Source organism: Schistocerca serialis, chromosome 8 (genome assembly GCF_023864345.2).
Source record: "Schistocerca serialis cubense isolate TAMUIC-IGC-003099 chromosome 8, iqSchSeri2.2, whole genome shotgun sequence".
In the NCBI taxonomy this organism is placed as follows: Eukaryota; Metazoa; Arthropoda; class Insecta; order Orthoptera; family Acrididae; genus Schistocerca; species Schistocerca serialis.
The window spans coordinates 435,774,888-435,919,066 of record NC_064645.1 but is presented as its reverse complement, the minus strand read 5'-3'; the positions used below and the strand labels follow the sequence as shown (position 1 = coordinate 435,919,066).

Sequence of the window (144,179 nt, the reverse complement as noted above, 5' to 3'; positions counted from 1 at the left end):
TTGGTTGATTCTTCTAGGAAAGTATACTCTTGAAATTTTAACAATAAAACACACCTCTTCTTTGGTTCTTCCCCTATTTCCTTTATGTCATACAGATCCCAGTATTTATGGAATGAGGGTTTTTTAAGTTACCTCTTTTGTATGTGGGCCAACTTCCTGAGGATACTTGCAGGTAATCTCATCCCGGCATCTGCTTTACCTGCAATTAGTTCTGTGTGGTCATTCCACTTTAAACTACACCATACAAATATTCGTAAATATTTTATGGACGTGACTGCTTCCAGCAATTGTTCTGTAATCATACAATAATAGATCTTTCTGCTTATCTATTTGAAATGTTTCAAATTTCTTTATGTTGATGGTGAACTGCCAATCCTTGCACCAAGGAGGTCTTCTTGCATTTTGCTACCAATATCTAACATTGCCAGTTCTCTGTATACAATGGCATCATCTGCGAAGAACAATGTGGAACTTTTGATGTTATCCAGTAGGTCATTTACAAATATTGTGAATATTAATGGTTCGGTAACACTCCCTTGATGTAAGCTCGAAGTTACTTGTAACTCTGAAGATTCCTCTCTGTTAAAAATGATGTACTATGTTCTATTTTCTAGAAACTCTTCAATTCATCAACACAGCTGATCTGACATTCCTTATGCTTGTATTTTGTTTTTTAAAACTGTAGCTACATCCACATATATACTCTGTAAGCCGCTGTATGGTGCACTGCAGAGGTAACCTGTACCACTACTAGTCTTTTCTATTAATTTTCCACTCACAAATAGAGCGAAGGAATAACAACTGTCTGTATGCCTCCTTATGATACCTAATCTTTCTAACCTTATCTTCATGGTCCTTACACAAAATTTACAGTAGCAGCAGTAGAATTGTTCTGCAGTCAGCCTCAAATGGCAGTTCTCTAAATTTTCTCAACAGTGCTACTCGAAAAGAACATCACCTTCCCTCCAGTAATTCCATTTGAGTTCCCAAAGCATCTCTGTAATACTTGTATGTTGTTGAAACCTACCAGTAACAAATCTAGCAGCCCACCTGTGAATTGCGTCAATGTTTTTCTTCAATCCAAACTCCTGCGGATCCCAAACACTCTAACAGTACACAACAACAGATCACACTGGTTTCCTATATGTGGTCTCCTGTACAAATGAACCACACTTTCCTAAAATTCTTCCACTGAACTCAAGCCGATTATTCACCTTCTCTGCTACAATCCTTACATGCTCATTTTGTTTCATATTGCTTTGCAACATCACACCTAGATATTTAATCTACAAAACAGTGTCAAGCAGCTACTACTAATTCTGTTCTCAAACATTCTGGTATTGTTTCTTCTACACACCTGCATTAACTTACATGTTTCTACATTTAGAGCGAGCTGCCACTCATCACACCAACTAGAATTTAGTGTAAGTCATCTTGTATCATCCTGCAATCACTCAGCGATGACATATTTCCATACACAACAGTATCATCAGCAAACAGCCACAGATTGCTGCATGACCTGTCCACCAGATCATTTATATATGTAGAAAAACAGCGGTCATGTCACACTGCCCTGGGACACTCCTGACGATACTTTTGTCTCTGATGAATACTCAACCATTGAGGGCAATGTACTGGGTTCTGTTACTTAAGAAGTCTTTGAGCCACTCGCGTATCTGAGAACCTATTCCATATGCTTGTACTGGTTTTAACAGTCAGCAGTGTGACACTATCAAAAACCTTATGGAAATCTGGGAATATGGAATCCACCTCTTGCCCTTCATCATGGTTCGCAAGATCTCGTGAGAAAAGGGCAAGCTGAGTTTTGCTCAAGCTATGCTTTTTAAAACTGTGCTGATTTGTGGACAGATGTTTTACCCTCTGAAGGGAATTTATTATATTCAAATAGAGAATACATTTAAGGATTCTGCAGCAAACCAATGGTAAAGATATTGGTCTGTAATTTTGTGGGTCCAATCCTTTACCCTTGTTATAGACAGAAGTCACATGTGCTATTCTCCGTTCACTTTGAACTTTACATTACATAAAATATTTGTGATAAATGTGAATGTCTATCCAAAATCAATGTACTCAGCATCAACCTATGCGCTGGTATCGACTGCTTTCTGGGCATGTGAATGAACAGAGAATCTGTTTCATACAGTCATTGGTCTCTGAACCCATGATGATTCCTAAAGAGATCTTTGCTCCAGAAATATAATATGTGAGCATAAAACATGTTCCAGAATTCTAAAACAGACTGACAACGATGATAGAAGCCTATGTTTTTTGGCTTCTGTTGGAGAGCCCTTCTTGAAGACAGGGATAACCTGCTCTTTTTTCCAATCACTAGGAACATTTTGCTCCTATGGCAACCTACAGTGCATTGCTCATACAAGAGAAGCAAGTTCTTTCACATACTCTATGTAGAATCATATTGGTATCCCATCATATCCATTGGGCTTTCCTCGAGTGTTTTCTGTTGCTTTTCTACTTCTTGGTCACTAATTTTGTTATGTATCATCTTGACATTAAAGGCAGAACTGCAGTGCACTCTTCCTCAGTGAAACAGATTTAGAAGGAGGTGTTTAGTATTTCATTCATCTGTATGTCATCCTGTTTCGATGAAATTGTAGTCACAGAGTGCCTGGACAGATGGCTTTGTTCTGTTAACTTATTGAGCATAAGACCAAAACTTGTTAAGATTTTCTGTCAGGATGATATATAGAATTTTGTTTTCAAATTTTTTGATCGCTTCATGCATGGGTCTCCTAATGCTAATTTGGGCTTAGTTCAGTTATTTTTATTTGTGAGGCTTTGGCTATGTTTAAATTTGCAGTGAGGCTCTCTTTACTTTTGTAGGAGCTCTCCAAAGTGTGTGTCAAACCACAGCAGGCCTTTCCTGTCCTTCACAGCTTTGCTTGGCATGTACCTGTCTAAGGTGTATAATATAATACTCCTGAACTGTGCCCATTGATGCTCAACATTTTTTATACTGAATATAAATTTCTCATTTTGGCCATTGTAATTCTCCCCTGCCAGTAATTCAAAGAAAAGCATTCATCTACATTGGTTTTTTCTCTAACACATGCCACAAATTGCATATATTGTGGCAGAAGAATGAAACATTATTTTGTAAATTACTTCTCTGGGGTGTCCAGTTGTTTATGACAATAATTAACTGTATCTGCTTTCTGCGTAACCCAAGCCCTTGGGTATTGAGTTGGGCCTTTTTTGGTCCTCCAAAATAACAACACATATGCAAATAATATGATTAAATGTTCCATGAAATAATCTGTAGTGTTTCTTCACAAACTTCTCAAAAAATCACGACCGTGTTTTACGCATGCATACAAACATAATCTTATATAACTTTATTGCTCCTAATGTGAACTTGGTGACTGGTGACTGAATTGGAAGATGCAGTGACCTATGTATAAATAAACTTTTAACAATCAGAACCAGATCATGTATTGTTGACAACAGAATTTTAACTAAATTATAGTTATGGAAAATAATTACAAAGTTATTGGAACACACCATGCTGTACTTAAATAAAGGTAAACACATGTTTTCTACTAAGAATTAAGAAATATATGTCATTTTAGTTTCAGTTTTGTTACATGTGTCCTTTTTAAAAGTTAGGAATTATAAAGTGTTAATTAGACATATAATTACTTTTCCAATTCTCTTACTATAATTAGTATCTAAACTTCACAGTGTATAAATTCATGCAGTGTTCTAGCTTCTATTTGTAATTATGAGTTTTACCATCAATATGACATTGTTTGTGTACCAAACAAACAAATCTTTCAGTAATAGTGATATCGCATATGATTGCAAAGAATGTAATGAACAGGAATTAATGTCAGTGACAAATAAAAGCTGTAATATTACTTACTTTTTAACCTAGTAACATCTGGATCAGGTAGTAAACTAAATGTGTGTATGACATGCTTTACTTAGCTCATTTTGATCTGTTATGTTTCCCAGCTTAGGTAATCTGAACTGCGTTCTTTGTCACTCCTGCTAAACAGAAATACTTTTCTTCACATTCCTGTTTACAGGAATATTCAGTGATGATGTAACAGCCTTATGGTTACTGATTCCCTATTCTACACCAACTGAGTCGAAAAGTTTGTGCCTTTTGGTGAGCAGAAGATTTAACTTGATATCTTCACTAGGTAGTTCTCTGATTAGCTGGTCAAGGTAATTTTTGGATAAAGCATTTAGAACAATTTCAGATGATTCCCTTGCCCTACTACCCACCTCAGTCACTTGAGTCTTCCAGTCTACAGGTGGTAGGTTGAAATGTCCACCTAATTCTACAATATGATCAGGAAATTTACACAAATCTTCTCAAAGTTTCCCCTTAAATGTTCCATCATTGCTGCTCCTGAGGTTGGGCGTCTACAAGAACATTCAGTTACTTTCAACATTTATCTTCACCCAAATTATTTTGCATTCAGAATCTGTTCTAACCTCACTAGATATTACCATATTTTTATGGTTATAGATACACCTCCACCATCAGAATTCAGTTTCAGTCAGAATGCAGCATTTCATTGAACTTCAGTAACATCTGATTTCAGCTGGTTTCTGTCCAAAAAGCAGTGTATCCATTTGAATAACAGATAATTTGTTAAATAAAGGTGTTGCAACTGAAATGCTATTTACAACCTACAGTCAGAAGCTGATCTGCAAAAACCACACTTCCCTAAAATTCTTCCACTAAACTGAAGCTGATCATTCATCTTCCCTACTACAATCCTTACATGCTCATTCTGTTTCATATTGCTTTGCAACATTATGCCTAGATATTTGTGTTTGTATTTCTTTATTGTTCCTGTAAATCGTGTTTAGGTACATATTTTGCACAAACGATGTAGGACAAGTCAGGTTGGTATAGTATATACAACATCATACACATTGTTATTTTAAAAGATAAATAATTAAAAATTATTTAATACATGTTGAATATTGATGACAAAATTAATATAATGAAATAAAATGATAGATTTGTTAAGAATATTTGAGCAGTTACTCTACACTTTTTTGGTACTCTAAAAACTCAGAAACAGAATAGAAGCTGTGGTTAAGCAAGTGCTCTTTCAGTTTAACTTTAAACTTTTGTAAATTTTGCTTCTGTTTCAAATAGGATGGCATGTGATTGTACAGCATTATGCCAGTATGATACACTCCTCTCTTACAAATGTTTGTACTTACTGTATTGACATGCAAATAATACTTCTACCAAGTATCATGGGGGTGGAAGTCACAGCTGTACTTGAAGATATTGCCATTTTTAAAATACTTCCTTTTGAGAAATTTAGTATTTCATGCATATATAAGTAAGGAAGAGGCAGTATATTGAGATTTTTAAATATTGGTCTGCAGGAGTCTGTGTTCTCAGCATGGTTTATTATTCTAACAGTCTTTTTCTGTAGCTTAAATGTTTTGTTTGTATATACGAAGTTGCTCCAAAAGATAATGCCATACATCAGCAGTGACTGAATAGTGCCATGGTACATTATGATCACTGATGCACGGCTTGTATTTTGTGAGAGGATTCTTACTGCATACGTAAGTGTGTATAACTTTTTATTTACATGATTAAGACGTGTCCCCCATTTTAGGTTTTGCTAAATATGTACACCAAAAAATTTTGTGTCACTCACAGATGAGACAGTTTTTAGATCAACTTTAAAAATCAGTCTTCACGATGTAGTTTCTGTGAATTGTGTAAATTGACTGTCACTGTTTTTTCATTATTTATTATTAGCTTGTTTGTTCCAAACCATTGTGTTAAATTTTGTATTATACTTGTAGGTGTTTTTGTAGTCTTTCCTCATCACATGATTTGATCAGGATATTTGTGTTATCTGCATAAAGTATTGTTATCCTTTTAGTTATTTTTTCTGACGAATCATTAACATAAAGAATGAAAAGAATTGGCCCAAGGACTGACCCTTGAGGAACTCCATATGTAATGTTTCGTGCATTACTGTAAAAATAACAATTTTTTTGTGTTTTTATGTCTTTGTATTTTATTTGAGTGATCTGTTGACGGTCATGAAGGTAGGAATGTATCCACTTGTTTGTCACGCCTCGTATTCCATAATTATCTAGCTTCTGCAACAGAGTATTACAATCAATTACATCGAAGGCTTTACTATGGTCAAGAAATATGCCAGACACTTGTTGCTTATTATCTACTGCAGTTAGAATTTCATTTAAGAAGGTATAGATAGCTGACTGTGTTGATCTGCCAGTTCTGAATCTGTGTTGCACATGACTTATTATGTTTTCTTTATTTAGAAAGGCTGTCAGCCTTCTAAGAAATAGTTTTTTCAAGAATTTTGCCCTGACAATACTGTTACAGGTCTATAGTTTGCAGTTTCGTGTTTGTCCCCTTTCTTTTACAGTGGCGTCACTTTTGCCATTTTCAGATTTTTTTGGAAATATGCCACTCATGTATGTTGAATTGAATTTTTTTCTTTTCTTTTTTTTATCTTTTTTTTTCTTTTTTAATATCCGTTAATGGTTCTACGATAGATGTTAGACTTGCTTTGATGATAATATGTGGTATTTCATCATTACCTGCTGAATACATATTGGGTAACCTTTTTATAATGACAGATAATTCCTCAGGTGTTGTAGTAGACATAAATAGGGTTTTTGTAACAACTTTTGTATCTGACTGGGATGTATTGCTGTCTGGTGGTGAGTTGTAATGTTTGGTAATCAGGTGGTGTGCTACATTAGAAAAGTATTTGTTAAATTTATTAGCCACTACTGTGGGGTTGATTATTTTATTGTTGTTTTCATGGAGTTCTATATTTTTGTGGGCTAATAGATGTAGTACCTGTTTCTCTTTATGTGATACTCCAAGTTGCTTTAGTCTTATTCCTGGAATTTTTTATTTGTTTCTCATTTCCCATTTTCTTTGCTTTTGTTGTAACTTGTCTAAGTATTTGTTTATATTAATGTAATAGAGGGAAACATCCCACGTGGGAAAAATATATTTAAAAACAAAGATGATATAACTTACCAAACGAAAGTGCTGGCATGTTGATAGACACACAAACAAACACAAACATACACACAAAATTCAAGCTTTCACAACCAATGGTTGCTTCATCAGGAAAGAGGGAAGGAGAGAGAAAGACGAAAGGATGTGGGTTTTAAGGGAGAGGGTAAGGATTCATTCCAATCCCGGGAGCGGAAAGACTTACCTTAGGGGGGAAAAAGGACAGGTATACACTCGCTCACACACACATATCCATCTGCACATACACAGATGCAAGCAGACATTGGTAAAGGCAAAGAGTTTGGGCAGAGATGTCAGTCGAGGCAGAAGTACAGAGGCAAAGATGTTGTTGAAAGACAGGTGAGGTATGAGGGGCGGCAAATTGAAATTAGCAGAGATTGAGGCCTGGCGGATAACGAGAAGAGAGGATATACTGAAGGGCAAGTTCCCATCTCCGGAGTTCTGACAGGTTGGTGCAGAGGCCCAAACTCCTTGCCTTTACCAATGTCTGCTTGCGTCTGTGTATGTGCGGATGGATATGTGTGTGTGAGTGAGTGTATACCTGTCCTTTTTTCCCCCTAAGGTAAGTCTTTCCGCTCCCGGGATTGGAATGACTCCTTACCCTCTCCCTTAAAACCCACATCCTTTCGTCTTTCTCTCTCCTTCCCTCTTTCCTGATGAAGCAACCGTTGGTTGCAAATGCTTGAATTTTGTGTATATGTTTGTGTTTGTTTGTGTGTCTATCAACATGCCAGCGCTTTCGTTTGGTAAGTTACATCACCTTTGTATTTAAATATATTTGTTTATATTGCTTAAAGTAATTGATAAATACAGGATTTGAGGTTTGCTTTGAGTATTTGTATAAGTTCCTTTTATTCTGATTTGATATTTTTATTCCTGTAGTGATCCATTTATTTGGTTTGTGTACAGAATTTATAAGTGACATTTGTTTAGGAAAGGCTATTTAAAAAAAAAATTATTATATGTGGCCATAAATTTATCAGACTTGTCATCTGTGTTGTTTGAACTGTAAACATCAGTCCAGATTTCTCTTCTCAAGAGAGAACAAAAGTAATCTACGTTTTCATTATTAAACTTCCTGACAATAGCTCTAGTTTTCTGGGCTTCTGTGTTTCCTGGAATAGTGATTGTTAGTATTTGGGCATTTTGATCTCTAAAACCAGTGTTTTTTTCTTTTTTAAGGGTGTTGAAATCCTCTAACAGATGTTCCATATGATTATAAAAAAACTTATTTATCACCACCTGGTGAACCATATACACAGATGATTACAGAATTTCTAGTTGGCAGTTCTACTATTGAGAGTTCTATGTCTCTTTCTTTAGATAAGCTGTCAAATTTGGTTATGTTAGTGAAGTCTATATCTTCTCGAACATATATGCATCTACCACCATGCCCAAGTACAGGGTGTTTCAAAAATGACCGGTATATTTGAAACGGCAATAAAAACTAAACGAGCAGCGATAGAAATACACCGTTTGTTGCAATATGCTTAGGACAACAGTACATTTTCAGGCAGACAAACTTCCGAAATTACAGTAGTTACAATTTTCAACAACAGATGGCGCTGCGGTCTGGGAAACTCTATAGTACGATATTTTCTACATATCCACCATGCGTAGCAATAATATGGCGTAGTCTCTGAATGAAATTACCCGAAACCTTTGACAATGTGTCTGGCGGAATGGCTTCACATGCAGATGAGATGTACTGCTTCAGCTGTTCAATTGTTTCTGGATTCTGGCGGTACACCTGGTCTTTCAAGTGTCCCCACAGAAAGAAGTCACAGGGGTTCATGTCTGGCGAATAGGGAGGCCAATCCACGCCGCCTCCTGTATGTTTCGGATAGCCCAAAGCAATCACACGATCATCGAAATATTCATTCAGGAAATTAAAGACGTCGGCCGTGCGATGTGCCTGGGCACCATCTTGCATAAACCACGAGGTGTTCGCAGTGTCGTCTAAGGCAGTTTGTACCGCCACAAATTCATGAAGAATGTCCAGATAGCGTGATGCAGTAATCGTTTCGGATCTGAAAAATGGGCCAATGATTCCTTTGGAAGAAATGGCGGCCCAGACCAGTACTTTTTGAGGATGCAGGGACGATGGGACTGCAACATGGGGCTTTTCGGTTCCCCATATGCGCCAGTTCTGTTTATTGACGAAGCCGTCCAGGTAAAAATAAGCTTCGTCAGTAAACCAAATGCTGCCCACATGCATATCGCCGTCATCAATCCTGTGCACTATATCGTTAGCGAATGTCTCTCGTGCAGCAATGGTAGCGGCGCTGAGGGGTTTCCGCGTTTGAATTTTGTATGGATAGAGGTGTAAACTCTGGCGCATGAGACGATACGTGGACGTTGGCGTCATTTGGACCGCAGCTGCAACATGGCGAACGGAAACCCGAAGCCGCTGTTGGATCACCTGCTGCACTAGCTGCACGTTGCCCTCTGTGGTTGCTGTACACGGTCGCCCTACCTTTCCAGCACGTTCATCCGTCACGTTCCCAGTCCGTTGAAATTTTTCAAACAGATCCTTTATTGTATCGCTTTTCGGTCCTTTGGTTACATTAAACCTCCGTTGAAAACTTCGTCTTGTTGCAACAACACTGTGTTCTAGGCGGTGGAATTCCAACACCAGAAAAATCCTCTGTTCTAAGGAATAAACCACGTTGTCTACAGCACACTTCCATGTTGTGAACAGCACACGCTTACAGCAGAAAGACGACGTACAGAATGGCGCACCCACAGACTGCGTTGTCTTCTATATCTTTCACTACACTTGCAGCGCCATCTGTTGTTGAAAATTGTAACTACTGTAATTTCGAAAGTTTGTCCGCCTGAAAATGTACTGTTGTCTCAAGCATATTGCAACAAACGGTGTATTTCTATCGCTGCTCGTTTAGTTTTTATTGCCGTTTCAAATATACCGGTCAATTTTGAAACACCCTGTACTTCTCTACAAAATGTGCCAGCTAATTTAAACTGAGGTAGGTGTGCTAGTTCTATCATGTCTTTATTTAGCCAGTGCTCAGTAAAGCATAAAACAGAAATATCACTCATATCATTTAACAAGATTTGTATTTCATTCAGCTTATTGGAAAGAGACTGAGCAATCCAATGGAACAATTTAAAGTATGAAGCAGGGACTATATTGTGTCTTGCTGGACCACTTACCTCTTTCTTGCCTCTAGTATTGTTAGCTGTAAAAAAATCCTCCTCCTTTTGAGGTGTGGGTGCTGTCTTCGTGCTAGCTGGTTCCCTGGGTTCTGGGCCCTGCCTTTTGTGTGCTGTGGTTCTTCTAATGGTAATCCACTTGTCAAGTAGCATTTGTTTCATTTTAGACACTTGTATTGCACTGGTTTTCACATTGTATTTATTTTGGTGAAACACTGATGTCTTCAGGTAGACTGGTTGATTCAGAGATAAATGCATCTGGTTTGTACAATTGTTAATTTTAATTAATGAAGACAGTCTATTGCATACTTGCTCCTTCTCCTGTCTGTTCAAGTGGAATCCATGTCATGTGAATTTATCATGAGGGAGTCTTTCCATTTCAAAGTTTATGGATATTCTACTTTTGTTGCAAGATTTTGAACAGTTCACTGTTTGCACTAAATGTTGATTAACCATGTCGATTTTTTTGTTTATATATTCTTTGTCGAATCTTTCAGGAATTGGATGCAAAATGATATTTGTCATGTTACTGTGTTGGAGAACACTTGGTAAGATGTTATCAATGCTTTCCACAATGTTGTTGTAGGAGTCTTCAGTATCGTTTGACCCAGCCATTAATATAAGAGTATCATTCACATTCAAATCTTCTGCTAATTTGTCAATTTGATTAAAAACTTCATGGAGAGGAGCATTTGGTTTAATAAAACTTTGAATGTCATATTTTGTGTCTAGTTTTGTCTCCAGAATGTTTCTGCAGTACCTGCCTTGGTTGTCACTCACTATTAAAACTTTCGGATTCCATATTGCATTCCTTAACTTGTAACTTTGTTTCATATGTTCAGGTGCTTTATCTTCTGGAACACTATTGGTATCATTCATTGCAGTTTTGTTTTCGCTGTGTACAAAATTGGGTCAAGCAGCAACTACTAATTCTGTTCTCAAACATTCTGGTATTGTTTCTTCTACTCACGTGCATTAACTTACATGTTTCTACATTTAGAGCTAGCTGCCACTCGTCACACCAACTAGAAATTTTATGTAAGTCATCTTGTATCATCCTACAGTCACTCAGCAATGACATGTGTTCATCTTACAAAATCATTTAAAGGCTCTATCCATCATTTAAAGGCTCTATCCATTCTGTTCGAACTGCTCTTCCAAGTCCTGTCTCTGACAGAACAGCGATGTCATCAGCAAACTTCAAAGTTTTTGTGTCTTCTCTGTGAGCTTTTAATCCACTTCCAAATTTGTCTTTTGTTTCCTACACAGATTGCTCAGTATATTGAATGAATAACCTCCAGTATGGTCTACAGCCTCACTATCTTCTCAACTACTGCTTTCCTTTTATGTCCCTTGATTCTGACAACAGCAGTATGATTTCTGTGTAAGTTGTGGATGACCTTCCACTCCCTGTGTTTTATCCATGATACCTTCAGAATTTCAAAGAGTATACCCCAGTAAACATCGCCAAAAGATTCCTCTAAATATACAAATGGTATAAACATAGGTTTGCCCTTCTTTGGTATGTCTTGTAACAGTAGCAGAGTCAGCATTGCCTTGCATTTTCAGATATTTCTCTAGAACACAATCTTATCATCCCAGAAGAACATACTACCAGTTTTTCCTTTCTTCTGTTAGCAATACACGTCAATATTTTGCAACCATGAGTCACTAAACTGATGCTTTGGTAATATTCACACCTCTTGGCACTTGCTTGTTTGGGATTATTTGTCTTCTTGAAGTCTGAGGGTATTTTGCCCGTCTGTCACTCTACTTATACAATGGAGAAAATAAATTGCAAAATACTGAAAAACCAGAGAACATGCAGCTGATGACACTTAGGAGAGACATCCAATATATTAGTGGAGCTAAACTTCTAACTGTTGTTATTTATAGACCCCCAGACTCTGATTTCACAACATTTTTGCTAAAGCTAGAGGAGGTTCTTGGTTCACTTTATAGGAAATACAAAAAGTTAGTTATATGTGGTGACTTCAATATTAATTGTGTAAGTGATTGTGCAAGGAAAAGGATGCTGGTAGACCTCCTTAATTCATATAATCTTATGCAAACCATATTCTTTCCAAAGAGAGTGCAAGGGAACATTAGAACAACCATAGACAACATTTTTGTTCATTCCTCATTACTAGAAGGGCATTCTGTTAGCAAAAAAGTGAATGGCCTTTCAGATCATGATGCACAAGTTTTAACTCTAAAAGATTTTTGTGCTGCAACACATGTTAAATATAGTTATCAACTTTTTAGGAAAGCTGATCCAGTTGCTGTAGAGACCTTTGTAAACCTTATCAAGGCACAAGAGTGGCAAGATGTTTATAGTGCTGATACAGTAGACAATAAATATAATGCTTTCCTCAAGACTTTTCTCATGCTCTTTGAAAGTTGCGTTCCGTTAGAACGTTCAAAACAGGGTACTAGCATAAACAGGCAGCCTGGGTGGCTGACTAGAGGGATAAGAATATCCTGTAGAACAAAGTGGCAATTATATCAAAAGGTTATAAACAGTCAAAATCTAAATGCAGTAGCCAATTACAAACAGTATTGTAAGGTGCTTAAAAAAGTTATTAGGAAGGCAAAAAGTATGTGGTATGCAGATAGAATAGCTAAATCTCAGGATAAAATTAAAACCATATGGTCAGTCGTAAAAGAAGTGGCTGGTCTGCAGAGACAGGTCGAGGATATAGAATCAGTGCGTAGTGGGAATGTCCAGGTTACTGATAAGTCGCATATATGTACAGTATTTAATAATCACTTTCTTAATATAGCTGGTGAACTAAATAGAAACCTAGTCCCAACAGGGCATCATATAGCGCTCGTAGAAAAAAGTATTCCAAGACTGTTATCTGAAATGCTACTCCATGATACTGACAAAAGGGAGATTGAATTCATAATTAAATCACTAAAGACCAAGAACTCTCATGGATATGACTGGGTATCTAGCAGAATACTGAAGTATTGTTCTGTGTATGTTAGCCCAGTACTTAGCCATATCTGTAACTTTTCCCTTAGGAGTGGTCGGTTTCCTGACCGATTAAAGTACTCAGTAGTGAAGCCACTTTATAAAAAGGGAGACAGGGATAATGTTGACAATTATAGACCTATTTCTATGCCATAGGTGTTTGCTAAAGTTATCGAGAAGGTTGTATATACAAGGTTACTGGAGCATTTAAATTCACAGAATTTGCTGTCAAATGTACAGTTTGGTTTTAGAAATGGTTTAACAACTGAAAATGCTGTATTCTCTTTTCTCTGTGAGGTTTTGGACGGGTTAAATAAAAGGTTGCGAACGTAGGTGTTTTCTTTGATTTAACGAAGGCTTTTGACTGTGTTGACCACAAAATATTACTGCAGAAGTTGGACCATTATGGAGTAAGGGGAGTAGCTTACAATTGGTTCGCCTCTTACTTTAAGAACAGAAAGCAGAAGGTAATTCTCTGCGATATTGAGAGTGGTAGTGATGTTCAGTCCCAATGGGGCACTGTTAAGTGGGGCATTCCCCAAGGGTCGGTGCTGGGGCCGCTGCTGTTTCTTATTTATATAAATGATATGCCTTCTAGTATTACAGGTGATTCAAAAATATTTCTGTTTGCTGATGACACCAGCTTGGTAGTGAAGGATCTTGTGTGTAATATTGAGACATTATCAAATAATGTAGTTCATGAAATAAGTTCGTGGCTTGTGGAAAATAATTTGATGCTAAATCACAGTAAGACTCAATTTTTACAGCTTCTAACTCACAATTCAACAAGAACTGATATTTTGATCAGACAGAATGGGCATATTATAAGCGAGACAGAACAGTTCAAGTTCCTAGGCGTTTGGATAGATAGTAAGCTGTTGTGGAAAGCCCATGTTCAGGATCTTGTTCAGAAACTAAATGCTGCTTTATTTACCATTAGAACAGTATCTGAAATAAGTGACAGTTCAACACGAAAAGTAGTCTACTTCACATATTTTCATATGCTTATGTCATGTGGTATTATTTTTTGGGGTAATTCTTCTGATTCAAAAAGGGTATTTTTGGCTCAAAAACGGGCTGTTCGAGCTATATGTGGTGTAAGTTCAAGAATCTCTTGTCGACCCCTATTCAATAGTCTGGGAAATCTGACATTGCCTTCGTTGTATATATTTTCTTTAATGTCATTTGTTGTTAGCAATATTAGCTTATTCCCAAGAGTTAGCAGCTTTCACTCAGTTAATACTAGGCAGAAATCAAATCTGCATGTGGAACGCACTTCCTTGACTCTTGTGCAGAAAGGAGTGCAGTATTCTGCTGCATCCATTTTCAATAAGCTAACACAAGAACTCAAAAATCTTAGCAGTAGCCCAAACACTTTTAAGTCTAAACTGAAGAGTTTTCACATGGCTCACTCCTTCTATTCTGTCGAGGAGCTCCTGGAAGAGCTGAAAAATTAAGCAAATACCAGTGTTACATTGTTGATTTTCTTTATTTAAACTTATGAATTGTCGCCTGAATACATTTCTTGTATTTCATTTTATCTGTTTCTACTATCGTGTTATAATTTCATGTACTGACTCGTTTCATGACCATGGAGACTTCTTAATTTGGTCCCACAGAACAATAAATAAATAAATAAATAAATAAAAATAAAAAATATTTAGGATAACAGCAACAGTCATTCGTATGGATCAGATATTCAAGAGTTTCCTCCTGAGGTAATATGCAGAGGTTGAATTTTGAAGTAGAAAAGGCTTATCTGAAAACATGGAGCCTTTTCACAAAGAAGTCACTTACACTCATGTGTATGACAAATTGTAGAGAATCAGGTGTCTGCCTCGCAAAAGAAAACACCCCGACCATCCACCCCCTCCCCCTCACCCCGCACGTACACACTGGGTGGTAGGGGAGAATAAAGGGACAATTATCAACTGTCTTGTACCTTGTACTGTTTTATTTTTTGAATGTAGGTTTCACATTATCTAATGTATTGACTAACCCTGTTTTTTTAGCTTTGTGCCAGCAGAGTCATTAACTGAATTTTAATGGACATAGGGAAAGTATAGAACTTAATAGTACATTCAATGAAGTCAGTATCACTCTGGAGGATAATTCCTACTGAAGAGAGTTGCTGCTGTAATTTGCTTTTATTTTGTTTGTGTTTAGACTCACTGTTAAATTAAAAGACAAATCAATAACTAGTTTCAAATACTAGTGAATCATGAGTCATAGTTGTCCAGAGGTTTTAGTTTAATTCATAATATTATTTCTTAAGCAATTTACTCCTGAGTTGTTTTTCAACAGCAGTTTCCATATAGGCCCAGAGTTCTGAGACTCAGTTGGAAAGTGAAGAGAATTCAAATGAAAAGTGAGTAAATTGTTCTATGAGTATCAGTGTTACCTAAAACACTGAAGCTCAGAACAAAGTATACCAATAATAAACTGTTTTAACTTACTTTTGTTTACAGTGACTGGTGCAAGGAGTGAACAATGTAAATGTCTGGAGTTGGCATGTCCAGAGAGAATAATTAGTTCAGCTTAACATATTGCCAAAGCTTTTGGTGAAGAGTTAACAGTTGAATTTGCAATGTAATTTTAATGGAGGTGAGCCATTTTTGTCATGTACTTTTTGTCAGCTCACATCATACGTAATAGAGTGGCAGTTATGTAAGTTGGCAACAGAGTAAAACTAGAAACAGTAATGCCTGAGGTTACTTCTGCAATGTCAGAGACTCCTAGATGATCAAATCTTAAAACAGCAAGAAAAACGTTTATGCTGTTTTCTACAGTCTAAAAGCACCTCTGACCTCACAAAATAACTTCATTTTAAACTCTTTGCAGACATTTTCAAAACATTTTTCATGTTTAATAGCAGGTGACAGTAGAGAAATAAAGTATGTAATTTCAGGGGAAGCAGAATAAGGACAATATAGCAGCAGTATGTGATCATTATAAATTTCAGTAATTCTGCTGTATGGACAGGATTCACATGAGTATAAGAAACACATCTCTGTATGAGAATTTTTTTTCCATACCACAGTTGGTAATGCACATGTGTAAAGAGGGAGAATTGTTTATTCTTGTGGTCATTTAAGACCACAGTGAAAGGATTAACTGTTTGGAAAACTTTGGCTTCTGAAACCTGGAGTACTTTCAAAGGCAACTACTCAAGTGCTGGATGAGCACTGTAGACAGTTATATATCCTAGCTAACCAACTCTTACTTAAGAAAGAGAGGTGAGGTTTGTGCCATAGTCCCCTTTCAAAGAGAGACTGCAAAATTTCTCCACCTTTAGCATCTGATAAGATACAAATATCACTGTTGCTGATTGGGTAGCTGCCAGACTACAATTCCAATGAGCTGAGATTCAATCTCCAATTAGGCTTAAGTTTATTTCTGTCACTTAGCACTTTTTCATCTCTGGCAATAATTTGTTAATGTGAAAAATGTCAAGTTGCACCATGGGTCAGAATCCACATCAAACTGTAAGTCCCCCTACAACAGGTGAGTCAGTTCAAAGGTTGGAGAGAGACAAAGAGATACCATCACCAAAAGGATCAAACCTAGTAAAGTAATCCAACATTCAAAACAACCTTTGAATTGAGAACAGCTTTAACCCTCTCCCTCTCTCCCCCTTCCTCTACCACCTTCCCTCTCCCTCTCCCTCCTCAATAGATAAAAAAAAGAAAATCTACTCACCAAGCAGTGGCAGAACACACGCATAAAAGATTATAACTAGTCAAGCTTTTCAGAGCCAGTGGCTCCTTCTTCAGGCAGAAAGACTGAAGAGGAAGGAAGAGGGGTGAAGGAAAAGGACCAGAGACGTCTAAGAAAAGAGGTAGATTTCCAGAAAGTCACCCAGAACTGTGAGTCAGGGGAGACTTACCAGACAGGATAAAAACTAGAGACTGATTGTTGGGGACTGCATCGGATGTGATTTGAAGACATGAGAGCTTAAAGGTGGAAGACAGGCCTATATGCAAGACAGAATAGTGTACATTTTTAATCGCCCATAACAGTACCATTCTTATTTATGGATTTGCATGTAACAATTTACAGTTCACTTCACTGCAGGGCCTTCTCCTGATCTTCTTTTGCCAATTAATTTGCAAATGCGACAGCTAGTTTTTTCCCACACTCCACTTAACTTGTTTATACATAATACTTTCACGTTTTTGTGTGTTTGTTTTATGCCAAACCACTCTGAATGACTTTTACTGCCACCTCCTACATTACTTTAATTGCCAAGCTAAGTATTTTACATTTTCTCCTATGACTTTCTGTTTTGGTGTACCCAGATTTCAAAATTTTGTCTCTTTTAATGACTATCCCAAGCAATTACTTTTTTCCTCTGTATCATATTCACCACTTTCTGGTGAGGAGTTCTTGCCCACTCATTACCTCCTGTTAAACATTTTTTGTTCTCATGATTTTCATATAAATTTCTCTGATTTTTCCTGAAATTTTCCTTGCTTTTTTCCCTTTTTCTATCTTTTATCCACCTGCTGCTTATCTTTTTTGCCGCTCCCAAAATTTCTAACACTACAAACTGCCATCTCTTCCCATAATGAATCCCATTACATATTACATCTGTTCTCTTTGAAAGCATGCTTTTGCATTATCAAAACTAAGGTTTCTTGAAACCTGCTTGTCCTTTGTAGTTACTCCAAAAGGCCTACCATTGAAAGTCCCTGTTTCTGGTTGTAATCCTACTCTACACCAGGCTCTTTTACAGTTTCAAATAAAGCAGCCTCTTGCTCTTATCTGGCTAATCTGTGACCTATATGCCTCATCAGCCAATTTCCATTCCACCAGACTTCTCTTCTTTTACAAAATCTTGCAGTTATCTGCCCCTCATGTTTCTTTGGATGGTATCATCCACCATGCCAACTTCAAACTGCAACAACATGCAAGATATCACTTTAAAAATCCATCCCACCTTCTCCTAAACTACCTGAACAGTGGTGTTTTCCTTCCTGTCCCTCTGCAGCTCCCTAAACAATCACATGATCAACTACCACTCCTCTCCTATAAACTGAGCTTGACCAACCTCCTTAACACTCCGCAGCCTTCACCACTGCCTCCCAGGCCAATCATAATCACAAGAAACAGTCACAACAGTACAGTGTACTCAACCTCTCATCTAAAGCACTCTCCTGTTCTGAATTATCTGTATTAGCCAAGGGTTTCACTTTCAGCTCTAAACCTGCATTTGACTATGGTTCTTTGGTGAAGGACCTATTTTCCTGCTCACATAATGTCAACTGGAAATATCAGTTTGCAACCCAGTCCCAAAACCTTTCCAACAGCAAACCTGACATTGAACACTGTCTTGAACAGTTCCAACCATGATCCCATCTTGCTACACCACCCCTACCTCAAAATCATCGCTTATAAGCCTTCCATTCTCCTTACATCCAGCATTGCTTCACAACCCTTCCCCAGGTCCCTACAACATGACCCTAACCTGTCCTCTGCGGAACTCCAGGCTCTCCATTCCATTAAAGCTGATGACTCCATGGTTATCTTCCCAGCAGACGAAGGATCTACCACTGTGGCACTTGACTGAAAGGAGTATATTAGTGAAGATGTATGCCAGCTGTCTGACACCTCTACATACAGCACATGCCAGCAAGATCCCATCTCTGTGTTTCAAACTGACCTGCAGTCCCTCCTTAAAACCTCAGGCCCTTCACAAGGACAAACTCCTCAATCCATTGAACTTCTCATCCCACACAGAACCAAGCACCCCCACCTTTTACCTTCTTCCTAACATCCACAAAGCCTATCATTCTGGCCATACTATAGTTGCTGCCTTTAAAGCACCCATCAAACGTATATCTGCCACACACGTTGCTTGTCACCATTGATACCACCTCCCTCTATACCAACATCCCCCAAGTACATGGTTGCTCTGCTGCTAAACATTTCCTCAGTCAGCACCCACCTGATTCCAAACCTATGACATCCTTCCTATAGACCTTAATGAACTTTATACTTGTCAACAATTACTTCACTTTTGAGGAGTAGACATACAAACAGATTATGGATATGCCCATGGGAACCAGGACAGCTCCTTCCTATGCCAGCCTTTTCATTGGTCCCTCAGAGGGGGCTTTCCTGGGATCCATAAGTCTTCAGCCCCTGGTTTGGTTTAGGTACATTGATGACATCTTTACCATACGGACTCATTGTGAAGCTGACCTGTTAAAATTCCTGTAATCCCGTAACACCTTCTCCCAATTAAATTTCACATGGTTGTATTCCAAATACCATACCACTTTCCTTAATGTTGATCTTGTCCTCACCGATGGCCAGCTACACACTTCTGTCCACATAAAACCTACTAACAAACAACAATATTTTGACCATTTCCATCCTTTCCATATCAAATGTTCCCTCCCATACAGCCACGAAATTTGAGGCAAACGTATTTGTTTGGATGCAGTCTCTTTACAGCAATACACCACCATTCCCACTTCAGCCTTCACTGGACATAATTACCCAATCAGCCTAGTTCAAAAGCAGATATCCTGGTCCATCAAAACCAATCATGTTACTGATGATCACTCCAAAAAACAAATTTGGAGCACACCACTTGTCACTCAGTATTATCCTGGTCTTGAATGTATTAATCAGCTACTTCGACAAGGCTATGAGTTCATAAAAGTGCGCCCTGAAATGAGATAAATTCTCTCTGAGGTTCTTTCCCATCATATCTGGAATAGCTTTTCATTACCCTCCCAATCTCTGCAATATCCTTGGGCATGAATCTCCCTAACCTATAGCTACTACCCCTGCGAATGTCCCTGCTGCAAGACTTGCCCAGTGCTCCCTCCTACCACCACCTATACCAGCCCTGTAACTAGCAAAGCATACAGTATACTATCAACGGGAGAGGCACATATGAAACAGCACATCTCATGTACCAGCTGTTTTGTAAACACTGTTCAGCCTTTAACATCAGCACGATGGGAGCTAACACCCCAAAGATGTTCAGTCTCATGTGTGGTTCTTCTTCATCGAAAAGTCTAGGCTCAGACACATCTAGAGGTTGAACCGTACGTATCGCATTACACACCCTAAATTAGACACTTGTGACCCTTTGGTTAAATTGTCTGGCTGATGCCAAGTTAGCAAAATACAAAGTTAATATAACATATAATAACAGTAATAATAATATCGGGAACTAACATAATGACCCATAAATGATGTAGGCTACACAGTTGCGATTTGGTTAGAGTAATGTTTATTCAGAAAGCAAACTATAACAAAATTGGTCGTATTTAGAACTGTTATTACACTCGAGTGCATATCCATTTGACACAGTTTGATCATTCACAATCTCATCATGAATTACAAGTCCAATACTCCATCTAGTTAACCACATGAAAAGTGAGAGTTCACACCAGATGTGCAGGTGCTCAACGCTCAGAGACTAAGTCCCGCGATATCACACAACGCGAAATTTTCTAAGTTGTTTCACTTCCTAGCTACCTAAAGACTGACTGTCCACTTTCACATCTTCACCATCACTGTCCTCTGTCTGCCCCAGCCGCGTTTCTCCTGCGCCGAATATCTTCGCTCAACTGACTAGCGCAGTTCCTTTTCCTGAAGCTGTCCATCTGATTGGCTACAGCTTAATCTGCATTATTTTATATCTTAACATATTTAAATAATCAAAGCTTGACCACTTTCACATTCTAAATAAAGTGACAATACTATTCATAATCATATCAATAATAATATCCAACAATAATATCCATTACATGAATTCTTTTACATAAAACCAAGACAATTTCCTTCTTAGCTTTGAATGCCAAGGCCAGTAGCCTTGCACATTTGTGCTTTCTGGTAAATAAATAAAGAACAAAGTAACTATTATGCGCTAAACTAACAACAAATATTCTATTACTTATATGATTCAATAAGGTGTCATGCTGTCATCGTTCAATGTGTTTTGTGTGGAGGAAATGATGATCTGATGCTTAACTGTAAATACTGATAATTTAAATTTACTGTATCTTTTAAACAAGTAAAGTTACAGAGTTAATATTTACAACATTTGTCATTTTAATGATGCGCTTCTATATGAAATGTCAATCGTTAACATCGACCAAAGTGTTCTGATTTTAGCATTCAGGTCTTTGTTACAATACTTGTTAATTTCACTTTAACTGTATATCCTAAACTATTATAGATATGATCAGTATTCAAGTTTTATTGGGATCACCATGAAAATTTATGAAGGATGGCAGATTAAAATTACTGTGGCTTGATTCCCTGAATTACTACAGAATTAAATATTTTCCATAAATGTTTCCCTTTATGGCCGATCTTAGGTCCGCCATATTTAACCCTTGGCCATAAAGGTGTTCTACTGGGTTTCCCTATCACGTAGGTTCTCATCTGTCTCACTCGCACACTACAGCACTTAGGTATTGACAGACAGACCCTGTGAATTTCCCCATCTCATGGTGAATCTGCGCCCTTTGTGGCACGCGGTCCTGGTCGACAGGGTTCATTTCACAATTCCTGTAGGCTGACTCTTTTGGCGATATACTTAAATGAGAGCAAAATGCTCATTAACACGTACACCTCCACTTCATAACATGTTCGTGCCGTATATGTTATGAAGTAGCACCCACATTTACAAGACACAAATTCATAATGTAATAACATAAATATCCTAATTGCCAGATCATTTGTAGTGGTGTTGGTGCAGCATGCTTTAAGTTTAAAGAAACTTATATCTAACATAAATTACGAATTGTGGCATATGAATTAAATGTCAAATCAAACTATACATTTAGCAAAATCGACTGTCTATTGAAATGCTGCAGAAATATCAGCACCACTGCGCTCACTTTCACGGAACCTTTTTGTCGCAACGAAGGCTCCAGCAGTGCTCCACAAGTTCGGAGCTGAGAACCCTGCTGAAATTCTGTATGGCTCTGCATTCCATCGCCATCGTTTCGCAGGAACAATCTGTTGAAATTTGAATCGGGTGTAGATACCAGAAAACAAACACTTTCCGAAACCACCCAGGATCTGCAATGAACACTTCCCCCAGTGGGCAAATTAATATTTTCTTTTAAATTAAATAACTCACTTAGACCCAAAACTAACAACAAATATGAACAAATCTCACCCCTCATTTAATTCCGTGCAGTGAAGCTGCATACGCAAATCGATACTCCATACAACAATAAATTATTCCCCAAAAATATTCTCAGATAAGAGGATAAACATACATCTGTCTTCCTAGGTAAGCATTATTAATTTTCATTTTCCAAATTTCTCTGACCACCATGCACCCAAATTGGTGTGACCATAACTTATAATTTGGAAATTACAACAAACATAAAACCATCAAAAAACTTAAGCCTAACACATACATACACATAACTAAATCCCTCATATACCCCCAAAAACCTATTTTATGTGGATACTTTTTGAGTTTTGACTTGATACTGTTCAACAAATAATCGAGTTCTCCGAACTCCTTGAACCCAAATGTGCGTCTAAGCTACCTCTTTATAATTGCACAGACCTTGTGCCAAAAAAGTCCTTATGCGACAAAACAACAAATGAGCTACAATAAATCCTGAAATAAAACATTTTAAATTACCCCTCAGTTTCGTATTCCTCCCAAAATAATTCATTAAATGCTCCTTTCACCCCAATTTCATTTTTTCTCCCTTCTAGACCTCTCGCTATCTTAAACTTCTCTTGAGTCCACAAATGAGGCAATAATGATCGTAATGTTCTACCATACCATCGCCAATCAGTTACAGTAAAACCACATACCTCCTTAAGATACCATTCTGTCCAAATATCACTTTCTAAGTTAGAATCAAACTCACTGTATTCTCCCGTAAAATTATCAACATTAGTAGCTACAACATCATTATCATGAAATAAAGCATTACTTTTTACTTCCATGTCATAACAAACACCTTCACAAACAGTACTTTCAGCAGCCACTGATACATCATACAACTTGCTACATAAAACCTCATTTACCTCCACCAACAAATCACCAATATAAGAACCGTTCATAGTTACACCATCATATTTTGCTACATCACATAAATTGTAGCTACAGTGTCATGAAATTTCAGAATAAACAGAACTGGTAAATTCTGCTGCAGTTTGATTTAAACGTGAGCATAATACCTTTCCTCTCCTACATGCTCATGCACCACATTAATTTCAGATTGCACATCAAATTCAGATTCACATTCATTCTCAAACAAACATTCAAGATCTACAGATCCATACAGACTTTTGGGTTGATCTCCATTGGTAGAAAGATATGCAATGATTTCTTCCTCTGAAGTATCAATACCAGCAGCTTCAGGTTTCATAACTTCAGCACATAAAACATCATTACTACTTTCCCTCAAAAATAATTCCCCAATATGCACCAATACACACACACAAATTCATCAACAGCTAATAAGACTAATGTTATGCTGCCCTTATTAACCTCCTTAACAACTTTTGCTATCACAATATCACCTGAAACATCATCACCTTCATCACTATAATCATTACCACGGGTTAGTACCTCTTTAGAATTTTCTATACCATCTAACTCCACTAGATTCAGCTCCGCTGCAGCCTCCTTCTGGCACATAGAATCTTTCATTGTATTAATATTCACACACTCTTTCGTCTCACATTCATAAAACAAATCTTTTAGCCCTAAATTGTCATCATCGCCTTTATCGTTATCTTTCAATATCTTAGGATTCCACCTTTTACATATGATCTGATTTGAAAATTTACCTGTTTGATTCTCATCTCTTACTAATTTCATTTTAATATTTTTATGCCTTTTTGCCAATTTCTTGACACCTATCACGTTTCCGTTTACTTGCATCCTATTCATCGGCAGTTCATTTTGCCATCTCCAGACCTGAGATGCAGCGAAACTTAGTTTCCCGATCTCCCATTATGCAGTTCACCAGGTGCTGGCCCATCAAATCTATGTTCTTGGTGTTGGTTCCTGTCACGAAAGTATCCATTCCTATTACCCCTTTGAAATTTGTCATTGGATATATTCCTGTTACTGTTTCCCTTATCAAAACTGCTGTTTGTACTCTGTTGATAACTTCCCATATCTCTTTCATAGTAACCGCTTGAACTGTAGTTATGATTTCCACTCTGAAAACTATTTGTCTGCCTACTTTGCAGTTTAAATTTCAACGTCCGTTCTAATTTTTCTACAAAGTCCAAAAAATCATCTATTGAGTTGCTAGGACTGTGCACTAGACAACTGCACAAACAACTGAAGAGAATCATTCAACATGACAGAAGTGCAACCCTTCTGCAAATTGCTGCAGATTTGAATGCTGGGCCATCAACAAGTGTCAGCAGGCAAACCATTCAATAAAACATCATCGACGTGGGCTTTCGAAGCCAGAGACCCACTTGTGTACCCTTGATGGCTGCATGAGACAAAGCTTTACGCCTCGCCTGGACCCAACATTGTACTGTTGATTACTGGAAACATGTTCCCTTGTCAGATGAGCAGATGTATGTGTACAGTTATGGAGTCAACCTCACAAATCCATGGACCCTGCATGTCAGCAGGTGACTGTTAAAGCTGGTGGAGGCTCGGTAACGGTGTGGGGCATGTGGAGCTGGAATGATATGGGACACCTGATATGTCTAGATACGGCTCTGACAGGTGACACGTATGTAAGCATCCTCTCTGATCACCTTCATCCATGCAAGTCCATTGTGCATTCCGACAGACTTGGGAAATTCCAGCAGGACAATGTGACACCACACAGTCCAGAATTGCTACAGAGTGACTCCAGGAACACTCTTCTGAGTTTAAACATGTCCGCTGGCCACCAAACTCCCCAGACATTAACATATTGAACATATCTGGGATGCCTTGCAACATGCTGTTCAGAAGAGATCTCCACCCTCTCATACTCTTATGGATTTATGGACAGCCCTGCAGGATTCGAGTGTCAGCTCCCTCCAGCACTACTTCAGATAATAGTCATGTCCATACCATGTTGTGCTGCAGCACTTATGCAAGCTCACGGAAGCCCTACACAATATTAGGCATGTGTATCAGTTTCTTTGGCTCTTCAGTGTGGTAAACACAAATAAATTATATACAGCACAAAAAATTGCAGTTATTTTGCGAGGATTGGTGTGGTGCCTTCCACACACCTTCCCAAAACTAGTACACAAGAAATATCAAAGTTTCATTGGGTGATAAATAATTCTAGACAGCAAAAAGAAATGCTGTAATGGTCATTTTTCTGATTCTAGAGTCTTTTTATGCAAATATCATGACTAAAACTGACCAGATTTGAAATTCTTTGGGCAGAACTTTATGAAAAACAGTAACCACATAGTTCTTTACATATGGTAGAAAACTTCTTGTTTCTACAACATTCCAGTAAAAAAATCTTTTCATTAGTTATTTTTACTTTCTTGTTTGTATGGCTTCAAAGAAGTAACATTTCTTAGTCCAACAAGCTTTTTAGATTTATGGTAAGTGAACCGCTGGGCATTGGGATGTAGGTACTCAGTGACCTCAGATGGACCAATACAGATATTGAAAACCTTCTTTAACTCAGATGTCATCATTTTAGATTTCTCATGTGATTTAACAAGAATATAGTCTCTGATGTTGATCTTAGTTATTTTGACCTTATTTTTGTGTCTTTTCTTTCGTATCCCTCCCTGCTTTTTCATGATGTCTCTCACAACTTCTTCATGTTCTTGGGCGGGCTTGACAATATATGGTGGATAATCTGCTAATTCAGAGATTACATTTGCTGGTTTATTGTGAAACATAAATTAAAAAGGTGAAAATCCTGTGGAACTGTGTTTCAAGCTATTCATTACATCTACGGAATCAGTGATGTATTCATAGCATGTAAAACGTTTGTGGCTACAGTATGTGTGACATAGGCAATTAATTTCACACATGTATGTCTCTGTTGATTTGATAAAGAATTATAAATTGAAGTTAAAATGTGTCTGATACCAGATTTTTCTCTTAATGACTTCCAACACTTTAATACAAACTGTGATCCATTGTCTGAGAGTATTACTTTAGGTTTTCCTTCATTTTTGAAGTAATCTTTTCCAGTTTTAGCAGTAATCTCCTTACTTGTAGCTTTTCAGACACGATATAATTTTATATATTTGGAGAAAACATCAATCACGACAAAAAACTAACAATAAACATTTTTACCTTATGGTAAATTTCCATAAAAATCCACAACAACTAAATCCATTGGTTTCTCAGGTGTTATATTTTGCATCTGACCTTGACAAGTTCTGTTACTTACCCTGACTCCCAGACACCTGTCACAAGTAGACAGTTCTTTCCTACCCCTTTTAGCCATATTATACAAATAAACATTTTCTTGTAGCTTTTGTATACATTTTTGAATACCACAGTGCCCATAACTCTCATGTATAAACTTAATCAACTTCCCAGCTTCTTCCTCTGGCCAACATAACTTCCAGTCATCAGAATCCACATCTGCTCTCCTGAAAAGTGTTTCTTTATATACTTTATAAAACCTGTCCAATTTCTCATAACCTCTTTTGCCTAAACTACTCTTTACTGACCTCCAGTTTGAATCATGGTTTTGGTTTCTTCTAGTTTTGTTACACATTGCCCTAATAATTTTCTCATCATGTATACTCTTATATATCTGTTTTTAAATTCTTTTTTTCTCATTTTGATAAAAATTTTCATTACTTCCACCCAATGGCAGCCTTGACAAAGCATCTGCAACAACATTGTCTGAACCTGTAATATATTTAATTCCATAATCAAATTGTTGCAAGTAAATTCCCCGTCTGGTCAGTCTATTGTGATACATTCTACACTTCTGTAGGTAGCTTAATGCTTTGTGGTCCGAAAATACAATACAAATAGGTTCTCAATTTAGTAAATGCCCAATAAACAGCTAATTATTCTTTTTCTGTAACTGTGTAACATTTGTCATGGTTTTGATCATGTATGATTTCGCCATTAACTTATTTTTCCTGAAATAGTTCTGCTTCTGCTTAATCACTACTATCTGTGTGTAAACAAATTGGTCAAGATAACAAATTTTGATTACTCAATTCTTTCGTAATATTTTCAAAAGCTTCCTGACATTCTTGGATCCAAACCCAATTAGTGTTCTTTTTAAGTAAATTGCTTAAATAGGATACATTCCATTCACAAATTTTTGATAAAATCCACATAAACCATAAAATGGTTTCAACTGTTTTCTTCTACATGGTTCTGGAAAATCTTAAATTGCTTTAATTTTATCAGGATCTGTCAAGACTCCTTCCTTAGTAATTACATGACCTAAGAATTTTAGTTGAGGAACAGTAAATTTATAGTTTTCGACTTTCAGGGTCATTCCTCCTAGTCTAAATTTTTCGCATACCTGCTTCAACTATTCAAAATGCTCTTTCCAATTTTGTCTAGTTACCAAAATGTCTTCTACATAAACAGTAAGTTTTCCTACCAAATCTTGGCCAAGTTCATGATCTAATGCTCTTATAAATTCAGCTACAGATGAGTTCAAACCAAAAGGTACTACTCAGTATTGGTAACATCTGCCACTGTAAAGAAAGGCAGTATATTTACATGATTCTGGAGCTAAAGATACCTGATGAAATCTAGAAGTCAATTCCAAACTAAACATAATCTGAATATTTTTTAAATTTGTGTATAAGTTCATCAATGTTTTCAGGGTGATCTGTTTCTCTCTTCAAATACTTGTGCAAATGCTTAGAATCCAGAACCAATCTCACTCCTCTGTGTCTTTTTGGAACAGTGACTAATGGGTTGTTATAATGACATAGCACACTTCCATTCCAATGCCTGTTTCTGATTATCAGTTAATTCTTTGGCTACTGAAACCTTAGTGTCTACAAGTTCTTTAAATTTTGCTTCATCTGTATTTAATCCTGCCATATCTTACACTACAAATCCACTGCCTTTTAAAACATGTATGCAATTTATTTTATCCTGCTCAGAAGATTTAGCTGATTTTATACATGTAGTACAAATACAATCTCCATCATGCAATTCTTTCTCAAATGCAGCTCTCTTAGTTATAGGTATACAATATGGTTTTGTGAACAATGGTTGGTATGGTTTTACTGTAAAGTACACTGATGTTCTCTCACTCTACCTGGAATATTACTAAACACATCACTATACTCCCACAACATAGATTCCAATGCCCGTTTTTGATTGTCAGTTAACCCTTTGCCTTCTGAAATCTTAGTGTCTACAAGTTCTTTAAATTCTGCATCATCTGTATCTAATTCTGGAATATCTTTGACTACAAATCCACTATCTATTAAAACTTGTATGCTATTTATTTTCTCCTCCTCGTAAGATATAGCTAACTTTATCAAATTAGTACAAATACATTCGCCATCAGGTGCACTGCTAATCAACTTCTTTTTTCCCCAATCAAAACCTGAATTTACACTAACTATCCATGCCATGCCAAGGATAAGATCCTCACTGAGATCTTGAATTATTAAACATCCATGTGTAAAAGTTACTGCCTCAGTTGTAAAACTTATTAAAGCATGACTTTTAACCACTTTACTATGTTTCCCAGTTGCACTGTTAATCCATACTCCAATTACAGGCAATTTTACATAGCCCTCCTTATGATTTAACTTTTTACTTAGGATTCAGACACTCCTTAAATTTGGGTGCCTGAGTCAACAAGACTGGTTTCCCATGGTCCTACTCTGACTTTAATGAACAGACAACAGACATCAGTACATTTATCAGTCTTAACATCCTCAAATGGCAGGTCATCTTCTATCTCTTCAAAACTGCAGCCTCCAAAATCGCTGTTTTTCTTACCATTTTCGTTGGCTTGGTACACTTTCATTAAATTAACACAGACATCATTGTCACTGTCACTGAGAGTTCCATCAGTTCTTGTACACTTACTTGTTTCACGTATATCAGCACTATGACACTTACCTTTAAGTTGTTTTACAATAACATATTTAATTTTATGCCACCAGTCTGGATATAAAGTCAAACACAGATTTTTTAAAAATCATGGTTCTAAATCTTTCATCTTTCTCAATAGCATCATTATTTAACCACATGTTATATAAAAAAGATTCATTCTCATTCATAACATTAAGCATCTTACTGTCATTGTCATAACTGGTAACTGAATTATTTAATTGGATACATAAAAAATCTACTCACCAAGTGGCGGCAGAACACCCACATAAAAGACTGTTGTGATTGGCAAGCTTTTGGAGCCAGTGGCTCCTTCTTCAGGCAGAAAGGTTGAAAGGGAAGGAAGAAGGGTGAAGGAAAAGGACTGAAGAGGTCTAGGGAAAGGGGTAGATTTCAGGAAAGTCACCCAAAACCATGGGTCAGAAGAGACATACTGTACGGGATGAGAAGGAAAGACTGATTGTTGGGGACTGCATCAGGCGAGATTTGAAAACCTGAGAGCTTAAAGGTGGAAGACAGGATAATATGCAAGACAGATATTATGACTAAAACATTGTGCATGAGTTAATAAAAGTGAAAAGCTATGTGCATTGTAAATAACAGAGGTGGAATGGGGTCATGAAAATAGACAGAAAAGACAATGAAAGATGAAGAAAACTAAAACGGAGTGAAGCAGAGAGTAGTTATAGTGAAGAAAAGCTGAGATGGAAGAAATTAATATAAATTAAGGCCAGGTGGGTGGCAAGAACCAAGGACATGTTGTAATCCTAGTTCCCACAAGGATTCTGAGAAACTGGTGTGTGAGGGAAGAATCTTGATGGCGCGTGTGGTGAAACAGGCTCTGAGGTCATGAATGTCATGCTTTAGAACATGCTCTGCAACAGGATTTTGCGAGTTGCCAGTATATACCCTATGCCTATGCCCATTCTCCCTAATTGATAATTTGATGGTACTCATGCTGATGTAGAAGGCTGAACAGTGTTTACATAATAGCTAGTATATGACATGTGTCATTGCAAGTGGCTCTCCCTTTGATAGTATATGTTTTGCCAGTTGCAAGGCTATTATACGTGGTGGTAGGAGGGTGCATAGGGCAAGTCTTGCACCGGGGATGGTCACAGATGTAGGAGCCAGAGGGTAGCGAGGTGGGTGCAGAAGGAGCATAGGGTATGACAAGAATATTGCGGAGATTGGGAGGGTGACAGTAAACTATTCTAGGTGTGGTGGGAAAAATTTCGGACAGAATGGATCTCATTTCAGGGCATGATTTTAGGAAGTCATGGCACTGTCAAAGTAACTGATTAATACATCCCAGACCAGGATAATACTGGTAACTGAATTAGTATGATCACCCATACTGCTGTGATACTGTCATTAACATCCCTTAATCCTTTAACAGTGTCCTTGGGTACCTCTACAGCGTCACAGGCACTACTACACATTTCCTTATTAATATCTGATACCTTCTTTAAAACAAACAAAATACTTTTCGTCTTCATTCCTATATTCATAATCACTTACCTCCAATTTATTATATCCAATAATACCATAAACATCATCAATATCACCACACAAATTACCAACATCTAAATTCCCTACTCCATTACTGTTTAAATACCCAATTTCACTTAAGTTGCTGTTAATTAATACAGTATTCACTTTTTTTCCTTACTTGGTTCTTCCATCAGTTTTTGAATCCCAAAATCATCACAAAGATCAGTTACTTCAGCATTTAACAAATGACAGATCAGTGGAAGTGTCTGATTCCACATGTCTGGTTTGATTCGTGATGTAAGGGTGTTGCGGTGTGTAATGTCACTATGGTACAGAGTTTACGAGTTTGCTGTATTTGTAGATGTCATCTTTTTGTGTTTGATGGTGCCCTCTGATGGCGTGTCTGTGTATGTGGTGACGGTAATGTGTTGTACTGGGTTCATTTGAGCCTTGGTGTTGGATGTGTGAAATTGTTGACAGTGTTTGTTGTTCGGGGCGGAAGGTTTGGAAGATTTTTCAGTGAGTTATCAATTTATTTTGTTGTTTATGTGTTTGGCATTTTCGTTAGGTGTTATTGGTTTGCTGTTTGTGGTGCGGTAAGACATGTAATTTCTTGTGTGGGTTTTCTTGTTTGATATGGACATGATGATGAAATATAACAGTGCTATGTAGTGGTCAGAGATAAGGGAGGACATGTAGTCCTTTATTAAATTCCTCCAGTTATTTGGACTGATTGGTGAGCTTGTGAAGTGTAGTATTTGTCGTGAGAACATGAGATTGTAGGTGTTGGTTTTTTGGTATCAATAGTTGTGCTTGGCATAAGGGAAATGACCAATTCCAATTTTCATAGTTTTAGTTGTAGGTATTGGTGTTTTGGTATCGTCAGCTATAGATGACCTATATGGTCAAGGGAAATGTCCGATTCCAGTTTTCATAGTTTTAGCTGTAGTTGTTGGTGTTTTGATATCGTCAGCTGTCATGAGAACTGTCTGATTCCTGTAGATTTTTATTGGTGTAGCGGAATGTTGTAATTTTTTTTCCGGGTTTTGTGGATTTTGGGATCATGTTAATTTATTTATTTATTTTTTAGCTTGTCCTGCTCTAAAATCCCCAACTTCCCACTGTTGTCATGTTAGTTTGATTGTATTTTCTGGAGGGAGATGTTATTTTCTTATTTATATGTATTTTTGTGTTTGTTGCCATGAGTATGTAGTGATGTCATAGGCACCATATTAGAGACACTTAAAACAGCCATTTCCACCATATTGATGATGTCATGGGTCAAAGCAGATGGGTGGAATTGGACACTTCTGTAATGCCCAAATGACAAGTCTCTACCCAGTTATAGAATTCTAATAAATTAATTTATTCTGTATTCTCTTTTCCAATTCCTGTGTGCTCAGTTACCTTATTTGCATATTTTGCCATACCTGGTGAACATACTTGTTTCTCAACAGATATAATATTAAAAGGATAGTACACATCTTTAAGATAGCTCCTTATCATTTCACTAGAGTGTTTTTCTTTTGTGTCAGCATTTGTGTAATGTTTGATCCATTTGTTATTTGTTTCATGAGCCCCTAAGTTCCGGACCGACAATGTGACCAAGCTAGTTTTTTGTTTCCTGAATTAAGATCCCATCCTATTTCCTCCAGTTTCTATTATCATCTCTATTCCAGTTTCTGCTCCAACTATTGCCATATTGCTCTCCAGAATGAAAACTGTTACCATTTACCCAACTATGTCCTTTCTGATGATAATTGTTACCATTGTGGTTACTATGTTCCCTCCCGTTAAGGTTATTACTGTGCCAATTTTGATTACTACCTCTTTCAAATGTGTGTGCCTATTGTGGTTGTTTTTCCCAGTTTTTTCCAAAACTCTATCTAATTTATCTACATATTTCAAAAAAATGGTCTGTTGTGTCATCTGCCCCATAGACTAGGGTCCACTGTACCTCAGTTGGTAACCTCTTTTTTAAAGCATCAATCTGAGTGAGTTCATCGAAAGTTTTGCTCAAATGAGCTAATTTTTTAAGTTGATTTTTGCAAAACTGCTTCATGCTACTACGCCCTTCCCTGTAATTTGGTCCATTGAGAAATTCACTTTTTATTCTACCTTGTTCAGTCTCTGACCAAAATCTATCTAAAAACCCTTTCTCAAAAAGTACATAGGATATATCGTCATAAGTCTACTGATAATCCCAACTTAATGCTTCACCTTCTAGAAACTTTTTAACAAACTTGATTTTCATAATACCTTCATATTAGACATACAATTATCTCTGCAATGCTGCAGAAGGACTACAGGATGTGAAGTACCTTCACATGAGAAGTTTTTTACTGGAATGTTGCAAAACACGGTATCAACATTGTTAAAAGATTTCTATTAACTACATCATTGGACAATTCTTCCATCTTTTTGCACAGAACAGAAACACTGCTTTCTAGGGTGCTGGTTTTGTTGTTACTTAATAATACATTTTCTGTGAATTTGCTGCCTGCTGTCTTCACCTGTTCACCAAAACTGCTTTCAGCAAGTGCCAGTTTCATATCAACATTAGTTTCCATAGTCATAATTCCAATATTTATATTTTTGTCAACAGTACTTATTTCCTCACGCACCTAGACCCTACTTGAACATCTAATCTATCAATTTTTTGATTGAAATTGTTTATTTGAGCTGTACTTTTATGTATAAATCAAATAATGCTCCTATGAAATGAGCGAATTCTGTGAACTGTTTCTTACTTTCTTCATTGTGGTTTTCAAGTTGCCCATTAACTTTTACAAACTGGTCATTATTCATTTTTATTAAGTGATCCTTATTATCACTACTCATTTTGATTAAAAATGCCAACATGGTACTTATGTCATTATTATCATCTTGATTTACTAATTTCCTTGATTTATTGGTGCCTTTTTTCTGTTCTACTTTCACAACATTACTTAAGTTTTCCATGTCTGTATTACTCCCCACTGTTTCAGATTCTTGTTCAATGACTGTCATTGTTAATGATTATTCAACTAAATACTTCAACAAAAAAAGAAAAACATAAAGAAAATATTTCCAGTACTTAACTTTGTTGTTGAACGTCGACGTTGTTAATTGTTCACCTCACTTTTTATTTTCCATCCTTTTCTTCTGCTTGTTTGCGAACGCCTTTTGGTTCTTTTGTTGCTGTTTCATAGTTGCAGCGCATATTAGGCAGATTGTTCACATAAAATTGTGCGCTGGCAGGTCGATAGAAACACAAACAAACACATACATACACACAAAATTCTAGCTTTTGCAACCAATGGTTGCTTCGTCAGGAAAGAGGGAAGGAGAGGGAAAGACGAAAGGATGTGGGTTTTAAGGGAGAGGGTAAGGAGTCATTCCAATACCGGGAGCGGAAAGACTTACCTTAGGGGGAAAAAAGGACAGGTATACACTCGCACACACACACATATCCATCCGCACATACACAGACACAAGCAGACATTTGCAAAGGCAAAGAGTTTGGGTAGAGATGTCAGTCGAAGCAGAAGTAAAGAGGCAAAGATGTTGTTGAAAGACAGGTGAGGTATGAGTGGCAGCAACATGAAATTAGCGGAGGTTGAGGCCTGGCGGATAACGAGAAGAGAGGATATACTGAAGGGCAAGTTCCCATCTCCGGAGTTCTGACAGGTTGGTGTTAGTGGGAAGTACCCAGATAACCCGGACGGTGTAACACTGTGCCAAGATCTGCTGGCCATGCACCAAGGCATGTTTAGCCACAGGGTGATCCTCATTACCAACAAACACTGTCTGCCTGTGTCCATTCATGCGAATGGACAGTTTGTTGCTGGTCATTCCCACATAGAAAGCTTCACAGTGTAGGCAGGTCAGTTGGTAAATCACGTGGGTGCTTTCACACGTGGCTCTGCCTTTAATTGTGTACACCTTCCGGGTTACAGGACTGGAGTAGGTGGTGGTGGGAGGGTGCATGGGACAGGTTTTACACCGGGGGCAGTTACAAGGGTAGGAGCCAGAGGGTAGGGAAGGTGGTTTGGGGATTTCATAGGGATGACCTAAGAGGTTACGAAGGTCAGGTGGATGGCGGAAAGACACTCTTGGTGGAGTGGGGAGGATTTCATGAAGGATGGATCTCATTTCAGGGCAGGATTTGAGGAAGTCGTATCCCTGCTGGAGAGCCACATTCAGAGTCTGATCCAGTCCCGCAAAGTATCCTGTCACAAGTGGGGCACTTTTGGGGTTCTTCTGTGGGAGGTTCTGGGTTTGAGGAGATGAGGAAGTGGCTCTGGTTATTTGCTTCTGTACCAGGTTGGGAGGGTAGTTGCAGGATGCGAAAGCTGTTTTCAGGTTGTTGGTGTCTTGGTTCAGGGATTCTGGACTGGAGCAGATTCGTTTGCCACGAAGACCTAGGCTGTAGGGAAGAGACCGTTTGATGTGGAATGGGTGGCAGCTGTCATAATGGAGGTACTGTTGCTTGTTGGTGGGTTTGATGTGGACGGACGTGTGAAGCTGGCCATTGGACAGGTGGAGGTCAACGTCAAGGAAAGTGGCATGGGATTTGGAGTAGGACCAGGTGAATCTGATGGAACCAAAGGAGTTGAGGTTGGAGAGGAAATTCTGGAGTTCTTCTTCACTGTGAGTCCAGATCATGAAGATGTCATCAATAAATCTGTACCAAACTTTGGGTTGGCAGGCCTGGGTAACCAAGAAGGCTTCCTCTAAGCGACCCATGAATAGGTTGGCATACGAGGGGCCCATCCTGGTGCCCATGGCTGTTCCCTTTAATTGTTGGTATGTCTGGCCTTCGAAAGTGAAGAAGTTGTGGGTCAGGATGGCTAAGGTAATGAGCAAAGACATTTTTGGTAGGGTGGCAGGTGATCGGCGTGAAAGGAAGTGCTCCATCGCAGCGAGGTCCTGGACGTGCGGAATATTTGTGTACAAGGAAGTAGCATCAATGGTTACAAGGATGGTTTCTGGGGGTAACAGACATTTACACGCAGTTTTTCCGAAATTTTCCTGAATTGCTCCACCCTTTAACGTGTTTTGGCGGCAACACAACCACATAACCTTTGTGCACATCGTTGTCTACCAACCCAAGTTCACCACAGGATCCACATAGCCCAGCTATAACCAACACCTTTTCGCCTTTTTTCACACCAGATCTCCAGTTGCTTTCTAGTTCACGTTATCTCTCGCCATATATTTTTATTTTCATTTTCCTTTCAGCCTCATGTTACACTTGCCACCTTCTAATACCATGTCACCCTCACAACATCCCCACAACCACCCCATTAAGTTTTATTTACATTCCCTCCGCAAACATGCCTTCGCCCTAGCCAGATTACACTCCAATATTTTATTTTCTCAGGCTTGTCTGACATTTGGCATTACCCCCAAAGGCCTCACACTTTAAGTTCCCATCTCTGGCTGTAATCCTTCTTTCCATCAGTCCCTATACCAGTTCCAAACTGAACAATCCATTGCCTTCACCCACCTAATCCTTCGCCTACACATCAACTCAGCCAATGAACACACCCGTCATCTCCTATCCTTATTAAAAGTCCTCAATCTTTCCTCTCCCACATCCACACCGGCTGTTCAGAGCATCCTCCTACCGGCCAATCGCAAATTAGAACAGCATGCCACCCTCCACTTCAAAAAACTATCCAATCTCCTGGTTTCCCACCTCCGGAAAGGCAACTCACTCACCCTTCACAGCCTTTCCAGCAAACCTCAACCTCCTCTCATTGCACACAGACCGAGTCTCTCCCATCTACTCAATCTCCCACTTCCAGCTCCACTCCCCCCAAAACCTCAAAATTCCAATCAACACAATCTGGAACTACAACACCCTAATTCAGTAGTTAACCTTTCCTCCAAACCTCTTTCCCAATCCAAAACCTCTGTCCTATCCAAAGGCCTCACCTTCAGCCCCACTCCCAGATTCAACCAAACAGCCCTTGTCAAAGATTTACTGTACTACACCCATACTCTCTGCTGGAAATATCACTTTGCCACGAAGAAAAATGACCCTAATCCTACTCCTAATGGTCCAACTTCCCAAGACACTATCCAAATTGAACCCTGCCTGGAACAGTTCCGTCCTCTGTCACAGCGGGACCCACCTCCTCTTCCTCAAAATCACCCTCTAAAAACTTTCCAGGAGTTTCTGACTTCCAGCCTTGCCTCTCACTCCTTCTTAAAAAAACCTTAATGCTACTCCCAACATCACCACTGCTGAAGCCCAGGCTATCCATGATCTGAAGGCTGACCGATCCATCGTCATTCTTCCGGTGGACAAGGGTTCCACAACCGTGGTACTTGATCGTCGGGAGTATGTGGCTGAGGGACTGCGTCAGCTTTCAGACAACACTACATGCAAAGTTTGCCAAGGTAATCCCATTCCTGATGTCCAGGCGGAGCTTCAAGGAATCCTCAGAACCTTAGGCCCCCTACAAAACCTTTCACCTGACTCCATCAACCTTCTGACCCCACCGACACCTCACACCCCTACCTTCTTCCTAAAATTCACAAACCCAATCATCCCGGCCGTCCCATTGTAGCTGGCTACCAAGCCCCCACAGAACGTATCTCTGCCTACGTAGATCAACACCTTCAACCCATTACATGCAGTCTCCCATCCTTCATCAAAGACACCAACCACTTCCTTGAACGTCTGGAATCCTTACCCAATCTGTTACCCCTGGAAACCATCCTTGTAACCATTGATGCCACTTCCTTATACGCAAATATTCCGCACATCCAAGGCCTTGCTGCGATGGAGCACTTCCTTTCACGCCGATCACCTGCCACCCTACCAAAAATGTCTTTCCTCATTACCTTAGCCATCCTGACCCACAACTTCTTCACTTTCGAAGGCCAGACATACCAACAATTAAAGGGAACAGCCATGGGCACCAGGATGGGCCCCTCGTATGCCAACCTATTCATGGGTCGCTTAGAGGAAGCCTTCTTGGTTACCCAGGCCTGCCAACCCAAAGTTTGGTACAGATTTATTGATGACATCTTCATGATCTGGACTCACAGTGAAGAAGAACTCCAGAATTTCCTCTCCAACCTCAACTCCTTTGGTTCCATCAGATTCACCTGGTCCTACTCCAAATCCCATACCACTTTCCTTGACGTTGACCTCCACCTGTCCAATGGCCAGCTTCACACGTCCGTCCACATCAAACCCACCAACAAGCAAAGGTACCTCCATTATGACAGCTGCCACCCATTCCACATCAAACGGTCTCTTCCCTACAGCCTAGGTCTTCGTGGCAAACGAATCTGCTCCAGTCCAGAATCCCTGAACCAAGACACCAACAACCTGAAAACAGCTTTCGCATCCTGCAACTACCCTCCCAACCTGGTACAGAAGCAAATAACCAGAGCCACTTCCTCATCTCCTCAAACCCAGAACCTCCCACAGAAGAACCACAAAAGTGCCCCACTTGTGACAGGATACTTTGCGGGACTGGATCAGACTCTGAATGTGGCTCTCCAGCAGGGATACAACTTCCTCAAATCCTGCCCTGAAATGAGATCCATCCTTCATGAAATCCTCCCCACTCCACCAAGAGTGTCTTTCCACCGTCCACCTAACCTTCGTAACCTCTTAGTTCATCCCTATGAAATCCCCAAACCACCTTCCCTACCCTCTGGCTCCTACCCTTGTAACCACCCCCGGTGTAAAGCCTGTACAATGCTCCCTCCCACCACCACCTACTCCAGTCCTGTATCCCGGAAGGTGTACACGATCAAAGGCAGAGCCACGTGTGAAAGCACCCACGTGATTTACCAACTGACCTGCCTACACTGTGAAGCTTTCTATGTGGGAATGACCAGCAACAAACTGTCCATTCGCATGAATGGACACAGGCAGACAGTGTTTGTTGGTAATGAGGATCACCCTGTGGCTAAACATGCCTTGGTGCACGGCCAGCAGATCTTGGCACAGTGTTACACCGTCCGGGTTATCTGGATACTTCGCACTAACACCAACCTGTCAGAACTCCGGAGATGGGAACTTGCCCTTCAGTATATCCTCTCTTCTCATTATCTGCCAGGCATCAATCTCCGCTAATTTCAATTTGCCGCCGCTCATACCTCACCTGTCTTTCAACAACATCTTTGCCTCTTTACTTCCGCCTCGACTGACATCACTGCCCAAACTCTTTGCCTTTACAAATGTCTGCTTGTGCCCTTCAGTATATCCTCTCTTCTCGTTATCCGCCAGGCCTCAACCTCCGCTAATTTCATGTTGCTGCCACTCATACCTCGCCTGTCTTTCAACAACATCTTTGCCTCTTTACTTCCACTTCGACTGACATCTCTGCCAAAACTCTTTGCCTTTACAAATGTCTGCTTGTGTCTGTGTATGTCCGGATGGATATGTGTGTATGTGCGAGTGTATACCTGTCCTTTTTTCCCCCTAAGGTAAGTCTTTCCGCTCCCGGGATTGGAATGACTCCTTACCCTCTCCCGTAAAACCCACATCCTTTCGTCTTTCCCTCTCCTTCCCTCTTTCCTTATGAAGCAACCGTTTGTTGCGAAAGCTTGAATTTTGTGTGTATGTTTGTGTTTGTTTGTGTGTCTATCGACCTGTCAGCGCTTTTGTTTGGTAAGTCTCATCATCTTCGATTTTAGATATATTTTTCCCACGTGGAATGTTTCCCAAAACAGTATCCACTTCAAAGGCAGTAACAAAGGGAAGTTCAATTATTTTCATTTCCAATTGAAATTGTTGTAAATGCAGATTATTTTTGCTTTGTATGAATAAGTTCAGTGATTTTAATTGACAATACATTAATAATTGAAGCAAAAGAAATTCCTGTACCTAGCAGCATACTTCAGAGAAGAAGTGAAGGAGAGTTTGGAGCAGCAGGCCAGGCTTTCCCTTTTCGTATGTACAACCAAAAAGAAATATATTTTTTACTGTTCACTCAGTGTGGTAATTCTGCAAACAGTTTAACTGAAATTACATTAGGAATTATTGTGTACCAGTCTGTAAGCAGGAATATCACTTGACATTATCATCATATCCTGTAAGGACTATTAAATCAGGCACTGAAGTTCACCTTTGTGGTTTTATCCAAAGATATAACATAACATCTTGATCACTAGTGGTGAGAAAGAGGCACGCCTCTTCCTGCATGTGAGGCAAACACAGGCACACAAGGTGCACAGGTGTAAACACACCTTTATTAGTGTTTCTTTCTGTTTCATTTGCAAACAGAGTGTGGAAAGAATTATTGCTTAATTGCCTAAATGATTGCTTAATTGCCTATGTGTGTGCTGTAACTATCTCATCTTGTCTTTGTGGTCCTTACAGAAGTAGTACACACCTAGGAGGCTGTAGTACATTGCTGGATTACTCAATTAATAATGAGTCTCGAAACTTTGTAAGTAGGACTTTGTGGGATAGTTGTCTATCTCCAAGCATCTGCACACCCAGGTTTTTTAACGTCTCTGTGACACTCTCTCATAGGTCAAATAACCTGTGATCATTAATGTCATCCTTCATCTGTGTACAATATCCACACGTCAGTCTGCTATATGTGAGTGTTTGCCTTTCCCTTTTGTACGTATTGTTCCATCCAGGATTTGCCATTACTATTGTGCAATAGCTCCTGTTAGTCCAATTTGGAAAGGGTCCCCCCCCCCCCCCCACACACACACACACACACACAGACACGAGGAGTACTCTAGAATTGGTTATGTGTGTGTTTTGTAAGCAATTTCCTTTTTAGACTCACTGAATTTTCCCAGTATCCTACCAAGGCTGAAGTCCACCACCTCCTTTCGCTACTACTGAGCATATGTGATCAATCCATTTCTTATTTCACATATTGTTAAACCAGATATTTGTATGAACTAACCAATTCCAATTGTGGCTCTCTGGCATAGAATATTTTTTTCTGTTTTGAGAAGAACATAATTTTACATTTCTCAACATTTCTTTGCACCACTTTTAAATCTTATCAAGATCTGACTGAATTCTTGTGCAACTTTTTTTCAGCTTTTACTTCAGTACAGATATTGCAGCATTCACAAAAAGTCTCTGGTTCTTAATACACATTAGCAGCACAGGTCCCAACACACTTCCCTGGCACACCTGAGCTCACATGCTGCATTCTCCCTACCAAGACATTATCAATGCAGGCACAAGAGTTGGGATGGTACTAAATGAAATTCTTCTTGGAAGTTAGGAAATACTGCATTTACCAAATTGCCTTGATTCATGGTGTTCAAGATGTTATGTTAGGAAAATGGGAGTTGAGCTTTGCATGATCAATGTTTTCAGAATCCATACAGTATGTTCAAAGATTCTACAACTTCAATGGCTGCTTCACAACCTCCTAGATTACCTCAAAGCTATTCATAATCCTGTCCATCTATACTCTGCAAATCACTGTGAAGTGCCTGGCAGAGTGTGCATCCCATTGTAGTAGTTATTAGGATTTCTTCTCATTCTAGTCATGTAAGGAGCACAGGAAGAATGATTGCTTAAATACCTCTGTGTGTGCTGTAATTATTCTAATGTTGTCCTCATGATTCCTATCTGAGTGATAAATAGGGCATTGTAGTAAATTCCTAGAGTCACCATCTAATGCCAGTTCTTGAAAAGTTGTTAGCAGGCTTTCCCGGGATAGTTTATGTCTATCTTCAAGATACTACTTCCACAGTTTAATTTCTTCAACATCTCTGTGACCCTCCCATGAATCAAACAAACCTGTGACCATTCATGGTGCCCTTCTCTATATACCGTACGTTCACCATCCCATGTTAATCCTATTTAGTTCAGGTCCCACAAATTTGAGTAGTATTCTAGAATGGCTCACACAAGTATTTGTAAGCAATCTCCATCCGAGAATGATTTCATTTCCTCACTAGTCTACCAATAAGCCAAATCTACCACATGCCTTACCTACAACTGAGCCTATGTGATCATTCCATTTCATATCCCTGCAAAGAGTTACATCCAGGTATTTGTATGGCCGATTCCAACAGTGACTCATTGATATTACAGTCATAGGTTACTATGTTTTTTCGTTTTGTGAAGCACACAATTTTACATTTCTGAACATTTAAAGCATGTTGCCAATCTCTGCAGCTTTCTGAAATATTGTAAGATCCGACTGAAAATTTATGCAGCTTCTTTCAGACAGTACTTTACTATAAATCTCTGCATCATCTGTGGAAAGTCTGTGTTAGTATTAATATTATCCACAAGTTCATTAATATATGACATGAACAGCAATGGTCCCAACTTACTTCCCTGGGGCACACCTGAAGTTATTTGTACATCTGACGATGACTATCCATCCAGGACAACATACTGCATCCTCCCTACCAAAAAATCCTCAGTCCAGCACAAATTTCACTTGATACCCCATATGCTCTATTTTTGGCGATAGGTGTAGATGTGGTCTTGAGTCAAATAGTTTTTGGAAATTGAGAAATACTGCATCTATTTCATCTACCAGACTGCCTCGATCCAAGGCTTTCAGTATGTCATGAGAAAAGTAAGAGTTGTGTTTTGAGTGATCAGTGTTTTTGGAGTCCATGTTCACTGACATAGAGGAGGTAATTCAGTTTGAGATACCTTATTATGCCTACATGAAAATTTCCAAGAAACCTCATTTATTCTCACATTAGCCAGTTTCATCCTTACCCAAATATTCTTCACCTTCATTAGTCAGACCAACAAAAAAATCAGGACAGCACTGGGAACCAGTATGTCTACAGTCACATGGGAGAGGAATTTCTTAACTTCCAGAAGCTGTGTCTCCTGACCTGATACAGATTCCTTAATTGTGTCTTTGTGGTCTGAAGTCATGATCAAGAACTACTCCACTGCCTTAAACAGCTTAACTCCTTTTCATGATGTAGCTTGATCCTTCTCCAAATACAAAGCCACCTTCATAGTTGTTGACCTTATCCTCACCGAGGCTCTTATCCACAATCATCAATATCACCACTTCTGTGTCAGACACTCCTTCCCTACAAACTAGGTATCTGTGACAATCCCATATGGTCTAATGCCAATTCGGTCAATACCTACATCAGATCTCTCTCACACAAGCAGGCAACTGACATTGCACCATAAACAAATCTCCTGTACAGTCATTTCCTCCGTACCTCCAACAGCACAGCTCCCACTTCTAAAAGAATGGGAAGCACGCTTTCGCCATGCAGATCTTACATTGTGCAATAGATAACTCTGCCAGGCCAATGACTTTCTCAGATCAGGCTCTAATGAGATGGTCTCTTCTTGATATGCTCACCATACCTCATACTGTCACATTCGATCACATTGCCAGCATCCTTATCAAACTGCGTGACATTCTGAAACTGCATTTCCTGCATCAAAACTCCTACTCCTACAATTGTGTCTGCTCCCATGTACCCATCACAACCACGTACTTCAGACACATCACTGGCAAATCACATAACATTGAAAAAGAATAATATACAAAATTACTCTCCTTGTTTACCTTCTCAGTTGTTCACTGCAGAGCTGTACATACAAAATGCCCCAGGAGAAATGGTCAGTATTCATGCATATGACAGGGAACCATCATTCGAAGCAAAAAAGTCTGTTAAACACTGGCTCTAAAATGCATACCTTTAGAGCTATGAGTACTTGTTCATATTCACTACTGTGAAACATATCTCTCTTACTAAAAAGGTGCTCACAGCTCTTTAGATATGTGTTTTAGAACTTAGGGTTACTTAACTTTTTTGCTTCGAATGATTGTTCCTGTCATACCCCTGAATACTGGCCATTCTTTCCTGGATAGCCTGTACAAGCACGGTCACTACCCAGCTAACTGAATGTGTGAATGCACACAGAAGAAATGTTGAGATGTTCAGTATCCAGTCACTGAGTGTTACTCTACAGCATGACTCAAAAGATTGATTGCCTACTATAAGACACAGGCCAGTTGACTCCTCCAACATATAATTAATAGGTGAGAGCTTCCTCATCAACGTACTCTCTCTTTCTGCCATTCTCCAGAATTTACGCGACGCTGGAATATTGTTGTGACTGAGTGAGGGAAGTAGTAGTAGCCCAAAAACTAACAAAATTCTCTGTACTGTTAAATGTGCATGTGTACTATTCATCATCAGATAGAAGTGCCTATCTTCCAACAGAAAGAAATCGGAGGTGGCCAGAGATACTGTGTAAGATAGGTTAGGAAGCAATTACTCAGCATGTGATTGGGAGTGAGGGGAAGGGGTGGTGGTTCTCAGAATTGCCGTTGTGGTGGAATTTGCTGCTAACTGCAATACAGTTCTTTTCTCATCACACTTTGCTATTGGTTAGTGCCTCAGAGCAGCAATTCATTATGGTTAACGTTACAATCAAAATACAGTGTTCGAAAAAGAACTCCATAGTTTGAATGTGGACTAGAATCTGTACAAAGTGACATACACTACTCTAGTTTGTGGTGTTTGATTCATCAACTCTCCAAGTTTGGCTCCCCTGCAGTTGGCAGGTCTGCTTGACCTCGAGACAGCACTAGTGCTGTTTTCTTCCTCTGTTCCCTCAGTTCAGTCCAGGCGTGCATGCAGTGCAGTCCAGAGCAACTCAGCAACAATGTGTACTCCACAACAGAAAGTGCAGTGTGTTATTTGGCTTGTGAAAACTGAGTCAGTTACAACAGTGCAACATAATTTTAGATGTCAGTATGGTGGTGAACCACCTACAGCAAAAACTACCCACCACTGACAAGTCTTTCAAGGAAACTGATAGTGTTTTGAAAGCAAAATCACTAGGTAGACAGAGAACTTCTGAAGATGTTGAACAGATCCGTGTTTCATGTGTTTGGAGCCCAAAGAAGTCATTGACCAGACATAGTCTACAATTAGGAGTGCCTAAGGCTACTGTGTATGATGTTGTGCGTAAAAGACTTAAGCACACCTACAAATTATAACTGTTACATGGAATAAAACCTACTGATAAAATCGAAAGGTATGAGTTTGCTGTTGACTTTCTACACAGAATTGATGATGATGTCATTTTTTTTAAAAAAGATTCTCTTCTCTGTGATGAGGCTACATTTTATGTCAGTGGAACAGTTAATCATCATAACTGCATAATTTGGGGGGACAGAGCATCTACATGAAGTTATTCATCAACGTGACTCTCCCAAAGTTAATGTCTGGTGCAGTATGATGGAAGATCGTATGATTGGTCTTTTCATTTTTGTAGAAAAAGCAGTAAACGGGGACGTCCACTGTGGCATGTTGACAGAGTACGCCTTTCCCCAAATGGACGATATTGTGGCGGAAAAGGGGCTTGTGTTTTTCCAACAAGATGGCGCCCCACCTCATTACAGTTACCACATGCGTGCGGCTCTTGACACTTGGTTACTAGGACAGTGGATAGGTACGGGTGGCCCAATAACTTGGCCACCACGAAGCCCAGACTTAACACCACTGGACTTTTTCTTATGAGGCCACATAAAAAATGTTGTGTACAGTGAAAAGATCAGAAACATCAATTATTTACAGGAAAGAATCGTCATGGCAGTTGGGACAGTTACACCTGAAATGTTGGTGGATATGTGGTTTGAAGTGGAATATCGTCACAACATGTCCAGGACAACAAATGGATCCCATGTTGACATCTAATAACATTAAACAAAACTTGAAGGAATTCTCTTTCATGGTATGTACTCATTGATGTAATTTTTCATTAATGTCCCCATCAAATTTATACTTAAAACTAGGGAGTTCTTTCCCAGTCATCCGGTACTGTGATGTGACATTTGGGCTACCTACTGTTTAATGTTACAGATTTGTAAAAGGATTGCAGCAGATGTTCATGAGCTGGCCAGGAGGCTGTGCGACTGTGCTACACCTGGTTGGAGTTGGCATACGCAATGTGCTACTAGAAGGGGGGGGGGGGAAGACCAAACAACAAGGTATCAGTCACTAAGAACATTTTCTAATCTAGTTGGGACATTCATAACACTAAAAGCGAGAAGACTTTGGACATCTTTTGTGCTGTCAATAATAACAGCAAGATGAAGAAGTTAGGGAAGTCAGCAGGTGAGTATTCACAGGGATCTGCATGCAACAGGAAACTCCCCACTCACAGCTGTCCCACACCTGTTCCTTTACAGTCAACAGTGTCCACTATTGAAAAAAGTGCAACATCCAGAATAGAAAATTGTGGCATTGCAGAAAGGAGGCAAACCAAATCTAAAAGCAACTAAAACAGAGTAAAAGAGGGATGAAAGAGTAGCCTGGCCAAGGAAGTAGGTTCAGGGATCCCCGAGACCTTGCCTACTCCCACAGGTAGATGAAAACCTTGCAACTGAGGATAAAATCCTATTTCACAGAGAAAACTGAGAAGCTGTTCAACCATCTGTAAATTGTCCACCAATATTAGAGGGAATGATTCCAGAAATCCTTACTTAGGACAGGGCATTCCACCAAAATATGACCTACTGTCTGTAAGGCCCCACAACTACAATGTGGGGGTGGCTCGTTACACAAAAGAAAACTATAGTTAAGGGGAGCCAGAACGATGAAAATGACAAAATTAACGTTTTTTGTTTTTTTCATTATAAAATTATTTGGAGTTTTCTGAATAAAACAAATCAAGTTTCACCCTTCTAAGTGAATTCTAAGAGTGTTTTTTATCGCTGCAAAGTTGACTCGCTGCGTAAATGGTTGTAGCGACTTGGTGTGTCACCTCTGACGGCGCCCCTCGCTGGCTGCAAGCAGGGCATCTGCGGAATTAGACAGTGTTTTCTCTTCCAATGTTGTATGGCTTCATCTCTGTGACAAGTGACTGTTCATATCGGTAAACATAAACGCTATACTGTGTGTGTTGACTTGTGGAGTTTGCTTTGTGTTGTTTAGCTGTTCAATTTTGTGTACTTGGCGAATTTTGCTCGTACCTGTTTTACTTATTTGGTTTGTAGATATCAATATGCCCCGTTTCAGCAACCGAGTGTTTAAGAAAAGGCACAATGAGTGGAAGAAGAAATCTTTTGTTGTTTCGAAGGGAGATGTTGCTCAGACTGCTACACCGACTACTCCAAATGAATGTGATAGAACTTCTTCCAGCAGGAAACTTTGTGACAGCAAAGAAAAATTTGAAAACTATGGAAGTGACAGTAATGATGTGAATGAAATAGTTAACATTTCCTTGCTCTCTAATATTTTGAAACATAACGTATTATGCCAAGTTTGCAAAGAAAGAGGACTGGGATTGAAAATAACTTCACATTGGTTTGGCATGTAAAATGTTACTGAAGTGTAACAAATGTGCTGCAGAAGTTTCATTTTCTAATTCTAACAGTATTCCTCGTAGTGGTAATAGTGGAAAGAAGGTGGATGATATAAATGTTAGGCTAGGGTATAGCTTGCGTTGCACTGGCAAGGGAAGTGCTGCAAGGGACAATGTTATGTTGAGCTATGAACTTGCCAAAACCACCAACCAAGTTTGCATTTTATAATGAATTGGTGGGATCTCCTGCTGAAGATATTGCTCAAGCAACAATGAAGAACGCAGTTGAAGGAGATGTGACAGATAATGGGAATTGTAGAGATTTAACTGTTGCTTTAGATGGGTCATGGCAACGTAGAAGTCATAAATCTCTAAATGGAGTTGTGACAGCTACCAGTGGAGACAGTTGCAAAGTAATTGATGTTGCTATTCTCTCAAAACATTTTAGATGCAAGGTCAATACCAAGGACGAACATAGTGAAAGTTGTGAAGCAAATTTTCATGGCACAAGTGGAGCGATGGAAGTAGAGGGAGTGAAAGCAATTTTTTCCATTCACAGGAGTGGTACAATGTAAATACACTAACCATCTAGGAGATGGTGATTCTAAGGGATATAAAGCTGTAGAGGAACTCAAACTTTATGGCAATGAAATTCACATTAAAAAGCAGGAGTGCATTGGACATGTGCAGAAGCGCATGGAGGCTCGCTTGCACAAACTAAAGCAGATATTAGGATCCCAGAAGCTTAGTGATGGCGAGACCCTGATTGACAGATGAAGCAATTGATAGATTGCAGAGGTATTATGGGTGTGCAATTAGGCAAAATACAAGAAGCAATAAGCACATGAGGAGAGCAGTATGGGCATTATTTTTTCATACTGCATCAACAAATGGGCACCCACAACATGCACTGTGCCCCACAGGTGATGACTCATGGTGTAAGTACCAATCAGGAAAGGAGTATACCCATAAAAACAGTTTGCCAAATGCTGTAATTGGTGTAATTAAGCCCATATTCAGAGATTTATCACAGTCAAGTTTATTGGAAAAGTGTTTACATGGGAAAACACAAAATCCAAATGAAAGTGTAAATAATTTAATTTGGATTAGGATTCCCAAAAGAGTGTTTGTACAGATACAAACATTGCATTTTGGAGTGTATGATGCAGTGGCAACATACAATGAAGGAAACATTATCAAATGTGATGTGCTGAAATGTTTGGGTTTCCAACCAGGACACATCATTTCCATAATGCACCTAATTGATGAAGAAAGACTAAGAGGTGCAGGAAGAAAAGGCAAAAGCCTACAACATGCAATAAAAGGGAAGAAAAGACCAGTGAAAAGGAAACTTAACACTGGAAAAAGAAGAAGATGCTGATAATCCATCATACGGGGCAAGAACGTATTAAAAAAACTTTGGAAGCCATTTCCCGTAACTTTAAAATTTTCATCTTTGAGGAACATTTTCTCGCTAAAAGTATATCAATGAAATTTATACACAATATTGGTTACTTCTTTTCCTTCATTTTTATAACAAATTGTAAAAAAATATTGTATAATTCAAGAGTTATAGAAGAAAAAGTGCAAAATTTAAGAGGAAAAAATAAGCATTTGTTTAAAAGTTGTAATACAAAAACCAATAAATATTTCTTAACATGGCATTATAACTTTGTAGAGAAGTATTCACTGAACATGTAGTCCAAATTTCAGAGCAATATGTTTAACGGGTCCTTCTATTTGCCAAAATTAACACGGAGGAGATGGATCGTTCCGGCTCCCCGTAATCTGGTGTGACTGGTGCAGAGGAGACATAAGACTGTGGATTTCTTCCAGAAGAAGCAGAAGGAAAGGCACCATTTGAGCACACACAGTTTTCGTGTGCACCCGCAAATCTGTACCTGGGATCGGCAAAGTGAACAGAGAGTGAGTAAGGGCTCCTCTAGCAAATGGTTGCTCAGTTCATTCCCCGGGAAACCCAGATGACTTGGGACCCAGAGAAAGACCACTGAGCAGGCAGCACGATGAAGGTTAGCAAGGTCACGAACAGCAGAGACCAAAGGGTGGCACGAATAGCATCGGTCAGTAGCCTGGAGACTGCTCATAGAGTCAGTACATATTAAAACACACTCAAGGGAGGCCCGTTTAATGGAGGGCTCGGCTAACATCTATCACCTCTGCTGTAAACACACTACACGTTCTCTGCACCGAATGGCATTCCACAGTGGCAGAAGGTGTAAAAGTATAACCTGCCTGATACACAGTTTTAGAGCTGTCAGTGTAAAAGAAGGTAGCACCCTGGAACTCTTGAAGAACTGGACATAACAGATGCTGAAAGATCATGAGGGTGACAGAGCCTCCTTTAGGACTTAGGAAAGAGTCTGATCCAAATCCATAACCTGGGCAACATCTGAGGGGGAGTGCACGAGGAAAGAGGGGGAGCACAATCTATCAAGCAGAGAGGGAGTCCTTGCAGAGGGAAGTAAGTCGCATTCCAGTTGGTAATCCTACCTGAGGGCGTGTATCAGAATGATGACCCCTCTCGTGTGTGAAGAGAATGGGATATGTGGGACGATCACAGAATAGTCGAATGGCGATTGTAGAGGAGTTTAAGAGCTGGTACCTTCGAATCTGAAGTGGGAAGAACCCCGCTTCAGCAGAAGACCGTCTACAGGACTAGTCCAAAAGGCACTAGCAGCCATTCGCATACTATGATGGTGCACTTAGTCTAACAGTTTTAAAGCTGAAGGAGCCATTGATCCATAAACCTGGCAACCACAGTTCTGTCAGGATGAAACCAGGTTCTGGTATATACAGGTAAAAGTAGCATCTGCACACCAACATGTGCGGGCAAGGAAGCAGAAAGCGTTAAGCTTCCACATGTAGCTAGTCTTCAGGTGATGCATATGGGGCAGCAAGATCAGATTTTTATCAAAAGGAAGCCCATAAAATCAGACTGTGCTACAACGTCTAGGTGCCGGGTACCGAAGTATAGATCCAGGTCAGAATGGACAACAGTGTTATGGCAGAAAAGCATGATCTGCATTTTATAGGAGAGAACTGGAAACGGTGGGAAAGAGCCCCTGCAGAGTGGATGGCACCTTGGAGCTGGCATTCAGCAGAGGCTACCAAGTTGGTAGCTGTACCAAACGCAAAAATCATTGACATACAATGCACGGGTGACCAGTGGCCCAGCAGAGGTCAGCACCTCATTAATGCTGATGAAAAATGTGACACACAACACAATACCACATGTGACACCGTTTTCTTGGACCTGTGCAGAGCTGCATGAAGTTCTGGACTAACCCTGAACAACTGGTGGGATAAAAACTGCTGAATAAAAAATTGGTAGGTGGTCTTCGGAAGCCCCAGCCATGAGGGTTGAATAAAATGTGATGTCACCAAGCAGTGTCATACATCTTATGCAAGTAGTAATAATATAATAATAATAATAATAATAATAATAATAATAATAAAAGAGACTGTGACAAAGTGTTGGTATTTAGAAGAAGCCTATTGGATTGCCATTTCCAACCTAAGCAGATGGTCGATTGTAAATCATCCCTTTGCAAACCACACTGATAAGGATACAAGAGGCACCAAGGGTCTAGAACCCAGCATAATCTGCAGCCAACCATCGTTTCATGCGCCTTACTGAGTACATCGATCAAGCTAATCAGCTGGCAACTATCAAGAGACATTAGGTTCTTGCCTGGCTTAAGGATCGGGATAACTACGCTGTCTTGCCATTGTGAGGGGAAGGCATCTTGGAGCAAAAAACGGGTGAAGATGAAGACCCTGAGATGATGATGCCTTCGGAGAATATTTAGGGTTGGATCATCTGACTGTTAATTAAACCAGGGCTTGGGGCTATGTCATGGCCAAGGCAAGAGCCTGAAGTAGTTTCCAGTCAGTGAAGGGTTCATCACAGGATTCAGCCTGATGGGGAGTGAAACATGACAGATGTCAACTTCGCTTCTGCAGTAGAAAGGTAGCCAGACGGAAAAGGACATTGATGCTGTCGCACAGTGGGTTGCAAGATATTCTGCAAGAACCACTGAATCGGTACGAAGACAAGCCCTGAAGGACAAGACCCGGAACAGCTGTTGAATGTTGGCGGCCCATAAGATCATGGAGCCTGACCCACATCTGAGATGAAGAGGCATGCATCCCCATCGAGGAAACATAATACTCCCACCATGCCTTCTTACTTTGTTAGAGTAAACAGCAAACTATAGCACTAAGTAACTTAAAGCTGACAAGATTAGTCTGGCAGTGGAGGGGACATATACAGGATGATTCACGAAGATATGCAAATATAAGTAAAACACGATTTCCATTTATTTTGTTGTTATTGGTCTGGTGAATCTAATAAAACATGTCCCAGACGTGTATCTGCAGTAGTTTTCCAGAACATCCAGAGAAGCAAAGATTATTATACAAGTAAATTTGTTTACTTTCCATTAAGAATGTAGAAATGTTTATGTCGTTGTTGGCAATCATAAGTGAGTTGTTTCAGTCATTTCCTAACCTTGAAACAAGTGAATTTTCTGTATTATTCAATGAAAGAACATAATAACAACATCGCATTCGGGAGGACGACGGTTCAATCCCGCATCCGGCCATCCTGATTTAGGTTTTCCGTGATTTTCCTAAATCACTCCAGGCAAATGCTGGGATGGTTTCTCTGAAAGGGCACAGCCGACTTCCTTCCCTATCCTTCTCTAATCCGGTGAGACCGATGACCACGCTGTCTGGTCTCCTTCCCCAAACAACCAACCAACCTAACAACAACAGTGTATTTAAGTGAAAACACATAGTAACCATTGTAGTTTGTATATTATTTATGAAATAGGGAAGCCTTTCAAATTTACGACAGAGGAATATGCCAATATGGTGTTTGTTTATGGCAAATGTGATGGTAATGCTACGGCTGAAGTTAATGAATATCGCTTACGTTATCCAACTTGGAGGATTCCGAATGCACGAGCCATTAGTGCAGTATTTAGAGTGTTACAGGAGACAGGTTCTCTACCTACACATCTGGGATATATTTTATTAGATTCACCAGATCGATAACAGCAAAATATGTAGAAATCATGCTTTACTTTGACCTCGTACAGCTTTGTGATGGCTTCATATTAGCAAAGTTGCTAAATTTCTGGCAAAATCTTTTATTAGCCATAACTCCGTAACTAAACATTTGCAGACTTATGTTTATATGACTTTTTTCTTTAGTTTTACTTGTAGAATAATGTATTCAAATATTTGCATATCTTCGTTAATCAATCTGTAGAAAGGGCAGCAGAAGTTTCAGGGTGTGGATGCACGTTTTGGACGCCTTGTACCACCCGTACCACAGGTGTGTGTATTGAAGTCTCCAATCGAGAGAAAAAGGGAGGGAGAGGGTTGTTGGACTGATGTGGTCAATTCAGTATAAGTAAGTGGTCTGCTGGAGGTAGGTAAATGATGCAAATGGTAACTGATGAGGTCATTTGCACCTGGACTTTCATTGTCCTCTAATGAGGAAAAAATGAGAATACATTCACCAACTTATGAACCAAAGTACAGATCAGCATGGTTTAGACAAAACGTATGATGACCGCACGGAGCAATGGAGAATGGTCATCAGTGAAGTGCGTTTCTTGAAGAGCACTGCAAGCAGCAGAAGAGGAGGAAATAAGGTGGTTTTGTTCCAGCAGTACATACTACAATTCCACTGAATAATAATGTAACTAGTGGCAAAGTTAGACATGAATGGGCCAGGACCACCTCAGGATTGCTACCTGTCACCACTGGAAATGGAACCACATCGGCTCAGAATCTGATTGCATGAGTGAGGGGCACTGGAAGAGCCTTGTCCCAATTCTTCTTTTGCTTCATAACTGCCAGGAGCCATCTGCACTGAGTGCAGGGACAGATGAAGAGCAACCAGCCCTGGGACCCACAGCAGCCTTGGGCCCTTTCTGTACATGTCTGATAAAATGTATTACTCACTTATGGTGATTATTTCAGAGTTCCTCATCTGTTTGGAGCTTACAACCTCTGTGGAAAATAATTCTTGGACCCTGTTCAATTTTTTTGAGGGGGAATGGTCACAGGTATGTTACCCAGATGATCACGCGTGAAGAGCTACAGATTGGATAGCAGAGAAAGTTTTAAATAATAACAAACCATTTCATATTTTCTCCAGAGATTAAACAGCCCCAAATTTGCCCTCAATGTTTTCAACAAAAACTAATGGTTTCATTGCAGTAACAGTATCCCCATCAGTCAGAGTAGACCATGTACTGGGTGAAATGTTCACTTCCAGCTGACTGGCTTGTCCCTCTTTCCATGTCATAGCCAGAGAAGGGAACATTACGGGGTCATCGCTCTCTCCATTATCATCATCATCTTTCCCAAGTGAAGAGACTACTGGGCCACTGCAGCTACCAGTGAAAGAAAACTTAATTTTCTTTATGAGTGAATCTTCTGCAATGGTGCCACCCGCTCCAAACATGGGCGCTCTCCCAACTGGCCCTACCCAGCCACAGGAATGGTTACCCACCCAGTAAACCATTGCCCTGAGTCCCTGTGCCTGAGCCATGACAGGCACATACTCCCTGGACTGCATGGGGAGTTTCCACCTCAGCCACCAACAGTGCAATTATTGAGTGGTCACAGGGCTAGGTGATAATCTGAGCAGCCCCCTTAGATTGCTTGCAGATGACGCTGTAATTTACAGTCTAGTAAAATCATCAGATGATCAATTCCAATTACAAAATGATCTAGAGAGAATTTCTGTATGGTGCGAAAAGTGGAAATTGGCACTAAACAAAGAAAAGTGCGAGGTCATCCACATGGGTACTAAAACAAATCCGATAAACTTTGGGTATATGACAAATTGCACAAATCTAAGGGCTGTCAATTTAACTAAATACCTAGGAATTACAATAACAAGCAACTTAAATTGGATACACCACATAGATAATATTGTGGGAAGGCGAAACAAAGACTGTGCCTTGTTGGTAGAACACTTAAAAGATGCGACAAACCCACTAAAGAGACAGCCTACATTACACTTGTCCGTCCTCTGCTGGAATATTGTTGCGCGGTGTGGGATCCTTCCAGGTAAGATTGACGGAGGACATCGAAAAAGTGCAAAGAAGGGCAGCCCGTTTCGTTTTATCGCGCAATAGGGGTGAGTGTCACTGATATGATATGCAAGTTGGGGTGGCAGTCACTGAAACAAAGGCAGTTTTCTTTGCAGTGAGATCTATTTATGAAATTTCAATCACCAACTTTCTCTTCCGAATGCAAAAATATTTTGTTGGCACCCACCTACGTAGGGAGAAATGATCATCATAATGAAATAAGAGAAATCAGAGCTCAAGTGGAAAGATTTAGGTGTTCCTTTTTCCCCACACACCATTCAGGATTGGAATGGTAGAGAAGCAATACGAAAATGGTTCAATGAACCCTCTGCCAGGCACTTAAGTGTGAATTGCAGAGTAACCACGTAGATGTAGATAGTGTTCAAACAGTGCCTTGTTATGTAGCATAGCAATGTTTGCATTTCTGCCTTCCTCACTCTGAGGTTATGTGAAAATGCTTGCCTCCTACCCTGACATCTGTTGAATTGCCAGTATGCTTTGTTGACTTTGAAATTGCACACCAGCCCAGCGCTAACTACTTCTGTTCAGAGCTCACTTTGTAGAGCCTTTTAAAAATTTTAGACATGTACAATAAATTTATTCTGATGTGGAACAATTCTTTTTATATTGTGAGCTTGAGTTTGATTGTCTTTAGCAGACACAAGACAAAACAATTTGCTCCTGTAGAGAAATGTTTGCGCATTTGCAACAACAGAGTATCTGCATTCTAAATTGAATGCAACACAGAACATTTTATTTAAAAAATAACACGGCTCAATGAACATACAAGGGGACAGATTTTTTAGTCAAGTGAACAAATGCTACAAAGCGCAAGGACGTTCTTTGTTGGATGAGATTAGAAAACATTTGGACATGAATGTTATCGCTAAAGATTATAATCCATGTAGAAATTTAGAGGGTGTTTATTCCCTAGTGAATGATGAATGGCTAATGATATACATGTGCTTTCTAACTTAACTGTTGAATGTATGGTACACTTGGCACGCACAACTTACTGCATGTAGGGGAGGAAGTGGGTACTCACAGAAATTGCTATTGAACTTTCTACACAGATTATCAATTGGAAAAATATACTGAGAGATGCATTCAAGTCAGTTTCTCTCCTTCATAACAGTAATGTTCATTTTCCTTTGTCTTGCACACTGTAGTTGGTTGTAAGTGGCATATTACTGGCCCTAACACACTTACCTGCAAGCATTCTGCAAAGGTTAACTGAAGATAAAATTTGTAGTTTCTTCCATACTAATAAAAAGTGAAAGGCAGGGCTTCACTGGGCTTCATTGAAACTCAATATCTCAGCAATAAACACAATCTAATTTAAACTCTTCATTTGTCTCATCATGATGTCCACTTACCATATAATTACTTAAGGCATTCTAGGTTCATCTGTGGAATTGCTAAAAATGCATACTTATATCACCATAAGTATTTTGTTTTATTGGATTAAAGCATTGTCATTGGGCTGGAATTAAACATATTTACAGTTCTGATGTGATTGTAGAGTCACAAACGGGTTGTGTAATAAATTTCTTTTTTTTATATAGCATCTAGTTCCTGTTAGTAAGCGTAGTTGTTTATGAGTATTTTACTGAGACTGTTTATAGTCCGTGATACGAGTGATTGGTACTGACAGTTCCGGCGGGCAGACGGCGCTGTTGCCGAACGTGGCTCACAGCACGCGGCGCCCTGTCTGCTACACGCATTCTCTAGCAGCAGAAATAAAAGCGAGACAAAATACAAGTCGTATTGGTACACGTGAATTTATTTAAAGTTGATGCTTGAAATATATTAACTCGAAAACTGATAAGAGCTATTTAGTACAAGTATCTAGGATGCTGAAACATAATAAAGTTATTTGTTAAACTTCACAACTGAAATGAAAACTATTTTCGCAAGTTGTTGAACATTAGCAGTTTTGGTTTCCATTGTTAAGTATTAGCATTATTAATTTGTTTACTACAAGCTACAGAATAATTGGTCAGTGTATTAAGAGTTATAATCTGAAGAAAGCACTCACAATATGATGATCTGGTTGTAGATCGATAGCAAACTCCCTCCTTACATTCCTGAATACGATGTAGTTACTGTAATGGAAAAACACCACTCACATCACTGTCAGAATCTGATTTGACATTGTCTTCCTCAGCACTACTCGAACTATCACTGCTCTCTCCCAGATGAATAATTAAATTTTCGATGCATTCTTCCACAACCCCTTCGGTTTTGGCCGCCTCTCTGATGGCACTTGCAGTGCTGTTTACAATTTTAGCCCACATCTCACTTGCCACTTTATTGATAGCTGCTGGAAGGAGAGTTTCCACTTCAGAGATCGTGAATTTTTTATTGTTTGCAGCAATGTAATTTTTTATCTGCGCCCACACTCCTTCAATTGCATTGAAGTGACAGTGGTACGGAGGAAGCCAAACGATTTCATGCCCGTGCCTTTTAGCAATCTCGTCAATTACATATGTTGGAAATTGGGGTTTCTTTTGTGCCACAATTTCGAGCAGTTCCGCCTTGCTTAAATCTTCTCTGAAATCTACTTTTCGCCGTTTCAACCACTGAATGATATCGTCTTTTTTTGTTGCAAGGTTGGTGCCTTATCGTGAACAACGGAATGATAAGGCGCATTGTCCATAACAATCACTGATGGAATTGTCAGATTCGTCATAAGCGATGTCTCGAACCATTCTTGAAATACTACAATGTTCATTTCTTCATGGTAATCTCCCGTCCTTTTTGACCGAAACATTTTCAAGCAGTTTGGCACAAAACCTTTCGATGTTCCTGCATGTAAGACAATAATACGCCCTCCTTTGCCAACAGGCACTGCCATTGTCCCCTCGGGCGTTCCATCATTCCAGCCTCTACGTAAAGAATGGCTGGCATTGACCCAAGTTTCATCTAACCACACTATACTTTCGAATTCCACACCCATGATCCTGCGCAGAAATCTGCACCGCCATGCAACTACATCTGTCCTTTCCATCAATATTTTGCGTCCGTTAAACAGTGAATAGCTGAAGCCTATGTCTTTCAACACTGTACGGAATGAAAATTTGCTCCCTTTAAAAAGATAATCTTTCTGAAGCGACACCTGTAATTTAGATAGAGTGGGATGTTCCCTTCTCTTATAATAGCTGTATATATGACGACGAATAGAGTCTTTCTGAAAATCGTCCAAAGCTGTCACCTGCTTATTTCTCGGTTGCTCCTTTCCTGGTGTGTGCAGCTTTGTTGTGCCACTATCGTCAGTCCCTATCTTTATAACAGTGTTCTTACTTACTTTCAATGCTGCTGCAGTTCTCTTCACAACCTGAAGAACAGGAATTAAGGGCCCATCTTTGTCCTTTTCTTTCTCAAAGTAATCCCTCACAGAGCACACAAATTCACGGGCCTGGGGGTGTAGCACACTTTTCTTCCTCCGTTTCACGTCTTGTGTTGGGCTGGTACTACCCACCACACTAGACATTGTTTACAACGAAACAAACAAAGAAACACTAAGAACAACAAAAACGAAATAAACTGCGAATTCAACTTCAGACAAACGACGAACGACCGCACCGCCTGCACGCGAGGCACTGGTAAGTTTCATAAGCGCGCGCGACCGGGTTTCAGAGCGGCAACGTGGCCCTTGCTACCCGCTCAAAGTCAGGCCGTCATTGGCTGCCTGCTTGCGGTCGCTAGGCAACGGAAAGACGCTACCGAGCTGTCAATACCAAAGACTCGTCTCCCAGACTATAACTTGCATGTGTTTGGAGATTGTGATTATGTGGGCAGTTTGACGTAGCTTTCATTATATTGTCTTGTGTGGACTTATGCATGTGTCAGAGGTGGGGTTCTTACTTTTTATATCTAAACACAGGCTTGAAATTCTACACACAGCTCAGGACTGGATGACAATGCAATATTAACTCAGTTTCTTGCCTGGTGTGTGGCAGAGGGTACTTTATGTACTACTGTCATTTCTCCTGTTTTGGGTGTGACTGGTTCATGTGAAGAATTATTGGTGGTAACCCTCTGTGTGAGCTCAAATCTTTAAATTTTGTCTTCAGTCTTTTCAGAAGATACACATGTGGGAAAGCAATATATATTAACTGAGGCAGATGAAAAACTGAAATAAACCTGAAATTTGCTACATCTCTTCTCTGTTATACCTCATAAAAATGTTTGAAATCAATTGAAAAATTTCACACAAAGACAAAAGCAAAAAATAAATACATAAACAAATAAAAATTAAATTTTAACACATATTTTAAAATCAGACTCAACAGGTATAAATTAATTTCTCCTAGCCCAATATAGATTCCGAATCCCATACAGCTAATCCTGTAAATTTATAGTTATGAATCTTTAATAGCTGCGAAAATACTTGTAAAAAAATTAAGACAAAAAACATGTAGCACACGCAATACAAAATTGATACATGAACAATTCCCTCCTCACTATTATCTGTTGCATGTGCCCCAAACTTTTCATTTTAAACCTTAAGTATTTTCATGCTATTAAAAATTCACAATCATAAATTTTCGGGATTATCTGTATGACGTTTGGAATCTGTATGAGGCTACGACTTATTATTTTACACTTTGTAGTCAATTTAAAATGAGTCATATTAAAAAATCATTTTATTTGAATAATTATTTATGATTGTACCTAAAACATGTTGAGTGTTTCTGGTTCAACCACTGTAATCTTTATGTTCTTATGTATTGTATTATATCTTTGAGTATTCAAATGAGAACAGAACACTACCACTATGTATCTAATAGTTTTCAGCAAAGTAAAGTGAACAGCATATTGTGATCTCTCTATCTCTCTCTCTCTCTCTCTCTCTCTCTCTCTCTCTCTCTCTCTCTCTCTCTCTCTCTCTCTACAAAGTTAGTGTTCAGCCATACATACAAACAAATCATGTACACATCTTCAGTCTCAGGGTTGGTGAAGCATGTTGCTATGCAGCTGGGTAAAAGAGTCGGGAGAGTTGTCAGATCATGTCATACTTGGGTCACATTCCTGCTGTTTCAAATGCACAACTCTGTCCATTAAAACAAGCATTTGATATTTATAGCCCAAAAGACATTGGTTCTACATCTGCAAGCACACACTGCTTCTAGTTGCCTTTCTTAAACAGAATTATAATGCTCTTCTTCCACTTATTGGGTATATCAACGTGCCAGACTAAATTTCATATTGCCCAATTTCTGTTTCCATCATAAGCTTTAATCATGAAGATATTCACTACATCTAATCATTTTATTTACTTCTATTTGCACTTTCAAGATGCATTAATTTTCTAGAAGTAATGTAAATATTCACTTTATTCACAGTACAACAGTAAAATTTTGATTTTATGTAATATTTCTGAGCTATCTTTATTTGATCAATTGACTGTCATTCTTTATCTTGACAATATTACTGAGATGAACAGTAAATGAAGTTCCTGGTGTTCTGGCTATAATACAAGTTTTTATTTGAAAGCAATAGAACAGAATATAAATCATCAGTAGTACATTCTTCTCCATTACCTTCAATATTGTCCTCTGTCAACAGTTTCTCAAACCTGAAGGTAATTAAAGACTTAAATACCAACTCAGCTATGTAGAGAGAAAGGGTGATGCAAAGAATTTTCGATGGCTTTCCAAATCCAGTGCATGCTTAACATTTGAATCAGTATAATTGGGCAGGATTTTTAACACCACCCTTCCTACACATTGGCATGTATCTTAACCAACCCCATATGGTAAATTCATTAACTCCATGTATGAAGGCAGTTTTTGTTTTCTCTTGTAACTGTCAAGACAAGTTTGAGAAGTATCTTTTCTATTAAAGGAGGTTCCCCAAAGATCATCACGGCAGAAGCAGAATTCTGACAAAACAGTATTATGAAGAGAAAATTACCACTCTAGCACACCCTATACAGCAGCATTCCTTATCAGTAACATATCACATATCCTCTGTAGAATAACTTTTGAATTGTTATTATTTGATCCTCTGCAAAGAATAAGTTCATCTCTCTTATCTATTATATTTCAGAGCAATGCCATCCATACAAAAAGTTAACTGACGCAGACAACACATGTTACATTTGTCTGGCATTTTGGATTAGAGATATTTGCTTGCTGTTTTACTCCTTTATCTGTACTTCACTGTATTTTGAAAAAAATGTTTGTTGAATTTCTTTCTCAATTTTTTTCACACTAACTATGCAGTCTGTATGGGATCATCCACTTCTAAAGTGATGATAAACATTTCATTTAACACTGTCTTGTCTAATACAACACTAGGCTTCTAGTTAATATTTTCAGAGAGATTTTGTAGGTCAAAGATATTGGTAAGAATGGTCCAAGTTTGTAGCTTGTGGTTCACAAAAATAACAAGTGCAAATTAAGACAAATGCCACCGACATTTATTCATTAATATTTTGTTTACACATTTTTTCATATGGGGTAACAACATAATGATCAAAATCCTTTTAACAGACACAACTTTGGTTACTATGAAAATATTACAAAATAATAATGGCACTAGCAAAAAGATCTTGAAATGGTTGACAGTATAGCTGAGGTATTTTGGAAGACAGTGATATTTCAATCACTAATACTAAAAAGATAGTATTTTTAAACTTCCTCACTGAGAAAATTAATAAACTTACAAATGAGTCACAATCAGTACCTGAACAGTCAAAGATTCATTCTACTAAGTTGCTACATAAACAGTATATAAGTAATATAAGTTTTCTTGTAAGACAGCTTGCATTAGTTTAAAATGACAGTCCAAAAATCTTTAAAGTAGATTCTACACATTACACACACGCATCCACACAGATGCAGTATCACTAAAATAGAAAGTTTTAACACTGGAAATGATACTGTTGTAGCATAGAAATAACAATTTGGTTGGTTTGTCAGTTGGCTGACAGTTTGGTTTGTTGGTTGATTTGCTGATTCACTGGTTATTTGATGTTATTCAAGGTTCAACCTTCAGTAACTCAACATCGAATATCAGTGTTGCATTGGGTGGAATAGTAATTTTCATTAAGGAAAGTCTACAATCAACTTGTCTACATAAAAACAGCTAATACACATAATGAATCCCAAAACAAGTTTTAGCACTATAACAAATTATATTGGTCAAAGTAAACATAGAAACAAATCTGTTGAAGTACTGACAGCACAATCAAAAAAACAAAAGAATAATAAATACTAGCTTACACACACACACACACACACACACACACACACACACACACACACACTCCAGAGACAAGGAAAGGGCTAAAAGTGAGAGCCTAAAAATTAGCTGGAGAAAAGATAAAAACAAACTTAGCAAGCGTATCTGATGCACAGGCATAAAGATGCTAATGAAGCCCGACACCCTAAACATCTCCATTTTCATATAAAGCGTTGCCACAAAATTCCCCAAGTGAAATTCCCTGATGCCCAGACAAGTTTTAACATTTTTCCCTGACAAATTTTGAAATCTCAAGGGCAAGTTAAGACATAAGTTGACAATACGTGTTTGCAGCTACAGTACAAGGAACAACAGTGTAAACGAGGATATATCTTTAAAAAATTACTTGCAAGCCGATGGCATTTCCTGATGTGAGCAAAAATCATAAGTACTAACATCAACCTCTTTTGTAATGAACTGTTTTTAGATAGAGAAAACAAGTCGAATGGTGTATGTGTTTCACTAAGACCAATGATATTTTACTTCAATAAAATGAAACATTTCTTTGTAGTGACAAGACAGATTTAAAATACCTTCACTGATTCCTGAAATAACCTCAGACTGACTGTTTTCCTTCTTATCATCCATACTTTCCAGCATACAAACTAATTTTTACTTTTAAGTGCCAAAATGCACTAGAAAAAATAAAATGTCTATAGAACGCCACACTGTACAAATGTACTTGTGGCGAGACAGTCACAATTCTTGAAATCCGTCACTCGTGGCCTCTGGCATGCTGAGGAGCACCGCAGTCCTGGGTCCATGGATAAATTATGAAAATCTGAAGCATTACACGCCACACACAGACAGACCTGGCCTGTGGGCAAATCGGTGAGACTAGATCTGACGGGCACGGCCTGCACATCAACAACAGGCTTCAGATCAGCAGACCTGATCCATTTCAGATATCTGCAGAAATGGCCTGTGGTTTTGGCCCATCGCAGAAGTCCACTCGTGTGCCCAGCTATTCACAAGCCACAGACAGCATGTTTTTGCAATGAGACCACAGTGATCAATCCATGCAACATATAACTTGTTCAAATACTCTGGGAATCAATAATAATGAGGATAGGTAGCAACTCACCATAACGGCACTCACACTTTCACAAGTAAAATTTCAGCCATAGCTTTTGTCAGAAAACGAGAGCGCGCGCGCGCACACACACACACACACACACACACACACACACACACACACACACACAATCACTCAGACGCAACTTGTGCACACATGAGCACCATCTCCGGCCACTGCGTCTGCAGTCTCTGAAAATCAGATCCAAACAAACCACTCCTCACACCTCCCTAACTCGTCGGCAGCTGCAAGCCTAGGGGCAAGAAGTGTGGTAGCACCGACTGCACGCTGATGGGGGTGATAGGAAGGGGAGAAGCAGTAGTAATGTGGGAGTAGGGAAGAGGTGCATGTACTTGACTGCACCCAGCCACTGCCGGTACGTGACACCACAGTAGACAAACCATTTCATCTACTGAGACAAACACCAAAGTTTTTCCAGTGTTTTCTTTTTTCCGAATTTCCCCGACATGTTTGAAATTCCCCATTTGCAGAACCTGTGGCAACCCTGAATATCAACCCAAAATTTAAATATTTTTCTCTTCTGGTAACTGTGCAGTTTCTTCTTCCATTGGATTTGAATTGACATTATCCATGACAATGACAACCTCACACTAAACCACTTAACAGATCTAAACAGGAGTGTTTCAAATCTCATGAGGATCTCTAGATTTGCCAGATGCAAACATTAACACTGAACTTTCAATGAAGCTATAGTCTGATTAACCTCCATAACAGTAAGTCTGTTTTTCTATCCAGTCAGCCCTTTCAAGCTGCCATGTCCCCCTCAAATCCTGCATAACGTTTCCTGGCTTAATTTTGATTGAGCCAAGTCTCATCAAGATAGGTAACAACAACTCAATCATTTTCTAGGTGACGTACATTTTTGTTAGAGAATGTTGCCCTACCTGCTACCACATCAGTACATTCTATCGTTCCATTTCCCGAACCCCAAAATATTTTACAATTCTGCCTATCAAATAGTGATCCCTTTTTAAATCTATCCTGTCATGTAACACACTTGCCGTCTTTAGCCATAAGGGAAACTAAACACTATCATAAAATTCCAATAGAGTGACAAATGTCCTGGAAACTGTCCAACTTAGTGAGTTGCTCTTTCAAAAGCATTTCCTTGCGCACTGAAACTGTTACATAACTACAGATTTCCATTCTTGCACAGATCAATGTAGAACACCACACTTCTTTGAAGTGTTTGTCTGCAATTTTTAGCTTTTATCTTTTCCGAGACTGTATTTAAGGTTATGAAGAAATTCTTACACCTCTTATGTGACACTCAATTTGACCTCGTGTGTATTGTAACTGAGTCACCTTCACTCCAAAACAAGAAAAGACAAATATATTATGAAAAATGAAAGCTCTCTCACTAAACAAACACGTCCACGAAGCAAACAGGTAAGTGACCGATTAGGTGCAACAATTTAGCAAATGCATGCCAGTGCCAGCACTGATGAAGTATAGTGTAGCCTCAAACAGTCAATGATGTGTCTGGTAGTCAGTGCTTCTTGTGATGCTAACTGGAGGACAGCCATATCAGTAATGATACTGTGGCTAGTGCGTGCACATAAGTCATGGACTGAGAAAAAGGCTTTTCACTGGCAGTTAAAAGTGAAGGAAAAAATGAAATACCTCTCCAAGCCACAACTTTGGCTGCTTTAGTATAGGAGGGAATGGTGCATGGCACTAGTTTCACAATTGGGGCAGTAAGAAATATTCACAATATGGCACTGACATGTATCTAGAATTATCAAAGCAGAGTGACCAGGATATATTTTTGATGATTAGAATCTCACCAAGGTGTGCAGGGAGAGCAAGCGATATGCAAGCCTCACTACACACTGGCTGCTGAAACATCACTTGACACCTCACATGTAGTTGGCTATACTGAGATTGCAAGCAATCAAACGCCCACAAGTCATAGCTCCTAAGTATGTTTCGTAAATGCAGGTAACAACCATAGTGTCTATAAGCTGTCACTTAATAATGTGTACGTAAGTATAACATAGAACATGTTACTGACAATGGAGAAAAAAAGCTATGGAGAAAAAGCATTTGATAGTGTATGAAAACATGAAATAAACAAAGACCAAAGTAAACTACAGTGTTCATTCTACATCTGCTGTTGTGTGGTCTTCAGTCCTGAGACTGGTTTGATGCAGCTCTCCATGCTACTCTATCCTGTGCAAGCTGCTTCATCTCCCAGTACATACTGCAGCCTACATCCCTCTGAATCTGTTTAGTGTATTCATCTTTTGGTCTCCCTCTACGATTTTTACTCTCCACGCTGCCCTCCAATACTAAGTTGGTGATCCCTTGATGCCTCAGAACATGTCCTACCACCCGATCCCTTCTTCTAGTAAAGTTGTGCCACAAACTCCTCTTCTCCCCAATCCTATTCAGAACCTCCTCATTAGTTATGTGATCTACCCATCTAATCTTCAGCATTCTTCTGTAGCACCTCATTTCGAAACCTTCTATTCTCTTCTTGTCCAAACTATTTATCGTCCATGTTTCACTTCCATACATGGCTACACTTCATACAAATACTTTCAGAAACGACTTCCTGACACTTAAATCTATATTCGATGTTAACAAATTCCTCTTCTTCAGAAACTCTTTCCTTGCCATTGCCAGTCTACATTTTATATCATCTCTACTTCGACCATCATCACTTATTTTGCTCTCCAAATAGCAAAACTCCTTTACTACTTTAAGTGTCTCATTTCTTAATTTAATTCCCTCAGCATCACCCAACTTAATTCGACTACATTCCATTATCCTTTTTTCGCTTTTGTTGATCTTCTTCTTATATCCTCCTTTCAAGACATGTCTATACTCTTGAAACTACCTAGAGATCTATGGCAGAGGATACATCCCACTGTATCAGTTATTAGGGTTTCTCCTCATTCCATTCACAATTGGAGTGCAGGAAGAATGACTGACCGAATGCCTCTGTGCATCAAGTAATTATTCTAATCTTATCCTCATAATACCTACGCGAGCAATACAAAGAGCATTAAAAAAACTAAGAACCCGTCTCGATTGCGAAAAAAGCACCTAGTGTTAAGTGTTAACCCAGGTTTCAGCGTAGATAACTACACCTTCTTCAGAACAACAATAAAACCCACAAGTGCCTAAGAAGACCTTTGTCAATGATTCTTAGGCACTTGTGGGTTTTATTATTGTTTTGAAGAAGGTATAGTTATCTATGCCGAAACCTGGGTTAACACTTAACGCTAGGTGCTTTTCTCGCAATCGAGGCGGTTTTTTAGTTTTTTAATATATTAACCAACAATTGCTGACGTGCTGCGAAGTTGAAGGTTCTTACAAAGAGTATTGTAGTATATTCACAGGATCACCATTTAAAGCCAATTCTTGAAACTTTGTTAAAGACTTTCTCACAGTAGTTTACATCTGTTTTCAAGAGTCTTCCAGTTCAGTTCCTCCAGTTTCTCTGGGACACTCCCAAAGATCGAACAAACATGTGACCATTCGTGCTGCTCCCTCTGTATATGTTCAATATCCCCTGTTAGTCCTATTTGGTACAGGTTCCACACACTTTAGCAATTTTCTAGAACTTGATGCAAGTGATTTGTTAAGCAGTCTTTTTTGCGGATTAACTGCACTTCCCCACTACTCCACCAATAAACCGAAGTCTACCACCTGCTTTAACCATGACTGAACCTATGCGATCATTACGTTTTATACCCCTACAAAGTGTTACACACAGGTATTGTTTGCGATGGCCGATTCTAACAATAAATCATTGATATTACAGTCATAGGATACGACGTTTTCTTCATTTTGTGAAGTGCACAATTTTACGTTTCTGAACAGTTAAAGCAAGTTGCCAATCTTTGAAACCTTATCAAGATCTGAATGAATATTTACACAGCTTCTTTCAGATAGTACTTCATATAGATAACTGCGTTATCTGCAAAAAGTCTGATGTTACTATTTATATTGTCTGTAAGGTCATTAATATACAACATGAACAGCAACAGTCCCACCATACTTCCCTGGGGGCCCGCATGAGGTTACTTCTACATCTGACAATAATTCTCCCGCGAAAATAACACAGTGTGTCTTCCCTACCACAGAGTCTTCAATTCAGTTACAAATTTACTTGATACCCTATATGACTGTACTTTTGACAGTAAGCGTAGGTGTAATACTGACTCAAATGCTTTTCGGAAATCAAGTAATACTGCATCTGCCTGACAGCCTTGATCCAAAGCTTTTTATTGAAGTCTTTCTGAATCATTACCATAATGACTGCATATAAAACGTCATAATAATGTAAAACTAAGCCTAACAAAAGAACACGCTATCAACAACCTTACTAAAAAAAAAGGAACAAGTGCATACTCTTAGAGTGAAAGAATTAATTCTGCACACTTTTGCACTCAGCAATTCATTATGTCAATGGCGTAATTCCACCACCACCACCAAGATAAATCATTAACTGTTCATTATTTATGATACTGTCTGGTCTATTGTTCTCTCTTAAGCTTACCAACATGGTTTACTTTCTTCCTCCAAAAGGTGGCGTTTCAAGTAGCAAGACCTTCACATAACAGCCTTTTCACTTCCGTTACAGTAAAAAATAGCATTTTGAACAACATTAAGCCTCCCCTCAGGAACCCTGACCTTGCCGAGGTCTAAAATACGTATAAGACATACCATAAGTGCAACCAAATCTGAGGGGTATCTGAAGAGTAATGACGTGATTCCTGAAAAAGGGCAGCAGCCTTTTCAGTAGGTGCAAGGGCAAAATTCTGGATGATTGACCTGGCATTTTAACATGAGACAATATGATCTTGCTATGCTTACATGCAACAGGAAACTGTAGCCATTCTTTCCGAAGGCACACAGCTCTACTATATTGTTAAATGGTGAGCCCATCATCTTAGACAAGATATTCTAGGGGTAAAATGGCAGCTGCTTTTAGAGCTTTGGGCAGGTCTGATAATGATTCAGAGATGATGAGGCTACACAGAACAGAGACGCATGGAGAGCTGCATCAAAAGTCTTTCAACCGAGGAAACAACACCACTCCATCTTAATGATTACAGCAAACCCTTCATTTTAGCCTTCTCAGAACCCAGAATTTCACTATGAGAGTAATGTTATGTTTATTCAGAGTTGAAATCTTACTTCAAACCTCACTAAATACAGCAGACAAAGGATATATTCCAGGATGACCACGTGACCCGTACGCATAATCTGGAGAGCATGTAAGGCGGGCTCGTTGACCAACACACATCTGAAAATAATTTTAGTTATTAATACAATTATTATCTCACAGTATATGGCATTTACAGATTTGTCACCAGCTTAGAAAGAAAACTAATTATCTGTTCTTAATGCATTGGAAGTTGTTAAAATCATACAGTGGTAATAACTGCAAGCTTCTCTGAAGGTTTAAGGAACACATCTACATCTGTCCACCTTCAGACACACACATTTAGTAACTACAGAAATTTAGTACAGAGCAAGAAGCTACCAATTTTCCCCCTGCCCTCCTGTTCTTTGAGTGTGTGAGTTAACAACAGCATGCTGCATTAGACCAAGAATTCTAGTAATTACTAAGTAGCCTTTCTGTTACCCATATATTTCCAGCTTCAAGGATAATGAATGCACTCAACCAGACCTTTCTTATATCTGGTATCAGCACGGTAGAGTAAGTTTTTGCCAAACTGCGTTTAAATGTGAAGTGGGCAATACTCACATAAATTTAATATTGGTGGACACCCATTTTGGTTGATTTGGTATATATATATAATAGGGAAACATTCCACGCGGGAAAAATATATTTAAAAACAAAGATGATGTGACTTACAACACGAAAACGCTGGCAGGTCGATAGAAACACAGACAGACACATACATACACACAAAATTCTAGCTTTCGCAACCAATGGTTGCTTCGTCAGGAAAGAGGGAAGGAGAGGGAGAGACGAAAGGATGTGGGTTTTAAGGGAGAGGGTAAGGAGTCATTCCAATCCCGGGAGCGGAAAGACTTACCTTAGGGGGAAAAAAGGACAGGTATACACTCGCGCACGCACACGCGCACACACACACACACACACACACACACACACACACACACACACACACACACACACACACACATACATCCGCACATACACAGACAAGAAGACATTTGTAAAAGCAAAGAGTTTGGGCAGAGATGTCAGTCGAGGCAGAAGTAAAGAGGCAAAGATGTTGAAAGACAGGTGAGGTATGAGCGGCGGCAACTTGAAATTAGCGGAGGTTGAGGCCTGGCGGATAACGAGAAGAGAGGATATACTGAAGGGCAAGTTCCCATCTCCGGAGTTCTGACAGGTTGGTGTTAGTGGGAAGTATCCAGATAACCCGGACGGTGTAACACTGTGCCAAGTTGTGCTGGCCATGCACCAAGGCATTTTTAGCCACAGGGTGATCCTCATTACCAACCAACACTGTCTGCCTGTGTCCATTCATGCGAATGGATAGTTTGTTGCTGGTCATTCCCACATAGAAAGCTTCACAGTGTAGGCAGGTCAGTTGGTAAATCATGTGGGTGCTTTCACACGTGGCTCTGCCTTTGATCGTGTACACCTTCCGGGTTACAGGACTGGAGTAGGTGGTGGTGGGAGGGTGCATGGGACAGGTTTTACACCGGGGGCGGTTACAAGGGTAGGAGCCAGAGGGTAAGGAAGGTGGTTTGGGGATTTCATAGGGATGAACTAAGAGGTTACGAAGGTTAGGTGGACGGCGGAAAGACACTCTTGGTGGAGTGGGGAGGATTTCATGAAGGATGGATCTCATTTCAGGGCAGGATTTGAGGAAGTCGTATCCCTGCTGGAGAGCCACATTCAGAGTCTGATCCAGTCCCGCAAAGTATCCTGTCACAAGTGGGGCACTTTTGTGGTTCTTCTGTGGGAGGTTCTGGGTTTGAGGAGATGAGGAAGTGGCTCTGGTTATTTGCTTCTGTACCAGGTCGGGAGGGTAGTTGCGGGATGTGAAAGCCGATTTAAGTTTGTTGGTGTAATGGTTCAGGTATTCCGAACTGGAGCAGATTCGTTTGCCACGAAGAGGACTCAATCTTTCCTCTCCCGCATCCATGCCGGCTGTTCAAAGCATCCTCCTACAGGCCAACCGCAAATTAGAACAGCATGCCACCCTCCACCTCAAAAAATTATCCCATCTCCTGGTTTCCCACCTCCGGAAAGGCAACTCACTCACCCTTCACAAGCTTTCCAGCAAACCTCAACCTCCTCTCATTGCACACAAACCCAGTCTCTCCCATCTACTCAATCTCCCACTTCCAGCTCCACTCCCTCCAAAACCTCAAAATTCCAATCAATGCAATATGGAACCACAACACCCCAATTCAGTAGTTAACCTTTCCTCCAAACCTCTCTCCCAATCCGAAACCTCTGTCCTATCCAAAGGCCTCACCTTCGGCCCCACTCCCAGATTCAACCAAACAGCCCTTGTCAAAGATTTACTGTCCTACACTCGTACTCTCTGCTGGAAATATCACTTTGCCACGAAGAAAAATGATCCTAATCCTACTCCTAATGATCCAACTCCCCCAGACACTATCCAAATTGAACCCTGCCTGGAACAGTTCCGTCCTCTGTCACAGCGGGACCCACCTCCTCTTCCTCAAAATCACCCTCTCCAAAATTTCCAGGAATTTCCGACTTCCAGCCTTGCCTCTCAATCCTTCTTAAAAAACCTTAATCCTACTCCCAACATCACCACTGCTGAAGCCCAAGCTATCCGTGATCTGAAGGCTGACCGATCCATCGTCATTCTTCCGGCGCACAAGGGTTCCACGACCGTGGTACTTGATCGTCGGGAGTATGTGGCTGAGGGACTGCGTCAGCTTTCAGACCACACTACATACAAAGTTTGCCAAGGTAGTCCCATTCCTGATGTCCAGGCAGAGCTTCAAGGAATCCTCAGAACCTTAGGCCCCCTACAAAACCTTTCCCCTGACTCCATCAACCTCCTGTCCCCACAGACACCCCACACCCCTACCTTCAACCTTCTTCCTAAAATTCACAAACCCAATCATCCCGGCCGCCCCATTGTAGCTGGTTACCAAGCCCCCACAGAACGTATCTCTGCCTACGTAGATCAACACCTTCAACCCATTACATGCAGTCCCCCATCCTTCATCAAAGACACCAACCACTTTCTCGAACGCCTGGAATCCTTAGCCAATCTATTAGACCCGGAAACCATCCTTGTAACCATTGATGCCACTTCCTTATACGCAACCAGGGCCTCGCTGCGATGGAGCACTTCCTTTCACGCCGATCACCTGCCACCCTACCAAAAATGTCTTTCCTCATTACCTTAGCCATCCTGACCCACAACTTCTTCACTTTCGAAGGCCAGACATACCAACAATTAAAGGGAACAGCCATGGGCACCAGGATGGCCCCCTCGTACGCCAACATATTCATGGGTCGCTTAGAGGAAGCCTTCTTGGTTACCCAGGCCTGCCAACCCAAAGTTTGGTACAGATTTATTGATGACATCTTCATGATCTGGACTCTCAGTGAAGAAGAACTCCAGAATTTCCTCTCCAACCTCAACTCCTTTGGTTCCATCAGATTCACCTGGTCCTACTCCAAATCCCATGCCACTTTCCTTGACGTTGACCTCCATCTGTCCAATGGCCAGCTTCATACATCCGTCCACATCAAACCCACCAACAAGCAACAGTACCTACATTATGACAGCTGCCACCCATTCCACATCAAATGGTCACTCCCCTGCAGCCTAGGTCTTCGTGGCAAACGAATCTGCTCCAGTCCGGAATCCCTGAACCATTACACCAACAAGCTGAAAACAGCTTTCACATCCCGCAACTACCCTCCCGACCTGGTACAGAAGCAAATAGCCAGAGCCACTTCCTCATCCCCTCAAACCCAGAACCTCCCACAGAACCACCACAAAAGTGCCCCACTTGTGACAGGATACTTTCCAGGACTGGACCAGACTCTGAATGTGGCTCTCCAGCAGGGATACGACTTCCTCAAATCCTGCCCTGTAATGAGATCCATCCTTCATTAAATCCTCCCCACTCCACCAAGAGTGTCTTTCCGCCGTCCACCTAACCTTCGTAACCTCTTAGTTCATCCCTATGAAATCCCCAAACCACCTTTCTTACCCTCTGGCTCCTACCCTTGTAACCGCCCCCGGTGTAAAACCTGTCCAATGCACCCTCCCACCACCACCTACTACAGTTCTGTAACCCGGAAGGTGTACACGATCAAAGGCAGGGCGACGTGTGAAAGCACCCACGTGATTTACCAACTGACCTGCCTACACTGTGAAGCTTTCTATGTGGGAATGACCAGCAACAAACTGTCCATTCGCATGAATGGACACAGGCAGACAGTGTTTGTTGGTAACGAGGATCACCCTGTGGCTAAACATGCCTTGGTGTACAGCCAGCAGATCTTGGCACAGTGTTACACCGTCCGGGTTATCTGGATACTTCCCACTAACACCAACCTGTCAGAACTCTGGAGATGGGAACTTGCCCTTCAGTATATCCTCTCTTCTCGTTATCCGCCAGGCCTCAACCTCCGCTAATTTCAAGTTGCCGCCGCTCATACCTCACCTGTCTTTCAACAACATCTTTGCCTCTTTACTTCCGCCTCGACTGACATCTCTGCCCAAACTATTTGCCTTTACAAATGTCTGCTTGTGTCTGTATGTGCGGATGGATATGTGTGCGCGCCCGCGCGCGAGCGAGTGTAAACCCGTCCTTTTTTCCCCATAAGGTAAGTCTTTCCGCTCCCGGGATTGGAATGACTCCTTACCCTCTCCCTTAAAACCCACATCCTTTCGTCTCTCCCTCTCCTTCCCTCTTTCCTGACGAAGCAACCATTGGTTGCGAAAGCTAGAATTTTGTGTGTATGTATGTGTCTGTCTGTGTTTCTATCGACCTGCCAGTGCTTTCATATGGTAAGTCACATCGTGTGTGTGTGTGTGGGGGGGGGGGGGGGGGGGTTAGGCAAAACCATGTTCATTGGTCCCATGCACATGATCTACGATGGCAGAAATCAAAGGAGGAACAACACAAACAACGCAGTCCCATAAAGGGGAAGGAATAACGTCCAAATAAAGGGGGGGGGGGGGGGGGGGGACGGGTCATCGCAGCAGCAGAAAAAGGAAAGGAAAGGAAAGGAAAGGAAAGGAAAGGAAAGGAAAGGAAAGGAAAGGAAAGGAAAGGACAGGACAGGAGGGAGTGTGCGGAAACGGGGAGAGCAGGTGTGCCCCAGAAAAACTATATGTGATGATGCACCAGCAGCACAACCGGCCCGTCCAGACACTCGCGCCATACCATACCATCATCACAATATAATTGGGACAACACCAGGGGAAGAAAGAAAAGGGGAAACAAAACAGTACAGCAGAGCAGACAAAATACAGGGACAAGGCAGAGAGAAACTGGCCAGTGTGGAGGCAAAGTCAAGGCCTACACTGATTGAGGGACTCAAATTCTAGAGTAAAATTCAAGGCCTTTTACCTCACCCTGGACAATGAAGGTGGGAAGGCATATTTAATGTGAAGGGCCAAAAGGCAGGGGCAGTCCAGCAAAACATGGATCACCATGAGGGAAGCCCAACAACTACGAAGTGGGCAGTCACACTGCGGAGAAGAAGACCATTGGTCAACCTAGTATGACCAATATAAATACAGCAGATAATGGTAGATTCCCAGTGGGAGTTGCAGAGCAAAGAATGTCACATGGTGGGAGTCTCCTCCATGGCACAAAGTTTATTAGATAGGGGGTTAACCTCTGAAGAGTTGACCCATGACTGAGAAAAAAAGAGATTTGATGTAAAGCCACAAATCTGTCCCCAGAGGGGTCACAGATAATGGGGACATGGCAGCAAGCTCACCACCTGGAATACCGAAGTGGACAGGAATCCAAAGGAAATCAACTGAACAAGCAGCATCACCATGATCAGCAAGAGGGCATGTATGGCAGAGGCCAAGGCGTGACAGGGAAAACAACGAGTGATACCCTTAAGGTCACTCAATGAGTTCATACATAACAAACCTCAGGTGAGTCAGGACAGTTTAATGCAGAGCACCTGATAGATTGTTATCAATTCTGTAGTAAACACTCTACTTGTAGCAATCGGGAGATGGTGTTCGATGCCAACAGAAGACATGAACACATATGCCACATGATCGGCACATTTAGAGCCATTGCTGTAAAAAAAAATCCTGTAACAGCATTTGGAACAAACAACAACTCCAGTGGAGCAATGGATGCTTTCAGACCCCGAAAGAGATCCAGCTGAATCCAGGCTGAGGAACTAAGCAAGAGGGAAAGGGGAGGTGGGGGGGGGGGGGGTCGGGAAAGGACAAGGAGGGGAGATTGAAGTCACAGCGGAGAGACGCAAGGTGAAGACCAACCAATACACCCACCTGAGGGCAGGCAGTGGCAGGCGACAGCCAGAAGCCACGAAAAGAATAGAGTAGGAGGGGTGAACAGTGATGGCATAGGAAACCAGGAGCTGGGACCACCGATTCAAAAGGTGAGTGATCCCAATGTCAACCAGAAGACTATCGACAGCATTAGTGCTAAAGGCTGTAGCTGCTACACGGATACACAAAGGTGAACCAGGTCCAAGAGGAGCAGCGTGGAAGGGGCGGCTGATCTATAAACTTGTCAACTATAGTCCAGATGAGAGAGAATTATTTCCCAGTATAGGTGGAGAAGTGTAAAATGATTGGTGGCACAAGAAGTGTGGGCTAGGAAGCAAAGAACAATGGCTTTACTAAAACAGCCAATCTTCAGATGACAGCTATGGGCCAACCAAGTAAGCTTGTTGTCAAGAAGAAGACCCCAGAAACAGAACTGGGAGACTACGGTCAGGCATTGAGCATTAAGATACAGCTCCAGAGCAGGATCAGGATCAACTGTAGTACGATGACAGAAAAGTATCACCCTAGACATAAGGGCAGAGAATTTAAGATTGTGCGAGGCTGTTCACATGGAAGCGCACCGGATGGCACCCTGGAGTCGACGTTCCACAGAGACCACCGAGTGGGAGCCAGCCCAAATACAGAAATCATTCACATCCATAGCAAAGGTGACCATTGGCCCAGGAGCTGCCCCATGTCCATTAATAGTGATGACAAGACGGGTATTTTATACTGAAACCTGTGGAACATAATTCTTCTGGGTCCGCAAAGAGCTGAGAACAGTGTCGACCCAGATTCTGAATTACCAATAGGATAGGAACTTGTGAATAACATGAAGAGTGGGGGCCCCAACGACCCCATTCACGCAGCATAAGGAGGATGTGATGGTGCTAAGCTGTGCCATTGGCCTCACAGAGATTGAAGAAGACTGCGACAGGATAGCCGAGTTAAGAAAAACCTGCCGAACTGCGGTTTCCATTCGAAACAGATGATCAACCGGAGACCATCTCTCCCAAAAGCCACACTCAAAGGAGATAGAAGTTCTCAGGGTTCAAGGACCCAACTGAGCTGACTAGCCACCATCCAGTCTAGTAACTTACAGGGGACAATGATCAGGCTGACTGGCTGGTAACAAACAAGGAATGATGCATCCTTGCCAGGCTGAAGGACATGCTGTCTCTCCAGTGAGAGGGGAAAATTCCTTGGAGCCACATACAATTAAACACCTGGAGGAGATATTGTCACTGTGGAGGATTGAGGTGTTGAAGCAATTGGTTATGGATGGAATTCAGGTAAAGGTTCACTACAGGATTCAAGGCGTAAAAGGTAAGCGGGAAACGTCAGCCCACTGTTTCCAGATGAGGAAGGCAACGGCGGGTTAGGAGGCCAACACCGAAGCCTTGGGTCATGAGGTGTTGCGCAAGAACTGATGGGTCTGTACAAAGGCTATCTGAAAGGCAGGGCCCGAAATGGAAGACTGCCACAGAGCCTTGGAGGGTGCAGAGTGTAGCTCACACCTGTGATGAAGAGAGAAGAATCTAGAAAGGAGACAAAGTGTTCAACACATCCATTTGCTCTGTTTGATTAAGTAACGGGCTTTGGTGCAAGATAATAAGACCAGCAGAGCACAGGTGCCACTTAAGATGTCTCAAGGTGCAACAATGATTACAGATTGCGATGGAAATGGCCATACTCCTCTACAGGCCAGGGCCTTTCAAGTGGGGACAGCAATCCTAGCAGCACGGATTATCTTATTGGACCGATCACAGACGTCATCTATGCAACCCGACAAAGAAGGTGGAAACATGACCTGAGAGGTACATAGAGATCAATCAGCATGATGGAAAGCCCAGCAGGGCAACCTAATCAGAGGGAAGGGAACAGGAGAATCAATGGCAAGCAGTCACTATCACAGAGGTCATCATGTGGCGACAATGTAACAAAGGAAGAAGGGGAGGGCAAGGTAGTGTAAGATCAATGGCAGAGAAAGTGCCATATGCAGCACTAAAATGAGTATCGGGAACCATCATTAAGAAGGCATAGCTCGTGGTCCACAAGAAACTGGTCACTGAGGATCTCCCAGCTGGGTGAAAAAGCACTGCCCCACGAAGGGTGATAGGCATTTAAATACCCAAGGAGGAGGAAGGGAGTTGCTGATGGAGGGCAGTTAGGACAGCAGATGTAGGTAGTCTGTCAGGAGGGAGGTAGAGATTGCAAACTGTGACTGCCAAGTCCAATCAGACCACGACGGCATCTGCTTCCAACAGGGCACTAACAATAACTATAAGGACCAACCTGCAGACACCACCAGAAGCCCTCAAAGAGCTGACCTGGTTCCAACAAAAAGCACGGAACCCAGGACAGATTGGTGAGTGAGCACCAGTAAAATGAGGTTCCCGGAGAATGACAAGTTGCTGAATGGAAGGCACTAAGGGATTGCAACTCTGGGAGGTGACTGTAGTATCCATTAGAGTCCCACTGAATAAGCACAGAATGGGTATCCAAATGGGAGGTGAATATGCTGTAGGCGATCACACTGCCAAGTGACATCCATAAATAAGAGGTCAGGCTCAGGTTGAGAGAGGGGGTGGGGGTGGATATATGGCACCTACAGCAACACAAGGGTGGCCTGTGGTCTTGTCCTGGGGTTTCTTGTTCTACTCCTCCTCCTCCTCCTCCTCCTCCTCTTTCAGAGGGTGAGGAGGGTACAGCACAGAGTAAGAGTAGGCTTCTGCAAGATCTGGCACCGAAAAAGCAGGCAACCTTGGTGTGCACAGATTGTGTGTCCCATGGCCAAGATGTGGCAGCAGGCCTCTCGCCTCAGACACAAAGAAGGGAGCAGGGGGACGATGACGACGACGACAAGTCCTATCACCAGCAGGTGCCAAACAAGGAGGGACAATTCTTCAACCAGGGAGTAGGAGTGGCACCTTGAAGGGAAGACGTGGGAACTGCAAGGGAGGGTAGAGGACGAAGGGACCCAACTGGGGTAAGGAGAAGGAAAGAGTTGAAAGGACATAACAGAGGCAAAAGTAGAAGTCTACGACACAGGATGAAGTCGGCCAAACTTCTGACAAATGTCAGTGTAAGATAAACGATCCAGGGACTTACACTCTTGTATCTTCTTTTCTTTCTTATAAACCAGGCAATCTGGTGAGCATGGAGAGTGACAATGTACACGGGTGGCGGAACACAAGGGCACCCCTCACAGAGTGGGTGTCCACAGTCACCACACAGAGGGTCCGCCGTACGTTGGGAAGACATATGCCCAAAACGCAAGCACTGAAGGCACCTCATGAATAACGAGACATAAGGCTTCACATCACACTGGTGGGAGGGTATCTCTGTCAAATGCCAGAATAAAGGTGCCGGTCCCTGTGCAATTGTTCTAACGACCTTTCTGCACACGTTGTACAAAACAAACACTGTGTTGTTTCAAACTGGCTCGGAGTTCTTCATCCATTTGAAGGATGAGGTCTCTATGAAAAATAACTCCCTGGACCATATTCAAACACAAGTGAGGTAATGGGCAATGGGACATCAAGATGATCTTGAGCACAAAAAGCTGCAGACTGGGCGGCAGAAGAAGTTATGATCAACAGGGACTTCAACCATACCTTACTGAGAGGCTCCACTCTGCCAAACTTGTCTTCGACATATTCCACAAAAAACAACTGCTTTATGGCAGTGAATGTGTCCCCGACCATCCCAGGGCAGGGAAGCCTGCAGTGTCATACAAAGCAGCACTGAATGATTAGCTACCACTTTAAGAGACAGCCGTAGAAGAACAGCCAGATTTTTGGAGCCTGATGCATTTCCCCTCCCCATGGGAATCACCCAGCCATAGCAAGAGCATCTGGCACAACGACCGTAGCTGGGAGTTGTGATGCTCCGGAATGACAACAAGCAACCACTCCTAGGCATGGGGGGGGGGGGGGGGTGTCAACAGCTCAGGTATCAGAAGTGTGATCCCTGTTTTGTCGGAAGGATCAGCCACATAGGTATATAACAGTCCCACCACATGGACTGGCTACTGCCTAGCGGAATGGAGGGGGGCTACAGGGGAAGTAAGAGGGAAGAAGAATCCATGCTGTAGACTGTAGGAAGGAAATTCTTCCTGAAGTGGCACACACTACAGACAGAAAATTTAGAAGTGAAGGTCAAACGACAAAGGGAGACCAAAAATGCTGAAGAGGAAGAATGAAAGAGAGAAGCCAAGGGGAACAAAATGCAAGGAATAAAATAAAACTAGGTGGATAGCCAGGTCGATATAAGTCAGAACACAAGACAGGAAGGAGGAGGCAGTAGGGAAAAAGTGAGCATGGGGAGGGACAGGCACATGGAAGGAAATGCAACCTGAGAAGTAAGAATGGGCCACAATAGCTCCGGGCTCTGTGGGCGCCAAGCACGAATTCAAAAAACTGAGTATGTTTAAAATGATTCCGCAGCACCTATTTTTAGTATTAACACAGCACTGGATCTTGATGGTGACAACATTTTCAGCACATGTACATAAATACTGCAGTATAAATGTTAAAGTAAAACTACATCAACTTCATTACTGAAGTAATTCTTGGCTGGGGCAATACATAAAATAAAGGCAACCATTCATCTACAGCAGATCAATACGTGGAGCACAGAAACACACACCAGAAAACATCGTTCACCCTACCTTCCAAACACCTGCTGTTTCTCTAGAAAAAGTACACACATTCACACCCACAGCCACAGAAAAACCCAAACCATCTTCAGGTGAGGATGCTGACGCACAAACGCACTGGAACTGAGTTTCAAAGAGACTTGGAGGCTCCTTTGTACATCATTGCCAGCCCCCTGCAGCAGCACTGCTGCCCTCAAGTGGAAGTGAACTACTTGTGCACCAGTGGAAGAAATAGGCAAGATGATATATTTATAGCTGAACCTCAATTAAAAGACTCTGCTGGTTGAAATGAAGGCCACTGTTTAGTATCGGCTATAATCAGATTCTGCATCTTGAAGGGAAATCTTTATCCCAATTATTAATATTACCAGATAACTGAATCTCAATAGATTCCTTTAGAACACATTCCCAGTAACAGGAAGTAGAGCAATCATTTGTGTGACATTAGACATCACTTGACGTCACTCCTTAAGATAGTGTTCTGCCACTGAATTTCTCTGGCTGGAGCAAAATGGTTTGACGGTGGTGTCTACACACAGATGCTGAATATTACGGATAGTTTAGCCAATATGCCACCCGTCAATGATATGGAATTTTGTATGCTCAGATTTTCCTCAGACCCAAGTCATCCTTTTCTGACAAGAATGGCTCTAATCTTAGCCAAAGCATGAACACACTTTTGATGTCAATCTTAAAATTCTCGAAATTTTCAGGTATATATTTCCCGCAAAAGATAGAAAAGCAACAGATTTACAAGTTTCCCTGACAGTTTAAATGAAAGAGCATGGCATAGGTATTTGCTGGTCAGCATAACTATTTTGCTTAAAAACAATTTTAAGATGGTCCAATTCTGGTATCAAATTTTCTGTATTGGAAATGGCATAGGCTCTTCTCCAGAGTCCGCAACACCCCCATGCATTGGTGTAGTGGATGACAGCTGGTCAGATGGAGATAACGATCAGTATGCATAGGTTTACACACTCTGCTATGCCCCGTAATCTCATTGTCATGCCGATAAACCAAAACACCAAGAAAAGAGTCATCCTTTTCAACTTCCATTGTAAATCTGATACTAGGATGGAGACAAAGGATCTAAAATACTGTTCAAAGTGAGGATACTTGCAACTATACTGCTATTTTACCTTTTGCGAGGAATGTATCCTCAAGAATTTAAGGAGGGATGGCATATTGGCCAAACTATCCATACTATTCAAGACAGATGTGTAGAACACTATCATCACACTAGTTTGGTCCAGCCAGAGAAATCTGCAGTGGCGGAACACTAGGAGGGATATCAGATGATTTATAACAAGACGCATTTTACTGCTCTGCTTCCTGTTACCAGGAATGTGTTCTAAGGGAATCTATTGAGATTGTACTATCTGATATAATAAAAGGGTAAAGGATTTACCTTTAAGATTTGGAATTCTATTTTAGCTGGTATTAAAAGTGGTCTTCATTTCAACCAGCAGATTCTTTTAATTAAGGTTCAGCTAATAATGATTTATCATTTTGCTTATTTATTCCACTGGTGCACCACTAGTTCACTCTCCCTTGAGGTCAGCAGTGCTGCTGCAGTGGACTGGTTGTGGCGCATAAGGGAGTTGCTGATTCTGCTGGAAACTCCGTTCCAGTTAGCTTGTGCATCAGCATCCTCACCTGAAGATGGTGGCCAGGTGGTCTGTTGAAATATTGTGTGAAGATGACATTATCCAGCTGCATACCCAAAAGTGCACAATCTGTACACTTGGGTGTCTATGTTGTGGTGTGTGTGTGTGTGTGTGTGTGTGTGTGTGTGTGTGTGTCATTGGCGTTACCTCATTTTACATACCGTTGAATCCAGGAATTTCCATAATGACTTCACTGCTTTTACATTCAGTTCACCTCACGTCTGAGTGGACCTTCTAGACCTTTCCACCACAAAGATTTGTGTTAGCTACTGGGAGCTCGGTATTACTAACCAAAAATGCTACCTGCCACCATGCAGTTGGTTTGCTTATCTCCTGTGACTGTTTTTACTGTTGTGGCATTACAAGACTAGAAAGGCTGTGTATCAAGCCAAAAAAGTTGCGTAACAATGAAAATAATTTTTGACAATATTATGTGATTGGATACATAAACCTACTCATCAAGTGGCAGAATAATAAAAATAATAATAATAATAATAATAATAATAATAAAGGTTGTATGTATATAAACTTTCAGAGCCAGTGGCTCCCCCTCCTGGCAGAAGAGCTGAAGAGGTAGAAAGAGGAGTGATGGGAAAGAATTGGAGAGGTTTGGGAGATGGGATGATGATGATGATGATGAAGTCACATACTCCGTGACTGAGCATAGAGGAACGATGCGGGAGACCCGCACTGCCGTACTAGGCAAGGTCCTAGTGGAGGTGGTTTGCCATTGCCTTCCTCCGACCGTAATGGGGATGAATGATGATGAAGGAAATGGGATAGAGTTTGGATAAGTCACTCAGAACCCTGGATCAAGGGAGACTTACCAGTCTTTCCCCCTCTAACCCTTTTCCTAAACCTCTCTAGTCCTTTTTCTTCACCCCTCTACATTTCCCTTCAACCCTTCTGCCAGAAGGAGCCACTGGGTTGCATATATAAAACCCTTTTTATGTGTGTCATCCTGCCAGCACTAGGTAAGTAGATTTTTTTACCTATCCAATTACCAAAAAGTGTATGAGGTTTAAGGAGGAGACACACTCTGCACACAATGAATTTGAAACTATAATAAAATCAGTTGGCATAGATTCAAACAACGAGTCAGCATTACCATCCACAAGAAACAGTAGGCAACAAGTCAAATCACAGATGAGGAAATAGTGACACAGGAAAACAGTAAGGGTAGTTTTATGGATACTGCCTATGAAGCATCTTGATCATCAAAATCCAGATGTAGTGTATATCCTATTACTGTTCTTATTCTAAATAGGCACTTCACAGAGCACTGCAGTGTATGCTATAACTACCTCCTCTCCCTGTTTCTCAGGCATAAACAGCGGTGCCGCCACCCTCATCAGATAACCAGTTCACTTTGCCAGGTTATTAATAGCAGAGGAAAGCAACAAATAGAAATACATGTTACAAAAACAAAATATGTAGTAAGTAACCACAAAACAACTTACCTGTGCTACACCTTGATCCCAACCTTTAATGACTTCACCTTTACCTAATCGAAATTTGAATGGTACACCTCTGTCTCTCGAAGAATCAAATTTAACACCATTTTCTAGTGTACCTGTAACATAAGAAGTTAATGTCATTTCTTAATATGATATCAAAATAAAATGTCAATCTGACTAACATTATATTCTTCCTTTATTGTGTTGTCATATGTGCCTGACAAAACGGATCAACTGAACCTAATAACACCGGATGACAACTTTGTCCTCTAAAATAATGATGTGGTGTGCAATCTCACGGCAAATACAGACTTGTTTAGATGCTTAAGCAGTTCTGTGGTATGGCCTTCCCAACCGAATTTATTAGAACGTTGTAATCCTAAAAATTTAACACTGTCAAGCTCTTTGATCTACATGTCTTCATATGTTATACTCATGCTGGAAGGAAATCTCTTACAGGTTCTGAACTGCATATAGTGGGTCTTCTCAAAGTTTAAGGACAGTGTATTAGCATTAAACCACTTAACATCAATGAAAATTTGATTAACAGCTGTTTCTAAATCTGTACTTGACTTGCCACTTATTGCAATGTTTGTATCATCTACAAACAAAACAAATTTAGCATCTGGAAATGTAACAGATCAGAAGTTTTAATGTACACAAGAAAAGGCAAATGTCCCGAGATGGAATCTCGAGGACAACCACATGTAATTAATTACCAGTCAGGTGAGTACAGACTGCTTACTGCACAGGTATTTCGCAACGACACCCTTTGTTTCCTGTTAGATAGATAAGACTCAAACCATTTCGCAGCACTGCCAGTGACACCATAATATTCTTTAAGAGAATGCTGTGGTTCACACAGTCTAAGGCTTTTGACACGTCACAGAAAATGCCAGTAGCCTCTAATTTATTGGTTGGTTGGTTGGTTGTTTGAGGTTAAAGGGACCAAACAGCAAGGTCATCAGTCCCTTGTTTCAAATAGACTCCATTCTGCTAACGGGACATCTCAGTATAGTCAGAAAAATAAAACGGATAAAGGGGAAACATAAAAGGGCAGTCACGTTGTCATTAGTAAAAACAAATGAGGGAAGTTGGCAAGAGAACGAACCCAACACTATGCTGAAACAGCATAGGCAAGACCACCTGTGACTTAAAAGGTACAACTGCTATAATGCAGAAAGTACGTATGGGAATAGAAAAACTAACCAAGCCTTAAAAAGAAGGGGTAAAAACAGAGTAAAAGGGAAAGAAAAGAGGATTCCGGTCAGGGAGGTGAATCGGGAATCTCTGAACACTGCCTACAGTGGGAGACACCCAAACACTCACCGCCCTGCCCCAACACCAGAGGGAGATTAAAAACTTTAAAACTGAGAATAAAAACCACTCTCCCGGAGGAAACCTAGAACCAGAGAGACCATCCGGGAATCGTCAGCCAACATCAAAGGTAAAGTGTGGGGGAGTCTGTACTTAGCACGCAGAGCCAAAAGAAGGGGGCATTCAACCAAAATGTGGGCCACTGACTGGAAGGCTCCACAACCACATAGCGGGGGTGGCTCATCACGCAAAAGGAAACCATGGGTCAGCCTGGTATGGCCAATGCGGAGACGACACAGTGTGGTCGAGTCCTTGCGGGAGAGGCTAAAGGAAGAACGCTATGGGCCTGTATTCACCTTAATGGCACGAAGTTTATTAGACAGTGGAGTAGCCCCCCAAGAATTGGCCCATGACTGTGCAAAGTGGGATTTGATGTGAAGCCGTAAATCCGCTGCAGGAGGGGTTACAGAAAACGGGGGGTAAGTAACTGCTCCCCCAGCCAAACGATCAGCGAGCTCATTACCCGGGATACCCACATGGCCCGGGACCCATAGGAAGTCAATGGAACAAGCAGCACGGTGAAGATCAGCGAGATGGTCATGGATGGCAGAGACCAAGGGATGGCGTGAAAAACACCGGTCAATAGCAAGAAGGCCACTCATCGAGTCCGTACATAACAAAACGCGGTTGTGTTGGGATTGTTTAATAAAGGTAAGGGCCCGGGAAATTGCCATCAATTCCGCAGTAAACACCCCACATGAGGGTGGCAGTAGATGATTTTCCGTTCCAACAAAGGACGTGAAGGCATACCCAACATGATCAGCAGATTTAGAGCCATCAGTGTAAAAAACAACAGCATCCCGAAACTCCCATAAAATTTGGCGGAAAAAGGAACGGAACACCACCGGGGGGATGGAATCTTTCGGACCGCGGCAGAGATCCATCCGAATTCGAGGCCGAGGAACTAACCAAAGAGGGGTGGAGGGGAGGGAGCGAGGAAGACAGGACAAAGAAGGAAGCCGAAAATCACGGGTAAGAGACGCAAGGCGCAGCCCAACCGGTAAACCCGCCCGAGGGCGGGAGTCAGGCGGGCGACGTCCATGGTCTGGGAATAGGATAGAATAGGAAGGATGAGCGGGAGAAGAACGGATAGTAAGGGCATAAGACACCAGAAGCTGGGACCGCCGAACAGAAAGAGGGGGGATCCCAGCTTCAACCAGGAGACTATCAACAGGGCTAGTAGGGAAGGCACCGGTGGCCAAACGGATACCACGATGGTGGACTGGATCCAGCACGTGCAGCGTGGAAGGAGCAGCTGAACCATAAACTTGACAACCATAGTCCAAACGTGACAGAACTAGAGCACGATAAAGACGGAGGAGGAGGGAACGGTCCGCACCCCAGGAGGAGTGGGCAAGAAAGCGAAGGACATTGAGTTTACGGAAACATCCTACCTTCAGGAGTCTGATATGGGGCAGCCAAGTGAGCTTGTTGTCGAAAAGAAGACCTAGGAAACGAAACTGTGGAACCACAGGCAATCTTTGTGCAGCGAGATAGAGCTCTGGATCAGGGTGGACCGTAGTACGGCGACAGAAGTGGACCACCCGCGATTTTAAAGGAGAGAATTGAAACCCGTGGGAGAGGGTCCATGCAGAGGCACGCCGTATAGCCACCTGGAGCTGCCGTTCTGCAGATGGCATCGAGGAGGAACTAACCCAAATGCAGAAATCATCCACATACAGGGCAGGGGCGACCAAGGGACCGACAGAGGCCACAAGTCCATCGATAGCAATGAGGAAAAGAAGGACACTCAAGACAGAACCCTGTGGGATGCCCGTCTCCTGGGTCCGTGGAGAACTAAAAGCAGTACCAACTCGAACTCTGAATGACCGATGGATCAGGAACTGGCGGATAAAAATCGGGAGTGGGCCCCGAAGACCCCACTGATGAAGGGTTAGTAAGATGTGATGGCGCCAGGCCGTGTCATAGGCCTTGCGAAGGTCAAAAAACACTGCAACCAAATGGCGGCGCTGGGAAAAAGCCTGCCGAACTGCGGATTCCAAGCGAAGCAAATGATCGATTGGAGATCGTCCCTCTCGAAAGCCACACTGGTAAGGGGACAATAGATCCCGAGATTCGAGGACCCAAGTGAGCCGACGGGCTACCAGCCGTTCAAGTAACTTACAACCAACATTGGTCAAACTAATTGGCCGATAGCTGTCAACAGATAGGGGGTTCTGACCAGGCTTAAGGACAGGAACCACAATGCTATCCCTCCACTGAGAAGGGAAGTCACCCTGGAGCCAGATACGGTTAAACACCCGAAGAAGATGGTGCCGTTGTGGAACACTGAGATGTTGAAGCAGCTGGTTATGAATGGAATCTGGGCCAGGAGCCGTATCATGAGAAGCAGATAGAGCAGAAAGAAATTCCCATTCAGTGAAAGGTTCGTTGTAAGATTCTGACTCACAAGTGGTGAAACATAAGGTGACAGCTTCAGCCTGCTGTTTTTGATTAAGGAAAGCAGCTGGATAAGAGGCCGACGCTGATGCCACTGCAAAATGGGTCGCAAGATGTTCTGCGAGAACTAATGGGTCCGTACAAATGCCATCTGGGAGGTGAAGGCCTGGGAGGGTGGACTGCCGATGGCAACCTTGGAGAGAGCGAAGTGTAGCCCATACCCGTGACAGAGGGACAGTGGAACCAAGGGAAGAAACGAATCGTTCCCAACATATCCGCTTGCTCTGTTTGATTAAATAACGGGCTTTAGCGCGAAGGCGCTTAAAGGTAGAAAGGCTGGCTACAGATGGGTGCCTCTTAAACTGTTGCAAAGCTCGACGGCGATCACGGATGGCAATGGCAATGGCCGTACTCCACCACGGGACTTGCCGACGACGAAATTGTCCAGATGAGCGCGGGACAGCAAGGTTAGCAGCGCGAACAATCGCGTCAGACACGTCACGTAGGACGTCATCAATACAACCCGACAAAGAGGGAGAAAACTCGACCTGTGCAGTATATAGAGGCCAATCGGCGCGGTGGAAAGACCAACGAGGTAACCTCTCCATCGGGGAGCGGGAAGGGAGCGTGATAATCAACGGGAAATGGTCACTATCACAAAGGTCGTCGTGTGGCGACCAGTGTAATGAAGGGAGGAGAGAGGGAGAAGAAAGAGAAAGATCAATGGCAGAAAAGGTACCATGACCAGCACTGAAATGAGTAGGGGAGCCATCATTAAGAAGGCACAGGTCGTGGTCTGCAATAAATTGGTCGATAAGAAGACCTCGTCTAGATGGAAAGGCACTGCCCCACAAAGGATGATGAGCATTAAAATCCCCAAGGAGGAGGAAGGGAGGAGGAAGTTGCTGAAGAAGGGTGGTTAAGGCAGCAGGTGTAAGAGTCCTGTCAGGAGGGAGATAAAGATTGCATACTGTGACTGCAGAGTCTAAGTGGACCCTAACAGCAACTGCTTCCAATGTAGTTTGGAGAGGAATCCACGTGCTAGCAATGTCTGTACGGACCAACGTACAAACGCCACCAGAAGCCCGCAAGGGTCCGACCCGATTTCGACAGAAAACACGGAACCCACGGAGGGTCGGTGAGTGAGCATCAGTAAAATGAGATTCCTGGAGAACCACACAAGCTGCTGAGTAGGACGAAAGAAGGGATTTCAATTCCGGAAGGTGACGATAGTAGCCATTACAATTCCATTGGAGAACCACAGAACGATGGTTTAAATGAGGGCTGAACACGCTAAATCCAGTCATACCGCCGGGTCCCCACCCGTCACCGACAAGGAGGGGGCGACATCCATAAACGACAGATCAGAATCCGGTTGTGAAGCCGGGGAAGGGACCTCCGGTGACACCAGAGGCTCTTTGTCCCGGGACTTATGTTACTTCTTCTTTTCAGGCTGAGTTCGAGGAGGGCTGTGTGGCATAATGGAGCCAGCTGCAGCAAGATCAGGAACAGAAAGAGACCGGGCGACCTGGGGGCCGATAGACCGCGGCTCTCGCGGTCGCCGCGCTGCAGCAGACCTTTGACCTGGAAGGTGCCGGGAAGGGGCATCCCGGGAGAGGCGCCCTTGACCGGCAGACGCCGAAGGAGTGGGACACTTCTCCGGCTGGGGAGGGGGAGCGGCGCCCAGAGGAGAAGGTGTGGGAGCCGCAGGGGAGGGGGGAAGGAGAGGGGTCCGGGACGGGGGTAAGGAAGGGGGAGGAAGGGATGAAGATGTAACCAAGGCGTAACTAGATGTCATGGACACAGGGTGCAGTCGTGCATATTTCTTACGGGCCTCTGTGTAGCTTAAACGATCAAGAGACTTATACTCCTGTATCTTTTTTTCTTTCTTATAGACTGGGCAATCTGCTGAACGTGGAGAATGACTACCATGACAATTTACACATACAGGAGGGGGAACACAGGGACTCCCCTCATGGAGTGGACGTCCACAGTCACCACAGAGAGGGTCCTGGGTACAGCGAGAAGACATGTGGCCAAAACGCAAGCACTTAAAACACCGCATAGGAGGTGGGATGTACGGCTTCACATCACAGCGATAGACCATAATCTTAACTTTCTCAGGAAGGGTATCCCCTTCAAAGGCCAGGATAAAGGCACCAGTATCAATACAATTATCTTTAGGACCCTTCTGAACACGCCGAACAAAGTGAACACCCCGCCGTCCGAGATTGTCCCGAAGTTCCTCATCAGTTTGAAGGATGAGGTCTCTGTGAAAAATCACACCTTGTACCATATTTAGAGACTGGTGAGGGGTAATGGACACGGGAATTGTGCCAAGATGGGTACAGGCACAAAGGGCCGCAGATTGGGCAGCCGAAGCAGTTTTTATCAGTAATGAACCCGACCGCATCTTGCTCAGGGAGTCCACTTCGCCGAACTTGTCTTCAATGTGTTCCACAAAGAATAAAGGTTTGACACTGGTGAAAGTATCTCCATCAGACCTGGTGCAAACTAGATAACGGGGTAAAGGTTTTGCCCCTAGACGACGGGCCTGACCCTCCTCCCAGGGGGTAGCCACGGAAGGGAAGGCCGAAGGGGCAAGAGAAGCAGCACTTGAGGAATCAGTACCACGCAGAGAGACGGCCGCAGAAGAGCGGCCAGAGGTTTGGACCTTTATGCGTTTCATCTGCATAGCGTCCGCCCTGATACCACCCACTCCGATCAGGGGCTCTCCTCACGGGCGCCACCCAGCCACAGCAAGGGCCGTCTGGCACGGCGGCCATTGCCGGGAGTTCCGATGCTCCAGGATGACGAGCAACCACTCCAAGGCATGCATGAGGAGGTCACAGCTCAGGTATCAGAAGTGTGATCCCTGTGTGTTCAGGGGGCTCAACCAAAAGGGTACATAGCGACCCCACCACACGGGCTGGCTACCGTGCTGGCTATGCACCCTAGCATCAGACAACGACGTAGAAGAAAAGGTGGAATATACTAGGAGGGCACACGTCGGAGACACTAGGTAAGGTGCTCTTCCCCAAATGGCTCACACTACGGAAGATAAATTTTGGAATGGAGGTCAAACCCCAGAGGGGGACCAAGGAATGCCAAAAGGAGGAGATGATTACGCAACAAAGCCAGAGTGTAAAACCAACAGAACCAGGAGGATAGCGGGGGCCAACATAAGCAAGGACACCAATAGAGGGAGAGGAGAGGAGAGGGCGAGGGGAAAGGGGTATGGAGGGGAAAGGAGGGGAAGGGAAAGGAAATGCAGCCCGGGAGAGAAAGAAGGCTGCAATGGCTCGGGGCCCCGTGCTCGCCACGCACGTATCCACGAAAGAGTTGTGGACCCCCTGGGGGGCTCTAATTTATTATCTAATGAATTAAGTACATTCTCACTGTAAATGTAAATAGATTTCTCTATATGAGAACCCTTCAGAAATCCAAACTGTGACTTGGACAATATATTATTTGCAGTCAGATGCTTAAGGAGATGCTTGCAAACATTTTTGAGAAAGCCGGCAAAAGTGAAATTGGTCAATAGTTTGATGGTGTGTCTATCCCCTTTCTTATAAAGAGGCTTAACTTCAGCATATTTTAGCCAGTCTGGAAATGTTCTGCTGATAAGAGAGTGATTACACAAATAACTTAAGATAGAACTCAATTCACATGAGCACTCTTTGATTAACTTCATTGATATGCTACGATATCCACCTGAATACTTAAAATTTAACTGACTGCAAAAGTGAGTAACAGCTGCAGCAAGTTTGGCACTTTGCCAAAGTCATCAATCTTTTGCTGAATAAAACCCGGAATACCTGCAAGTAAAAGTAAGTGGATAGTTCTTTGCGAAGGTATACCTGACAGGTATTCCAGACAATACAAAACTCCTTGTGGGTAGAACTGAGTACTATGGACTGCCCAAAATCTTCAAAACACTATCCTACCTGACTGGTAAATAACGGTTGTGGAAGCTGACACTTCTGTCTCAAAGTTTAAAGAGAACTGTCACTACTTCACTGTTTTAAGAGCACCAATACCGTCACTGACACCAACACAGCTCTCTAATCATCCTCATTTACTGCTGTATTATTTAAATTGCTCAATCTAAGGCTTTCTAAAAAACCTTGACAATGCCATATGTAACATCCATAACGAAGTCTTCCATTGATGCCACATTAACAGACCAGGTTAATAGGTCTTATCAGAAGCTATCTTTTTCCTTCCTTGCCTAACCCAAACAACAATTTTGTCAGTTCCATTCCATGTAATATCATGGCATCACTACCTTTTACAAAATTGCTAATTTGCATCATTACACAGTAACAAATGACATTACAAAGTGTACAACCAATTTTATGTGAAACGCAGATCTGTTTGGGCACTCACAAGTTGGATCTCTTTAAATGCAGCTCTCAGATAGCTCCCTCACTTTGATTAAACGTATAAATCATACAGTTTAATACCACACTGCTCAAACTAAATAAATTGCCACCAGTGTAGCTCATGTGGGCATTTTTTCTTCCAACAGTGTTTAGGGAGTTGGTTCTGCACAGTTTTGCTTAATGGGTCACAAGGGAACTGGGTGGTTCGGGGATTCATGTGCCACAAGGATTTGTTTCTCTAGTATCAAAAGACATTCTGACTCTTGGTAACCATGCTGTTGAGTGACCACCACCACCACGTATCAACTTAATGAGAGCTAAGAGATTGGCAGAATCAAAGTTTGGGGGTTGCTGTGAGGGGTGGCATCTACAGAGGGAAATTTTTTTTATGGTTAGGCTGTTGGGAGAATTCAATGGTCTAAAAAGCGTTTAAGGAACAGTATGTGGCAGTTTTCGGGACTAATACAGATGGGACAGAGGTCCCTTTGGGGTTGGGATTTTACTGCAGTGGGAGGAAGCGAAATGCAAATGACTGCAGAGTGGTAAGTATAAGTAAACACTATACAGGAATACTGAAGGTAAAACTGGGTGGCACACGACAGGAAAACATTTACTAAATACGTAAAACAGATGTGAGGAACGGGCAGATGAACAGGTTACAGCTCTGTACAAGGATTTGTCCGAAAGCTAACAAAGTTCTCACCCTTGTTTACATGCCTTTCAACAATTCAGCACCTGAATTATTTGGTAAATTAATCTCATTTTACAACATTTAATGCTCTTAATTTACAATGCCAAACTACCATAACTTTATCTCTGTGATAACATTATTTTGACATGCTCCATATTGCTGAGCATTCTCCTGGGATCTCTCAATTATCTGAATGAATAAATGGAATGTTTAGACCATAAAATCACTCATTTCAATTTTCTGTAGTTTAATGCCCCAGACTTCGTAATATAACTAATAATTTGCTTAGTTCACATTTGACTGAAATGTCTCCACAAGTTTAAATAAAGAGCCCTTTTCAGGATTGGGCTAAGATATTGTAATAGCCCCTTATAAAAATCATGGTCATGGTAATTGATTTGTAGAACAGCCTGAGGTCTAGGTTAGGTGACAACCTCTTTGGGAGTTGGAGAACCTAACAAATGTGTATGTGAGAAAGGTTTTAAAAGATTGATCAGTAGCCTAGCTGTGTATTAATGAGTGTCATATGTAATGCACCATCAACTATAGAAACAAGGTACAACATAAATTAGACTTATTAGACAGACAAATATCTTATGAGTATTTTGTTGCACATTAAGCATTTTTACTATAAATGGAAAGGAGGGGGGGGGGGCAGAACTATGTAGCTCTTACCACAACTGAACAAATCACTATCAGCATATCTCAGGATTAAGTATGAGGTACCTTCTTGTTCTTGGAACAAGTAAATAGGTCATTTAAGCAGCTGCCAGTGGATGCACATGCATGTACAGAACTGAAATCTGCTTTTAAGCAGAGCCACCTCCTATTTTGGCTGCTCAGTGTGGCTGCCAGTTGCTTATGCAATGAGTAGCAAGAAGCAGCTAGAACCTGCACAAAGAAAGTTTTCTAGCACTCCAAAGTTGCACGATTCTTACATGTGCAGAGCACTCCGAGACATAGTGAGGGATAGTCTCCATGTGACCTGTGTTTACGTTACTTGATTTTGCTACTTTCTCTTTGTTTACGGCTCTCACTGCAAATGAAAACAAAATGGATTTCTATGGCTGGAAGCTATCAAGTGAATTAAAATACATTCAAATAATCTTGAAAGACTAAAATTTGTTAGTTTCAGGTTTCTAATTTTATTTCCATGTTATTAGCAGTCAAGCATTCATTGTCTTGCAGATCAATGACGTGATTTTCATATGCTTGCTAAAAAAAATTGCTGTTTTTAATCTTTTCTGTATAGGTATTCAGTTTATTTGAAACTATGTTTCATTCCACACTATTGGCTAGTTTCAATTGTTCTCTCAATTTCAAGTGCACATTTTCACTTTCTGGCAGGAATCACATTATGCCATAATAAAGAATCAAACATTAGATGTTACAATAGCGGTACTCCAAGAACAGTTGCATACCAAAAACGAGACTGAAAAGCTTAATATGAAGTACTTCAATGTGAATGTGGACATACAAATGTGCACTTTAAGATGAATAATGCATTTTAGTACGGTTTACGATTATTCTGATGCTCTTTGAACCTTCTCTGACATTCAGTTTCTTTTACAAGAAAATGTAAGGTCTCGTAATGCTGTATATGTATGAACATACATAAATATTCACTTAAAGATGACTAAGCAGGCAAATTTGGTTAGTAGTATTTAATAAAATATTTTGTCCCAAATATGCTTTAGCAGAATTTTACAAATCAGCCTTCCGTGAAAAATAATGCTGTTCGACCACAACTTGTTTTAACACTATTATTTTTTTATAATTTACATCATAATTCACAGAATGCCATTTTTTGGTAAATTATAGACTGGGAGCCCACAATGTTTTATCATTGTAACTCCCCACATGGATTTATATTTATTCCTAGAGTAGAATATGAACTGCCAGTCAAGAGTTTCTTGGCTTTACAGATAACCTTGTTGATTTTTTAAAGATATGGAAATAATCATGAAATAACTTATTATCCTTAGTTTTTGTGTACACAAGCACCTTTTATTTTTGCAAGAAATTAGTATTTGTTCTTACTTTCTTTTTGCAGTGCTGCGTGCATGTAAACCTGATTGGGAATGCTACATAACAATATTGCAGATAAGGAATTAAAAAAATTATGTTAAGCTCACCATAAAGCAAAGTATTAGGGTACTTTGAGTTGTAGAGTCTAGTTCTGAAATGAATATTATGCCAGGAACTGATTCCTTATTTTGCATTCCTTACCTGGCTACAATATGATAAAACAACTGCACTAAGTAGAATAACTCATGTCCCCTCTGAGGAACATGCAACAGTGCTGCACATGGTCACATAATGCCCCAGTATGCATTAAATTCCACTGAAAATGTGACAAAAAGTGTATGAGCAGAGCAAACACCAAGCATGCACTTCCTACGTCATCTTATACGAGCATGTACAACAACGCTCGTTTTCTCACAATACTGGCAATTGCTCCAAGTAATCTCGTTATGTCCCTCCACATTTCCTCTAACCATGTCTTCCTCCTGTCTCCCCAGTTCCTTTTCCACCTTCTCATTATGCCTCTACTACTTCCACCAGTTCCATGCACCTTCCCTTCCTTCCCTCACTCTGTCCATACCCTCTATTATCCATCTCAACTTGTCTCTGTTCTTGTTCATCAGCACCTCTAGCCCCTGCAACACAGTTCTATAAAGTTTACCAAGGTTACTCCCACAACATACTTGACATGTAGGGCTGCCTACATGTAAGGGCCTTGAAAAATCATTTATTTACCCTACATGTGTGGGCTGATCAGCAGATTGGATTTGACAGGCCGATACTGGTCCCCTACAATATGCCTGTCATACATAGCAGCCTTCATGCCAGGGGCTGAAAAAAAAGATGTTTTTGCCCGGATCCCACCTGTATTAGGAGCTAGCAGGCTATAAACCTCCACAGTACTGATACTTTTGAGGCCTGCTGTCTGTGCCAAATACAGTTGGAAGTGATCCAGGGATTTGGAGGAGATAGCAAACACACACACACACACACACACACACACACACACACACACACACACACACACACACAAAGCCAACATACTTGCAGAAGACCTTTTCCCAGTGCTCATCCATTTCACATTAAGTGTCTATATATTGAAACCATTTAAGTTTGTTGGAAGTAAAAGCAAACAAATGCCTAGCCTCAAAGTACAAGACATAAAATGAAGCATTACAATCATACAACACAAACACTACCTTTATAAAAACAGCACTTTTCAGCAAGGAGTTCCAATATAAAATTGCAAACACAAAAACACAAGCAAGAGTACTGTACTAAGCATTTTCTAGAGGTATTTTATGACCATTATGTAAGAGAAAGCATAATATTCATGATGTACAAGATTAAAGAATTAGTACGATTTGAAACCAAACTGAGAGACTGAAGACAATAGGTTTATACACAAGCATCACATCTGATATCAACTACATGAAGTTACACAAAAAATTACCTCCTTTTAATAGTTCTTTGAAGCAACAGTGTATCTAAGCATGCCATTTCCTTAGTATGCAATTTGTAATACAAAAATGCCAGATACGGTATTTTAGTTTTGGAATCAGGAATCCTATGGAGTGTAAACATAAATTTGGAGTGGTTGAGCAGTGCTACAGGTGACCAAGCAACAAAACACACTGCTCATGTGTTAAGGCAGTGCCACAAGTTGCAGCAGCTAGAAAAAGCATATAACACGAAAGTATACAAAGACCCTTACATACCTGTGTAGTGAACAACCACAGTCTGGCCAGTTTTGGGGTACGTCTGTCCTGCAACAATTTGTTTCTTTTGTCAATTGCCATTATGTTAATGATGAACACACTTAATGCTTACTTTGTTAATATCTCAACATAAATATTGAAAAGCATTGACAAATAACACCCTTGTCTAGCACCTCATCCAATACTAGTTTTAACTGCTGGCTCCACACCATTTCTTACTATTACTTTCTAGTGTACAGATCCTTTATCTATCTCCTGTCTTTAAATCTTCCATTTTTAAATATCTCCAGGAGTATACTCCAGTAACCTCCACCCTATGTCTTTCTCCAATCAACAAAACAGCTGGGCATACCCCTGTTAATTCACAACCCTCTTTATCTTATGATCCTCAAACATCCAATGGCATCTCTCAGTTACTTCTGAATCCAACTTAGCCCTGATCTCCGTTTATTTATCTTTCAAAACTGCAGATCAAGTCAACACACAGCCTTTGAAATATATCATTCAATGACCAATAATGTTTAGATTAGATTAAGTTTTCATTCCACAGACCCAAAAAATAAGATGATTCTCGTGGGTGTGGAAAATGTCAAAGTAAAACATAAAACATTTGATTATAATACTTACTACCCAGATCATTTGTCAGGAGATAGTTGAAATACGTTAATACAATGCAGTAAACTGGAACAGCTAATATTCACAGGATTAACACACTGTCAGAATGAAACACTGTTATGCACTATTAATAAATTTCTCATACATAAAATACCTAATCTTGACTGTTGTGACCAAGTGTTGTAAAAACTGAAACCTAACAGATATTTTTACTTAAGCTGGCTTAACAGTCTCTGTTAAGATCTTTATCTATGGAGTAGGAGTTGCATCTCGAAAAGTCTTTCAAAGTCTGTTTAAACTGTATATCTAAAAACAAAGATGATGTGACTTACCAAGTGAAAGTGCTGGCAGGTCGACAGACACACAAACAAACACAAACATACACACAAAATTCAAGCTTTCGCAACAAACTGTTGCCTCATCAGGAAAGAGGGAAGGAGAGGGGAAGACGAAAGGAAGTGGTTTTAAAGGAGAGGGTAAGGAGTCATTCCAATCCCGGGAGCGGAAAGACTTACCTTAGGGGGAAAAAAGGACAGGTATACACTCGCACACACGCACATATCCATCCACACATACAGACACAAGCAGACATATTTAAATATGTCTGCTTGTGTCTGTATGTGTGGATGGATATGTGCGTGTGTGCGAGTGTATACCTGTCCTTTTTTCCCCCTAAGGTAAGTCTTTCCGCTCCCGGGATTGGAATGACTCCTTACCCTCTCCTTTAAAACCACTTCCTTTCGTCTTCCCCTCTCCTTCCCTCTTTCCTGATGAGGCAACAGTTTGTTGCGAAAGCTTGAATTTTGTGTGTATGTTTGTGTTTGTTTGTGTGTCTGTCGACCTGCCAGCACTTTCACTTGGTAAGTCACATCATCTTTGTTTTTAGATATATATTTCCTACGTGGAATGTTTCCCTCTATTATAACCATATCATCTGTTTAAACTGTGTTTGATCTGAAACCAAGTCTCTAATGGTTGCTGGCAATTTATTGAAAATTGTGTGGTCCTGAATATTGGAACCCTTATTGGACCAAGGTAAGTTGGTTGGATTGGAGAAAGGGACCAAACTACACAGTCATCAGTCCCTCCGACCTTGGAATAACTAAAACTGATAAAACCTCACACTATAAGAGGGAACTACAATGGCAATAAAATTACAAACTATTGCCAAAGAATAAAGGGAGGGGGCAGAAGAAGAAACGAAGGAAAGAAAGAAAGTGAATAATGACAGCGGCATGACTGAAGAAGCACAGGTAGACAAGATAGACACTCAAAACAGATCCCATCAGGAAAGGAGTGGGAAGGCAAAGGGTGAGGTTAACCCCCAAGCCCAGTCGAAGCCAGTGCAATCGGGGCAAAGGGGAGAGCAAGACGGCCTGCCATCCCCTCCACCCACGGATAAGGTTGAAGGTCCCTACCTTAAATAAAGCGATAAAAACCCCATCACGAAGAAATCTTAAAACTAGATCAGCCGCTGAGGCATTGTCAGCTACTGCCAGGGGTAGTGAGTCAGGAAAGCTAAAAAGTCCATCGCAGGGCAGCTAAGTTGGAGACCGTCCGGTAAGAGGTGAAGCACAGTCAACATGGATCCACAACACAATGACAGAGAGGGGTGGGGGGGGGGGGGGGGGGGGGTCCTCACGACAGAGGAGATAACTGAGTCAGCCAAGTATGGCCAATGCGGAGCTGGCAAAGGATGATAGAGGCCTTACGAGAGGCCCGTAAGGAGGACCACCACATAGGTGTAGAATCCTTTATCGCTCTGAGCTTGTTCGGTGAAAAAAGCGTGCCACTTTGTGTTCCAAAGTCTCAAAACCTGACAATGTAATGCCAAGCGAAGGTATATTTCCGGAATGCCAATAGCAAGAGATGGCCTGTTAGTAGCCAATTTAGCCAGTCGACTGGCAAGTTCATTGCCAGGGATCCCATCATGGCGGGGAGTCTAAATGAAAACCACTGAGCATCCACATTGATCAAGGAGAGGAGGACCAACAGGTGGCGAGGGAAGCTAACTGCTCAAGAAGTCACTACAGATAGTGAAGGACAGTCCTGAGCAGAAGCGGACATGGTCCAGTGTGCAGTAAAAACACTACAGCCATCTGGCAAGGAACGAAGTTCCGTATGTCTTGCATAGGTGCAAGCATAACCAGTGTGACCAGCAACCATGGAGCCATCAGTATAAATCACTTCTGAACCCTGGACTGAACTGAGGAGACAGTAGAATTAGTGGTGAAGGGCGTCCAAGAAACATAATCCTTTGAATTGATGGAGAGATCAAGACAGAGCTGTGGGAGCTGTAGGAGGAACCAACTTGGACCGAGAAAGAGCGACAAGGTAGAAAGTTACGGATAAAAATGGGCAGAGCACCACAAAGGCCCCCCCATTTGTGAAGGGTAGTGAGGATGTGGTGGCACCAGGTGGTGTCTCAGGCTTTATGCAGGTCAAAGAAGACTGCAGTGAGATGTTGCCGATGGGCAGAAGTTGACGGGATGGCAGACTCCACGTGGACCAAGTTATCCTCTGTAGAGGGGCCACAGCAAACACCATTTTCAGTTGGTGACAAAAGGTCACGGCATTCAAGGATCCAAATCAGTCGCCAACTCACCAGGCGTTAGAGGAGCTTGCAGAGGGTGTTGGTAAGGCTAATTGGACGGTAGCTATCCAACTGAAAAGGTGGCATCCCAGGCTTCAACACCAGAATAACAATGCTTTCCTGCCACTGGGTAGGAAATACCCCCACTCCACAGACGATTGAAAAGGGTCAGTATATGACGGTGGCCAGTCACTGATAAAGTGTTTGAGCATTTGGTTATGTATCTGATCCGGTCCAGGAGCAGTGCTGGGACAAAGGGCGAGGCCGCTGGCAAATTCCCACTCGCTAAATGGGGCATTATAAGCCTCCAAGCAGCGAAAAACTAAAGACAAAGGCAGTCGTTCCAAGTGCTGTTTCAGGAGGAGTAATGTGGGCACATACTGAGTCAATGCAGAGGCTTGGGCAAAGTGTTGAGCGAAATGCTCTGTGACAAAGTCCAGATGGGTACGGACAACACCATGCACAGAAATTCCTGCAACACCGTGGGAGGACGACGGCAAAAAATTCGCCCGAGTTTTACCCAGACTTGTGAAGAGGGTGTGTGCGGTCCTATGGTAGCCACACATCATTCCCAGCAAATCCGTTTCTGAAATGTGATTAGGTAACGGGTCTGGGCACGGAAGTGTTTAAAGGCCAGAAGGTTAGTAGTAGAAGGGTGCCACTTTAAGTGTTTTAAGAGCACGGCGGCAGTCTTATGGCCACAGCAATTTCCAGAGTCCATCAAGAAGGGATGGCTGAAACAGCTGCGGGCAGAATGGCAGCAGTCAAAGTCCGTGTAGACCCGGGATGGTGAAGGAGTGAGACACACTGAAGGAAGGTCAAAACAACCAGGTAATGATCGTTGTCACATAAGTCATCGTGGACACCCCATGAATGGAGGGAAGAAGGCCGGGACTGCAGATGGAGAGGTCAATGGCAGAGAAAGTGCCGTGTGCCACACTAAAGTGTGCGGGAGCGCCAGTGTTCAGTAGACAGAGGTCAAGCCCTGCCAGAAAAACAACTGTCCTTCCAAGGACAGTAGTGGTGTGACTATACCAAAGAGGGTTGTGGGCATTAAAGTCCCCTAGAAGCAGGAAGGGAGTTTTTGAAGAAGGGTGGTTAGGACAAGGGATGTGGGCAGCCTGTCAGGCAGGAGGTAGAGATTACAGATCGCGATTGGAGTGGCCACAAGGACCCTGACAGCAATTGCTTCCAGAGTGGTATGGTGGGGAACCCATTGACTAACAATGTCCTTGCGGACCAAGGTGCAAAAACCACCACAAGCCCGCAAGGGGCCAATTCGGTTCTGACAGATAGTGTGGCACCCACGAAGGGCAGGTGAACAAGAACTGATAAAATGGGTCTCCTGGAGAGCAATGAAAGCAGCAGAGTAGAGCTGCAGCTCCAGGAGTTTACACAAATATCCATTACAATTCCACTGGAGTATTCTCAAGCTGGTGTCCAAATGGGAAGAGAACGGTTGGTTGGTTGATTGGGGTTGAAGGGACCAAACAGCAAGGTCCTCAGTCCCTTGTTTCAAACGTGGTCCATTCGGACGGATTTACATCTCAAAAGAGTCATAACAATAAAAGGTAAAAGGCTAAAAAAAGAGAAAGTGCAGTCATGTTTTCAATGGTGAAAACAAAAGGAGGGAAAACAGCAAGTGGGCAACCCCAAGGCTATGGTAGAGGCAGGAAATATCCCACCTCTGATGCAGTACAGGCAAGACCACCTGCTATTCAAAAGCATTCAACCGCTAGAATGTGAAAGTGTTTATTGTAAAAGGAGACTAACCAAATCTAAAATGTGATAAAAGGGTGAGAAAAGAGGATCTTGGCCAGGGAGGGGAGTCAGGAATCTCCAAACACAGGGAAGTGAACAGACTGGAGCTGGTCACGCCACCGAGTCACCATCCGTCACCGATAAGGATGGGGTAATGTCCATATAGGATGGGTCAGACTGTTGGTTCATTGGCTGGAGGAGGGGAAGGCGGCACCTGAAGGGGTACCAGAGGGGACATGCCCTTTTTCTTGTGTTTCTGCTGCTTCTCTTGTGAAGGAAGAGAAGGGCAGACTGCAGTGAGGTCAGGTACAGAATTACCCATGGCAATCTTGGTGCCCACCAGCTGCAGATCGCACGGCCGATGTGGAGCTGCAGATCACCTTTCAGGGGGTTGCCGGGAAGAGGAGTCCCGGGAGGGAGCTCCAGTACCAGCGGCTGCCGAAGAAGGGGAGCGCTTTTCCGGTGGGAGAGGGCGAGCAGCATCCGAAGGGGTGGGTATGGGTACTGATGGGGAGGGGGAGTGGGGGAGAGGGAGGGGGGGGGGGGGGGGGGGGAGAGAGAGAGAGAGAGAGAGAGAGAGAGAGAGAGAGAGAGAGAGAGAGAGAGAGAGAGAGAGAGAGGCGGTGAGGTGGAATGTGTGGGGCAAATGGGGCGGAGCTGGGAAGAGGAGGGGGTAGGAGGGGGAATGGATGTAACTGAAGCAAAAGTAGAAGTTACAGGCATGGGATGGAGCCGGTCATACTTCCGACAAGCCTCAGTGTAGGCAAATCAGTCTAAGGTCTCTTACTCTTGAATCCGTCATTCTTTCACATACACCGGGCATGCTGGGGAGCATGTAGGATTCTGCGGATTACAATTTACGCACACTGGCAGGGAAACACAGGCACTTCCCTCATGGAGAGGGGGCTCCCACAGTCACCACAGAGGGGATCATTGGTGCAGCAGGAAAACATGTGGCCAAACTGTAAGCATTTAAAGCATCTCACTGGTGGTGGAACATAAGGTTTTACATCACACCGATACACCATCACCTTGACCTGCTCTGGGAGGGTATCCCCCTCGAAGGCCAGGATAAAGGTGCCTGTATCAGTGCAACTGTTTTTAGGGCCTTGCTGTACACGATGGAAAAATCAAACTCCTCCCCTCTCAAGGTATGCACAGAGCTCGTCAGTTTGGAGGAGAAGATTCCAGTGGAAAATGATGCCCTGTACCGAGTTCAAAGATTGGTGGGGTGCGACGGAGACTGGGATGTCACCGAGATGGTCACAAGCACACAGGGCTTCAAATTGGGCAGCAGAAGATTTCTTTATGAGCAAAGAACCGGACCGCATTTTACTCATGGATTCCACTTCGCCGTAATTGTCTTCAATCGTCTCCACGAAAAACAAAGGCTTGGTCATGGCAAAATTTTCACCATCTGTCCTGGTACAAACCAGATACTGAGTGAAAGGTTTCAACCCAAGCCAGCGAGCTTGACCTCTTCCCAGGGGGTGGCCAGGGAGGGGAAGGCTTAAGGATCAGAAGAAGGAGTGTCATGTCTTCTATCACTCTTAGAGACGGCCACAGAATGGCCCAGATGTTGAAGCTTTTGTCGCTTCATGTGCAAGGCGTCTACCCCAGTACCACCCACTCCAGCTACCCCAGTACCACCCACTCCACCTACCCCAGTACCACCCACTCCACCTACCCCAGTAACACCCACTCCACCTACCCCAGTAACACCCACTCCACCTACCCCAGTAACACCCACTCCACCTACCCCAGTAACACCCACTCCACCTACCCCAGTACCACCCACTCCACCTACCCCAGTACCACCCACTCCACCTACCCCAGTACCACCCACTCCACCTACCCCAGTACCACCCACTCCACCTACCCCAGTACCACCCACTCCACCTACCCCAGTACCACCCACTCCACCTACCCCAGTACCACCCACTCCACCTACCCCAGTACCACCCACTCCAGCCAGGGCCTCACGCATGGGCGTCCCCCAGCCACAACAAGGGCAGTCTGGCACAGCGGCCATTACCAGGAGTTCTGATGCTCCAAAGTGATCAGCATCAACTCCTTAGCATACACGAGGCTTTAACAGCTCAGGTACTAGGAGTGTGATCCCTATGTTATCAGGGGGCTCAGCCAAGTGGGTACTTAACAGCCCCACCACACGGACTGGCTACAGTGTTGGTGACCTAGCAGGAAGGGGGCCAGGGTGCAAGGGGAAAAGGGAGGGGAGGGGGAGAGGAGCCTGCACCATGGAAACTAGGTTGGGAGTTCATCCCCAAATGGCCCACACTGGAGGGAAACATTGGAAATGGACATGAAATCCCAAGGGAACCAAAAACGCCGAAAAGGGGATGGAAACAGCAAACTAAACAATAGCACATACCAAAACAAAGCCAGGAGGGTAGACAGGCCGATATAAAGAAGTCCACCATGAGAAAGGCAGCGAGAAAGAAGCAAGGACAGGGAAGGTGAGTAACAGGGATGGTAATGCAGTCTGGAAAAAGGAATGAGACTGCAATAGCTCAGGGCCCCATGCGCGCCACACACGTACCCGCAAAAGGTACTGTGGCCCCCTGGGGGGGGGACCAAGGTAAGTGATTTTACGTCTTTATGTAGACTGTTCTTATTCCTAGTATTGATACTATGTATTGAGCTATTGGTTGGAAACAGATGTATTATTTGCAACATATTTCATTAAGGAATAAACACACTGAGAAGCAGTGGTTAGAACGTGAAGTTCCTTGAACAGGTTTCTACGAGATATTCTTGAATTTACACCACTAATGATTCTTATCACAGGGTTTTGCACCATAAAAACTTTTGCTCAGTTTGATGAGTTGCCCCAGAATATGATCCCATATGACATAATAGAATGAAAATAGGAAAAGTATGCAAGGTTTTTTTTTTATATTTATATCTCTTACATCTGACATCAACCTCACGGCAAATACAAACTTGCTTAGGCGCTTAAGCAATTCCGTGGTATGGCCTTCCCAACTGAATTTTTTATCGAGTTGTAATCCCAGAAATTTAACACTCCCAAGCTCTTCTATCTGCATGTCTTCATACGTTATACTCATGCTGGAAGGAAACCTCTTACAGGTTCTGAACTTCATATAGTGGGTTTTCTCAAAGTTTAATGACAGTGAATTAGTGTTAAACCACTTATCAATGTCAGTGAAAATTTGATTAACAGCTGTTTATAAATATGTACTTGACTTGTTGCTTATTGCAATGTTTATATCATCTACAAACAAAACAAATTTAGCATCTGGAAATGTAACAGATGAGAAATTTTAATGCACATAAAAAAAAAGCAACGGACCCAAGATGGAACCTCGAGGACAACCACATGTAATTAATTACCAGTCAGATGAATACAGACTGCTTACTACACAGGTATTTCGCAACAACACCCTTTGTTTCCTGTTAGATAGGAAAGACTCAAACCATTTCGCAGCACTGCCGGTGACACCATAATATTCTAATTTACTTAAGAGAATGCTGTGGTTCACACAGTCTAAGGCTTTTGACATCACAGAAAATGCCAGTAGCCTCTAATTTATTATCTAATGAATTAAGTACATTCTCACTGTAAATGTAAATAGTTTTCTCTACATCAGAACCCTTCAGAAATCCAAACTGTGACTTGGACAATATATTATTTGCAGTTAGATGCTTAAGGAGATGCTTGAACACAACCTTTGCAAATATTTTTGAGAAAGCTGGCAAAAGTGAAATTGGTTGATAGTTTGATGGTGTCTCTGTATCCCCCATCTTATAAAGCAGCTTAACTTCAGCATATTTTAGCCAGTCTGGAAATGTTCTGCTGATAAGAGATTGATTGCACAAATAACTTAAGATAGAACTCAACTCCCATGAGCACTCTTTGATTAACTTAGTTGACATATTATCATACCAACTGGAATACTTAAGATTTTAAGGATTTTATGATGGATTCTACTTTCTTTGGGAGACAGGAGTGTCATTTCCATTTTACTGAAGTTATTTTTAAAGACTGGTCTTAGATACTCCATTGCACTGTTCACCAAACCTGCTAAACCCAAGCTGTCAGTAACAGAAAAGAAGTACTTATTTAAGAGGTTTGCAGCACTACATGTACTTGTTAACGAAGTCTCATTTATTTCTAGAGCTATCTGTCCCTCGTCTCTCTTTCATCCCCCCCCCCCCCCTCCAGCTGTGTGTCTTCACAGTATCCCATACAGTTTTTATTTTGTTACCTGATGCAATTGTCTCTCTCATAATAAAGCTGCTTCGATTTATGGATTACTTGGTTCAATATGCAGTATACTTTGTAATACATCACAATTCTAACGTTAGAGCTGTTCCTAGATAGTGCACACTGTCTCCTTTTTGCCCCATATGATAGGTGTAGCAAAGCTAATGCAGTGAGCGCTCAGCTATGATCTACTCTCTTCTGCAAGAAGGAAGTCAGTACCAAGACTAAGTTATCTGTGCACCGTTCAATCTTTCGACCAACTTTGTTGTATGGGAGCGAAAGCTGGGTGGATTCAGGTTACCTTATCAACAAGGTTGAGGTTACGGATATGAAAGTAGCTAGGATGATTCCAGGTACTAGTAGATGGGAACAATGGCAGGAGGGTGTCCACAATGAGGAAATCAAAGAAAAACTGGGAATGAACTCTATAGCTGTAGCAGTCAGCGCGAACAGGCTTAGATGGTGGGGTCATGTTACACGCGTGGGAGAAGCAAGGTTACCCAAGAGACTCATGGTTTCAGCAGTAGAGGGTAGGAGGAGTCGGGGCAGACCAAGGAGAAGGTACCTGGATTCGGCTAAGAATGATTTTGAAGTAATAGGCTTAACATCAGAAGAGGCACCAATGTTAGCAGTGAATAGGGGGTCATGGAGGAATTTTATAAGGGGGGCTATGCTCCAGACTGAACGCTGAAAGGCATAATCAGTCTTAAATGATGATGATGATGATGATATCTTTATTCCTTGTGTAGGCCTAATCCACAGTTCCGTATGATTTGAGTTACCTTTAAGGGAAAACAATTTTCAAAAGTGGAGGCAACTTTATTAAAGAATGCTTTGTCTTCCATTTGAGTCCAGCCTATTGTAAACATCTATCCAGTCCATGTCTTTGAGCAATTTCCTAAATTTCTCAATTTTTCACTTATTTACTACCCTCCTGTTCTCAAATGTAATAGATTTAGAAACTGCATTTGTTAATTCACACAAAAAGGATCTGCAAGTCAAAAAGAACAAACATTTAGTCTGAAGCACCATTCATGAATTAATATGCACTGTAGCAAGGAAGCAGCCATAAGCTACATCACCTGGAATACACCAACACCTGATTCAACACTGATTAAAATTTAGTTTTGTTCCAGGACCTTATAAAACCTGGAGTATCATTATTACAAGAAGTAGGCCTATGTTGTGTTTTCATAAGTGAGCAGGAGTCACCTCGTTTTAGCCACAGATTTACTGAAATTTCAACATTACAAGTTTATAGAGTTTCATCAGGGCAATTATTTTTCAAATTTTTATACTGGTAACAGAGTGATACTGGTTAATGAAATATGCCTAAATCGTGTATTGCTGATGGTACTGCAGGCCCTACTGTTTGTCTGCAGTGCAGATAAACTTGAACAATTGATGAAAATAAGTTGCTAACTAGTTAGAAAGTAAACCTGCTGACGAATTAAGATTATACTAGGACAATGTATAATGAAGACATTGTGCAGTTGAAGAGAACTAGACAGACCAGAATACTTTTTTAAAAAAAAAAAGCCTGGAATGCTTTTAGTAAACTTCATACAGGCTTTTCCAAAACCAAGCTGCTCATGTGCGAAGAAGTTTACAATCGGTGTCTTAGTTTTGACTGACGGGTGTTTGGCACGGACAGCTAAAGCAAAAGCTACAGATTACTACGAGGCTAATGGAGAGCAACATGTTAACCATTCACAGACACACGAAAAATAAATTCATCTGTGGAAGAACTACATTGAGAAATATTGTGATCGTTGAAAATTAATAAGGTAAATGAGGGGCCTGTAGATACACGTATGTACGGTAGACAGTTCGAGGATCACTCTGCTGTATTCCGCGAGATAAAGCAAACGAATGTAGCTCTCGAAATGTCTCAATTTACCATAGTGAACACCACTGCTGAAACCAATTTCATTCAGTATAACAAGGAGATATAGTTGTCTTCTTGTCACAGCAAATACGGTCCATTAGCTTTCGCTATTTATTAACTGTATCAAATGCATTGAAGAACTAACTTTTTGAAAGCTTCTAAGAATACTTTGCGTTCATCCAGGGAAGTACACGCGAACGAAACATACAATCTTGGAATAACTGATAATCACCGTATGGTCGTGAGGCGAGTCTTCCTCTGGATCAGCACAGAAACAATCTTATATTCAGAAAAACGAGTGAAATGTAGGCTATTGTATAAAGCCTAAGAGCTAAATTTTCATTTTCTGCTTACCATCGCCGGGTGAAATTACTTCTACTTCCACGCCCATTTTAGAAATGCCTCTCACAGTACGCAACTATTACAATTAATGTAGACTAGAGTACAGCTGGATGCTGTACCGAGTGCAAAGCAGGCTATAGCACCACCACTTCAATACACCTGCAGCTGCAGCGACTAACTGTTCGTGCTTCTTGCCTTTTAGACAATACGCTGAAAATGGCGCTTTCAAGGTACATTTTGGGTCACGATATTTTTATTAACAAGATGTCGTTAGCGAAGCTTTCATGTACTTACTTAGAGATGAAAATAATTTGTGAAGAATAATAATCAATTAATATTGCAGCCAAACGTAAATTAATTCTAATTTATTATGCAGCTTGAGTTCACTAGTAGCAAAGGTACTGTTTATCAGGGATTCACTTGCTGAGAACTGTTACTGTAGAGCCGCGCGTTTCAAATTTAAATTTTGTGACTTCTATTCACGGTATCCGGTCTGGACTTACTTCACTATAGTCAAAGTTAACATCCAATACCATCGTCAATAAATGTACCATCATTTGCACTACAGCAAGCGAACGAAGGAAGGTTAAAGTGTAACCGATGTCACCACGATCGCAGTTAATTTCTTTCATTCATTATTAACTACCAAATATGGCTGTTGCCAAGGCAGTGATCATAACATTTATGTCTTTGTGTTAATTATCGCGTCTAAATTATTGCACCCACCCAGGCTGCTCTGCAGTTCCACGAATACTCATTACGAAAGACAATACTATCTATGACAGCCCTCTTAAAAGCATGGAGGTAAGCTATTCTTACCTCCATGCTTAAAAGCCTATCACCAGATCTCAGCTGTGGAATATGATGAACAAGAACAAGCAATTATTACTACTCCATTTGCCCTATAAGGATATAATTTTATGTAAATTCAATTAAGCATCAGGCGTGACGCTAGAGGGAGGGAGGCGTTATTGGGGTCATGACACCCCCAGCTCATGAACGACACTTATGAAACGTTTGTATTTTTACGCATATAATTTTTTTAATCTTCATTATATAATTTTCGAAGAAAAGGTTAACATGATAACCGCCAAAAAATGACAAGGAGTTCTAGAAAATTACAAATAATGTTTAATGGTGGCCACTTCAGTTGCCCAATTGAGAGCTAACACACAGGTGAGCTGACCAACTCCAGAGAGTATTCCAGACTGGTACAGGTGCCCGTTCACGGCCTAGACAAAACTACTGTATAAGCAACAAACCCTACTCCACACATAAACCTGGCAAACCAAAGGAGGTTAGCAACGCAAGTCGGAAAGGGAAAGACCTTCCGCTAGGAATAAAAATAACAAAAAGACAAGCAATCACAAGCATAGTCGGAAATAACTGAAGGAAAGAGCGTTCCTCTTATTACATGATGCCATAGCCTTAGTCCTCAGACCTGTGTTGAAAGTTATAGTGCTAAGTGAAATACTGATAATGGTGCGTAAACACCTGGATTTATATCATGTAAATTATTATTCTTGTAATTAATGCTAAAGCAATGTACTAAGTACTATTATTATATTGAAACATTTATAAGTGTTATTGTTAAATCCTAGGCAACTGTGGTATGTTAAAAGTGGCAATGACAACAAATCATTTTTGGGGTGGGGGTGGGGGGATGAAGGATGCTGTGATATCCCCCCCCCCAAACCATACTCCGGATTCATGCCTGTTAAATTATGAATCTGACATTTTTCAAACATGTGTTAACGAAATACTGAAAAGATTAGGATTCTGTTTTGCATACATAATAATAATAATAATAATAATTTTATTGTCTTTAAGCCAATACAGCAATAGACAAAGTCATACACATAATACAAATCAGTTTAATATTACATGTCATGAAATCCTTTATATTGTAGAATGGGTTTACAACTAACCATTCATAAAGTGTTTGTTTGTATTGTTGCTCTGGTAAATTTTGTATAGCTTGTGGAAGTTTGTTAAATAATTTGTGGCCCATAAGTTCATAACTTACCTGATTTTGACAGTCTGTGGTAGGGCGTATGGATAGAGCTGTCTGTCCTAGTGTTGTAACAATGTATATTTGCCCTGCATTGTACTTTAGGTAAGTTCTTTTTTCTGTTGATTTAAACATAATAAATATATAGGTTTATTACTGTCATGATTTTTTGTTGAGTAAACAAAGGTTTATAATGAGCCTTGTATGGCGAGCCTGTAATTATCCTAATAGCTTTCTTTTGCAGCAATAGTATATCTTGCACACAAGTGGAGTTTCCCCATAAAATAATACCATAGGATATTTTGGAAAAATGAATAGTAAGATACTCAAACATAATTTTTAGGTACACAGTGCATTAATCGCCTTAACAAATAGATTACCCTAGACAATTTACCACTAATCACGGTGTATACGACCCGGGGAAAACCCGGGAATTTTTTCATCCGGGAGAAAACCGGGAATTTTTCATTGTTTTAGCTTTTGGTTAAATTTTTGCAATTTTGACTGCAGAATTGATTCTCTAGCAGTATCCTGCTACTGGAGAATGATACTGCAGTAATAAAATATAAACGAGAGGGAAAAAAATAAAACTTTAGTGGAAATGTGCAATTTACAACAGCAAAACATCGTGCACGCACAAGCGTCTGCAAATAACAAAAATATGTCAAAGGCCTTAGGACGCAGACTGTAATTCTTCGTAACAATAAACTGCTTGCTATGAGCATGACGTCACAATTGTTCACGTTAAGGTTCGTTTGACCAATTGCCAGCGGTCTGTTGCGCATGCGCATTTGACTCGCGTATAAGCAGTACCTCCTCCCGCTACTTGAAGTTTGGCTGTTGGCTGTATCGGTAGTAGCAGTAAGCAGCCAGATGCAAACGAGAAAAATTTTTCTCTCGCGCTCTAGCTGCCAGATTCACGCTTGCACAGAGTTGTCTGAGTTGTAGTGGGGAGGGGGTTAACCTCCACGTGACCCGTGTTTACGTTACGTGATTTCGCTGCTTCTCTTCGTGTACAGCTCCCACGTCAAGTGAAGACAAACGGATTTCTGTGGCCGGGAACCATCAAGTGAATTAAAATACCTTCACATAATTACGGAGGGCAAAAATATATTATTAATTTGTTTTCTGATTTTATTTTATTTCCAAGTTAAGTAGCAGTCAAGCATTAATCGCCTTGCAGAACAGTGAAGTTATTTTTGCAAGTTTGCTAAAGAAATTGGGCTTTATTAATCTTTCCGCTGAGGCAATCATTTTATTTGAAACGAAGTGTTTCATTCTACAGTATTGCCTGGTTCCAACTGTTCTCAGAATTTCAAGTGCACGTTATCATCTTCTGCCATATATGGCATTATGCCATAATAAAGAACCTAAAATAAGATCTTAGAGTACAGGTACTCCAAGAAAATTTACATCCCAAAAAACACACTGAAAAGCTTAATATCAGATGGGACCTACTTGATTGTGAATCTGGAAAAAGCCAATTTGCACTTCAAGCCGAATTATGCATTTTAGTGTGGTTTACGAAATTCCGATGCTCTTTGGAGTATCCTCTGATGCCCTGTTTCTTTTATGGTGTAATGTAAGCTCTGTTAGTGCTTTGTACACACGAACATGCGGGCTTCCTACACCACTGCAGTTGCACACGCACAATAATGCCTGTTTTCTGGCGCTCTCAGGCAACTGGTAAATCGAACCAATTTCTAACAGTCTCCGGATAGCATTGTGAACGGTGGTTAGAAAAGTGCTACTTTCAAAGAAAATTTATTTTTACGCAACATGAATTATGTTACGTGTGAGAATGTGGGATGGATATCTAAATCACAGAGCGTTCGAAACTGAACAGTTTGAGGCCCAGCCACTTACAAGAATTTGGAGCCGAGACATTTATGTCAGAATTTTAAATTTACTGGCACATTTGTGTGATGTATCTTAAAGTACAACACGTGCAAAAAAAAAAAAAAAAAAAAAAAAAAATCAATATTACATGTGAAAGCTTAGCTTCTTTTGTAGCATGTTAATCTTAGAGACCAAAATTATATGTGGAAGCTTTTCTTGTAGATATACGGTACTGTGTACATTAATGTAAACCGTTAACTTTCCCTTTTGCGTGTTCGCGCTATGTAACCAGTGATCTTGCTATTGTCTGACTGTAACAGGTGTCCTATGCTCTGAATAGCTGCTGTCATCGGCTGGCGAGATGTCGTGGTTTGAGATATGACTCGCTTACAAAAGGACATCGCAACCTCGGTTTCAACGCTCCGGTAACTAACGCGCTGTGTTTGGTGCAATTCGAATTTGTACTTTCGTGATACGAAAATATGCAGCGTATATGTTGCTGAAAATCAAAGGTCTTTCCAAAACTTCTCTCCTTTTTTTAATTAAAAGTCTCTCCAAAACTTCTCTGCCCCGTCTTTTCTTTTTTTAACGGGAAGTTTTACGCGATTGTATAAAACGTTAACCATTCAAAGGATTGATAAGTTTTACAGTTCCAAGGGAAAATCTACGGAAAACCTACTGTCACTTAGCACAGAAAAAGTGTATTTTCGCCCGGTAAAAAGCATATTTTTTAAACGGGATATCCAGGAGAAATCCGGAAATTTTTTTTCCTTGTCCAGTATACACCCTGCTAATATACTTAATATGTGGATTCCAAGAAAGTTTATCATCCAAATATACCCCCGAAAATTTAACACAACTAGGATCATCTGATGGAAACTAAATACCATCTGCTGGGTTTTGCTTTCATTAAGCAAGAACTCATTTGCTTTAAACCAGAGTGAAGCTTGCTCAATTGTCTCTGCAACACATGTTTTAATGCTATTAAGATCATTACTGCTGTTCAGAAACGTTGTATCATCAGCATAGACTACTGTTCTGGATTTAATAAATGATGGCAGGTCATTTATCATTATTAGGAAAAAGAAAGGGCCCAGCACGGATCCCTGCGGAACACCTACCTTAACTTGTTCTGTACTGGACATTTCTTTCCCATCACAGACGGCTTGCTTACGGTTTTGTAAATATGATCTTAATAGCTTAAGGCTGTTACCTTTAACACCATAAAAGTCCATTTTTTCGAGTAGTAGTGTATGTTCTACACAGTCAAAGGCTTTGCTTAGGTCACAAAAAGTCACTTGATCAAAGCATTTATCTTCAAATACTTGATGGATGTATTTAACAACATTGTCTATGGCATCAATGGTTGACAGGTTTTTCCTAAAGCCATACTGTGATCCACTTATAAATCCTATGTTACCAAAGTAAACAGATAATTGTTGGTAAATTATGCATATTGGCCTGTAACTTCAGACAGAATTTTTATCTCCTTTTTTATGTACTGGAACTACCCTAGACAGTTTAAGCTCATCGGGGAAAAAACTCTCCAGTACACACTTGTTTATACAATATGTTAGGGGGTACACTATACAGTCTATTACTTTCTTCAGCATGTTACAAGACAGGTCATATATGTCTACACTGTCTGATGATTTTAACTGCTTCACTATTCTTAACACAAAACCAGGTGAGACCTCAGAAAAATTGAAGGTACTTGTGTTTGTTGATGCCCCTAGCAATATTTTTTGACAGTAACTGTGATGAGCTGATTTCAGGTTTAACTATAGCACTTCCTACTTCCTCAACTGATTCAATAAAAAAATCATTAAATTCCTGGGGAGAGATACTAATTTTGTCACTTCTTTTATCTTTGGCGACACTATTTATTAGTGTCCATCCTGCTTTGCACTTTTTTGCTGCATCTGCAGCATCTAAGAACTCTTTCTACATCTACATCCATACTCTGCAAGCCACCCAATGGTGTGTGGCAGAGGGTACCTTGAGTACCTCTATTGGTTCTCCCTTCTATTCCAGTTTCGTATTGTTCGTGGAAAGAAAGATTGTCGGTCTGCCTCTGTGTGGGCTCTAATCTCTCTACATCTACATCCATACTCCGCAAGCCACCTGACAGTGTGTGGCGGATGATTTCCAGTCATCTTGGTAAGTATGGTCTGAGATTTAATCCCAGAAATTCTGTGTTTGGCTTTCAGAAAACAGACTTTTTGAGATACTTCATTGTGTTAGATGGTGCCAAACCAGACTTTAAGAGCAGTCCAGCCACTGTAAATGCACTTCATTCAGGAACTATGCAACAATGACAAGTATTTCTCAGTATGTCGAATTTCTATTGCAGTCATTTAGAACTTGCTTTAGAGGGCCATGTTCTCCAAAAAGAATATCTGTAGCAAACAAAGAAGAATGGCAAAAGTAAAATTGACTAGATTCCAGAAACAACAGAACAGTTTTAAAAATTGTAAGGAAAATCTAGCCCAAGCAGCACTAATAACTTTTCCAAGGGTGGGTGTGAAGTATTGTTCATGGATGCATCAAACTTTACAACAGGAGCAGCCCTACAACAGAAACATGATGGAATTTTGAAACCTATTGGTTTCATTTCAGAGACTTTTTTTCGCCCTTCCTACAGTAATTATGCAACTTATGACTGGGAACTTCTCAATATTTATTTGACAATAAAGTATTGCAAATATCTACTTGAAGGTAAGATATCCTATGTCTGTAAATATCATGCACCATTCACGTCAGTATTCAGACACCAGAAACGGAGGTCTTCACTGTTGTAACTCCAGCACATTTCCCAGTTCACAACTAATTTGCAACACGTATCCAGCACATGAAATATAGTGCTCCATCATGTGTCTAGGTTGGGAAAATTAGAGAGGATGGACTACAATGAAATGGCTATCTGACAAGAAAAATGACTTGTCCCATATCCTTATAGGTTCTCCTCCTTCATAGGATCTATGAAACATGATAAATGTTTGACTGAGAAAGGCGAATAATTTCTTGACCTCTAGTCAGTTGCAGCACCTTGTGGCTATGTAAACAGGAGAGCAAGTAGTGTGGTGAATATCTCTGAATCTAGATGACACTTCTGTCCACATTAAACCAACTGGCAAACAACAGTATTTACATTTTGACAGTTACCATCCTTTCCCTGTCAAACATTCCCTCCCATATAGCCTTTGCATTCGAGGCAAATGTATTTGTTCAGATTCAAACTCTTTACGGCAATACACCATGATTCTCACTTCAGTCTTCACTGCATGTAATTACCCCACCAGTCTAGTTCAAAAGCAGATTTTCCAGGCCATCATGTCCAGTCCTGGTAATGCTGATCCCTCCAAAAAACAAACTTGGAGCACATCACTGGTCACACTGTATTATCCTGGTTTGGAATGTATTAATCAGTTACTTTGACAAGGGCAAGACTTCCTAAAATCATGCCCCAAAATGAGATCCATACTGTCTGAGATCTTGCCAACCTCACCTAGAATTGCTTCCTGTCAACCTCCCAATCTCCTCAATATCCTTGTCAGACTCTAAGCTCCTTCTGCACCCATCTCCCTACCCTATGGCACCTACCCCTCCGACCATCCCCAAGCCTGTGAAATGACACATGTCATATACCAGCTGTTAGGTAAACACTGTTCGACCTTTTACATCAGCAAGACGACCACCAAATTATCAATTAGGATGAATGGCCATAGGCAGAGTTGTGTACTGGCAACACGCACTATCCTATTGTAGAACATGCTCTACAACATGACAATCATGACCTAAGTCTCTGTTTCACCACACGCACCATTTGGATTCTTCCCCCAGGCACCAGTTTCTCTTAACTCTGCAGGTAGGAAATAGTACTACAACATGTCCCTGGTCCTTGCCACCCACCTGGCCTTAATTTTCATTAGTTTCATTCATCTCAGCATTTCTTCACAATAACTACTGTTTTCTTCACTCCATTTTAGTTTTCTTCATCTTTCATTGTCTTACCTCTCTGTTTTTAATCGCTGTCCCCTCCCACCTCTGTTATGTACAATGCACTTAGTTTTTCACTCATATTAACTCATTCACGATATTTAAGCAGTAATCTCTGTCTTGCATTTTACCCTGTCTTCCACCTTTAAGCTCTCAAGTTTTCAAATTTTGTCCGATGCAGTCCCCAACAATCAATCTTTCTTTCATCCTTAACAGAAGTCTATAATAAAACCATGGATTACACAAGGAATAAAGATTTCCTGTAAGACAAAAACGAAAATGTATCTGTCGACCAAGAATAACTCCAATGCTGATGATTCAGCTGAATACAAGGAATACTATAAAATATTAAAAAAAAGTAATTCAGACATCTAAACAAATGCACTACGAGAAGAAGATAGCAATGTCAGGGAACAAAATAAAAGCAATATGGGGTATAGTGAAAGAGGAGACTGGTAGAACTAGAAAGGAACAGGAGCAAATAGCATTAACGGTAGACGACACATTAGTAACCGGTGGGCATAGTGTGGCAAATCTATTTAACAAGTACTTTATATCTATTACTGATAGAATGGGATTGTCAGGATCAGTAAATAATGCCCTTGAGTATCTGAAACTAGCCTTTACAAATAGTCAGGTACATGAATATGTCACTCACTTCACCAAAAGAGATAACTCCCATAATAAAATCTTTAAAAACAAAGCATTCTAGTGGTTACAATGAAATATCAACAAAGTTAATTAAGTCATGTTCTTGTGTGTTTAGTACAATTCTAAGTTACTTGTGTAACCAGTCAATTATAACTGGGACATTTCCTGACTGGCTAAAATATGCAGATGTTAAGCCTCTATTCAAGAAAGGGGATAAAGAGATACCATCAAACTACAGACCGATTTCACTTTTGCCAGCATTCTCAAAAATTTTCGAAAAAGTAATGTACAGGCAGCTTCTCAACCATCTGACCACAAATAACATATGATCAAGAACACAGTTTGGATTTCTGAAGGGTTCTGATATCGAGAAGGCTATTTACACCTACAGTGAAAATGTACTTAATTCATTAAATAACAAATTACAAGCAGAAGTTATTTTCTGTGATTTGTCAAAGGAATTTCATGTGTGAACCACAACATCCTTTTAAATAAATTAGAATTCTATGGTGTCACGGGCAGTGCTGCAAAATGGTTCAAGTCATACCTCACTAACAGGAAACAAAGGGTGTCAGTGCAAGGGACTAGCGAATTAAGTCATCAGTCATCATCAGAATGAGAAGAAATTACATGTGGTGTCCCACAAGGATCCATCTTAGGGCCATTACTTTTTCTTGTGTACATTAATGATCCCTCATCAGTTACACAGCCAGAAGCAGAGTTCATTTTGTTTGCAGATGACATAAGTATTGCAATAAATAGTATGTCGAGTGTAGTTCTAGAAAGATCTGCTAATGATATTTTCATGGATATTAATAAATGATTTAAAGCCAACTCACTGACAGTAAACTTCGAAAAGACAAACTATATGCAATTCAGAACCTGTAAGAGGTTTCCACCCAGCATATGCATAAAGTATGAAGAAGAGCAGACAGAAGAGGTTGACAGTCTTAAATTCCTGGGATTACAACTTGATAATAAATTCAGTTGGGAGGAGCACACCACAGAACTGCAGAAACGCCTTAACAAATCTGTATTTGCAATTTGAGTGTTAGCAGACAAAGACAACATAAAAATGAAAAAGCATGCATACTTTGCGTACTTTCTTTCCATAATGTCATATGGTATAATGTTTTGGGATAACTCTTCAAGTCAAACAAAAGTTTTCAGAGTCCAAAAGGGTGTAATACGTATTATTTGTGGAGTAAATTCATGGACATCCTGTAGAAACCTCTTCAAAGAACTGTGTATACTAACTACTGCCCCTCAGTATATTTACTCCTTAATGAAATTTGTCCTAAATAATATTTCTCTTTTTCCAACAGACAGCTCAGTTCATACATACAATACCAGGAAAAAAAAAATGATCTGCACAAGGACTTAAAAGCACTTAGTTTAGTTCAAAAAGGGGTCCACTACTCAGGAACACTCATCTTCAATAATTTGCCAGCAAACATAAAAAACTTAGTTACAAATAAAAATCAGTTTAAAAGGAGCCTGAAAGACTTACTAGTGGCCAACTCCTTCTACTCCATTGACAAATTCTTTAATAGAAACAAATGATGTATTGTATATACTCATACTATTAGTATTGTTATTTCAGCTTAAAAAATGATGTATTGTACATACTCATACTATAAGTATTGTTATTTCAGCTTAAAAAAAATTGACATGTTCCACATCCATGAGGATTTCCTCAGCATGGATCTACCGAACGAAAAACTAATCTAATCTGGTGTCTCCCCTGGCCCACAGTTGTGAATGACTTTCGCAAAATCTACCCCTTTTTCTAGACCTCTCCAGTCCTTATGCTTCACTCCTCTTCCTTTCACTTCAAACCCTTCTGCCTGAAGAAGGAGCCACTAGTTGCAAAAGCTTGCCTAATTACAACCTTCTTTTATGCATGTGTTTTGCCTCCACTTGGTGAGTAGATCTTTTATCTATCCATTTATTATTTATTTACATACATTTTGTGCCCTTTATTGGGCCACTATACTCAATTTTACACAAAATATTTTTCAGTTTCTTGTTTGTCCAATACTTCCCCATATCTTTCATCTGAAATTATCCTTGCCATAGTCCCATGGTTTGTTTACTGATGTTCTGTAATCTCTCTCTCACTCTCTCTCTCTCTCTCTCTCACTCTCTCTCTCTCTCTTTTTTTTTCCGTGCCTGAAGGATGGGATTATGAGGGCTATGACTGTTGATAAGTACAAATAAAAGTTTCCTGTGTCAGTCACTTGTTTATTTTCCCACTATATGTTTCAATGGTTCCCCCTGTATTATTTTCAGTAGTCTCCAGCATCTATTTTCTTGGTAATTTTTGCTTGTGTATGTTCTGATTATTCTTATTTCTGTTCTTGAATTTTATAATTCTGCAGTGTTAGTTGTTTTAAAAATGGTTTCACCAGCATTATGTCATTTCTGTTCATGTAATAGTTTTTTTAAATTGTGATTGTTAAGAGGCCATTTTGTTGTACATAACAGTACTGTTTGGAGAAACTGAAACAACAAGGCTGAGAGATGTGATCACTATGAAATTTGTTCCACTGATTAGGGACATGACACTACACAAATGATTAGATTTAAAGACCTGTACATACACTGTCGACTGCGGAAAATCAATACAGAGTAGTGCCACCATGTGCTGCAGCCAGAGCCACTAGACTTAAAGGCATAGGATCAAAGAGTGCCTGAATATGCTGCTGGGGAATACTCTGCCATGTGGAATGCAGGCACGTCCACGGAACATCAACTGTGGCTGCAGGAGGGCCTTAGCGAACACCTGACACCTATTTTATCTAAAGTTTTGGAATCCATCATCAACTCCCAGTTGTGCGAATATCTGACATGTAATAACATTATTACTTCTTAAATAAGGAGATAATTCAGAGGCTTCCTTTACCAGGATGCAGGTTGGCTGGCAGCTTTTCGAGGAGCTCTTTGCGGTGTGGGGGAGTAGCCATGTATGTGAAAAACAGCATCCCATTTGAGTCAATTGATGTTTCAAAGTACTGCACTGGAATGTTGTGCAGGTGTGGTTAAATTTAACGGAGCTAAACTTCTAACTGTTGTTATTTATAGATCCCCAGACTCCGATTTCACAACATTTTTGCTAAAGCTAGAGGAGGTTCTTGGTTCACTTTATAGGAAATACAAAAAGTTAGTTATATGTGGTGACTTCAATATTAATTGTATAAGTGATTGTGCAAGGAAGAGGATGCTGTTAGACCTCTTTAAGTCATATAATCTTATGCAAACCGTATTCTTTCCAACGAGAGTGCAAGGGAACAGTAGAACAACCATAGACAACATTTTTGTTCATTCCTCATTACTAGAAGGGCATTCTGTTAGCAAAAAGGTGAATGGCCTTTCAGATCATGATGCACAAATTTTAACTTTAAAAGATTATTGTGCTGTAACACGTGTTAAATATAGTCATCAGCTGTTCAGGAAAGCTGACCCAGTTGCTGTAGAGACCTTTGTAAACCTTATAAAGGAACAAGAGTGGCAAGATGTTTATAGCGCTGATACAGTAGACGATAAATATAATGCTTTTCTCAAGACTTTTCTCATGCTCTTTGAAAGTTGCTTTCCGTTAGAACGTTTAAAACAGGGTACTAGCACAAGCAGGCAGCCTGGGTGGTTGACTAGAGGGATAAGAATATCTTGTAGAACAAAGTGGCAATTATATCAAAACGTTAGAAACAGTCAAAATCTAAATGCAGCAGCCCATTACAAACAGTATTGTAAGGTGCTTAAAAGTGTTATTAGGAAGGCAAAAAGTATGTGGTATGTAGATAGAATAGCTAAGTCTCAGGATAAAATTAAAACCATATGGTCAGTCGTAAAGGAAGTTGCTGGTCTGCAGAGTCAGGTCGAGGATATAGAATCAGTGCGTAGTGGGAATATCCGTGTTGCTGATAAGTCACATATATGTACAGTATTTAATAATCACTTTCTGAATATAGCAGGTGAACTAAATAGAAACCTAGTCCCAACAGGGAATCATATAGCGCTCTTAGAAAAAAGTGTTCCGAGACTGTTACCTGAAATGCTCCTCCATGATACTGACAAGAGGGAGATTGAGTTAATAATAAAATCACTAAAGACCAAGAACTCTCATGGATATGACGGGGTATCTAGCAGAATACTGAAGTATTGTTCTATGTATGTTAGCCCAGTTCTCAGCCATATCTGTAACTTTTCCTTTAGGAGTGGTCGGTTTCGTGGCCGATTAAAGTACTCGGTAGTGAAGCCACTTTATAAAAAGGGAGACATTGATAACGTTGACAATTTTAGATCTATTTCTATGCCTTCTAGTATTACAGGTGATTCAAAAATATTTCTGTTTGCTGATGACACCAGCTTGATAGTGAAGGATCTTGTGTGTAATACTGAAACAGTAACAAATAATGTAGTTCATGAAATAAGTTCGTGGCTTGTGGAAAATAATTTGATGCTAAATCACAGTAAGACTCAGTTTTTACAGTTTCTAACTCACAATTCAACAAGAACCGATATTTGGATCAGACAGAATAGGCATATTATAAGCGAGACAGAACAGTTCAAGTTCCTAGGCATTCGGATAGATAGTAAGCTGTTGTGGAAAGCCCATGTCCAGGATCTTCTTCAGAAGCTAAATGCTGCTTTATTTACCATTAGAACAGTATCTGAAATAAGTGACACTTCAACACGAAAAGTAGTCTACTTCACATATTTTCATACGCTTATGTCGTATGGTATTATTTTTTGGGGTAATTCTTCTGATTCAAAAAGGGTATTTTTGGCTCAAAAACGGGGCTGTTCGAGCTATATGTGGTGTAAGTTCGAGAACCTCTTGTCGACCCTTATTCAAAAATCTGGGAATTCTGACATTGCCCTCACAGTATATATTTTCTTTAATGTCGTTTGTTGTTAGCAATATTAGCCTATTCCCAAGAGTTAGCAGCTTTCACTCAGTTAATATTAGGCAGAAATCAAATCTGCATGTAGAATGCACTTCCTTGACTCTTGTGCAGAAAGGAGTGCAGTATTCTGCTGCATCCATTTTCAATAAGCTACCACAAGAACTCAAAAATCTTAGCAGTAGCCCAAACTCTTTTAAGTCTAAACTGAAGAGTTTCCTCATGGCTCACTCCTTCTATTCTGTCGAGGAACTCCTGGAAGAGCTAAAAAATTAAGCAAATTCCAGTGTTACATTGTTGATTTTCTTCATTTAAACTTACGACTTGTCACCTGAATATGTTTTTTTATATTTCATTTTATCTGTTTCTAACATTGTGTTATAATTTCGTGTATTGACTCGTTCCACGACCATGGAGACTTCTCCTTAATTTGGTCCCACGGAATAATAAATAAATAACAATTTGGCTTTAGGAAGGGCAAATCCACAGTCCATCCCATTGACTCCCTGATTAAAAAAGTGCTTAATGCTTATGAAGGAAAAAATTTTGCTCTGGCCACCTTTTATGTTCTTAGCAAAGCCTTTGATTATGTGGAGCATATTTCACTTCTCAACAAACTAGTTTATTACGGAATCACAAACAGTGAACTTGACAACAGTTTTGAATCTTTCCTCAGCAAACATAAACAAATTGTTTGTATTGGTAAACAGAGATCACAGCTAGCTGAAGTTAAGTGTGGTGTGCCACAAGGCTCAGTATTAGGACCTCTGCTATTTATCCTAATGACAAATGATCTACCATCTTACATAAATACTCACTCCATTCTCTATGCAGATGATACCACTTTTTTCAATATCAGCTCAGACATGGATATGCTCCAAAATGTGGCAAATGACAATATCACAGGCATCAGTCTGGTTTTGAGCTAATGGGTTCCTGCTTAATGAGAGTAAAACTCAAAAGATTGTATTAAGTTTAAGAGATCTGCCAGTGGAAGACTTCATGGATAGTGTTAAGTTCTTAGGCATTGTTATAGATAGTAAATTGTCTTGGGAGCCACATATTAAATACATTAGTGCAAGGTTGTCTAGAGTGGTGTATTTGTTAAGGAATTAAAAAAAAATGTACCTGCAGCCTATGTAAGATCAAATGGCTCTGAGCACTATGGGACTCAATTGCTGTGGTCATCAGTCCCCTAGAACTTAGAACTACTTAAACCTAGCTAACCTAAGGACATCACACACACCCATGCCCGAGGCAGGATTCGAACCTGTGACCGTAGGATCAGCGCGGCTCCGGACTGGAGCGCCTAGAACCGCACGGTCACCGCGGCCAGCCTATGTAAGATCAGCCTACTTTGCTTTTTGCCAAAGCATTATATGTTATGGGCTTTTAATATGGGGCAACAGCTCACACCTTCAGGATATTTTGGTACTTCAGAAGCAAGTAATTCGAATTATCACAAACAGTGATAAACTGGCCCACTGCAAACCACTGTTTATCAACTTAAAATATTAACTGTTATGAACATGTATATTTACACTGCCCTACTGCATATAAAGAGCAACTTACCAGAATACCAGCGTAGAAGAGATGTACACTCTCATGGAACCAGAAATAGTAGCCATCTTGACATACCTTACTACAGATTATCCAAGTCACTGAACAGCTACAAAGCGGTGTGTATGAAGATGTTTAACAAACTGCCACTAGAATGGGTAGAAACTCCATTTGATTTATTTAAAGACAAATTATTCAGTTGGTTAGCTGCAAATCCTTGCTACTCACTTCAGGAATTTTATGACTGTAAAATATCATAGTGGTACTGGTTTGGACAGTGCAGAATAATTTCTTTAACTAAGTAATTTATGATGCAATGTTTTTGTATTATTTCATTTTAAATATTGTATTATATGGAAAACCAGTAGTGACATATTGATCTTCAACCCTTGTATATATGCTGTATAACTTGTATATATGTAACCTGACTTTGCCAATTGCTTTAATAGCTAAACGACAATAAAATTTCATTCAATTCAATTCATCCCCTCTGCAAGACTTGCCCTATGCACCCTTCCACCACCACCAGCTATATCAGCTCAGTCACTGCCAAAACATACTATCAAAGGTCACGCCAGGAAGACTTGGACACATTAATTCTGACTCTGACTTAAGTGTCCTGTGCCAGCATTCCACCACACCATGCTAGCCAGATGGTAGCTGGTGAAATGGTGATGAATGAACCCGTGTAGTGTGGTCAGCTCATTGAACAATCAAACTGAAGGTGCCTGTCTGTTGTCACATCCATAAGGGAGCTGAACCTTGATATCCACATAGTCATGAATGTTCTTGGAACTGTTTCCGCCTTGATGACCATGGTAGGAGAGCCTCGACCCATTGGGAAGACCTGTTGATAGCTGTGAGAATTTATCTGAATGCTTGCACTAGTGGTAGTGACACTGTGAGGTCTATGTGCACATGTGAAAAACGACCTGTTGGCTCCTGAAATGAACCAAGTGGCTTATGAACATTATGTCCTACGCTGGGCACTTTGCAAAGTAAGCATGTTTTAACTCATAAGTGAAAAATTATTTATTTATTTACACATCAAGTTCCATAGGACCAAATACAGGAACGTGACAGTAGATGAAATTATAACATAAAAGTAGTAACAGATGAAAGATAAAATGTTTATGAACCCGAAAAAAGTCAAGTTTAAGTAAATGCAGTCAACAATACAACAAGAATCAGCTTAATTTTTTATGGAACTCCTCAACAGAATAGAAGGAATGACCCATGAGGAAATTCTTCAGTTTCAATTTGAAAGCACATGGATTACTGCTAAGATTTTTGAATTCTGGTGGTAGCTTACTGAAAATGAATGCAGCAGTATACTGCATACCTTTCTGCACAAGAGTTAAGGAAGTCCAATCCAAATGCATGTTTGATTTCTGCCGAGTATTAACTGAGTGGAAGCTGCTTATTCTTGGAATAAGCTAATATTGTCAACAAGAAGTGACAGTAAGGAATATATACATTGAGAGGCCAATGTCAAAATATCCAGACTTGTGAACAGGGGTCAACAAGAGGTTCGTGAAATTACACCAGTTATTGCCCGAACCGTCAGTTTCTGAGCCAAAAATATACTTTTAGAATGGGAAGAGTTATCCCAAAATATAATACCATATGACATAAGCAAATGAAAGTAAGCAAAGTAGACTAATTTTTGTGTTGAACAATCACTCACTTCAGATACCATTCAAATAGTAAAAATGGCAACATTAAGTCTTTGGACAAGATCCTGAATGTGGGCTTTCCAGGACAGTTTACTATCTATCTGAACACTTAGAAATTTGAACTGTTCAGTTTCATTAATCATATGCCCATTCTGTGAAACTAAAACATCAGGTTTTGTTGAATTGTGTGTTAGAAACTGTAAAAACTGAGTGATTTGGCATTAGTTTATTTTTTTCAAGCCATGAACTTATGTCATGAACTGTGCTATTTGAAACTGAGCCAATGCTGCACACAACATCCTTTACTACCAAGCTAGTGTCATCAGCAAACAGAAATATTTTAGAGTTACCTGTAATACTAGGGAGCACATCATTTATATAAATAAGGAACAGGAGTGGCCCCAACACTGATCCCTGGGGCACCCCCCACTTGATCGTACCCCACTCTGATCACACATCACAGCCATTCTCAACACTGTGAATAATGACCTTTTGCTGTCTGTTGCTAAAGTAGGAGATGAACAAATTGTGAGCTACTCCCCGTATTCCATAATGGTCCAACTTCTTGAGCAATATTTTGTGATCAACACAATCAAGTGCCTTAATTAAATCAAAAAATATACCTAGCATTTAAAACCTTTTGCTTAACCCACCCAGTACCTCACAGAGAAAAGAGAATATAGCATTTTCAGTTGTTAAAAGACTTCTAAAGCTGAACTGTACATTTGATAGCAAATCGTGTGATTTAAAATGATCAATTATCGTTACATACACAGCCTTTTCAGTAACTTTAGCAAACACTGATGGCATAGAAATAGGTCTAAAATTGACTACATTATCCCTTTCTGCCTTTTTATAAAGCAACTTTACTACTGAGTACTTTAATCGCTCAGTAAACTGACCATTCCTAATGGAAAAATTACAAATATGGCTAAATACAGTGCTAACATATGCAGCAACGTACTTTAATATTCTGTTAGACACTCTATCATATCCATGAGAGTCCTTAGTTTCCAGTGATTTAATTATTGACTCATTCTCCCTCTCTCAATCTCGTCGTACCCCAGGCTACACGTATCTCTATGTCACCTGGCCAATGGTTGCATTGGCCCCTGAATGTGTTAGCCCATGGATCACATCAAACATTTGTCTTCTACAGCTTGCAGGCACAAAGAGGTGAGATTGGCTTTAAAACACATCACACCAAGTGAGAGAGTTACCCAATGATAGTTGTTTTGACTGCATCCCTGTCATTTGTATTGTCTGGACCACTGTTGTTCTCTATATGTTTTCTGTGCTGCAGCTAGCAGTGTTGGGTCTACATTTGCTGAGAGTGCATTGATTCTGGAGAAATAGTCCATTACCATTTTGTCTGCTCCTCTAAGGTGATGAATACCGGTTGTGAATTGTGCTGTGAACTCTACAAGGTGAAAGTGTCAAGGAGAGGAGGATTTGCATGGTTTGTTAAATGCAAAGGAAGCTGATTTATGATCTGTAAAAATAGTAAAGTCATGCACCTCAACTTGCATTCAGGAAAGCTTGATTGCTTCATAGACTGCCAGAAGTTCCCGATCGTAGGCACTCCATTGCATCTTTGCTTCTGACAATTTCCGAGAGAAAAAAATCAAGTGGTTGCCATGATCCATTTATCTTCTGCTGTAGAACTGTCCCTACAGGAGTCTGATGAGTCAATGACCACAGCTAGTGGTGCAATTCTGTATGGGATGACCTAGAAGTACCACTTCTTGCAAGGACAATTTGACTTTGTGAAATGCAACTAACATCTCTGGAGTCCATACAATAACTTGTGTCTGTGCGAATGGCTGCCTGAAAGCACTGCTGTGAGCAGTGTGTATACCTTATCTACCTGTGGTAGATGACATCTGTTAAAAATGACCATTCCCAAGAACCGGCGTAATTGTTTATATTTTTCTGGAAGTGGCACTGCATATAGTGTATATATATTAGATTGCAAGGGGTTCATTCCTTCCAAGGTTATCCAGTGTCATAAAAAATCCACTGCTTCTTTGAGAAGGGAACATTTGTCTTTGTTTATCTGCAATCCATATTCACCAAGTCTTCCAAAAATTGTCTGTATGCAGTTTTTGTGCTCAGACGCAGAAGTAGAAAAAAATCAACACATTGTCCAGATATGCAATACAGAAGTTCAGGCCACATAGAATCTAGTTGATGAACTGTTGCCATGTCTGCACTGCATTCTTAGGGCCAAATGACATTCAAACATATTCAAATAGGCTGAAAGGTGTAATAACCACAGTCTTTTTCACATCTTCTGGTGCTACCAGAATAATGTTGTACACAACTTCTTAGAGCCTGCCCCTGTGGTCATAAAACCATGCAAGTGTGGAACTGGATAGCAACCTGGTGTGGTACATGCATTCACGGTACGATAATGTCCACAAAGATGCCATGACCCATTTTTCTTCCTCGGCAGATGAAGGATTGATGCCCAAGGGCTGTTAGAACATCTGATAATCCCCACTGCAATTAACTCCTCAGATTCCTTCTTTGTAGCTGCGTATTTATCAGGAGCTAACCAACATGCGTTGTACACTACCGGGAGCCCTGAAATTGTAGGTATATGGTGAACAGTATGATTCCATACCTGAACTTGTGCTGTTGTAGTCGTCAACACTGCAGCACTTTGCAGCATCCTCGAATGTTCATGTACTGCTTCATTGTCCATCTGCAATGTAGCATCATGTATAGATACGATGATATGATAATAGTAAAGGAAATCACTTCTGTGAATTGGCTCAATGATGTCAACAATCAGAAAAGTCCATCTTAATTTTTGTGAAAACCCCAGACTCACAGTTGCCTCTTCATTGCCATATGCAGGAATCTTCCAATTGATTTGCTGCTGTTAACAATGATTGTATGGAAAAAGGATTAGTTGTCATTGCCAGAAGGGCTCTGACATCTGAACCTGTGTCAACTAAATACATGAGTTAACTGTGTCTGTCTTTGAGGTAAAGTCGGTGTGACAAGGAGATACTGTAAAGTCTAAAGTGCTTGCTAGTCCAGCGCGAGACAGATACATTGCCAATGCTAAGTACAAGATAGGTACCATGTTGTTATGGCTTAATGGTTCTGAGCACTATGGGACTTAACAGCTGAGGTCATCAGTCCCCTAGAACTTAGAACTACTTAAACCTAACTAACCTAAGGACATCACACACATCCATGCCCGAGGCAGGATTCGAACCTGCGACCGTAGCGGTCTTGCGGTTCCAGACTGACGTTCCTAGAACCGCACGGCCACACCAGTTGGCTATGGCTTAATGGAGCACTATTATCAAGTGTCAGGTTACCTAGGCACTGTCCACTGAACCGACTGGATGAGCCTAAGTTTGGATCCTGTATTTGTTTGGGTAAGGAAGTGGCTGATGACATTTGTTTGCCTGAAATGTGCCTAGTAGCAGAACAGTTTCCCCTGTTGGGTACCATCAACTTTTGTTCTGAACTGCTTGCATTTGTCACTGGAGAGTGTAAAAGTTGTGTCATAGAGTGCTCACCTGTTCATCTAGCGGGAGTTGTTGACCTTTGTCCTCAAAAACTTTCTCTATACTTCCTAGGCTGTACTGTCAAATTTTGAAGCTCCTCTTGTGTCTGAGAGTGACAGTATGTGATAAAGTTGGTCTGTGATTAGTAGGTGCAGGTTAAATGAAGAGGAGGTGTCAGAAATCAATGCACTCTTGACCACAAAAGGTAGCTGGCCCATCCACACCTGCCTAAGTGCAGCATCAGAAACCAATGATTGTAGGTGTTGCCAAAAGACCAAAGGCATCTTGTCCCCCATTGCTCTTTGCAGCACTTGCTAAATGCGAATGTTCGTTGGTTTGCGTACCTGTTGGAATACATTGGTTTCATTGTGTATATACTTGCATTTCCTTTCCATGAGCATGTTGTGCATGTCTGCTGGTAGCAATGAGGAAGTGGTGGTGGGTCAAATTGGGATCATGGTCAAAACTGTTCAAGGCATGGTTCGATGTCAGGTTTGCTGTTGGAAGGTTTTTGGGATTGGGTTGCAAAGTGATATTTCCATTTGACATTACATGTGAAGGGAATTAGGTCCTTCACCGAAGCAGCTAGATTGAATGCAGATTTGGGGCTGAAAGTGAGACCTTAGGCTCTTGTGATTGTAGGTTCTTTTTGGTCTAGAGGCAATGGTGAAGGCTGTGGGGTGTTAAAGAGGTTGTCCAAGCTCAGTTTGTAGGAGAGGAATGGTGGTTGATGGTGTGGCTGTTTAGGGAGCTGCAGAGGAACAAGAAGGGAAACACCGCTGTATGGGCAATTTAAGAGAAGGTCGAATAGCTTTTTGAGGTGAAGTCTGGCATGTCGTTGCAGTTTGAAGTTGGCTTGGCAGATGATTCCATCCAAGAAAACATGAGGGGCAGATAACTACAGGATTTTGCAGAAGGAGAAAAGTCTGGTGGAGGGTGAATTGGCTGATGAGGCATATAGGTCACATATTAGCTTGGTAAGAGCAAGAGATAACTGTATTGGAAACTGTAAAAGAGCCTGGTGTAGAGTAGGTTTACATCCAGAAACAGGATTTCAGTATTAGTTCTTTTGGAGTAACTCCAAGGGACAAGCAGGTTTCAATAAACTGAATGAGGGATCTTAATTTTGATAGCGCTGAAGCATGTTTTTGAAAAGAATGGATGTAATATTTGATTGGATTCATCATGGCAAGAGAGGTCAGTTTGGAGTGTTAGTGATCGTGGGAGTGGAAAAAAAGATATGCAGAATTGGCAATCTACATGACACGAAAAAGATGACTGGAACAAAAAATCTATTGGGAAAGTCTGAAAAAGAGACAAAATTTTAAAAACTGTGTAAACCGAAAGAGAAAGACGTAACAGAAAATGTAAACGACTTATAGAATAGAATAGAATCTTTATGGTCACATGACATGTTATATATAATTATTTGATTGAAACATTGGTGACCCATCAGTGAATGATTCTATGCCTACCTAAGTATATCTTAAAACAAGATACATTACAATAAAGCACATAGATGCTCCCAGAAGCACATTACAACATAAAAAGATAATTACATGTTAGATTTCTTCCTGTTTCTTAAAATTTTCCACAGTGGTTTAAAATCTTCCTTTTTAAGCATTTTTCATGTTTGTTTCTCTGGTTTACAAATATGGACATACTTTATAAGAGCACATACTTCCATAAAAGTAATATGTATGTATACCTCTAGATATTTAGATACATAGTTTACACAATACATAGTTTATAAGTATGGATAAATATGAAAAGAACATATACCTCGATAAAAAGAGAACATAAGCATACACATTGAACATAATGTAGAAAAAACAGAAAAACAAAACAAATGTAATATCTCCTATTTGTCTTCCTTGTTTATAAAATCATCCACATTCTAGTAACAGTTGCTTTTTAAATATTTTACAATATTTGCACCTGTGGGTTCTAGCTTGCAGTCCTTGATCTTTGAATGCATTTTATTGCTAAGCTTCAAAGCCATGTAATATGGGCTGTTTTCAAACAATGATAGTCTGTGGCAAAGTAACATGTTATCTTGTTTGTGCATTGTTTCATAAGTATGTGTAAACAAATTCCCCCCCCCCCCAAACAAGGTGTGGGATTTTTAGCTCAAAGAGAAGTGTTTCATAGAAGGAATTGTCAGTAAGTCAAGGCTTGCAAATAAAAGTTTGTGTGATTGTCTATTGTTTGTTCCATTTGTAACTCTGATAATTTTTTTCTGTAGTTTGAACACACTGAGGAGGCTTCCTTTTTCAATTCCCCAAAAATTATGCCATCTCTTGCAACTGATATAAAATATGCATGATACACAATTTTCCTAACAGCTAAGACAGTTACTTTATTTATTGCGTTAACAAAACTATTTAACCGCTTCACATGATTAGTCCATGACAAGTTTTTGTTTATGGTCACCCCAAGAAATTTAACAGATTCTGCAGTGATCAGTTCTCTGCTTTCATAACTTAACTGTTTTATATATTCAACAGTTTCTTCGGTCCTGAAGTGTACAATTTGTGTTTTTGTTAACTTTAGCTTCATAGCATTATTATTTGTTCAATTTTCTAGTTCTTGAAGAGTTTGTTTCGTTTTCTGTGCTAACTTGGCACTTTCTGTGCTAGCTTGGCAACTACTTAGCTTGCCCCTTTGAGGGGCAGACATACAAACAGATCAGGTGTACGGCCATGGGAACCACGATGTCTCCTTCCTATGCCAACCTTTTCATCTATTGCTTGGAGTGGGCTTTCCTAGGATCCATAAGTCTTCAGCCCCTGATTTGGTTCACATACATTGATGACATCTTTACCATGTGGACTCATGGTGAGGCTGACCTGTTAAAATCCTGGAATCTCTGAATACCTTCTCTCAGTTAAATTTCACCTGGTCCTACTCCAACCCCCATACCACTTTCCTTGATGTTGACCTCATCCTCAATGAAGGCCAGCTACACACTTCTGTCCACATTAAACTATCCAACAAACAACAGTATTTACATTTTGACAGTTATCATCCTTTCCCTGCCAAACATTCCCTCCCATATACCCCACGCATTAGAGGCAAATGCATTTATCGGATGCAGACTCCTTACAGCAATACACCACCATTCTCACCTCAGCCTTCACTACACGTAATTATCCCACCAGCCTAGTTCAAAAGCAGATTTCCCAGCCCATCACATCCAATCCTGGTACTACTGGTCTCTCCAAAAAACAACTTCGGAGCACATCACTGGTCACTCTGTATTATCCTGGTTTGGAATGTATTAATCAGTTACATTGGCAAGGGCAAGACTTCCTAAAATCATGCCCTGAAATGAGATCCATTCTGTCTGAGATTTTGCCCACCCCACCTAGAATAGTTTTTCACGGACTTCCAAAGTTCCTCAATATCCTTGTCAGAATCTATGCTCCTTCTGCACCCATCTCCCTACCCTATGGTTCCTACCCCAGAGGCCAAAAAACAACATAACCTAGTCAGCATTGAGTCATCAAGAAAATAAACTCAAAAAAAGCATGGACTATAATAAATTCAGTGGCCAAAAGCAAGCAGAAAGCTGAGGTAGAAATTTCAGCAGATGAATTTAATAACTACTGTACAAAATCTGTTTACCAAATTAGGGAAAGCATTGGGAGGCCACAAGAAACTGTAGCTGATCTCATTAAATATCATAATGTAGACTACACCCTGAAAGATAAATTCCTCTTAACAGAGGTCACACCAGATGTTGTTTTAACTATTGTAAATAATTTTAGGCCCTCTGATAGTGAAGATATATATGGTATTTCTTGTAAGATGTTAAAAAAGTAATTGGGCACACAGTATATCCTCTTACTAAATGTATAAACAGATGTCTAATTGAAGGAGTATTCCCAGATGTATTAAAATTATCCACGGTAGTGCCCATTTTCAAGAAAGGAGACAAAAGTTGCCCATCTAGGGTTGTATTTTTGTAGTTCTATGGCTAAGGTTTTGTAATAGTTTCTGGAACTGATTTTGTGGTAGTTTTCTTCTACTGAATTTATCACCTCTTTCTGATATTGTCTCTTGATTCGCTTCTTATACAAGTGGTGATTAGCATGGACCTCTAATTATAGACCCATCTCCTTCCTTCCAATGTTCTCATAGATTTTTGGAAAGGCTGCTAATGACGGAATATTGAAACGCATTTCTGATGAAAACATTTGAACAACAGCTGAATTTAGCTACCATAAAGGCTTATTCAGTGCTTGATTTGTAAGAAAAGAGATTCTACTTCTTTAATCTTCTGGGGAGTGGATTTCAAATTTAGACTTCGTAAAATGTTGTTTTGATGCTTTCCTGCGCATTTTAGAAGTGTGAATACAACAATTGTACTGGTTGTTGTGTGGCTAGGGCCTCCTGTCGGGAAGAACTGTTGCCTGGTGCAAGTCTGTTTATGTGATGCCACTTGGACGACTTGCGTGTTGATGGGGATGATGATAATGAAGACAACACAACATTGAGTCCCTGAGTGGAGTAAATCTCTGACTCACCCAGGAATCGAATCTGCACCCATTAGCATGGCATTCTGTCATGCTGATCACACAGCTATCAAGGTGGACACTTGTACCGGTAAAAATAGAGTTCTATCATACCACATGTCAAAACCTGCAAGTCAAATTTTTTTTTACACTTCCGAACATTTAAAACAAGTTGCAAATCCTTGCAACATTTTAAAACCTTATTATGACCTGACTTAATACTATAGCACCAGAGATAGAGAGATGCTGAATCAACATTTGGCTGTCAAGAGAGCAATGCATGAAGCCTTGAATGACCTTCATAGCATTGTCTTACTGAAATATCTGTTCATATGTAAAAGCTGTCAGTGGCACTCAAGTTAGTATCGAGACACGAGACATGACACAGGAACACTGTTCCACTCATAAATGGAGCCTGGGAAAAATTACTAACTATATGCTTCCACGCAGGCCCTGATTTCTCTTACCTTGCTTTCATGATCTTTATATGAGATGTACTTTGGTGGCAGTATGATTGTTCTACCGTCTACTGTAAATACCACTTCTGTAAATTTTCACAATAGCATTTCATGCAAAGAATGTCTTCTTCCTTCCAAGGATTCCCATTTGAGTTCAGATAGCGTTTCCCTAATACTCGCATGTTGATCAAACCTAATGCTAACAAATCTAGCACCATGTCTCTGAATTGCTTTGATGTGTTCCTTTAAAATGATGTGAGGATTTCTAACACTCAAGCAGTACTCAGGAGTGGCCTACACAAGTGTTCTGTACGCAGTCTCCTTTGAACATCAGTTACATCTACTTAGGAGTCTCCCAATTAACTGAAGTCAACCCTTTGGCTTCTCTACAACTGACCTTACAAGCTTGTTCCATTTCATGATGCTTTTGCAGTGTTTTGCCTAGCTATTTAATCAGCATGACTGTGTCAAGGCATGCTACTAACATTGTGTTTAACCTTTGTGGGACTGTTTTTCCTATTCATTGCATTAATTTATATTTTCCACATTTAGAGCAAGCAGCCATTCATCACACCCAAATAGAAATTCTGTCCAGTCATCCTGTATCCTCCCACAGTCAGTTAAAGATGATAATGTCCCATACACTACAGCATCATCAGCAAACAGTCACAGATTGCTACTCACCCTATCCATCAGACCATTTATGTAAATAGAGAACAGGAGAGGTCTTATTACACTTTCCTGGGGCACTCCTGGCGATACCTTTGTCTCGACGAACGCTCGCTGCAAAAGACAGTCTACTGAGTTCTATTACTAAAAGTTGGGAACTTATTCCATATACTTGGACCTTTGTTAATAATCTGCTGTGTGGCACTTTGTCAGATGCTTTCTGTAAAGTTGTGAATATGGCATCTCTCTGTTGTGCTACATCCAAAATTCACAGGATATAATGCAAGAAAAGGGCAAGCCAAGTTTTGCATGAATTATGCTTTCTAAATGTGTGCTGTTTGTAGATGGAAGCTTTTCTCTTTCAAGGAAATTTATTATTTTTAAACTTACAATATGATCAAGAATTCTGCAGCAAATTAACATTATGGATATTGATCTGCAATTCTGCAGATCCATTCTTAGACCCTTCTTAGATACGGGACTCACCTGCACTTTTTTCCAGTCCCTTGGGACCTTATGGTAGATGAAAGATTCATGATAAATGCAAGATAAGTATCAAGTCAATCATGATGCAATGAGTACTCTCTATAAAACCGAATTGTGATTCCATCTAGATAAGGCAACTTCAATGTTGTCAACCTTTTCAGCTGCTTTTAATGCCAATAATGCCTATTTCTGTGTCCTCCATATGGCAGTTTGTGCAGTGGTCAAACAATAGTATGTGTGTAACATCCTCCTGCATGAATTAAATTTGAAAATTCAGCTTTCCTTTTCCTGACTTCTACTGCCACATCAGACTGGTATAGGAGTGACTGAACTGAAGTCTCCAATCCACTTAGTTATTTTATGTAGAACCAGAACTTTCTAGGGTAATCGGCAAGCTCTTTAACATATGACAGTGGAAATTACTGTAGGCTTCATACATCCATCTTTTCATAAATGCAAAAATTTCTACTAACTTTTGCTTCTCACCATTTCTACTTACTTTTCTGAACCAACAGTGGAACAATCTGTTTTCTCCATCCTTAATCTATTTATTCAGCATGTACTTCTCCAGAGCATGATTTACAATAAGTTTAAAACTTGCCTATTGGTACTAAATGGCACCCATTCATTGTCTAAGAAGCATGCTACTGACTGTTTCACCTGTTTTCTAGCATAAAAACTTTCCTATCATTCTTGATGGAATTATTAAATACAATAACCATCAAGGCTATGATGACAACATAATTGCTAATCCCTGTCTCTGTCTAGAAGCTTGGGCCTGTTTGTAGCTATAAGGTCTAAAATATTTCCATTAACTGTGGATTGAATATCCATCCGTACCACCTGCAAAAAATCTATAGATGTCCCAGTCTACACACAATGGTAAAGTTCTGAAGGTGGTAAAGGTGTAAATTTATAAAGATGGTAAAGGTGTAAAGGTATAAAGGTAGTAAGGGCAATACACTGGTATTGGTGTAGGGGCATATTAGTGGTAAAGGTTTAAAAGAAAAGTTTTGAAGCTTTAAAGGAATAAGTGTGGTAAAGGTGTTAAGGTATAAATGTGGTGAAGTTTTAAGGGTATTAGGGTGATAAAGATACAAACTTATAAATAATAGGTATACAGATGATAAAGGTGTACAGGACACAAGGAGGAGCTCTGTGTACTGTGCCATTTTAAAAAATTACGCCAGTGCTACAGAACACCGCTATTACTCAGATTCAGTGTCGGCATTATTGCTTATACTCCAATTAAAATTACTTTGTGACTTACATACTGCCATTGGGGGGGGGGGGGGGGGGACAGTACGCAGACAGCCATGCTTCACAAAACTCTGTATGTAACCTAAAAAACAGGCAACACAGTGAGCACATGGAGCTTTAGAAAGAACTACGATAAGAGGCTACTCGCCCCTACCAAGCCTGTCCACAACAAACCACATGAAAAATACACAAGATGAGAGGAAACAGAACTTGATGTGTGAGGGCTAGGGTTTGATTGCAGAGTAGTGTGAACTTTTCAGGTATCTTACTAAACAAAAAAAGAACACTTGCCCCCTCCCTCACCGCACCTTTTTCTTCTTCTTCTTCTTCTCCTCTCTCTCTCTCTCTCTCTCTCTCTCTCTCTCTCTCTCTCTCTCTTTTTTTTTTTAAAAAAAAAGGAAGGGTTCAACAACCTTTTCAGTTTGCAGCAGCATGCCAGACATCGAAAACCATTGTGTACTGCTTGATGTGTACTTGGAGCTGAAGCCAAAAGTTCACAGAAAACAGATGGGTTCACTGGATGGAGCTAAGGAGTGATGGGTTAAGGCATGTGTTGAAGCGTCTTCTCCTACATGCAGTTTGGATTGCTTCAGAATAACAAAAGATTTTTCAGTTCTGCAAGTGAGTTTCTGTAATACACAAATAAGCATCAACAGCAGGACACAAAAATACTGAATCATAGCCTTACTTTATTTGCATGGCTTCCTAGAGGTGCAAGAAAGAAGGTGGCATGGTCTTACTGTTACTATATTCCAACATGCAGTAGAGGCTGGCCCTGGTGGCTTTGTATTGTATTGCCTTGCCTTGCTGTGGCCTGATGTTGCCCTGACTTGCCACGGTATTTGCTAGAAGTGTAAAGAAAGGCAGCTGATTACATTACGAGGGTGCAATTACAAAGGCAAGCTACAACTGCAAGAAAGATAGCAGTATGCTGACAAAATGTGCAATGACAATGTAATACAAGTACAATAAATGGCAACACATACATCCAAGGGTAAGATGGACATTATCCTCTTACAGAAAGAGGCACATTACTCCAAGAAATGATTTCCATCATAAATGGGGAGAGATCCTAATACACGGTACAATGGTTGCCGCGCAGCTCATGGTGGTTTGCAGAATATGGGCGTAGAAACTGGCCAACAACAATAAATCCAACAAAAAGATAATTGGGGATCTTAATGTGAAAGTATGGCAAAAACTACAGAATATATATTTTCTATGGGAGTAACTTTGGCTGTAAACCAGAAATGACAGATATCATACATTAGAAACTTTGCGAAACTAATACATTGTTTTTCATTAAAATACTCTTGCAGAATAAAGCAAACAGAAAATGGACTTGAAAGGGACCAAATGCAATTAAAAATGAAACTGACCATATTTTACCAAACAACAGAGGAATTCTACAGGACATGACAGTCTTCAATCATTTTTGAAATATATAATTTCTTTTGAAACCTTAACTGCAAGTGAATACTAGGACATTTTTTTCTAAATGAGAGTAACTTAAGGAATTCAACCTCCACATCAAGAAAAAAATTCACCGAAGAAAAAAATTCACGCATCAGATAGGCAGTAGCTGATAATCCAGTATATTGTACCGCAGATGTAACAATCGGAAGGCAAAATAAATAGATATTGAATATTAAATTGGACTACCAAATGGGGGAGAAATAAAACACTTACTTGCATTAATATGTTGTAGAGGAGAAACCCAATTGCATTAATGCATGGCAACATATTGAGCCAACGCAGAAACATAATAATATGGCAATGATAATAATTTGTACACAGCAGAAGTACAATAACTAGAAATATACTGGCTTCCTTAAGTGAGTAAAATATAACAACAAACCACAATAACTCAGAAAAACAAAGCATCTAGCACAGATGTCATGTATGACGTTTCGTGTGAAACCTAGCTCGCGCTATTCGTCCACGAGACTCAGAGGACCATTGACACGGGTTCACAGGTACATGCCGTGTTTCTTGGCTTCTGCAAGGCGTTCGATACAGTTCCCCACAGTCGTTTAATGAACAAAGTAAGAGCATATGGACTATCAGACCAATTGTGTGATTGGATTGAGGAGTTCCTAGATAACAGAACACAGCACGTCATTCTCAATGGAGAGAAGTCTTCCGAAGTAAGAGTGATTTCAGGTGTGCTGCAGGGGAGTGTCATGGGACCGTTGCTGTTCGCAATATACATAAATGACCTGGTGGATGACATCGGAAGTTCTCTGAGGCTTTTTGCGGATGATGCTGTGGTGTATCGAGAGGTTGTAACAATGGAAAATTGTACTGAAATGCAGGAGGATCTGCAGCGAATTGACACATGGTGCAGAGAATGGCAATTCAATCTCAATGTAGACAAGTGTAATGTGCTGCGAATACACAGAAAGATAGATCCCTTATCATTTAGCTAAAATATAGCAGGTCAGCAACTGGAAGCAGTTAATTCCATAAATTATCTGGGAGTACGCATTAGGAGTGATTTAAAATGGAATGATCATATAAAGTTGATCGTCGGTAAAGCAGATGCCAGACTGAGATTCATTGGAAGACTCCTAAGGAAATGCAATCCAAAAACAAAGGAAGTAGGTTACAGTACGCTTGTTCGCCCACTGCTTGAATACTGCTCAGCAGTGTGGGATCCGTACCAGAGAGGGTCGATAGAAGAGAGAGAGAAGATCCAACGGAGAGCAGCGCGCTTCGTTACAGGATCATTTAGCAATCGCGAAAGCGTTACGGAGATGATAGATAAACTCCAGTGGAAGACTCTGCAGGAGAGACACTCAGTAGCTCGGTACGGACTTTTGTTAAAGTTTCGGGAACATACCTTCACCGAAGAGTCAAGCAGTATATTGCTCCCTCCTACATATATCTCGCGAAGAGATCATGAGGATAAAGTCAGAGAGATTAGAGCCCACGCAGAAGCATACCGACAATCCTTCTTTCCACGAGCAATACGAGAGTGGAATAGAAGGGAGAACCGATAGAGGTACTCAGGGTACCCTCCGCCACACACTGTCAGGTGGCTTGCGGAGTATGGATGTAGATGTAGATGTAGATCAATGTCATGATCTACAGAACTAGCATGAACAGAACTGCGGTGCTGCAGTCCTCTCGCAGAATTCAGAAAGCAACAACACATTTAACATTGGGACAGCAGCTGCAGTTGTGAGGGAGAAAGAAGAACAGTGATCTTGATTACATGACACCAGTGTGTCATGAACCAGGAGAATAACGATGAGATGCTATTGGCTAAGAGATGTGATCACATGGTTACACGTTCATGTTTCTGTTGCTCAAAGACTGGCAATGGTTCCTGGACACCATGTCTGTTATCTAAAAGTTTCAGCCAAGGACAATCATGAACTTTGTTGCATGGCACCAGTCTCAAAAGAATAGGACCATGATCCTATACCACTGCCAGACTCCCCTAGCTGTGGCTGTTGGAAGGGTATGATGCTCTTCCACTGCAGGCAGGGAGCTTTGTAGCAGTGGCATTTAGCTGAAGTGATCAGTTCACATGTGGACTGCTCAACATGAGAGGCAGTGTTTTTAATATTCACACCAACATGTACACTGTACACTGACTTCAGATTAATGGCTGACTATGCCCTTCACTCACACACAGCCCTTTTTTTCTGTAAAGTGGTAGTAAATATGGTTTAATTTGATGAGAATTCAAACCCGCTGTCATCCATCAAATATCTCTGAAAGGGGTGCCCTCAGACAAGAGAGTGTCAGTATGTTTAAATATACAGGGTGAACCAGAACCCTAAAGACAAACTGTCAGAGGTAGTAGTATGGACCAAAACAAAAAATCATTCAGTAAACAAGCACCCTAAAGCCCATACCTTAAGAGCTACAAGCACTTGTTCATCTTAGCTGCTGCAAAACACACCTCTTCTACTGAACAAGTGCTCATAACTCTTAAGGTCTGCATTTTAGAGCCTATGTTTACTAGACATTTTTTTCTTGATTTGGTCCATCCTACCACCTCTGAAAGTGCCTGTGCAGTTCTAGTTCACCTAGCATATTCAGGTGGAAACAAAGACCTCCATGTTTCTACACATTTAACTATAACTGCATAAGACTACAGACACGACATCTTTGAAGCATATGAACATTTTCATTCCAGTGTAATTTGTGATGATTTCACAAAAGGAAAACATGTTGAAAACAGGTCTTTTCTTGGCTATGAATATTTTTCAAAGCAAAATATTCATTTTATAGTGAGAGCACCTAAATCTCCCCCATAAAGCATGTCTGATAGCACATTAAGCTCCATTGGAATAATTACAATTCATATTCATATTACTTTTTTTATGTATCAAAAGAGCACATCCACTTTGAACATTTCAGAGAGGTTCTTAGTCCAAAAGAGGATTTTCATGTTTTATTCATGCCATTTTTTGAGTTCTATGCTTCATTAAGTTTCAGGACACAATTATTTGATTTACAGGTTATCTACAATACACCCACATTCTGGAAACTCCTATAAAGTGCACGTTAGACTGTATCTTGTATTAGGGTCTCTCTGTGTTTCCTGACTGTCTACACATTGAGCACCCGCTTCTTCAGCATGACAATGCAAGACTACACCCAAGCACAGGGACATCTGCAACAATCTGATGCCTTGGGTTCACTGTCATCAATCATCCTCCATATGGTCCCAACTTGGCCCCATCTGATCTTCGTCTTTTTCCAGGACTTGTAGAAAATCTTTGAGGACTTCACTTGGACAGTGATGAAGCAGTGCAAGCTGGTGGATTTTTCCTCCTATTATATTTTTCTTCTCTTCCCCCTCGCCCGCCATTTTTTTGCAAATATCTTCAAGATTATCACAGTTATAAGGCATGAGCACAGTACCAAAAGTCTCAAATATTTACTCAGGACTTAGCCAACTTGACTTTATTACCCATTACATTCATTTAGTTAATCAGAATCTGTTAGTGTGATAGGTTTACTTAAAAACTGTGCTGATTAGAAATACCAGCTATCGCAAACTTCATTATCATTGTTGGAAATATGTTAGTAACTTCTGCACTCATTTAGTTTCAGAGTAATTAGCATTCTTATCCAAAGCATTGTTACTGAAGTAAAATCCCACATTTTGGCAAATTAGATGGCATAGTTCAATAGCTTTATCTATAAGTTCACATTGAGAAGCATATCTCTATATTATTCAGTTAACCTGGAATGCAAATGTTTACTATTACTACTGCTATGTCAACATCGTTCACTGGCCAAGGCCAGACAGACTGCATCACATCTTAGTTATTATGTATTAAAAACATTACTAAAACTAAGATAAATGACAAAAAGCATTACAAAACTATGATGCTATAAACAGGGGTTATAATTAGAACTACTAAATGTTTCCAGTTTGTGAATTCACATGTGATGGTACCATGTTGAACAGTCTACAGTTCCATTTGTAGAAAAAAATTCATTTGCCAAATATAGTGGCTGCTGCTTGAGCACATGTGTCAGTCTAGCTCTGAATATCCTCAGTGGCAATGTTTGAACATCTGGTGGTAGGTGGTTGAACATCATCAGAGCTGCTGTTGGAAAACTGAAAGTGTGCTGCTTAGGAGACAGCTTGGAATATCAATATCAGCCTTACTTTGTGTGTCATAGTTGTGAATCTCTTGTATCTTGCAGAAGGATTCTTGCTTTTCTTTTATTTAGATAGGAGAGTTGAAACATACTGGTTAAATATTGTCATTATTCCCACCTGCTTGAAAATGGGTCTACAGTGGTCAAATTTCTTGCTGGAAGATATTATTCTTACAACATTCTTCTGTAGGAGCAATATGTTTTTACTTCAGTAGAGTGTCCCCATAGCAGCAATACGTATGTGGTGTGGCTGTGGAACAGTGCACCACATACTGTGATTAAGTACTGCTCTGTTTTCACACATTTGAGCTTCCTGAGGAGAGCAATTACTTTTGAGAGCTTGAAATCACACGTGCACTGCGTTCAGTCCACATCAGCTTATTGTCAGTTGCGATTCCCAGGAATTTGATGCTATCAGCTGATCCGTGTGGCTCGATCAGTGATATTCCCGCCACCGGTACGGGTCATCATTCTGGTGGTGTGTGCAGACCGTGTGGTGGTGCTACCTACTGGGCCGATCAGGGAGCAAGCGGTAAGTACTAGCAAGTAGTGTGGGAATTTGGTTTTGGGGCGCCTAGCAGTAAAGTCATTTGCCAACTCTGGCAGACAGTATAGGTGCCGTGCAAGGAAGCAGGAAGAGCACATCTCAAAGGGGCTGTTTACCCGGGTGACGGCACTGTAGGCAATATCCAGTGTGGAAGCAGTCACGTTACTGGGAAGTCGTTGGTGTATTTTGCTTGCTATAAGTCTCCTGGCACCGGGATCTGCGGCAGCTGGCTTCGTCAAACAAGCAAGAGAGTAAAGGCCTTGCTTGAGCTGTAAATTGTGTCCAGAATCAACTACTGGGTTCAGTGCTGTTGACTTCATTTTCTTGGCAGGCCATTTCTACTCCTACTGAGTCTGTCCTCAAATGTGTTAGTTTCAACTTGCTTAGTACGCAAGGTTCTAGTGACAGCTGTATGTGATGTGATGATTAACATTTACTAGGGCCTGGAGTGCTGATACATTCTGTTTGTAGAATTTACTGTCAGTGTTAACTGCCATTGAAAACAGTTTGACTGGTCCTTGTCTAAGTGCCGCCTGGTTATTGTATTTATATCACAAGATGGAGTTAAGCTGGCCAATTGTTATCGATATACATAGATAAAATATTCCCTGGATATATTTTGCTGCAAACTGCAATAAGATTACTGTTATGTTTCTATCTAAAGTCATAGTGTGTCTGAGAGACCTGTGTCTAATTTTAAGTAAGTAGTCTCATAAATTCTTACAAGTTACTGAGAGGTCAGTTGTTATTCTGTATTTAAATAGTTTGAAACTGATTTTATTAACGAAAGTACAAGAATTCCTTCAATGACAGTATGTGGATATGGTAATTAATTCTGATTTAATCACAAACATAAATGTGGCTATTTGCTGTAAGTTGCCTTGTGTTTTGTGTCGGGGTGAGGGTTCTCAATATACCGTTAGTCTGCACGCTAGTTACTTGCATTTGATTTCATTTTATCGGGACTTCTGCTGTTTGGCTTGGTAGTGGGTGTGGGGTCCTGGGTTGCGTCCTGCTTGTGGTGTTCTGTATTTTTTCACCCCCTTTGCCTGCATGTGCCGGCTGGCCTTGTATCTGGTTCACTCGCGGCTTAATGTATAATTGGCCTTACACACATAAGATAATGGATTTGTACTGCTTAGCTGATGTTCATTAATAGGTTGATGGATTCTACAGGTGATGTGCTGTAATGAATTATTGTGTTTCTAGTTACTTAAGGCAGATGTCAGTCAGTTCTAAATACCCACTAGTTCTGGGATTTTTCGTGCCTATTCGTGACCGTTGCTGCTCCCGTTTGGGGGTCATGCCGAGCCTGTATTGGAAACAGCTGAGTAGGCAGGCGTCTGCTTCTGGGCATAGTTTGTTGAATCCCATGAGGTTGCTAGGTCACATGAAAATTTAGATTTTATATCCTACATTGTAGGGTGTCTGCCATTTAGGTAACATGTTTGTGTGTTATGGTATCTGCTTTGTTGTTGCCTGTACTGTGAATTACTTTGGTAATACCAATCACTGCAGTAACGAAAGACTACATTTACTGTTTAAATTTTAGTAAATTGTTCTTCAGGTTGATCATAGTTTTTCAGTAAATAATTTTTTAACTCATTTCACTAAATGTGTAATACTAATGTGCTGGTCACCTCCTCGAGCAATAAATCATTGATGGACCACAAATTGGCAAGTGGAGACTTCAGAGGATAAATAAGCAATAGAGAGAGAGAGAGGATGCCTTGCTCCCTTCGTCGCAGGTGGAATTGAAGGCTAAATTCAACCAAGGAATGGTCTCATCCCATCTTCACTGCGACTTCTGGTGGAAGGCTATGAGAGTGGCCTTACGATTGCGATTTACTCTCCCAGCAAATGAAGCTTGAGGGTAGCAGGGAATAGTAGTAACATGATGTATAGTGACCTTTGTGGACCAAAGATCAAAAAAATGTTAGTCAGAAGGCGAATGGTTAAACCAGCTGTTGTTCCACTACTAGGGATGAGCCATACAAAGTGCATGAACACATCCATCGCTACCAATATATATCTATTGCCATTCTGCGTTCTCGGTAATGGACTGATATAATCAATGAACACCTTGTCCATTGGTGCATTCTCCCTGGTAGATCGCAGCAACCCTCTCCTCGCATTAGAGTTGGCCTTGGACTCCTTACAAACATGGCATTGCTCTACTAATCTACAAATGTTCTTATACAATGTCGCCCAGGTTAGATACTCCCGAATCTTAGCATTAGTCTTGGCGACTCTCAAGTGGCCTCCCACCACAGTATTATGGAAATAATGGGAAATCGCAGGAACTAGTTCATTCGGCAGACAAATCTTAACCCTTTCGTCGCTCTTAGTTTGTACGCATACGATGCCCTTTTCTATACTATAGCCTGGCACCTGCTTCCCTTCTAGGAGCTGCTGTTTTATGGGACTCAAGGTATGATCCATGCCCTGCTTTTCTCTCAAACTGCCAAACAACTCTGGAACTTCAGTTAGGACTCCCATAACCAAACTGGTTTCCTTCCTGTCCCTCCTCAAACATCCTACTCAGTGTGTCCGCTATAGAATTTTCCATTGAATCTGGAGGCTGATATGCGGACTGCCGCCCGGGCGATACATCTGGTTTTCTTGGGGCGGGCCAGTACCCAGCCTAATGCCTAGTTGTCGGTCTTCAAGTTGACATGTCTATATTCTAGGTAGAAACGAAACCTTTCTAAAGCAAAGAGTACTACCAATGCTTCCCATTCATACACAGAATATTTTAACTCAGCAGGCGATAGTGTCCTGGATGCGTACACTATCGGACGACATTCACCTTCATCCTACTGGAGCAGCACAACTGCCACCCCAGAATTAGACGTGTCTGTCTGAACAATAAAACGCTTACCAAAATCTGGTACAGCCAACACAGATGGATTGGCTAAGGCCTCCTTAATAGCATCAAATGCAGATTTCTGGGATTCACCCCACTGAAAATCTACATTCTTCTTCTGAAGTTGGTTTAGTGGAGCAGCTAATTGCGCAAAATGGGGCACATATTTATGGAAGAAATTAGCCATCCCTATAAATCGGGCAACTCCCTTCTTAGTCTTAGGAGGTGGAAACTTATGTAGATCCCTCATTCTCCCCTGGTCAATCCTCATGCCCACTGCCGAGACCAAATGACCTAAAAACAAAATCTCCTTACATGCCTTACTTATCTTAGAAGGCTTGACCATAATCCCAGCTTCCCATAAGCGGAGTAAGACTTGCTCCAAATACTGAAGGTGCTCTTCAAATGTAGGACTATATACTACCACATTGTCAAGGTAATTATAAACAATCTTGTACTTGACATCCCCCAAGATGTTATCTAGCAGCCGAGACAGGACTGCCGCACCAGTGGACAACCCAAATGGCACCCGATTAAACTCTTTAACAGTACAGTCTGTGCTAAATGCAGTGACTGGTTTAGACTCTTCGAATAATGGAATCTGGTAGTAAGCCTGGTTGAGGTCCACGATGGTAAAGACATTTGCCCTGCTAACCATGTAAAACATGGTGCAAGTCGGGCAATGGCACCGACTCCAAAACAACCTTCGGGTTTAATCGTCTATAGTCCACTACCAGGCTATACTCAGCCTCTGCCTTATGCACCAAAAACATCAGAGAAGTATAAGGAGAGGTCAAATTCCTGATCACTCCTGCCTCCAAAATTTTATCAACTAACTGGCGCAGCACCTCCGCCTTCGGCAGTGACAATCTGTATGGTGGTTGTCGAACTGGCACATCGTTGGTCAAGCAGATATGGTAACGGATTTTATCTATCACACCGAACTTATTAGTCAGCACATCAGGAAAACTACTCAGAAGCATCAATAATTCCTCTGCCTGACTACCTGGCAAATGACTGAGCCCAAATTCAGAATCCTGAACAGATACATTGTTTACGTCGGTCTGCCCCTGGCATGAACACACACTAAACTTCTTCACTGGTGCGAACAGAAAATGAAACACCCTACTGGCATAATCTAACACCAAACCCATCCATTGTATCGAATCACAGCCCAATAACAAATTAATGGACAGGTTTTCCACCACTAACTGTTTCGATACACTTCCCCAGTAACAGCCCATGAGGGGCAACACTTAGCCCATTAAACGCACAACATCTCTCTGAGGTTGGTTGCAAAGGAGGTTACGTACTGAATGATACTTCTGATACCATTGATGGTCTAATAAGGACACACTACTGCCAGAATCTACTAACACACAGACTGGTTCACGGTTCAAGGTGCTGCAAACGAACGGCAGTGACTGGCTACCAACTGTTCTTATGTAATCACATTGCTTCATTGGATGTTCCTGACTAAAGGTGTCCCTGTTCCTTAACTGTCAGCTACTCGGGCACAGTTTCCATCTCTCTGGACAAGCACGTACCAAATGCTCGAAACTCCCACAACGAAAACAGCTCTTATTCCAAACATCATTTATCTTTCCTTCAATACAATCAGGTTGCACCCAGGTCGCGCCCTGGCTCTCTTACTATCAGCAAAATGGAGCCCCTCAATCTGATAAACCAAAGTCTCAAGTTCACTGAAGGTAGTTGGCTTTGGGGCAAACATAACTTGTGACCTGTTCTCTGGTATGATGCCCTGCAATAAACTCTCTACAGCCTCCCTCTCAGTTATATTTAAGTCCAGCGCTGTAATGGCGACATGAATTTCATCAATATACTGTTCGAAGGTCTCGGGTTGTCGCT

At 40.8% G+C, this 144,179-nt stretch overlaps 1 protein-coding gene across 1 annotated transcript; it reads right to left on the bottom strand.

Moving 5' to 3' along the window:
* Positions 1-60,486: 60,486 nt before the first annotated feature.
* LOC126416232 (peptidyl-prolyl cis-trans isomerase Fkbp12) lies at positions 60,487-105,939 on the bottom strand. The gene is made up of 5 exons (XM_050083840.1): positions 105,719-105,939; positions 94,259-94,306; positions 81,666-81,778; positions 67,615-67,688; positions 60,487-61,126 (listed from the first exon to the last, which is right to left on the bottom strand). The coding sequence occupies exons 1-5, from the start codon at positions 105,753-105,755 to the stop codon at positions 61,069-61,071; spliced, it is 330 nt and encodes a 109-aa protein (XP_049939797.1). The 5' UTR covers positions 105,756-105,939; the 3' UTR covers positions 60,487-61,068.
* Positions 105,940-144,179: the final 38,240 nt, after the last annotated feature.

Excerpts from the sequence above, each read along its gene's own strand:
- LOC126416232 (XM_050083840.1), bottom strand. The coding sequence starts at position 105,755 with ATGGGCGTGGAAGTAGAAGTAATTTCACCCGGCGATG. Across the intron at positions 81,779-94,258 it reads TGTGGTTGTTCACTACACAG|GTACACTAGAAAATGGTGTT; the intron begins GTATGTAAGGGT and ends CTTATGTTACAG. Across the intron at positions 61,127-67,614 it reads TCACGTGGTCATCCTGGAAT|TATTCCACCCAATGCAACAC; the intron begins ATATCCTTTGTC and ends AATGAAAATTAC.